Consider the following 142,206-nt stretch of genomic DNA (forward strand, 5'->3'; position numbering starts at 1 on the left):
TATTAACAATTTTGTGGAGTTTCTTTTGTCTTATTAAGAAAAATAGTGTTAAATCTTCAAAACTATATATAAAGCTGCTATAAAGGCTGTAAGGGGTGACCCCCGTGGAATAACGAAATGATATTTTTTAGTTAAGTAGCTGACATTCATGGTTGTTACATTTCTCAGAGTTATTAAATATTCTCTTTGATTTGTCATTCAAGTTAAGTCTGCTGTATTTTCACAACCTACTAAACAGTTTCAGTTTGAATCATTTTGGCCTCAAGCAATATTCAAGATGTCCCCATCTCTCCAGAGAGAATCTGAGGTTGTAGGACTCTGTTCTTTCCTACTTGCTTTATTTCTGTTTCTCTGAGTCTTCATCTGTTCCTTGTTTTCTCTCTACTAGATGAATTTCCAGGGGGTTTAAATAGAGCTTTTCTCATTTTCCCTTATAGGATTCTTCCAAGAACATTTCTGCACTGAAGTCTTTGCAATATCTGTGCTTTGTATAGTTTCAAGTCAGCCCAGGTGTATCAATAAAAGATTAGGAGATAATCTTCTTTCTTGGGGACTTCAGTGTGTGGCTTCTCCCTGCCATCTCAGCACTCCAGCTATCTCCTCAGTAATGCTCAGCATGGCTAGTTTGGAGCTGCCAGGGGTTTACAGGCAGAAGTTTTTGCTGTGTGACACTGTTGCTGAGAGGCAGAGCACAGTGCAGCACCTCAGCCTGGCAAGGGCTGGGGCCCTAAAGCACAACTTGCTGCTGCTGCTGCTGCTGTCTGATCCCCCAGCCCTGGGAACAGAGATCCTGCTTCTTTGGAGGTGAAGCACAGAACCACCACATGGAATTGCAGCAGCTGGATGGATGAAGGGCTGAGCTTCACCAACTCCTTAGGTGCTCACGATCTCTGCTTTTCATGGAAAATGAAATAATGAAGTGCCTTACTAGCTGTCTGCTACCAAAGATCTATAAAGTGTTCCTCTATGCTTTTGCACTGATTAGAATCTAAAGAAGCAGGTTCAGTATATTAAGGTCTATGTTCTTCAAACAGCACAGTCAGTAAAATCATACAGAATTTTGTGTTCAGTCTCCTGAAAAATTCTGTGCAAAAAAGAATTCTGTAATACCTCTTAATTTTCAGCTCATAACAGCAATAACAACCCTGATAGGTGCTGTTTCCTGGGAATTCATGACCCGTTGGTGTCCTTTCAGTAAGATGCAAAGCAGCTTTATTTCACTTTGACCATCAGACCTTAACAGCAGCTTGATGAGTTTACTATTTTCATTTGTAAATCTGCGTTTTCTGCCATGTGTTTTCAATAACAAGTTTCTCCCAAGGGCTTTGAATTTCAGTGGCAAATAAAATATTGACGATGTTTTTGGATATATATGTTCTAACACTTATCAGTGAGACATTATACAGGCCATTTGCCGGCAATAACAACATAATAAGAGCTTGGCAGGATATATTTTTTTTCTATCTGGAGGCTAGATTATTTTAAATTGATAACAGGGGCCAGATGGCTATTTATAAGGGCAAGATATGAATTGCAAGCATATGTTTCCAAGGCAATGTTGGCCAGTGGCTGTTCAAGCATAAATTGCTTCCTATTACCACTTTTGATAGGAGGGATATGGTCTAGTTCACCTCTGTGGGAACACAGTGTGGCAGGACACTTCCATCACTGCTCTTTCCACCATTTCCAGTAAAAAAAAGACAATATTTACTCCATCATGACACCCCTAATTGATACTGCAGTGAGTAATTTTGTTGTGTTGTTGAATAAAGGTTAGGGTTCTTCCATACTGTTATGTAGTATTCCCATAGAGAGCTACTTACATGGTGTAGAAGATGCAAGGAGGAATTATAGAGTTGATAATATGACCTACAGGATACAAGAGTGAATTGATGCTTTGGAAACAAAAATGTGATTCCTCAAGTATCACAGGAGTACCATTTCTCTAAACTTTACCTGTGAAACAGTTAAGAAACAGACCTGAAAATCATTATTAGGTTGTGAAGTTAGAATGAGATTGTGATTTTCTTTTTGTTTATGAAAGGACGAAACAGCAGCTGATTACAGTATGGCTAAATTTTTACTAAACCTGGACAAAGAATATGGGAAGGGAGAAGGGGAGAGTACTTGTCCTGTCTGAAGGAAGAAGCCTGTGTCTAAAAATCTACCATATTATTGTCAAAGCAAGAGCTGCTTGATGCCTTTACTCATGTGCTCTGGTTGATTTTCTCTCTTTCTTTTTTCAAGGCTTAGAAATAATGATTCAGTCAAAAAGACTTTTCTAGCAGCTTGCCTACCATCTTCATATAACTTGAGAGGCTGCTTTGCTGATGTCCTGTACTTTGCTGACTCTGAATATGTAGTTTAAATCCATTCCTTTAATCATATGATAAAGAAGGAATCTGATATAATCTAAAAGCAAAGGGCAAGTAGTTCTTTTGTTAACATAGGTATAAGTTAGGTGTAAGTTTTTTGGCTGGAGATAACCACTGGCTTTTTAACAAAAGCTCTGAAAACCTGGTCATCTCTTTTGTTTCTGGCATAGTTTGAATTGCTTTTCCCAGAATGGAAAATAGGTTGAAAGGTGTATGTGTTTTGCTTGAGGCCTTTTTATTAAATTTTTATATTTTTTTTTGTCTTAAGCTTATGCTTTCTGTATTTTGCAAAAGCAATGCTATGAGAGGGCTATTCAGTACAGTCTAGTATTCCAAGCTCTGTTCCCTATCTCCACTATCCTCTTTTTGGGAACCTCATGATCTATATTCAGCGTTCCTTATTTTCCTCCATCTACATTTAAACTTAGAAATCTCTGCCCTGGAATCCACTGCCCAAAATAAGTGTGCTATTAAGCTGACAGCATGTCACTGATGCCATGTTTTTTCATAAATATAAATATGCAGCATCAGCAATCACATTCTTCCTGTAAGATTCTTATCCTCAGATTAAAGTGGCACAAGTCTAGGGTACACACAGCACTAATATAAATTTTAAGACCTACCCACAGCAGAATTTCTAATCTTTCAGTATTAGCAGTGTAGTAAGGTACCATATTCTCTACATTTTTTTTAAATCCTATTCCTGCATCAGTACACTGTAAATTAGCATACAAATTATTTTATCAGTGTTTCTTATTTTCCAAAGGTGGGGGACTGTTTGCCTTCCCATATTTTCTCAGTAAAGTTTAACTGCAGGTGGAGAGGAGGTAGGACTTCAGCCATTGGATTGTTTCATGATTTAAGAGGTGACATATGTTTAGTGCTCTATATTTCTCATGAGGTCTTAAGCTGATACCAATGAGAATTCTTAAAACTAACTATAGGCACTTAACTCTGTATGATTTAAAGCTCTATAGCAGCACAGCAAATAGATTACAGTGGAAATACTAGACAAATATTAAAAACCACTGTTGTTTTGAACAAGGTAAACGTGGAGAATTGACCACACCTGCTTGCTACACAGATGTTGTGCCAAGGACAAGCTCAGAGAGCCAGTATCAGGAACTTGCAGCAGAGACACATTTAAGATTAATGTCTCACAAATTGCTAAATTAAACTAACAAGGCTGTACAGTACTGTGCTTTATGTGAGTGTGGCATTTATGCTGATTAGGATATGATAAGTTATCATAATCAGTTAGTAATCAGCTCACTTCAAAACAGTGTGACCAAAATGAAGAGTTTACCTTACATTCTGAAAATGATAGGTGTGAAGGCTATAAAATATTAGTTCTGTTTTTTAACCCCCCTTGGCAGTTAGTTTTTGAGGGTAGCATGCACAGCTGTTATATAAAGCAGTCTTTCTGGGTACGTGCCGTCTTTGAAAATCAGATTCCTTTTTTCTCCAAGTTCTCCTTTGCTGATGGTTGAGGGGGCCATTGCAGGGTTTGGGTTTAATTCACTGGGATTAACAGCACAGCATATTTAAAATTCTTATCGTTCTTCTTAATGATAGAAAGAGGTGTGCAGTACCTGGGGCCCCCCAAAATCAATAAAGTTCCCTGATAGGGTTTTGTGGGTGTTTCACAGCTAAAGACCTTCAGCCATTACCACACAGATTTACCAGCGAATTTCAGAATACCTTTAGCTATTCTACAGGGGTGCTAAGTTGCAGAAGAAAATATTTACTTTCTTTCTTCCTTATTTTAGGATATTTGTTTTCCCTCATTCTCTGCCACATAACTAAGGAAAGTAAATCTAATGGCTAAGTAATCTCTCACACTGGATTATGTTTTAGATTTCTTATCAGCATCTATTGTGTAAGTATAGTCTGACTCATGGGAGAACAACTGTTATCAAATATATGTTTCTTTGGAAGTTTTGGTAAAAGATAATGAGCTTTTCCTACCTTATAATATAAACCATACCTTACATTATAAGGCATGTTTTGCTCATGCCACACTTTCCTGAATGGACGGAGATAATGGCTGGTAGGGCTTTACTGATTTCTTTGTTTAATATTTTCAGTTCTTTATTTAATTTTTTTATAACTATAAACCATGTTAGATGGAAGAAACAGTACAAATATGCAGAGATTTATATCATGTTCATGTATTAAAGTTGCATCTACATGGGAAGGATACATGGGGGCAGTGATACAGCAGAAAAATTAACCCTTACAACTGTTGCAGAGCGGCCTAGAAACTGGATCTGTATGAGATTGTGTTCTTGCAAGTTAGGTTCCCTAAAACTTGGGCACCTAGTAATTTAAAATATTACTTTTCAAAATCTGGATCCATTAAGTTTCGTCGTATCCTGCAACTACAGAAATTTCGTAGGTACCCCAGAGGTCTGCTACCCTTCAGAAACAGAATTACCTCTGTCTCAATGGTGCTCAATTGCCCGGTGTCCATGATATTCCCAAGTTGCAACGGGATTCAGAAAAAAAAAAAAAAAGTATTTTATCTTTTGGGTACTGTCTAATCCATGTCTTATACACTCAATACCAGTTCTTTTCATCTACCTCTTCTGGACTACAGAGGGAAACAGTTTCCACTGGTGGGGTGAGAGGTTTTGCAAAATGACTAACCTGCATTCAAAGCTTTGCTGTGTATTAGGTAGAGGAAGGACTTGAAGATAGATTCTTTATAACATAAATTTGTGAGTATTAATTGATAATTTGTTAAAGAGGACACTGAGTTTGTCGTCAGTTTGCTGTTTGTGGGGTTTCTTTTTGAAGGGAGGACAGACCATGCTGAGTAATGCACTTTTAACTGCAAGGTGAGGTTTTCAATTGTGAATGGAAGTGGATTTAAGTAACTGCACTACTTCTAAAGGGGATCCCTCTCATATCTCCTCCTTTGGAATCTTCTCTTAGCTAGGTCAGCTAGTTGATATTAAACACCTTTTTAATCGCTGAAGACAGAGCCTAAAGCCTGTCAGCTTGCAGCTGTCAGTTCTGCTGGGTAGAAAGACACTACAGTTAGGGATCATAATGAAACTTTAATAGTTCTTGTAAAATACAAATAATAATAATAGAAAACATCCTATCCTTAACAGACCACAGTATAAATTGACAAAACAGAGGTATTTTTATCTTACAGTTTAGGGACTGATATGTTGGCTTGCTGAGGTTTATGAAACAAACCTCATCTAGGATCAAACATCCTACAATAGAAGACATCAGAAACAGAAGGAAGTTACTTACAAGATCACAATATTTATTCCTGGGAAACCAGAGGAATGAAAATTCTGGTTTCTTTTTTTCTTGAAAATGCTGCCCGTTTGAGAATTTTGTTCACATATAGAGGTTTTTCCAAGATCCATCTCTGGCCAAGAAAGGATCAGTGATACACTACAAGTGAGAGAGACCAGAAGGTCATGGAAACATTGAGTGTAACACACAGCTAGAAAATTATATTAAGGTAAGGCAAGTACATCATATACAGAGATGGGAAGCAAAGTTTAGAATTGACTTCCAGATCAGAGTATCTGGGAGGTATCATGCTTCCTCAGTTCACAAGAATACCTTTCCTGTTACAAAAATAACTGGTAGTTATATGACATTTTTGCTTTTGAAAAACAAGAAACGATTTTTACAATATGACCTGGAATCATGGAAAGTTACTTTATGTCTTTATACATTTTGTCTGTGTCTACAAATCCGAGGTTGTCTGTTAGTTCTAGTTTGTATTTTCTACAATTTTGGCTTTCTATTGTTATAAAAGAATAAGAAATTGCTCAAGCCTTAAAACTGATCTCAGTATTTGCATAACAAATGTGTGAGTGAAACTAAAAAAGCTCATTTGTACCCTCAGCATCCAGTCTCCACTTCAGTGGTGTCACTCAACAAACATGACACCATATAAAGGGGACTTGTGTGAACTGCACTTTCACTTCACTTTGAAGCAGAAGGGTAAGTTGAATTTCCTCTTCATAAATCACAAGGAATTTCAGCTAGAAGGCAAACCCATTTCTTTTTATTTCTGTGGTCATACTTACATTTTAAAATTGAATTTTCCTTTATTAGTCATTTTTTACTTTGCTTATACTAGCAATTTTAGTAGATGGGGACACGCCTGAAGGACACTAGATAGTAATGACTGATGAAGGTCATTAAAAGTGGATTAAAACTGAAGAGCTGGTTTTTCTTCCATTTTGCTTTATAATTGATCAAGACTTTGACTCTGCATCATAATCCAATTATGAGCTGGATGCAGTAGTCCATTCAAACGTAATTCCCTGAATGATGATCATCAGGCAAAGGCTACGTGTTGTAATTGCATTTCCTTATCTCAGGGATGTAAGTATTCCTAGCCACCTAAGGTAGGTTTAATAATCTGCTCTCTCTAAGTCATTGGCCAGCATTTTCAGAGGTGTCTGCTAGCCTTCAATACATTAAAGGGTAAACAGATCAAGACACTTCAGATTCAACAGACAGAACTCAAAAGCGCTTTTAATACTGCTCATGTGTTCCCACTCTTTAAAGTGGAAATTCTTGACCATGAAGAATAGATACTGCTGTTAATTAAACAGATACTATATGCTACAAATTTATGACATAATTGAATATTCTTATCTTCAAGGGTATGTCCTACTGAATTGACTTTGATGAGACATTCCCCTAGAAAACAAGTTTGGTGTTGATGCAGATTAAGAATAATCTCAAAACTCTTCTATGACAGAATCAATCTGGGAGATATAAACAATACTTCTATTTGTAAAAATCTCAGCCCATTTTACAAATGGTAACTGATATTTTGATTCTGCTTGGCATATATACTTTGAAACAAATACCTTGTTATTACTGATGAACCCAGATTTTAATAATCTTGCAGCATTCAAGCCAACCAAGGTTTTATTTTCAATTTTGAGTGGTGCTGGATTTAGAACATATATTATGTGTCAAATCTGGTTGTTTTTGGGTTTTTTAAGAATGGAGATTTTTGAGAGAGAGTAGTACAGGATCCTCTCTAATTCATGCCACTAGAAAAGTGGAGGATGAGCCTTAAGTTACATATTTTGTATGAGAATCAACACAACACGATCACCTCATTAGAAATGAGGATACCAATCCTTGTCTCTTGAACCTTGCTTTATAGCTCTTATTATTTCAACTGAATGATGTCAATAACTGAGTATCTCCATGACACAGTAACTTACAGTCCTTCAATTCAGGTTTCATAACTGCACAGCATACCCACTCCCTGTGTTGTAAACCCACGATGTATATAATTTGAGTGCTTTTTAGTCATAATAGCACTAAGATTATAACCGTACTTAATGTTATATCTGAAAGGATAAAATAAGATTAATAGGCCTATTGCTAACCAGCAAAAATGCATTTTCCACAAGAATAACTCTGACATTTTCAAGCTTGTGGAATTTTGTTCAAAACAAGATAGGAATGTCAACTGAGCTGTAACATTTTGCCCATGTGTAAAACACTATCAGTCTGTTTATGTCAAACAAATGTGCTTAAATAGTACTGTGGTTGAAGAGATTGCTAACTAGCTCCAAAACATTGCAATAACCACTGTAACAGATTGTGCCCTTCAGGTTGGTATCATAAGCATCATTGAGTGATTATAGTCCTTAACAGCCAACTAATGGCATAAGTGTGATCAGTTACATCCAAGCCCATCATTTCTCAAGGATAAATCCAACAAATAGTCAGTGACAGCAAAAGGGATAATTTATCTTCACTACTCCCAAATGTGTGGCTATCATTCTGTAATGAGCACGTCAAGCTGAATCAGACTAAAAAGAGTTTAAACTACACAATGGTAGAAAATAATCTGGGAAATCTCTTACACCTAAACTATAGACTGTATTTAAACAAGGAAATAATGTAAATTTAAAGAATTTGCAATTATATGAGCCAATAATTTCTTACAAAATCGTTGCCTGACAAATGTGTGGGTTTTCTTACAGCTGGCCTGAGCAATCATGTTGTCTTACTCATCCTACACACTCACAGCAGTAGCTGCTTTGTTAGTGACTTGCCATGCATTAAGTAAATGTCCAGAAATTTCTGGGCTGCCTGATATCCCTGGAAGAGATGTTCTGAAAGGACAGCCACGTGTACCGGGTAAGTAAACTTCCCTTTTTTGGAACAGATCCTTGTCATGAAGGCAGCATTGACACAGAAGGACGTGTGCTCTCAAGGAAGCAGCTGTGTTAAGCAGGGGAAGGAAAACTTGAATGGAGGAAGCAGGCAGTTTAAATATTTATTTTTTTTTCTCAAAAGACAAGCCTCCTCTCTCTTCTGGGAGAAGAGGGGAAGTGAATAGGTTATAAATACTTTAAGATATAAATATTATATATACAAATATGTCTTTGCAGTGCTTTTTCCATTGACATTCCAACGGGAATTGCTTCTTTCACAGGAGAAGTTATCTTTTATTTCTTTTTTTTTTCTTTTTTTTTTTTTTTTTTTAAGTATGAAGGCAATGCTATCCAATACTCAAAAGTGTAATTAAAAGGATTCTGGCATGTTGCTCTAGTGTTCAAAGATGATATGTGCAAAAGTAGACTGATAAAGAACACAGTTTGCACTGTGTAATTTTCCTTCTAGGTAGAAATGCTTTCTCCAAGTCCGTTGACAAGGCTAAAGCACTATCAAAATTATTCATAAACTCTCTTTATTAGGTCAAATATGGGTTTTTTTAATCGATTGTGAAGTGCAATAAGTGTTGCAAAATTGCAACTTGTGGATGCAGCAATATTTTGTGGTTCTACATTGCTATTTGTTTCAGTTGTCAATAATTGGAATGTGATCATGGGAGCACATTAGTGACTTTATTCTACATGTAGGACCTTTATTTCCCATGGAAACGGGTATGAAAAAGGAATCTACCTTTACAACGCTTTACAGTACTGCTAAAGTACACCTTTAGCAAGCACTGCTGGATGGGCTCTATTTCACACTATCTATGCAGAAAGTTTCCTCTACAAGTGTTTATGCCTTCACTGAAATAAGATCCCACTGTAAAAACACAAAGCATTCACCCTGCACACTAAAAAAAAAAATGGTATGGTGTCATAGGAACTGGTCCCTCTCTAAAATCTCCCTTGTGCTTGTTCACCACCATTTAGTAGAATGAGACAAATTCTGTTTTGCAAAGCCAGTTTCACACATATAACGAACAAAGTTCTTCAACCTAGGAAAATTTAGTTGGTTCTGTGCAGAGGGGAATTAGTAGCATTTTAGAGGGTTGGATGTTTTTGCTAGTCTGCTTTACAATAGATTAACAACAACATGAAAAAATTACTGGGAAAATATTTATTTTACACCTAATGATGTAAAAAAAAAAAAACTATTACACGCTAGTTCTGGAAAATTATTAGTTTTGTCAAGGGAATTGTTCCTATCATCAGGGCCTAGTTTTGCTCGATTGTATAACTTTTAATTTTATCTATATAGGTCTACCTGGTTCTCCAGACATTGACTGCCACAATCTTTTAGTAAATTTGCAACACCGACTTTTCCAACTTGAAGCCGGTAATTCTTCTTCTTGTTACTATTTCAGCTCACAAACAGTTTTAAGCTCAGTAGGCAAAGCTAATTATAGATTCATGACTTGCAGGAAAGAAATTGCATTTGAAAACAGTACTGCATCCCAAAACTCCATTTTCTCATCCAAAGCTCGGGAAATCAAGACTCTGTTTCCCTGGAGTAGTAGATTTCTTTTAGCAACTGTAACACACATTTATTAAAATTTGAGTTATTTGAAAAATATTACAACTGATGTTGCACTTTCCACACAGATTCATGGGAACTCCTCAGTTTTGTACCACATATTTTTATTTATCAGAAACCAGATTGTTGAGGGTGGTAAATTGTTTCTTACTGAGAAAGAATTCATAAAAAAATATCACTTCTCTGTTTCACTTACTCAGATTTTAAGTAAACTGATCCTCTTTAGAAAGCACACTCAATATAACAGGGCTCACAGAGTATGTAGTAAATGTGAGTGGAAAATCCTTGTCTTGGAGAGAAGGACAGATGGTCACAAGGAGCATAACAATACACTTAGGGAAAAACTAGTGGATTGGTAAAATTTAAGATCTTGTTTTCTCTTCATCCGTTACTCTCATTTTTGCCTTCTCTTCCTCTTACCACCTTTGCTCTTCGTCTCTTGATTTCCCTTTCTTTGCTTTTTCTTTAATAGGCTGCAGAAAATTTAAAAAGCTAAGTAGGTTTTTTCTTTTCATGTTTCAGCACTTGCTTTGAATGGGAAAATAAGAGAAGTAGGAGAGAAAGTCTTTGCTACCAATGGAAAGAAAGCTGATTTTGCATCTGCACTACGGTCCTGTGAAGAGGCTGGAGGAACTCTTGCAACTCCCATGAATGAGGAGGAGAATAAAGCTATTATGGACATTGTGAAACAGTACAAGCAATATGCTTACTTGGGCATTAAAGAGTGTGAGACTTCAGGCCAGTTTACCTATATAACTGGGGTGCCCCTGGGCTACACCAAGTGGCACCAATATGAGCCTAATGGCAAAGGGAAAGAAAAATGTGTAGAGATGTACACGGATGGGAGCTGGAACGACAAAAAGTGCAACCTCTATCGTCTCACAGTCTGTGAATTTTAAAGAATGGCCTTTCAGCCACCTCAGAGTGTGGAGACAATGAAATATGCTGTGCCTTAGGTTTATAAAATCGCTGCAAATTTTCTGTATCGTAAAATCTAAAATGAATCGTATTTAGGTAATTTTTTATCCTTAAGAAAATGCTAAATGTGGTAGGTGATTAACATAATTAAAATGTGCTTAATCTGATGTGTTTCTCTCTTTTGGAGGGTTGGGAATACTTTACAATTCATTTTTCATGGCAGGCTGTCTCTGTGCCTTCGTGAAGATTAGAGGAGAATTTCAAGGTTTGACCTGGGATATTGGAAAAGTCTGAAGTTAAAATTGCCCATACCTTCATAGTGGAAGCATTTCCAAGTACTTAATAGTTTCTGCCTTAAAAGAGATGCCCAGAGTTGACTTCACTGGAGCAATTATGGTCTCAGGTTTTGTACCTCACCTTTGATTATAGAGCTTGTGTCATATTTAAGCACACACTGACTCACTCAGCATCCACATTTAATTTTTTGTTTTATGCAAATGTTAACAGTACCAGTTACAATTAATTATCTTAGTGTTTTATAGAGTGTAGCTTCTGAAACTAAGATAAATATTTCATTAGATCCAAGTAGACAAAGATATGTGTATAAATGCCAAAGATCGCATTTTGTTGCTAAAGCAGCACATTCCCTCAGAAAACAATCTTTTACAAAATATTTCTTTTACAAAATATTTTCACTGCTTGCTCAGTTGGGTAGGTGGTGAGCAGGGGCAGCTCAGTAGAGTACCATGGGTAGCAAATTCTCACATACTTACCTTGCAATAGAGTTAAAAATACATTCATAAACACTTCATATCCTGCTCCTCACCCACATGTGGCCTCTGTGCAGGGAGCCCCAAGGAAGCTGGACTTGACTCTGGGCAGTGTTCCCTGGTCTATACTGAGGAGAAAGATGGGATCTTTTCACAAGCCCTGTCAAGTAGGAAAGATTTTGGATCTTCAGGCAGCTTTGGCAATGGATGATCCATGTCCAGGTTGCATGCAGCACTCCAACTGATCAGGGAGCACACAGGGATTCTGAAATGGAAAAAGTACACCCAGTACCATGTTGGATAGATTCCAAAGTGTGAACCTGCTTTACAAAGTAGCTTGCTTTAAGACTTATGACCACGATACCATTTTAGCCAAAAGTTTTGAATGGGAAGGGAATAGATTATGCCATGATGAAAATTCTTACTTTCAGGTTACACTGAGAAAAAATAAGGCTAAATTAATACCTTTTAATTTTCCTGGGCTCTGACTAGCTGCACTAAAGCTCCTGGAAAGAGTGGAAGGTCTACTTAAAGCTAACACTTAAATTTTAATTATTAGTATTTAAGTAAACCTTGCTAGCAATTTTTGAGTCTTTTACTCATGCAGATTCTTTGTTAGAGCAAGGTGATTACCTGTCACAAAAAGGCATCATGTTAGAGATCCCCATCCAAGAAAAAAAAAAAACACTACCAACATGGTTTTTACCTATCTGAACCAAATAAGCATATTCATTTACATAGATCTCCAACCAGTTGTGGAGTATACTATTTCTTTGCTTAATGAGCTGGTTATTTCTACCACATTGGTGTTTTCAAGCTGACTATAGAAATCTCTTGTTAAAGTCCTTAATGTGTAAAATCTTAAAAATCTAACACAATATATCATCTACATCTAAACAGATTTAGACTTCAAAACACTTGGGGGGGGGGTTATCCATTTAGGGAAAAAAGGGTATTTTTTTTTCAGTCAAAAGCTAATATTTATTACATCAATAAAAAAAGCACCTAGGCTAGCTCTGAGATTCCAATTTCTTTCTGGTTTTAGCCATTACCATTGAAAAATAGGAAAAAAAAAATCAAGAACATGTATGTTGCTTAAAAGTAAAAACACCTCAGATGTGGTGTTTTTATTTAAGAACTGCTAGGCAGCACTTTCCCCTTTATGGTTCACAGTGGATCTGCAGCATTTCAGGTAACTGAATGAAAAACCTCAGTTATTTTCATAACATATCCCCAAATAACATTGCACTCAGCTCTTCTCCTGCTACGATCTGGCCTCCCCCTTTTTACCACTCTGAAGCACCTCCTTGTTCTGTGCCCAAAGTCTTGACCATGCCTCATACATAAAACTGAGGATATCAAAGGAACTTCTGCCAGTTCTCTGCCTTCTTCATAAAAAGTTATGTCCATATTCCTTTGCATGGACTTTTATCTCCTAACTTTTATGAATTTCAGAGGGGAAAAAAAAAAGTCCAGTGTCAACCACCATATGTGGAAGAAATAAAATTCCCTAATAAAAGCAACAATCTACAGACAAGCCTGGAATGTGTTTGTATCTCATGGGTTTCATACATGGCAATTAAAAACCCAGTGTAGGTACATACTCAGTAGAATGTTGCTTATTCTTTGCAGTTCCACAGAGGAAAATTATCCAGAAATGGTTATCTTATTCTTTTAGATAGCTTTTTTTTGTGTGTCTATGTATCAATTTATACCCCAAAATGCTGTTTAAAACACCAGCATTTTGGTCTATCTTTTGTGAAAGATCTGAATTTTCCATTTATGTATTAATGGATTTTTTTCTAATGGACAGAGAGGTTGTCACAAGAAGAAACAGAATAAATTGTTTCTGTGTTCTGTTATGGTAGTAAAAATAATTTTGATACAATCTTGTTGTAGAAGTGCAAAGAGCAAACATAATCTCTGGATTATAATGACCAGACCAGGAAAAATCCAGGTTAGTGTTTTTTTCTTAGTTTATAATAATTTGCTACACAAACACAATGCAAATGTAAGATGTTTAAATCAGAAAATAAGGGACTTATTTGCTATAGGAGCCAATTTTAAGAATTAAAATCTTAGTATAAGTAAAATTCGGCAAAATTTCAACTCCTTTTGAAGCAAATGGATTGTGTCTCACATAAGATAAATTGAATACAGTTGTTGTTACAGTATATTTAACATTAAGGCCATGGCCATAAAAATTATGGATATTTATTTCAGAGAGAATTCTCTCTGGTCCAGAGTTATATCTTCTTTTATAGTGGTATAATTTATTTAGTTGTTTTAGCTTAGGAATACTATTAGCAATTTTGAGCACTTAGAAAGCTCACACCAGCCCCCATCAATCCCTACCACATGGGAAGAAATTAACCTCTGATTATACTAAATTGAGAATTTTTCTGTGACTGCCTGATTTTTGTAGAAATTTGATTTAAAAAAAACCTCAAAAACAAGCAAATGGTTCTTGAGTAAATTGAGTTCATTTTCAGCCTTAGGTGAACATAACTGACAGGATGTGACCCAGGCTGGCAGAGTTACCTTATCTTGTATGAATTGTGAGCTGTGTCTTCTGCAATTTTTTTTTAAAACCAAGTTTAAAGAATAATTGCATTATTGTTCTGTTCTTTTCCAGAAAAAAAAAGACCTTCATGTGGAAAAACAGCAGTGCTTGCTGCTGCAATATCCTAGTAGTGCCATTTTTTAATACAAAATAGGGTAAAGGTTCATCTGTGTTTTACATTTATTTGCAGCTTTTCTTTAGAAAAACAATAAGTGCAAGTAGGAGAAGAAATATTTGCCACCAGGAAATTTGTTAGCTGGTTTTGAGAAGTGGTAGAAAGACTAATGGTCTTATTACCATGCCTATGAACCAGAGGAAAATAATGTTCTTGGGAGTATTGTGTAATGGTACAAGAGACATGTTTGTCTGGACCTCAGAGTATCTGATTGCAAATGATTACCAGAAGTTGAAACACGTTGTTATAAAATCATATTAACCTGCAGTTATACAAACATACCTGATTTTAAAGCACAATAGATACAGGATGCCTGGAAATTACCGTAGCACCTTAAAAAGTTATAAGGGGCTTGGATTTCATTTGAAGTGCCTGTTAGGAAACCCAGGTTTGGCAGAATTTGGCTCAAGGGTGATAATCCAGGTTGTGATGCCAAGTGAAACCTGGAATGAAACTTTTCACTCATCTGTGCCCTTTTGCTCAGGAGGTGAACAGTACTGGAGAGCAAGGGAACCTTAACCCTTGAGGAGCCTGTGGCAGTGGTAATTATGGTTGTAAAACCTGAGCGAATTTATCCTTCTGCAGATGACGGAGGACAACCACAAAATATATGGAATAATAGTTTCATCTGGTTCATAACCATGAGGTTTGAGGGGTTTTTCCCATTAGAATGCTATTTTGCCATCAACAACTATTGAAGAAATTGAGATATTGTCTTGCTTTCTATTTGAAAACTTGATTTCTTTCTGTGTTTTTCAGCTGAACTGCACTGAGTGACATATCAGAGACACCTAGTGACCTCCACGTGGATCCTTCATACATAACCTAAGTCAGTGGAGCAAGATGACAGTAGCATTTTTATGCACTGATCACAGTGTCTCCGGGTAAAATGAAGACTTTCTGCTCTGAAATGCTGCTTACAATTTTAAAAACAACAAAACCAAACCAAAAGCCCCATGTTGAAATTTGCCATCCCAGGTGTGCATATCTTGCTGAATTATTTCCTTCCTGTTTTTAATGCTTAGCAAAAGTAGCCTCAGCTGTCCTCTGAGAAGGGGAGGCACCAGGTCTTACATGATCTGTGCCCTTCCTGGTATTTCCAGACAGAAGGGAGCTGCTGGGGACAGTCTGGTGTTGATTTGGAAAAGAAAATGAAATGCAGAAAACACAGGACAAGGTGGTAACAAGACAGGTTGGAAGCAACAGCAGAACAGCAGAAAAATCAGTGTAAACAGAAAATATGGATGGGGTTAGGGGCATTTAAATGCAAACAGAAAATAAGGAAAGAATTTTTAAAGTTATCTGAGGTGTGACTAACACTATGGAGCAGAAGAACTAACTTTTAGGAAGCTAAGTATTCAAAGGAAAGGCTAACAAACAGACTTACTGGAAGGAACACACAGCCACTTTCATCAACTGAAATTCAACTCCAGTGTCTGTATTTCCTGTATTTCTCGAACCAGCTAAGAAAGCAGCATTGACCAATGTTTGCTAGGGACAATGTTTGTCCTTAGCATGTTTTGCACTTTACCTGCCTACATTGTGCAACACAACCTGCTCTCGGAATACCCTTCATTTGCTTCACTAGCACTGAAATCATAAACCCCTTTAAGATACATGTGGAAACATGGAAGAAAAGTTGCTTCACTACTCAAAAATTGTTTGTTCTTTATCAGGTCTGTGTCCTTGAATCTTGCTGGGTTTCTGTGCTATGTGGCTCAGAGCAAGGTCAGAAAATAGTTTACAAATTATGATGGTTATATAAAATATTCTGTTAGGAAATCATAAACAAGCATAGTAGAAATATATGTATATTTAAATTTCTAATTTAGCTTGCTCCATCTTATTAATATGCTGATGAAAATCCAGAAAAGGAAACTTTATAATTTATCAAAATTACTTGCAGTTTTCCTCAGGAGTCTAACACAAGAAAAATTCTGTCTCCCTCCAGGTTTCCCAGGCCATAAGTCAGCATGGGAAACCCACTAATGCAGCCAAACCTGATCTTCTTCTCACATTTGCCTAACCTGTGTTTTCTTCCAGGTGCAGTTGAAGTGCTAAAGTTGTTCTCACCGCAGATGCAAAGGCCCAGGTTCTGCCAGTGACCTTTTCTAGGGCTCATTTAGAACCCAGGTAATGGCCCGTCTCATGTTCTCTGTTTGGCTTTGGTGGGGTTTTTCCAAAAAACAAATTAGAAAACCTCTGCCAGAAGGTTATTAAAAGCATTACATCAAGCTCTCAAAAGCTAAGAAACTTGAAATTTAACAAAAAACTTTAAACAAAGGTTACTCGTGCAAATTTAAAACAGCCCTCTCTGTCAAGGTAGGTACAAATGGGTACTGCTTATTTATTTTTCACAAGACTGGTGCCTTTTCTAGGGCACTCAATAAACAATGGTGCAGGCACAGATGCCTAGTCAGGCATCTGTGGGCACACCATGGAGGACAAAGGACTCTACGTCAGCTGTTGAGGTAAGTATGAATGTGCAGGGCACAGTGCAGAGTGCCTGTGGAGGTGATCCAGTAGCACCTCAAACTAATACGGATACTGCTTATGCTCCCCCTCTAGTCTCAAAGCTCAGCTGTCTTGGCTGTTAGCCTTGCTGCAACATCAGGATACTGGCCTGACACCACAAGGATGATGTGACCACATCTTACTTGTTTGAACTGGTGTGCAGGCTCAAAGAGCTTTCCTGAAAGTCTCCATTAAATAAAACCAACTCTCAGTTGGGAATAACTCTAAAATGCTTGGCAAGGCATTTCAGTGATGTTCCTCATCTCGAGGCCTCTGTACTCACAAGACTGGTGTAGAGCAGCTTTTTCCTTCACTGAAAGGTTGTTGTTCTATTGGAGACAACTGTTATTTAGGATCTATAAACTTACCCTGGAGTATTCTGTAAGATATTTGAGTATGTGCTTCTGTAGCTGTCTCCTCCACACACATTACAGACGTACCATTGACTTTTGCCTTTGCTGCTACAGCTCTGAGGTTCTGCTTCAGTCATTATCACTGGTAAGTCCTCGGTCTGTAACGAGAATGATGGTGCATATTATATTCCAGGTGAATTTGTTTTGGCTTATCTTCAGTGACATTTCCAATTTAACATTTACACAGCCATTCTGTGGAAACATCAGGTATTTCAAACACGTATTGAGAAACTTGCTTTGTTCTGCTCTAGGTTTGGTGTTCTAAAACGTGTGAAAGTGTTTCTACAAATTAAAAAAGTGCCCTCAAGTATTTTCCTCACATTTTAAGTATGTTTGCCTCTTGAAGAAAATCATATGCAAATTCACATCATATGACATGTTCTTTGTATTTCCTGTAAGTAAGAAGATGAATCTCAAGTTACATGCTCTATAAATTAGACCATTTAATAAGCCTTTCTTAATTCATATTGGAGCTGCTAGGTAAGTTGAACATCTTTTAATAGATTTTTGCTTAAATTACATTGAATCTATTAATCTATTACAAATTTTTCCATTTCTGATTTATGTCTCAACATTTTTATTATCACTTTCACCTATTTTTATAGACCATGCCACTTGCTGTGAAGATATGTTAAAAATGGATGCTGCAATGGAAGAATGAGCATTAACAATTGTTTTGTTCTTAAACCAATCAATAAAGACAGCTTGACCCAGTTTGTCCTAAACCAGCCTTCTCTTGCTAAAGCAACCATGTGTCTATTGCTCTCCTGTAAAATTAAAATTGAAACTATAGCTTTTTCCATGGGGCTAAATGGTATATAATGGTATCTGTTGTTTTGGGTTTTTGCTCTGCGGACTTTTGTAGTATAGCCGACTGTCTTTTGGAAAAATATTTTAATGGTTTGAAACAAGCTAACTGCTAACTTTGTAACTACATTAATGGCATTCATGTCACTGTGAGCAAAGCTTAACACAGAAAACTTCACACCCAGACAGCAAAATTCTGAAACATCTTTCCTTTTTTTTTTTTTTTTTTTTTTTAATGCAGGACTCTACACTGGAGAGAAAACCTGTCTGTTTTACCTTTGGCTTTAAATGATGCTGTCTCCACAGTTGTTCCACAAAATCTTAGGAGTAGCTTTTTTCCTGCTCCCCTTATGTGCTCAAGGTAAACCTGCAGGATTTTTTTCAAATATTCTCAAGTATTTGACTGAAGATGGAAGGGATGAAGGATTTATACCAGGTACGTATTTTTATCTGTTGTGCTTCATTTTTACGCCTTGTAAACTCAGTGCTATCTTGCATAATCTGATGTGGGTTCTACTTGAGAGAAAATAATCATATCTTTATTAATTCTTTGTATGAAAGAAGATGTCTAAATCTCTCCTATTTAATGATGCAGTGGTTCAATTCACAAAGAAAAGGTTATAATTTTCCACAGCAGAAGGAACTTGCTGCTGAGTGCTAAGCTGGAGTTGCAAGCAAGGGTTTGAACAGCTTATAGAATTCTGTCAAGGATTCAGTCCCTAGAAACAGTTAAAAATCAGCTAAACCTACTGCACAAGTGCCAGTGTTTTGCGTGGAATGGCTCAATCGCTTAGAGGGAAGACTAATTCAGTTTACCAGTTCCAGTTTTCCAGAAACATCACTGCTCTGGAGGTAATTTCCAGGAACGTATCCCCTATCATTACAGAGATCAACGTACAAAGATATCCCCTGTTTAAAACACAGCAGTAAACTAAACCATGTCAAACATTTCAAAAGTTCATATTCATTTTTCGTGATTAACCCGTGCTTTATCTTGAAAGCCAAGACTCAGACTGTAACACAAAGTACATAATAGCTGCTTTTGTTCATAGCTTTCATACCAGTGGCTGACAATGAAATGGGAGACATTAATCATCGATTGGAACGTCGTATTTCCAGACTGGAAGGAGGTATTTTATCTGCCCTTACTTTCTGCTGTAACTGGATTAGTGGGGATAGAAAAGATGAGCAAAAATGGCTTCTTAGGAAAAAGGCAGTATTTTCTGCAGTTTTGTTGCATTCTATTTATATCCTGTTTATCATGCATGATAACTCTCAAGTGGGGGGATAGGGAATTAGATTTTCGTAGTTAGCAGGAGATGCCTGGGTAACAGTTCTGAAGTAGGAGTGCAAGCAAGTCAAGAATGAACCAGATTAAAACCCCTGCCTATGCTGAACTGCTCCATGGGCATCTCATGCTCCCAACAGACAAATAAACTGAACACTGAAAACATGGAAAAACAAGCACGATTAGATCACACTCACTCAAGCACATAACACTAAATGTCAAGGACATCTGTATACTGCAAACCATCTCAGAGTCTTAGAGAGAGTCTCAAAGAAAGTCATATACTTCTTCCAAATGTAGAATTCCTCACTTCCTTCCCTATTTCTCCAACCTGTTTTATGTGTCTCCTGTTTCACTGCCTCTATTTATGTGCTTCTTCCCTTTTTCCCCCTCCTCATTTTCAGATTTCTTCTGGCTTTTGTGGGTTATATTTTTTCCTTCCTTTTTTTTTAGCTTTGATTTCAAGTTCTCATTTCCTTTACCTTTTCCTGAGTTTAATCTAAAATTATGAAGGAAAATAGAAGGAGTTAAAATGGGCAGTGACCACAAAAAAAATGCATAAAAGTTTAACAGCTTTCACCTCATCTTGCAGTCCTTCGCTTGGAAAAGAGGATAACAGAATCTGGAGGAAAAATATTTGCTACTAACGGGAAAAAAGCTGATTTCAATACTACACTGCAAAAATGCAAAGAGGCTGGAGGGTCTATTGCTGCTCCGAGGAACCCAGGCGAGAATGATGCCATTCAGTACTTTGTGAAAACTTTTAATACCTACGCCTATCTAGGGGTAAAGGAATCTCTTATTCCAGGCAAATTCCAGTTCCTGGATGGTACAGAGCTAGGCTATACTAACTGGCATTTAAATGAACCTTCTGGCAAAGGGGAAGAGGGATGTGTGGAGATGTACACTGATGGCACTTGGAACGACAAAAGGTGCAATCAGAATCGCCTTATTGTCTGCCAGTTTTAGTGCTTCCCTTGCTGCTCTCTGGCAGGCTTTCTGGAATATGCTTCTCTCTTGGTTGTCTCTTCATCTGTAGCTAGTGAACTCATATAATGCAGCATCAAAAAATAAAATCCACTCTTTCCCAGCCTGATTTATCTTTTAAACAAATGCCAACAATAAAGAGGAAGTTGTTTATAACAAAACCAGTGGCCATTTTGCCTGTTTTGTTATTCATTGCCCACTGAGTCTCTTAATACTAATGCCTGTGGGTTTCTACTGCTATTAGCCTGCTAATTTATTACAAGATCAAAAAGTAGATTTCTTGGGCACCTACCTAAAGTGACTTGCAGCCATAAGATTTTCCAGCACCCCTTGATCCATGAGCCTCAAAGTTGTGTGTATTTTGATCCCTTTCTCTAAGTTTCCCTTACCAAAATTACCCAAAACTACCCATACAGACACTTCTGCTGCCACTGCTGTTGCTCAGCCTGTGTTTCCTTGGCCACCCTCACCCACAACAGGTCCCTTGAAGGAAGACATGAGCACTGCTGAGAGAGTGACACAAAGCCATGAGCACACAGGGGACTCATCCAGCTTAGATTTCCCATGGGAAACTCTGGAGTCAGCAGGTCTTTAACCTTCCTGTACCTCAAAAGTGGTGGCCAGAAGCCACCAGTCCTGAGCCCCTTCAGCAATTCCTAATCCCTTTCTGACTCAAAGGAGTAGCAGCACAAGAAACCCAAGGTTCCCTACCACATGGGATGTGCATGGGAGGGAACACACAGGAGCTAACAGGAGTTACTATATTGTTTAGGTCAGTAGAGCTGTGACAAAGCCAAATTTTTTAAGCTAGATTGTTGCAAGATTCAGAAACAACTAATATTGGGCACCATGGAGCTGTTTTTGTCAGACCCCCACTGAGATCCCCACAGGGCTAAGCTTGGTGGATGCCTACCCTTCTGAAGCAGCCGATACCCTGCACTCGTTGCAGAAGCTGCTCAGAGCCTGCACTTTCCAGCTCAGGCTAAAGGCTCTGCATAAGCTCCATGCCATGGCACAAAGGCTGGTTGAGTGTCTGGGCATGCCCCTATACACATAAATCCAAATGCCTGGCCATCAGTCACACTCACTCGCACTGTGCTAGTTCCAACTTGGTCATGGACAGCTGAGCTAGGAAATATTCCCCTCTGTGTGACATGGAGACAGAACAGTCAAAGTGTGAAGGTAACTCGGGAGGGAAGGCGTGCTCACAGCTGGTGTGAACCCAGGGGCCAGCAAAGGGGCTGCTTGGAGCCTGGTAGCTCTGCACATCACTGTAATTCCAGAGCAGCAACTTGCCATGCACAACATTGCAGCACTGGCTGAAGTTCAATTACTGAATTATTTTGAGCACAAGGTCTCACCACCTGCTCTGTGACAAGGCAGGGCCCTTCCTGGCCACAATTCAGCCCTGTGTTTGATGTCAGGGCCTGCAAATCATTCTTGCTGTTATTCTCTGCAAGCTAAGCAATTTATCTTGCAGATATTTACTTAGGATGATTAATGCAGCAGGGCTAACTTCAAACCAAGGCACCTTTCTGCTTGAACAATTTGGTGCCTGCAGGTGGTCTACCTCCACAGGTTACTTAATTATTCACTCCAGCAGTATTCAAATCCTTCATCACAATGCATACTAAATAGGACCACTTTTCCAAGAGCTGTAAAGTTATCTCAACATATGCAAAGATAGAACTTATGTGAGCAAAGTTCTCAGTTTATCCCTGCATGTGTTTAGTATGTAAGGAGATCTGCAAGATGTCTCTGGACAACGTAGCCAAAATATAAACTACTGAACCCCATGTCATCTGAGGTCTAGGTAGGCTGCTGTATTAATCCAGCTGAAAGGTTCAGAGAAGGCAAGTGAGGACTCAGGAGTCCATAGGCACTGTGTCACTTTCAAACTCTATTCTCAGTCACAAATATTTTACAGCTCACCTGTACCTGCCTGCACCCACCAGCTCACCTGCCCACGTCCTCAGCCTTGCGTGACTCCTGTTGTGAAACCAACTCTGCCACGAGCACAAGGAAACAGGATCGTGAGCATCGCCTCGTACAGTAGTTTTCCACTCATCATATTCCAGTAAAGCTTAGGAAGTTCACAATGATTAACATCAGCCTGAGAATGAAGTTGGACACACACCCCACCGCCACCAAACATCTAAAGCCAAGGTAAGTTTTTTTTTTTGTTTTATCCTGCTTATCTCCAGAGAGTTACAGAGTTATCTCATAATTAGAGATATTTGCAGGTGTCTGAAAAAGTGGCTGCCTTCACCATTAATCTAATGAATTTGTGCCTTGGAACAAATGTGCCACCACCACCCCAACTTTGGCCATTTCCCCTGTGGACTCCCAGGGAAGAGGGTAAAGGACTTTGTGTGTTACTGCACAGCTACAGATGCTAACCCTGTTCAGACACTGTAGCTACTTGCGGTTCTAGGTGAGGACATAAAAACCTCAAAGCAAATATTTGTTACTCTGCCTGACACTGCCACCTCCAGCAACCCTTCTGACAGCAGACATGAGTGGAAACAGCAGTCTTGGCCTGAAAAACAGATTGGTTCAAGATTTGGGCACTGAATTTATTTCCTAAATCTGAATGAGAGGGAAGTACAGCATCCTCTGATTTGTAGAAAGACTCAGACTGCAGTTTGGCCTTCACACCTTCCCTTGTCAACAGACAAGGGCCAGATGCAGTACCGTGTTCAGGAAGGAGGGCCAGTTCTCAGGGACTGTGTAATGTCATCTCCACAACAGCATGGACCAGAGCCAGAGCTGGCTTAGCAAAGCCTCTGAAAAGGTTTCTAAGTGCTCTTTACTCTGTACAATAGATACTGCAGCAGCCTGAGCTTAACTGATTTTTCAGATATTTAAATAAATCTAAATAAAGCTAAGCTTGTAAGTAGCAAAATGGGTTGTAGAACATGCATAGTTGGAAGAGATTTGGGTGTATGGACCCTTGAATTTGCAGTGATCTTCATCTCTGAAGGCTGCATGTGCTATTCATAATAATAATAATAATAATAATAATCATAATCAGTCAGAATGTGAGTTAATCAGAGTTACATGCTTCTGAGTATATAAAATGATTTACAAGGAAAGCCCAAGTGGTCTCCTGGCAAAAAAAAATGAGCCATCAATTTTCACTACAAGTGAGTGTCTCCTAAAGCAGCTTCTGCATGCGTGAACAGCCAGCTATTGTTTTGCTGATCAGTTCTTTGGAAACGATTGTGCCACTTTAAGAACACCAAGTGGGAGGCAATACAAGCACCACTGAACAAACAAGTACCTGTGTACACTGCTGTGCTCACCTGAGCCTCAGACGGCTGAGGGGACGCTGCCCTCACCCTCCCTTGCTCGTTCTGCAGACTGAACACCTCTAACACACGCTCTTGCTGCCTGACAGTGGAGGATGGACACCCAAACGAAGCAACGCGATTTTCTGCGCAAGACTTGCAAGACACCTTGAGGACATCGAGAAGGTAAGAGTAGACAGCAAAGATCTGAATACCTACAGGGCCACACAAGTTTTAGAGAAAGCCAGAACTTATTTCAGGTAGTCAAGTTGAGAAAGGCGAAAAAATTCAACACAAATTCAACTGCTTCGCAGCCTTCCTGCAAAAATAAAGGGATATTTAAATTATTTCTCATTTGGTTAAAAGGTTGTCAGCAGGGAAGATATGAAGAAGAAATATAGAGTTGCTATTCATACAATTTAAGTAAGTTCACTAATATCAAAATAGTTTGCTAAATGGTTAGAATTATAACTGCAAGTGAATTGCATAGGGCAATCCTTTTTTCTCCTTTTAAACTTAGCAGACGTTCAGTTTGCATAAGCTCATTCAAACGTGTTAAAAGTCTAAATATTTCAGAACAGGAAATGTCTGTTTGACTCAGATGTAGGCAACTCATCTCTGCTATGCATTCAGTAATCAGGAAAATAATAGACATACATCAGAATGTGTTGAGATAACACAAAGCCATCTTATTAGACAAAACACAAAAGCCAAAATCTTTGTGTCCAGAAAAGTGTGATTGATGATTCCTTTAAATAACAGCTGAGAAAATTCTCTTGCATTCTCACTTTTATTGTAATCACCTGCTTCCTTTGTAAGTGAGGTGAAACTAAAGGCATGATCAGCATATGCCCAACAGTGTGCTATGCTACTTTTACCTTATTAAATATTCTGTCTTCATCATAACTTCCAAAATCTTCTCCCAGGTTTCACATATTTGATTTCTGCACGCATATTTCATATTTTTTTCTAGTATTTTAAGCTAGATTTTTGTCCTGCAGTGACTTTACTCACAGGCAGCTAAATATACACAGATTTTACTTAATCAGACTAAATTGCAGCATGCTTTATAAAGGCTGAAATCTTGTATAAATGAATACTGAACTACTTACAATTAGCACTGAATTCAGTTGTTATTTGTAGAGGGAGATATTTATAACAAACAATTTCCATGAAATTTCTTTTAATATTTTAATGATTCTGAGCATTTTCATACACTCTTGGTTTGAAAGGTTTAGCCCTCTAGAGATCAAAGCAGCATCATTAGATCTTTCTAAGGTTTTACATAGTTGAAATGCAGCCTTTTCTCTTAGGTACCAAACTCATTAATTTGATTTCTGCTTCTTATAGGAGTTTTAAGTGACACTTTTAACCTGCAGTATAGTTATCTCTTGATCATCACCCTCATTTCAAGTCCATGATTGTGCCGCACATCCACGTCTCAAAATTTTTCATGTTCCTACCATTTCCTACCTCTGCTTGTAACACAAGAAATGGAAGAGGAACTCACCTTTCTGCAGGTGCTCATGATTACAAGGCACACTAAGGACATTGCAGCAGCAGTGACCTCCCTCCTCAGAAAACAAATCATGTGTAATTATCTCTAACTATTAATAGGAAGTTGGCAGTTAAGTTCGAGAACAAGTACACAGTAGTGCTTGTTTTCCCCCACTTGAAGGCTAAATATTTAAATTACTGACTGCGTGGAAAATGAAGCAGAACAAGTCATCACTGTTGCTGGCTTATCCCTCTTGACTTGCTTTTCCATTAAAATAATTATATGCCTGGGAGAAGAATGTTCACACTTCTGCAAAACAACAAGTGTTCCGCAGCTCCAGTTGTGCTAAAGCACCTGGGAGTTCATCTTTGTATCTCACTGAGCAGCTCTCATATGCAGATAATAAAAACCCTCCCCACATAAAGAGCTATAAGCCCTGTTTGTAGAAACTGGAATTTCAATAGTAATTATCTGGTTTTATTTAATATACTTAATTAGCATAATGTAGTGGAATTGGTGACTTGCTAAAATATCAAAGATTGTAGAATCAGTTGAAGAGAAAGGGAAAGGGAAAGGGAAGAAAAGAAAAGAAAAGAAAAGAAAAGAAAAGAAAAGAAAAGAAAAGAAAAGAAAAGAAAAGAAAAGAAAAGAAAAGAAAAGAGAAAAAAAAAGAAAAGGAAAAAAGAAAAGAAAGAAAAGAAAAGAAAAGAGAAAAGAAAAGAAAAAGGAAAGGAAAAGGTAAAGGAGAAAGAAAAGGTAAAGGAAAAGGAAAAAGAAAATATAAAGGAAAAGGAAAAGGAAAAGATAAAGGAGAAAGAAAAGGTAAAGGAAAAGGAAAAAGAAAAGATAAAGAAAAGGTAAAGGAAAAAGAAAAGATAAAGGAAAAAGAAAAGGTAAAAGAAAAGGTAAAGGAAAGGAAAAACAGAAAATGAAAAGGACAGAAAAAAGGAAAATGAAAAAGGAAAGCAGAAGGAAAAAGGAAAGGAAAAGGGAAAAGGAAAAAGGGAAAATGAAAAGGAAAAAGGAAAAGGAACGAGCTGTCTCGGACCAGCAGCCAAGGAAAGGGAGTCATTTCCAAGGCCAGAAGGAAAACCCTCAGGGAGGTCAAGTGCCCCGGCTGGCTAAATCAAATACATGTACACAGATCATGAGTCCCACTTGGAAGAAAATAATGCAGTGTCCCTCTTTGCTTTACAGCCTCGGACTCTTGAAATGGAGGAAACAACGGTGGCAACAATCCTGGCCCCATGGCAAATACTGCTGGTCATCCTCGCCGCGGTGCTGACGATGAGTGTCCTCATGCTTCTGCCCCCGGCTGCCGTGGTGGTCTGGAGGATGAAGCGTGTGCCGCAGATCTCGCTGCACGGCTCGGTGTGAGCCAGCCCTGGGAACAGCAGCAACATCACCGATCCCTGCAGGGGACGGGTCGGAATGACCACATCTCTCAGGATCACTCTTTCTACCTAAGAGCCACCCAAAAGCAGTGGATTTACCAGTCTATGGCTGCTTAGCTGCTGTGAGTGGAGAATGTGTGTAATTTTGTCGACCATGAACTACAGTTCTCTGCACTTTGCCTTTCATTTTTTGGCTCTATTTTAATTACTGTTATTGGCTCAGTTCCTAGACTGAGTTCTTCTCTTGTGTTATAATGACCTGAAAGAGAAGCCAGCATAATACAGCACTGTATTCCCTTAATTAATATCAGGAAAGCCTCCCTCTTTATAGTAATACTATAAATGTTACCAAAGCCTTCTGGCTGAGATGACTGACAGTTATGCAAGTGGACTTATCAAAAGCATGCAGGATACTCTGGGGAGGTGATACTTTAGTCTGGTTGTATTACAGAACATAAAAAATTAATCAGAGAATGGTGCAATAAATAAACATCTCTGTGTTTCTTTTGTCTGATTTGAAAACTTACTGGCCTAAGATGTTCTTAATGTCTTTCCTTCTATATGAATTTTCTTCTCTCTGCAACATCCAAGTGCCAGAACACAACACCCCCCAACCTGGAGCCTGAGCGTGATGATGATGATGAGTCTGAGCCCAATGCTCAGACATGCCTGGCCAGACACCAACACGAAGTTAATGCAAACATACAGCAACTGTTTGCCTTAAATAAATTATGCAAATTTACTCTGGGAAAGAATGTTATTAAGTTTACTTTAGTTTTTAAGTGTCTCATAGAGGCTTATTGGGTCAACTTCCCTTTCTCGTATATAAATAATAACTTGGATTGAGGGCATAGAACAAAACTGTTTCTCTGCAAGTTTTTGAAAAAAAAAAAAAAAAAACACAACCAAACAAAACCACCAAAAAACCAAACACAAAACCCGAAACAAACAGCAGCCCAATCTCCAGCTTAATATCAAATTTGTGACCCATCATATTAAAGCTTTCCAGCCTAATTCTTCCACATTATGTGATGCTCATTATCAGGATTTCTGACACACAGAATTAATTTAATAAATTAATTAATTAAAACAGATTTAATAGTTTACAAGAGTAATGGGTTTGATTTCCTTATGATTATTAATTTTCTTTTTTTGATTGGTTTAGAAAGTCACGAGAATAGATCAATATAATTGAGAGAAAAAATGTTTTTTACCACCAGTAGAAAAATAGATATTTTAGTTGAGCATCAGCTGTTAATGAACTGGCTGAAAAGACTCAAACCCATTATAATTTCATTTGATAGAGATCATTTGTTTGACAGAAATGAACAAACCCGCCAGTGATTCAAAAGCCACTGCTTTCCTTTAAGACTGCAGTACTTTTGTCTCCAACACAATGACTTAAGTTACTGCTGCATGGTTTATAAGCAGCCAAAGCAGCCAAATCACCCCTTTGCTGGTGTAATTGTCTGTTCTATTCATTGTCATATGACTGTCTGCTTCTGGGCCCTGATGCTTCTGCTTCTGATGTTTTCTTTTGCTTGTAATGACTCGATTCTGAGTCTGAAATATAAGCATGTAAGTATATGTATCTGAATCATTTATCCAATTAATGATGTAAAGGTCAATCATACATCATGTACCACAAAACTATGCTGTCTGTGTCTGAGAGACTGACAGGAATAGGAAAAAGGTGAAGAAGGGAAACACAAACAGATGAGCTGTCTGTCTTCAGATCTACAGCTTCAGTGTTTGGTCAACAGAAGAAAATTAAAATACAACTCCAAGCACAGATTCCACTGAAAACCAAGTAATAACTAAGCTTCTTGTTTACATTTCATAATAATTCACAGGTACATCTGTTTGGTAGCTACAGCTCCACAAATAAACTGGATTACCAGGGCTAAGTTGCCTTTGGTCTTCACTTGCCCTAAGTACCAGGTGGACAACAGACAGGTTTTCTGCTGGTTTTCTAAACCCCAGTCAAGCAGGTGCATGAATAAAGAATTACATCCCTACAGCCAGTAACTGTTATGACTTTCATTGTTTTAATGTTCATCAGAGCAACAATAATGATTAATTGGCAACTATAAAAACAAGCAGAAGTGTGTCCTTTTCTCATCAAATATGACCCCTGACAGAGAACGATTTCTGATAACAATTAGTGTGTTTGACTAATGACTGCATCCATTAAGCAACTGTAATCCTTATTTAATTCCAGCTAGACAAATTTAAGCAATAAAAGTGAACTTCTTTCTTTGAAACACTTCTACTATGATCTATGTGATTAGATTTAGCCTATATCTCTGAAAGCCAAAGCTAAGATCATATCATGACTGTGGTCTCTAGTCCTTTAACTAAAGAAAAGCTGTATGCTTACATGTCTTAGAAATGATTGCACTGCTTTGCTTCTCTTGTCAAAATACCCATGTCAGACTGCAGGCAGCTGGCTGGTCTGTGGCACAAGCTTTTTGGTGCTAGTAACCACAGATGATACAATCAGCCTCCTCATCCCGTTTGGAGCTGTCGATGCCTTGCTCAGCAAGCTCTTTGAGGAAGATGTTTAGCTGCTCTCTCTGAGTTTCAGGGAAGGCTAGTGTGTGCAGACAGGTGCTGTTGCTGGGGAAATAGGCAGATTTAGCTCCACTGATGGCCATCTCAGAGGCTGGAAAGATAATGAACAAGACAAAAATAATTAAAAAAAAAAAAAAAAGGCAGCTGAATTACTTAGCTTAGACTTGTCCTGATCTTTAAACAAGTGCTGGAATTCCCATTTTCTATACTAGTCTTCAACTTGGAATAAATGATGATTGCATTTGGTAACCCTTTGAAAAAACAACTGCTCTAGCAACAAGGCACTGTCAACAGTAAAATATTTTTCCACTAACCATAGGAAAGATAGGGTAGCCCATTCGTGTATCTATATGCACATTTATTTATAAATTAAGGCAATAACAACAGAGTCAGACAGCCAGGGTCACAGATTGCTCAACGGACACAATGGGAGCAGTCTTAAAACCCTTGGGCTGCTGCATGAAGACGCTGGCTGGGGTTTACTGTGTGTACACACAGGGAATAGTACAGGTGGGTGCCAATTTTACTGAGATTCTTCAAGTACTGTTGCAAGATAAACAGTTTCATGTTCTACTGCTGTCTGTCCAGTGGGTCACACAGTCCTTGTGCAACAGGGGGTTTGTTTTAAGGTGATACCAATTTCCTGTTAAAAAAATAAAACATGCATTTTCCCCCAAAAATTTCATATGTGTCATATTTGCTATCCCAACCTGAAATGGCAGTGCTCAGCCCTTTGTGGTAGTTTTAAAGCTAAGTGAGTTCTCATTCAGCAATTTGCCAGCCCTGAACTAACTCTCAAAATGTCACACATGCCAAGGTTGTCACACATGATAAGAAAGAAAACCTTTTCTTTCCTCCTTATTTTTAAACAAGAGACAGACAGACAGAGCCTCCTGTCCTTGGTGAACAGATATGTCTGAGAAATACTTACGGTTGCAAACAGCCAGTGCCTTTCCCCCAACAAGCTGTGTGGTCCAGGAAAACCCAGTGGCATTGCCACATACTTCATACAGTCTGCTGCTTCTGAGGAACTGGAAGTCATAACCCTTGGGAAACAATGATGGGGAGCAAATAAACAAACAGGGTCTTAGGATATGTCATGGTAACCGTACGATGAAGAAACATTCAGCCAGTGAAGATCAATACAAACACTACAACCCCTCCCTCTTAGGAATACAAAAAGGTATAGCAAGGAATAACATTACACAATAAACAGCTGTAAATTAATGCATGGATGCAGCAATATAGCAGCAGTAAGCCATGAATGTTACCTTGTTGCACATGGGTTTGCAGTACTGAGCGCTGTCGATGGTGACACACACGAGCCCACCATTTCTCGGGGCCAGTGGGAGAGGGCATGGAGGTAGCTGCTTGCAAACTTTTGAGTAGATTAAAAACCAAAACCAAACCAAAACAAACAAACAAACAAAACCCCACAAAACAACAAAAACAACCAACCAACCAAACAAACAAAAAACAACAAGAAAACGATGTATCAAAGTGATAATAAGTCTGCCCTTCCCAAGCAACCTCGTTGACCTGGGCATGGTTGATAACTGACCCCACTAGCTGACTTTGTCAAAGTAAGCATTTTTGCTTGTTTGAAGACTTTTTTTTCCCCTTTTATTTTTTTGACAACACCTGATATTCCCATCACTTTCCCTCCACAACAGTGTCAGCCCCAGTTACACTTCAGAAGTGGCTCCAAGGGGCATTTGCGTTCACCGCACTGACATTCAGTACTGTGATGGCCAAAACTATCCACATATTTCTTGGAAAAATATGACTGGCAGACACCAAGGAGGCTCTGGCTGGAGGGCAGAGAAGGCCCTGCTGCTCCTGTGACTCTGCACTGCTGCTCAGCACCAGAGCTGCAGGAACAGAGGGACTGCTCATGTTTGTGCTGCTGTGCCTCCCCAGTCCCTGCCAGGTTAAACACCCCGTTGCTAATTTCCCCCAAAGAAATTCAGACATTTGGTTTACTATGACTGCAGGGAGAAAAAATTTTCTTAGTGCTTCTCCACTGCCACTTAACATCCAGCAAAGGGAAGCATCGGTTCAGGAGGGGACTCACATTTCTCTTGAACAGGGCGCAGGAGATCAAGTGTTTCTTGCAGTGTCCAGACAAGGGAATTGATTGAAGCTTTCTCACCCTTGGCAATCATTTCAGGAAGGCATTTTGAATATTTCTATGGAGATAAGGGACAAAAAGCCTAAGTTGAAGATGAAAAACCTTGAAGCTTTGGAGTTAATTAAAGTGGTCACATAATTTTCCTTTTCTTTTTTTTTCTTAATGTAAAACAAGGACCATCTGGAAAATTGTATAGTTTTAAGTTATCTCCCCACAATATTTTGGAAGAAATCTGGCAGCTTTTTTTTAAAACTGTGAATAGACAGGCTTTTTCCATCATATTCAGCTCAAGAAGAGGGCTGGTATGGGTTTGGTGGTTTTCTTCCTATATATGAAAAGGTGCCTTTGTAAACCACTTATGTACCTTGTTTCTATATAAAACACTGGTTTGTTATGCTTATCTTCTGAATGCTGGCCCCTCACAGACTCTGTATGTTTGTGTGCGTAAAAATAAATTCTATTAGTGAATGTGTGGAAACAAAGAAGTTAATGAATTCTTAGCTAGCTATTGTTATTTATACTATATTTATATTATGTTGTTTATGTTAAAGCCACTTTATATATCCAGAGCAAAGCAAAACTGGAAAATAAATCCACATGGACATTTTTTGGTCTAGCAGTAGCAGGACCGAAGACATGGCAAGGCAAATGACACTGATATTTTTCTGCTGCCACGTGTCCTCCCCTCCCTCCCCAGCACGTACTTTGCACGTGTCCAAAGTAGGACACGAGTTGTGCTTGCCCAGCCAGCACAGGCAGAGGTGGCAGGAGCCCACCAGCACAGGAGGGGGATGCAGAGGAGGCCCTGGGGTGCCCAGTGCAGCCAAGGTCTTACCTCAAGAGACTCATTCACATCGCCTATGGTTGCACTTTTGCATTCACTTGGACTGGCCAAAGCTCTGATGTCAGTAAAATCTAAAATACAAGCAGAAGCAGGTACTTAGCAATGTAATAATCCTTCCTGACACATCAACAAACCCCAAATACCACATCACATAGTGCTTGTTTAGAGGAATTGTGCCACTAGTCTGCTGTCCTAGTCCTGCCTTGTATACCTGAGGTGATCAGGGCTCAAATGTGAATAAGCTGTACAAATATTGATTTCTTTGAAGCAATTAGCAATCTGAACACCATTTGTGGACACTTGGGGCTGGGTTTCCGAGCAGGGTCCTTCACTTCTGTAAGACAGTCACTAAAAATTATTAATAATACTAATATTTATGATATCAATTTATAATTTCTAATACTAATTATTAATAATACTGATTATTGCTAATCATATTCAAGAATGCAGATATCTTACCTGCAAGAAGCAGTGCTGAACTTAGGAAAACCAGTGTTTTCCAGAGTGGGTAGGAGCAGAACAACATTTTTTTCTGCAGGAGACCAGGGGCTAATTACTTGTTGCTTGTGGTGCCCAGGAGCAGAAGCACTGTAGTCAGGCACAAAGCTGCGTGTCTGTGGGTCACTGGTTGTTTACAGTGGGCCTGGCTCCAAGGCAGAGCTGTGATAAGGGATTAGGGGATGAACACGTTGCTCCACTTGCCAGGAAGCCCAAGGAGAGCTTGCCAGCACGGTTTAGAGAGGGCAAGGGGCGTTCTCGTTAGGGTACTGAGGCGGATCGGCTTCTCTGCTGCTGCCAGCTCCTGGGAAATTTTCAGATTAACTGGCTTACTGTAAACATGTTTTGTGTATGCACATTCTTGTGTGCTCTTGCTCTCTATCTACCTTCCCATCTGTCTACATTTTTCTGTCTCTCTCACACACATATTTTTATAGAAGACATAAGAATGTCTGACATACAGAGCTCCATCTCGTATCTTATGCTCCAATGACAACTGATTTGAACCAAGGGGGTATACCCTGTATTCTAGGGCATCCACAGCTTAGCTATTTTTTTCTTTTTTCATGGAGCCATGAAGTTCCTATGTGTATATCCACTTACAGGAAAAGCTGAATAACTAGCAGAATTGCCACAAAAATTCAATCATTTCTACCCTACACATTTACTAGCAGATTAATCCAATTATCCAGCTACTGCTAACATGATAGGGGTGTGCTGACCCCATCTGCAAAATCCAAGGTTCACAGTCACAGCTTTTCATCTGACAGCCCGTCACACCCCACCCCCACCACGCACACTGCCAAGCCTCCAGCCAACCCTGCCTGGCCACCAACCAGCTACCCACGCACAGCCCCCACCCACCCCTCCTCTCCAACAAACCTTTAATGGTTGTTACTGTCACTACCAGAGCAGAACTGTTCATTTTGTCTGCATGTGGGTTATTTTGTTGAGATGTGGACATTCTGCTTCTGTGTTGTGTTACACACCACATTTATTTATAAGGCACTTACTTTCTCAGGTTCTCTTTTTTTTTTTTTAAGTTTTTCATTCATTTGCTTCTTCTGGTTGTAGTGTGATATGACTAGGTGATCCTGAAGAAGTCAAGCCAACAGCAATGCATCCAGCACATTCCCAGAGAAGTGTCTTCTTATGCCATCTCAGGAACATGAGCATAATTAATAAAGCGGAGCAGCCTCTGGCTTGACCAGATAGACATTGTGTTTATGACATACTTGAAAGGAATAAAGGGCAGGTTTTTCTTTAGCATTCATCACAGTCAGGCAGTTCCCCCCACATCTATTTGGGATGCACTGTACAAAGACATTTACTTAAGAGATAAACACGGGGTGGCAGCATTTCTCCAGCGTAGAAGATTTAACAGAGTGCCGGGTAAACCACAAAGTCCTTCTTGGGGGCCATACACAGATAACACTTGCATTTCAGGATTAAGTTCTCCTTGTTGCCTACTGACAACAAAAACTGATCACAGAAGATCTCACAGCCTCCAAATTTAAACAAACGTGTGATTAATCCACAGTCCTTTCCAAAAAGTAGTTTGCCACTGTCTAGGAGAAAACAGCACGTGGGCACAGAAACGTCCTTGCCCTCAGCCTGGACTGATCCAGCCCACGTGCACAGCAGTAACCCTGACCTGCCAGGAGCAGAGGTTGTCACTGGCTCGATCAGGAGTAAGGGGGCACACCATCCAGCAGTACCCAAACCCCACAGCCAAGTACTAGCACAGGCAAGGATGTTGTTCTGCGTGCATGGGGCACACACAGCCAGCTAGGGCCAACCTCTTTGGCCAAATTTTAACCTCTTGCTATGTCTTATTTTGCAGTTATTTCTCTGTGCTTTACTTTATTCCCAAATTACATCCAACACAGAAAGCCATGCAATAAACCTAATGTTTGGGAGCTAAAAATTATGAAAGGATACTGAATAACACCAACTTAAGAGCCACAAATAAAAATACTTATTCACCAAGGTTCTATTAATCACAAGGATTAAAGAGTGATCACACATGTATTAAAAGACAAATTCATATCACAGTTCCAAAATAAAAAAAATTCAATTATGTTGGTAAACTAAAATCCTACAAGAGTATAAGAGGTTGAGCTGAGATGAACTATTACACTGCAACATTAAAAAACCCAAAAAAACAACAACATAGGAAAAGAGACCCCTTTACATTCAGGGTAGGAAAAAGCTTTTTATTCTATGATTGTTGTTTCATAGGAGAGCATTTATGTTTCAAAAACACAGGTAATTGAAACACAACAATAACAGCACACATACAGTGAAGCTGATTTAAATATTACATATAGGATAACATCTTTTATAAAAGAGGTCGAGATCGGGTTGGGTGATATTCAGCCTTCTCCCATCAAAGCAACCCCCAGCTGTATGCAATGCTAACTCCAGTAAGGAAATTGGACCCAGAATTTCCCATCATCTAATTAGAAGCAAGAGATCTGCTGATCCTTAGTCAGAGTTGGGAAAGCTGTCTTCACCTTTGCCCATCAAAGGTTTGAGGTTCAGCTATTGGTTTGAGTACCTGAGTCAAACTTGTCTTTATCAACAGAACCAACAGAGCAGCAGTTAAGAGTAGACTGTATTTTGTTGTCTTATGCTGATTAAAAAAAGAGACTCTGTCTCTTTTTTTATTATCTGTTTCATTATCTTGGATAATGAAAGACACTGAGGGTTAAAAAAATCAATTTCCAAGAAAATATCCTTTTCTTTCTTTCCATTTAAAATCTAAAATTCCTTTTGTTGAATGCAAAGCTGTTAAATTTGATTTTCAGAGGCACCCTCATCATTAGTGGACTTCCTTTCTATTTTTAAAAGGTGACTGCTAATGTCAAAAGACAAGTTTTTTAGGCACTTCCCATGGGAATTCCTTTCTTCCAAAGTGACCATAGCATGCAGTCTTCTGGTAAATGGGCTTTTTCAGATCCAAATCCCTGTGTATATAATAAAAAGAAGTGAAAATTTGTCATATTAAGATACTTCATGATAACTACTATTAAAATCCTGATGTTGAGAGCCATCTTAGTCGAACAAGCATATTCTGGAGATGCAAGCATACCAATGAACATGTCCAGTGGGGACAATAAAAGAGATAACAAAACTTAAATGTCAAGCACTTTAGGACTACAGACCTTGTTATTGAGAATTATTAATTGTAGGTGAAAACATGAAATAATTTTCAATTAATTTTGTAAAACAAAACATTTGTTTTCACAGTAAAATAATATAAAATTCTTGCAATACAAAAGTTGTTTTATTTAAATTCCATATACCATTGAAGGCCAAATGCTGAAAGTATATGCTGCATATGAAACTTAAAAAATATGTCTGTAATCTTAAAATATATGGCACATGGGGAGAACCATAAAAACTATCGACTGTAAATACTGACAAAATGACAGAATGAAAGTCCTCCTGTACTGCATGGAACAATCCCCTGCTAGTTCAAGAGGCTGCCTCTTACAGTGCAACAGCCAAAGGTTTTGCAAGAAGTCATTTCTAGGATGTGACCACCAAGATATTTTCCTTTCTGTGTGTTTCTATACCTGACAATGACTCCAGGCCGAAGATCAAAGTTTTTGTGTACAATGTCCAGCAGCTCTTTCTCTGTTTTTTTGGAAGTTCCATAAGTGAACAGTGAAATGGACAGTGGATGAGCAACCCCAATGGCATAAGAAACCTGTGTGAAAAAATGTACCATAATTAGCCAATAAACACTGCACCTCAGAGGACAACAGTATGCCGCAGAAGAAAGCATTCATTTATGAATCTCCTTATGCAAACAAAGGCCTCTTCTTCACTTATCACATTTGCACAATCTATATTTGTAGGAAAAAAAGAGAATACTTTGAAAATGCTGAGGTCTCTGGATAAATTTCTTCCCCATTACCCAGTCACCCCATTCTCATTTCCATAACAGTAAGTGTCAGAGGCTTGAGGGCTCGATAAAAGTCAGAAAAATGGCCCATAAAAAGAAAGTTAAATGAACAGTTCCAGCTCCAAGAAGCTGCTATTAGTGACATTACAGTGGTTTTGAACCAAGCACATCAAGTCTTCCTTTCTTCAACCCCAAACCATCACCAAGACCTCTTCTACTACAGTGCCTTGTACAATGCATATTCAATCTGAAAAGGAAGTATCTTTTTGAGAAGAGCAACATTCTTGGCAAACCCTACCTGGACCAGGACACGGCGGCAGAGCCCAGCTTTCACAAGAGACTTGGCCACCCAGCGGGCTGCGTACGCAGCCGACCGGTCCACCTTCGTGTAGTCCTTGCCCGAAAAGGCACCACCTCCGTGTGCTCCCCAGCCACCGTAAGTGTCCACTATGATCTTCCGCCCAGTAACACCGGCATCACCCTAAATCAGCAACAGAATTTGTCCATTTTACAACCCGTTCTGTGGTAAGTCTCAAACAAGGCTGTGCATTCCTTAAGGAGACTAGAACAACGTGTAAGTTAGGTCACCACACAGGGAATGCTGTGGGGTAGCTGAAGGAATGAACTTGTCTCACCAAGCTACAGCAGTGGCTATAATTGTTCTTTAAAGCCAGATTCACAAAACAAGCCATCCACGAATTTGTCAAGCAAAGAGGTTTACACACAGATAGCTAGAGCGTGAACTTCCTGTTTTAAAAGTGAATATTCCTGGCAATATGGAAACTTTGGTTTAGAAATTATGCACCTATGATACTCAAACCAATTACAGAATATTGCTAAAAAACTATGTGCCATGTAGGAACCACTGAGAGATTTCACACTGTTTTAAAAAAACTAAAACTCACATACAAAAACTCTCCAAAAAAACCCACAGCAAAAGAATCCAGGTTTTCATATCTTTTGGTCAAAATCTGAAGTTGTGTGAATATTAAATAGTAAACAAGATTTTTTTATTTACCATCAAAAGGTATTTCAGTTCTACCTTATACATCATTATATGGCTGCTGACACCCAGCAGATTCAGTTTAGTGTCAAGAGACCGTTATACAAATATGTACTAAAAACCACATTTCCAACTCCAAATTATTTATAGTCTAATTTAAACTGTACACAACAGCTATGGAGTACTAGGCAGTAATAGGTAACTGAGAAGGAAGGATTACTTCTTTCTAAGAACAGATACTTATAGATGAATATTCTAAATATTAAATAAGGAAGTGCAGATGTTTAGCTGCCTATACAACTATCCTGACTGCTCCTTACAAGAACTTTATCTTTTCATTTGATCTGGGTTAGCTGATCAAGAGCTGACTACTTGTCTGACCCCTGCAATCTACTAAATCCTTAAGCTTTTGGTGTGAATGGAAATGTGTTCAAATTTGAAATTCAGTAACCACCTGTGCAGGCAGATTTGAAATTTTTTGTCTCAAAACATCATGTCACTAAAATTCATCTGCTGGAATGTTTGCATGGCAAACACAAGTGGAGAGTCAAAGTTTTTCTTAGGAAGGCTATGCACATACACAGAAGAAAACCTTTGGCACTGTTTGTGTAATTCTGCTAGGGAAGGAGCAAGATGCAAATCCAAATTTCAGATAACTGAGGTTGCCCAAAGGAACCTGTCCTCAGGTTCTTCTGCTTGACTCATCCTTAATTTTTGATGGCACAGATAGTTGCAATGAGAACACCTTGTGTGCCCTCATGACTTGACAGCAGAACGGAGTGAGAGGGAGAGAAATAAATGGACATGTGAAAGGGTGCTTCAAAGATGCTGAACAAGCATAAAAGCATCTGTAAAGCATGTGAAAGTCATTATTGTGAAGAGCTGTAATGTCCTCACTGCACCAGAGGGTTTTGCTGTTGGGAAAACAGTGACAGTAGCAAAACTAATGATTTTGCCATAGCCAGAATTCAAGGCACCACTGCACTCAAACACATAAAGTGAAAATCCTGAGTAAAATGCATATGCCTTTCTTAGATGAACTGAGTTGGAGGTTAAGGCAGCTTTCTACAGCTAGCCTTGTTAAAAATGTAACTGAATAACACTTCTCTGAAAAGTAACCAGAAAGTTCAAGATGTTCAAGACAAGAAAAGAAATAGTCATTTTCTGGTTGCTGCAATGCTCTTGTAAATTGCACAAGTGATGATAGCAGTTGTAAGGTCACGGACACATAGGCTGATTGGCCCATACTAAGTAAACTTAGCCCAGGTTTAAAAAGCTGTAAACAGACACTTTGACGTGCCTCTGTTTGTATGTGCAAACATATGCAATAGACCTCTAGCTAGTACACATCTGAAAGATTTACATTTTTAATGGGTGCAGCTCACTGCACACATAAAAATTTTCATATATGTAGCCTGTTTTTGTGTGTAGCTATGATTGCTGCATTGGTTCATTCACTTCAAGTTACAGCTCAAGTTTGACTCTCCACTTATAGTCTAGGATGTCAGTGATACACAAAATTACAGTGCTACAACCAATTCAATTGCAGAAAAATACATTTTTTATAGGATCATTATTATAGTGATTAATCTCAACACCTTCCTACCTGTTGCATGGCACTAACATAAAAAAGACACAGCATCTTAGAAATAACTCTGGTAAATTCCAGTAAGTGAATGAATTTGAACAACAAAGGAAAAACAGTGTCTACTTGGATTTACTGTAAAATTGAACCTAATTTCAGGAATGAGCTTTGAAATTTTGCTATGGTAGTTCTGAAAGGATCTGAAGACTAAAACATTGGTAACGGTGAATTTGTTTGCAAAAACTAAATCTGAGAGAGTGGAAGTTCTGCCTGACTTCTGTGAGTGTAGGATCAAATTATAAATCCCAGCTCCTGCATTGCCCAAATAAAGTAAAAGGAACATTTATTTTCTCACCAGAAGAAGCCTATTAGGGCTGATTTTCAGGACAGATGAACACCTTCAGCTCTTACTGGTGTCAGGCAGAACAGTGAGAGCTATGCAGATCTGAAAATCAGGTTCACTGTAAGACAAGTAAACCTTCTCTTTGTCCATCTCTCTGTGAGAAATGCTTCCCATGAGAAAGGACTGCATGTCACATTCCAGTGCTGGTCTCAAGAGGGTTTGAGGAAACTTGGAGCTGGGCTGTACATTCCACATGCAGTGTAAGATTCAGCTCAACTTGCCTGCCTAGTCACAACACGTGTACAATGTAACCACGTCCTCAAAGGTTACTTTGGCATGAAATCCTGAGCCCTTCTCCCACATATAACTGCAGGAAAAACTTGCACTAAGCAGCTGTCGCCTTACACCTAAGGACAGATGTGCCAAAAAACTGAGCATTTAAGACACACGCACAGAGTGAAAGGCAAGCCCATAAGAGCACCAAAACAACACAAGACAAACCTGAGGCCCTCCAATAACAAAACGTCCACTAGGTTGAAGGTGATAAACAGTATTCTCATCCAAGTATTTTGCAGGGACAACATCTTGGATCACACGTTCCTTCAGGGTTCTGCGCATGTTCTCCAGCGAGATGGTTTCATCATGCTGCACGGATATCACAATGGTGTGCACGCGCACTGGGACCACTGCTCCGTTCTTCTGGATATACTGAACTGTGACCTGAATGGAACGGGGAGAATGAGGAAGAAAACATCAAAGTTGCTATAAAATGTATTGCTGGTATTCATCAAATGTCATGCACACTACTCCAAAAGTAAAACTGTAGCAAAATCTCAGTGGTGATAGACATTATACTGATCACTGTTCACATTGTTGCCAGGGTATGAGAAATGAAGCCTATTTTCTCACTTCATATTTTCTATGCTATGGAAGAAAAAAAAACCCAAACCAAACCAAACAAAAAATAACCCCACAAAACTCATCTGGTAGACCATCTGATTCTCTATGAAATCATCCAAAATGTGTCTTTTAGTTGGGATTTCCATCAAAACTCCCAAGCCTCAGAAATTTACATTCTCAGTGCATCTTGAAAATGTCAGCCCAAATCCCTAAATACAAATAAATCCTTTGGATGTCCTGCCAAGTTTTCAATGAGTACAAACCACTTAAGCCTGAGGGATTAAATGTCTCCTCACTGGTAGGTGGTTAAGGGCTCCGATACAAGTTAACCATTTTCCAACAGTCAAGCAGACAGTATCACAAGCAGTGGAAAAGCTTTATGTGTTACTTGTAGGTTATCCTGATACCTTAACACCTTTTCTTTCCAGAAATACTAAATGGTTTTGAAGACAGCAATTGATGTGCTCGGTTTTCAGCTATCTGGACAACCATAGCAGTATTTACCTGTGTCTTAGAGTCAGGTCTCAGCCAAGGAAGTTCTCCATTACGCCTCAGCTCTGCTAACCTGGCATTCAGTTTATGAGCTAGAATAATTGTTAGAGGCATACATTCTTCTGTCTCATCAGTTGCATAACCAAACATCAAACCCTAGAGGGGGAGAAAATGTACTTCAATCACTGTTAATGGCACCACAACCAAAGACAATGAGATTTCATCTGAAGCAAAGAGTAAACAGTACCCTCAGGTTTACTTTCTCCTGTTTTACATTACAGTGCAAGAAGCCTAAACTCAAATCAGGCTCCAGCATGTTACAGTGTAATGAGAAACAAACCATGTTCCTAGATTTTTCAACTGGAAGCCTGAAGGTTTAGATGTTGAACTGGAAACCTGGACAAAAATGGAGATGTTTCTGTGAAAAGAAAAAAAAAAAAAACAAAACAACAACCAAAACAAAACCAACAAAACCCAACAACAACAAAAACTCCAACTAGATTCTTTCACAGAAAAAAAAATAATCTGCTAGAGAAAAAGTTTAAGGACTATTTTGTCATAGCAAAAATGTTATCAGTAGCCTGAAAAGGTTGCAGAGGCTTTTGTGTATGAGTACAGACACAGACACTGCAGTTTGCATCTGAAATGACAGTAGAATGGGATGCGAGCACTCCATGAAGGACATTCCATTCACCAGTTTAAGGCACCTGCCTTAGGTTTTTTAATACCATATGCTTCTAGTCACAGCTTCTACCAGTATTCACTCATGTTCCCAGATTATAATTTGTTAAATAGAGTTAGAAGCATTTCCTTTTATGGACAAAGGGAGAAAGAATAGACAGGAATGTACTTGGATGGGAATGGGAAGGGAGGTCACCAAAGTGCCAAAGAAAGTCAGATATCTTTTCATCTTATGTAGTATTATGACTCCATGACAGTATAAACCCATTTTAATTTAGTCCTTAAGGGATTTTTTGAACAATATTAGTTTTCCTCCTGTACTCTGATACCTTAACTTACAGTTTTCCACAGCATTGTTATAAACTAGATATTACTTCTAATGGTAACTACTGTAAATGCTAAACTCACTCATACTGGCATCAGTCAGATTATGGAGTTTTTGTGTTGGTATCTCTCTCTTAGGAACATACCATAATTACCTACATGTGTTATTTAGCTCACAGAAATGCAGTTTGGACAGCCTTAATTATGTGGAATACCTATTACAAAAGCTGCCTCCGGGAAATAAGCGAGAGTTAAAAGCACTCTGGCATTCTTTGTGCTAATGCTGAGGATAGTGGAAACATCGCCTAATTTTTGGCTGTACAAAATCTCAAAAGCTCTGTGAAAGTGAAAAGATCCCTTGTTTATTCCATCTTACATGACAAGTCTTGTTGCAAGATGAATGGACTGATGAACCTAAATCTACTCAGCAAAAACATGAAATACGTAAGCAAAAAAACTTTTGCTAAGTTCTAAAGGGCACCTCCTCAGCTACTACCGACTGCAAGAGCTCTCCTTACTTGAATGGAGTGCTAAAACAAGCAAGAGGACAAGCCTGCTCTCAAAGAACTTTCAACTGTTTAATAAAATTTTGGGGTAGCCCAAGATAGAAGTGTGGAAATATTTTGACAAGGGTTTTGACAAAGAAAATAGGGCAGTAAGATGGGGTAAACTTTTTCTACTAAAACATCTTCGATGCTTTAGATGGGATGCCATGTGTACCTGATCTCCAGCACCAACATCCTCTTCATTCCTGTGTAGATGAACACCTTGGGCAATATCAGGTGACTGCTGTTCCAGTGCCACTAAAACATTACAAGTCTTGTAGTCAAAGCCTATTTGGAAAAAAAGAATAGCAATGAATTAGCTTTTTCTGTCACGATTAGCAAAAGTAACATGGAACCATATGACAAAAATTTCATCTTATATAGGATACCACATTCAGAACACAAAACCTTTCCACTGTTTTCAGTAATTATTTTGTAAATACTACACTTGAAACCTTTTTTAGGATGGTGTGGGGTATACAGGGTTGCCTTTACTGCTTGTTGATGCTTATTTTCTCCTGCACTGGCTCCCTGTGCCAAGCCCATTCAAATTATTAATGTCAACTCAGAAAATTAGACAAAAAGGTAAATAATGATTCTCTCCAAAATAAATAGTTATAAAACCTTCTACATAAATTCCTGGAAGACGATGTTTTCAGCAACTGAAGGCTCTGCTCTCTAACACATCATTTTAATACATGTAAGGTAGTGTCTGTGCCTAAATCTCTCATGGGGCTTTGTGTGAACCACAAACAGAGAAAAAAAAAAACAGATTCAAGTCTCACAGCAAATCTTGAAGTGGGAATTTACACGACTTTCAAAGACAAAAAGTAAAGTTTTAAAAAGAAATTGGAAGAAGATTGTGGAAAAATTTCCCACCTGTTCCCAGGTATATTGGTAGTAACTTGCTTCTCTCTAAATCCAACCTTTCCTAGAACTGTAGCCACTGACAGCTGCTGACCAAACTTATGTTCAGCCAGTACAACATATGCACATGTCCATATGCATATGATCCACTTGAATGCTCTTCACCCCCTTTTAAAGTAAACTATGTAGAAAATTGTATTTTTGTATAATAGTTTGGTTTAAGGTTTTTTTTTACTTCTAGAAATTGCTTTTTACTGGGTCACTGCATCTCCCCTCATAATTTTTGGCAGTTAGGATAAACAAGAGATTTACAACCTACTAGATTTGCCAGTGTTTTCTATAAGCACTGCTGTTACATGATACTGGAGGCAACGTGCAGATGTGCTGCAGTAATATTCTCCCACCACAATCTCCCTGCAAATTCAATAGCAATTAAAGGACTGCAGTAAACAACTTTTTAACCAAAAGCTCTTAAAAGATACACTCCACTGTAACAGACTACTTGGAATAGTTATATTTTATAAACAGACACATGCAAATCAGAAAGTTAAATGTGTTTGGTACATTTTGTCGTTTTAATCATCTGCACATCACACAAAACAGGTCTGCACTGCACCCTCCTCAAGTAGTTCTTCAGAGCTAACAGAGCACCCTCCACACTGAGAACCAGCTTTACACCTGGAATTCCAGATGGTACCACAGTACAAAAATATAAAGGTACAATAAAATGAACCAGGTAACTATTTTGGCCTTATATCACATTTCAAAGTGTTGTCTGTCTATTCACAATTCAGTTTCTTACTTACTGGGGTAAAGCCAGAAAGTGTATCATGTAGCACCGTGTAAGAAGCTTTCACATAGTATGTTCAGTTCTTATCAGGCTTGCTAAAGTCCATGTATGGAACTGGTGACAGACCTGTTTTGCAGTTGCCTATTGCTTGCTCTTTCAGGATTTCATGAGTTTTCCACCAACCTTTAGCTGAATCATCATAGCCAATATGTCTAATTGCATCTCGGACAACTCTCTGATAATCCACAATAGCACGAGATGTGATCTCCCCACAGAGCAACACCATTCCTGTCTTACATACTGTCTCTGAAAAGAGAGATGAAAAGAGGATTACAAGAGCAGAAGCAGCCAGCCTAGTAAGAAAAATAACTGTGTTTGTGACAATGGTGATTTTGAGAGATCTATTGGGTGTATACTGTGTAAATCCTTTCTACCCATATTTTTAGCATTATTATCTCCTTCCATAACAAATTTATTTCATATTCACCATATGCCTGAAAGTAAGGAGAAGACTAATGTGTCCTATTTACAAATGGGAAAGTCAAAACACTGAGCATGATCCAGTGATTGATATGCACCAACTTTAGAGAAATTTAGCACTAAACCATGATTTTAAATCCACTTAAACAGTGTAAGGTATATACTGAGGCTAAATAAAACTAATCAGTGATCAACTATTTTGAAAACTTGCCTCCAGTCCCAGCAGGAAGAATCTGAAGATGGGGTTTAGTTACATAATACATGAACTGCAGTAATAACCCGAGATTTGATGGTACAACTCCTTCTAAGTAGATTTCAAAAACAAGCAGGAACTTAGACTGAAAAAACAGTACTTTATTAAATAAATAAACTTGTCAATAAAACATTCAAATATTCTTTAAAAAATCCACTCTAATCAAGTCTGTTTCTTCCAGGACAATTCAGTCCACACACAAAATCTACAGCCAGCTTAAGCTTCAGTCTTTATAAAAACTTTTACTGTTTCTTCTCATTTCTCCTTCTCTTCAAGACTGAATTCTTATGTCATTTTCTTGAGAGTGAAATGAGCTAGCTCTTTTCAACATCCTAAAAAAAGAATGTGTGATGACTTAAAGCCAAGTAGTAAACAACTTACCACAAGCAACCTTGGCATTCGGGTCCTGTCTGAGGTGGGCGTCTAGCACAGCATCGCTGATTTGATCGCAGATTTTATCTGCAAGACATCAAAGCTGTGATTCAAAACTGTAGCACTCAATACAAACCATGGACTGCTTGCACCACTTTGAGTAGGTATTTCAGAAAGGAATTCTTTTATTGCTTATTACTGGCATATGTAATCCAGCTAAATAGAAAGATGTATGAAACATCCTGCAAAAAACCTCCCTAGATACAGTGGGGAATTTACTTACTGGTGTAAACTAACAGTGCCTATCACTTTACCTGCAGTTTTTTGCACTTAGGTACGAAACAATGAACAGAGGATGAGGTTTTCCTCCCAACCTTCTCCTTCTCTAACACCACAAGCCAATACAGCATGCCCTCCACACCAGGGATATTCTAACAGAGAGATGATGTTCCGCCACCAGCTTCCATTGCCCTAGCAGAAAGTTAGAATGTATCTGACCAACACTGTGGGTAAAGCCTAAGAAAGTATTTAGATCAATACAGATAATCACAGCTCAGTTGAAAGCCTGTTCCAGGTTTGCTTTTTGTCACTGCTTCCTACCATCCAGCAATGATGCCTCCTAAAAACGCCTGCACCTAAGGCAGCAGAAGGAGTACGCACACAGAAGCAAGAAGGGTTTATCAACTGAAGTTTGCCTGAAGTAAATCTTTAGTTACCTGCCAAGTAGAAAGCTTTCAACTCAGGTTTATCATAATAATCTTTTATCTTTTTTTATTTCTTTCTTTTCTCATGTTTATAACAAATGTTGAATCTTATTCAAATAATGTAGCTAATCTAATGAACACAAAAGGGTAGCACTCACAGCAATGCCTTCTACATGAAAATAGAAATTTTCTCATATAATTTAATTGTATCATTCTTTTAAAAAAAGTCCAGTATTGCATACTGTGCTTAGACTTTGCCATAACACGCTGTGTGGCAAAATAAATTAATTTCCTACCTTGCCCTGTGCAACACAATCTGTTGGAAAGCAATGTTTTGTAAAAGTCTGTCATTAGAGGCTTTTAATACATTTAACCTCAAATCAAAACAAATTCTCATTTATTTTCAGGAAGATGGTGTACATTTAGCTAAGAGGGACAAATCAAAAACTGGAGAACCAATGTGATTCTGACACTCTTGTCTCCCATATTAGCCTCTTCAACACAAAAAGGATGAACATGAAATACAATTAACAAATGTCAGCTGCATTGGAACCTTCAACCTTACAAGAACTGTACATGGATTACTAAATCTGGGACAATTATTAGCAAACAGGAATCAGATACCATTCTTGCAATTTAATCAGACGTCCAACTGAACCTTGTTTAGTAAGGCTGGGGGCACAGGTGGCAGGAGTGATTGAAATGTATCTCTGCTTGATCTCTTCAAATTTTTCATTTTTATAAGGAAATAGAGCCATATTTTCAAGCATAAAAGCAAAAGTTGTTGAAGAAAATATGTAATTTTTGATTACCTGGGTAAAACAACAAAACAAATGGGGTTAGAATGACCCTTCTAGTGCAGGTCCAATGTCCTGTTGGTTCTAGTGGCCAGGATTGTTTTTTTGTCTTTTTTTCACCACCCAGGATTTCTATGCCATGAACACCTTGACCCCTGTCCTTGCTCCACATGAAGCATGCCATGTGGTACAAAGAACCTTATGTGTGGGCTTTGCACGCTGTGGTTGAAATTAATTAATGAACTATAACTTCCATGAAACATCTTAAGGGACCACAAGCCATAGTAGCCAGTGAAATCAATGAGTGAAGATTTAACAGAATGCTTTCATGAGATTGATTGTTGGGGTTTTTTTTAATTAACTGTATCATTACTATCTACAGTATTTCATGGATATTGAAAGCAGCTAAATCAGATAAAGATTCAAAAAGCAAAATCTTAGAAGGGTGAGAGCCACTAAAACCATTCATCTAGAGTCACTCAGGATTCCTTTTCCCTTCAAATCTGTACATGAAAATTAGATATAATTTTAAAAGGTATAAATGAAATTCATCCATCATTTACTAGCTTGTCTGAAGAATTCTTGCATGAAATAATATTACCTGTGTATGAGGGTCAGACCAGATTATATAGTGGAGATCACTTCTGGCCTTTAAAATCTATGTGATAATCTCATCACTGAAAATAATAAATTAGGATAATTTAGTGTACTATGCTGAGAACATGCCTTTATATTAAAGTAGTCTGAGGCAAATCAGTTTGATAATTCATTACATACCTGATTATTGGTGCAAAAACCAGCAGATCTAGGGCAAACAGATCTCTAAATACAGATACAGATATATCTATCAAGACTGGAAAGAGAAATCTACCTGGATAATTGGCTGATTAATGCATTAAATTAAAGGCATGTCTATTAGCAAAGGCCTCGGGTGTAAAATAAGACCAGGCATTCTATTTTTAGTAATGCTTAGCAGGCTTTGTGCACCCTTCATTCTGTATTCAAATTTCTCATCTCAACCATCTCATTTCTCTTATCAGCTGCTAAATATGAGAGGATTTTTTTTTTCCTTTCCTTTTGGAAACAGGGAAAGCATAATGGACCACCTCTGGTGAGACATCATCATCTTTAAAAAATGCTTTCAGAGGTCAGAATTCAGTTTGTGCATCCTTTCATGTAGTGAAGTACTTTCCAATACAGTAACTTTTGCAAAAGGGATGTCTAAGCTGAGGATTTCTTGACTGAGCAGGAAAGTATTAGATAACCATGAGTTCTTTTCATGAAATCCAATCATCCCACAGACCTATCCTTACAGCAGAGATGCCAAATAGCCATGAAACAATTCTTGCTAACTATAAAATTAGTCTAGGGAGACTGATGATAAGCCCAGCCCTCAAAAGTCCAGTTATCATATTATGAAGTAAAGGAGGTGTTCAACAACAAAAGTGATCTCCAATAAATAGAAGGAGCCTCACAGTTTCCAGATAGTGGGACGTAAGTTTCTTACATGAATCTAGAATATTTAAGAGCCTAACACAAGTTCTCAGCACCTTCCCAGGAAGTTTCTCAGACTCACCACACACAGAAAAAAAAATCCTACAAAGAGCAGTAAACCCTGAAAATTTAATTTTAAAAAGCCCCACTTTTTGAAGTACAACAAACAGGTGCAACAACAATTCTGACTCTGATGGTGTAGTAAAAAAACACTGAACATTTGAAATAGCAGGGTTAATTTTCTTCAAAATAAAATTCAGTATTTTTAATGGTATTTTATTTATATCAACAGAAAAAAGAGATAATTTTAAACTAGAATGTGAAATTTTATATTCCAAATATGACAAACTTAGAAATACTCAGTTTTCTGGTAAAAAAAACAGTGAAGAAATGCAGATACTTATCATGAGCATTTCATCAAAAAATGAGCTTTCCACCAAAAAAGTTTCACTAGAAAGACTTCAAATAGCTTAATTATGCAGTACATTTTTCCTATTTAAAAGACTCTTGAGGAGTGCTAGTTGATAGCTGCAGTGATACTGCACTATTAACACTGTTTAAATATCTTGTACATCTGTTCTCTGTTCAATGTGCAGTTTACTGAAGTATTATGTATATCATTAGGTATATATAATCTTAGATATAAGGCACACAAGTATCAACTTGCTGGAAGGATCTACATTTTCTGGTTTGGGTTTTTTTTGTTTGTTTGTTTTTTGGGGTTTTTTTGTTTGTTTGTTTTTTTTCTTCTTTTGTGATTTTTTCCCCCCTGTGAATGTCTGGAGAGATAAACATATGTTTTTAATGTGGTTGAAAATCTGAGGGTGCTTTTAGCAGATGTTTGCTCTTATATTTTTTAAGATTCCTTGATACTTTCTGGAAAACTGAATGACATTTAGTTTGCAGGAAATTCCATCTGAAGTCACACCAAATAGGGAAAGGAACTATTCCTAAGTGGTTTGACATCTGTAAGACATTGTGGGGCAGAGAAACACACAATGAGTTTCAAAGCACCGTCAAACCACTGTGCAGCACAGACACGACTGGACTAAGCAAAATGGAGCAGTGACAAAAACCAGCTAACTAAATACAGAATCTTTCTCTTGCCCATGCTACTGTCTGTGTGCTTTTATTATTCTACTGAAATGAAGAAGTCTTCAGAGAATTTGGAATTTACCCCACTAAATGACTAAACGATTAAAGATCTGAAAGGGATTCCCAAATGCTACACCCAAGTGATTTTGAAGAATCTGGACTGAGAAGATGGGATAAACAGTCTTCTATAATGTCTCTGGGGAGCAGAGGTAATACCTGTATGTCAATTGCTGGCAGCTATTACTTGCTTCCAGGGAATTTGGGCTTCTCAGTGACACCCAGCTGTAGGCGTTGCACAGGTTCTTTGTATAAGGCGGTTCTTTGTATAAAATAAATAAGCACGTAATTTCTCCTGCTTTGTGTATTAAGGAGGAGGTCTCCATTAAAGCATTCAGTCCTCAGCTAATATAATCAGAACAATTCAAATTTCCACCAGACAAAGATCTGGTTCAGGATCTTTACTTCACATAATGCCCTCTAGCAAAATTATACTATCAGATACGGAAGAGAAATAATCAAGAACACGCAAATTATCCATTTTGTATAAACAGAGGAAATCAAAACTCACAATAAAATTCTATTGCTACAGATAACGTCAGAAGCCCAACTACAGCCTCAGGCACTGGGCCTCATTTTAAGAAATAGCCAAGATTTTCCTGGGTGATAAAATCCTAGTGGCATGTCTACACCTCTCATGCAAAACCAGAGAAGGAAAAGGGGGAGTTGGCCAGGATATAAGGGAGATCAATCTGCTTTCAGAAACTAAGAGCTACAGCTGGGACAATTAAGATCCATTGCTGGGCTGTGTTCAGGAACAAGAATTTGCTGCACCACCCAGAGTTACTGACTGCCAACCTGTCCTTCTTTGATCTAGAAAATCGGTATCTTCCCTTTGCCATAGGGTTTGGGTTTTCAGAACCCTACACAGAGATCTAGGCTGTTTAAGAAAGTACAAGCATCGCAGTCTTGAAAACGTCCAAGTTAATTTCTATTTTCTACTCACTCTACAATGAGCCACCCAGGTGGCCACTTCAGTTCTCAGAGTACCCAGAGACCCACCAGCCTGTGTCAGGTAAGAGGCTGTACACACATCAGACAACTGGTAACAGCATTTCTCTGCCCATATGTTTAATACAGGAGAAAAATAATGTTCATGAGGCTTAAAAGAAAGCTACTGAGCGCCAATGGAGTGCTTGGAAATAAAGAAGAGAATGTGAAGAAGAAATGAAAATAGGCCAAATTCTAAAACAAGAAACAAGATAAAAAGAGAGCCAGTAAAGGAAAGAAATCAAGGGACAAAGCTAAACCTGGGTACTCAGTTGAACTCCTTCTGATGTAAGAGTTCCCTATTATTGCCCCGAGGGGATTAAAAATAATGATTAGAGTAACATAAATTGTGACCTTTCATGTTTGGAAATACCATCATCCATTTAAAATTAGCATACTGTATAATGTTATTTTTCCTGTGAAACTACATAGCACTACAGACGCTGGATGTAATTATAAATAAATTTGAGATAGGACCTATGTCCCAAGGACAAAACCTGGCTGTCATTTTCTGACTGTGTTACATCAGAAAGAACCCCAGCTGGTTTAACCTGATGTAGCTGCCTCCACATTGATGGAGATGTACTCAATTGCATCAGCCACGGATTTGATCTGCAGTAATAAGTTTATATCATAGGAGTATCAGAACTACAGACACAAAGTTCTTATTGCCAACCTTTCTATCGTCTGCTACGTCACTCCACCCATTTATGAGTTACTCACATAACATGAACACAGACCTGAAAAAGCCTTATTATAGCAAAAAGTACAGGCCACCAAATTGGCTTCTAAAACAAATACACTTTTCAGGACATCAAATAGCCTATTGTCCCTTGGCCTCACTTGAGGGAACAGTTGCTGTTGACATAAGGTACATGTTTATGGTGGATGAATATTTGTTTTCAATAAAATTGAACTAATCTCTGCTGACCATACATAAAGTTTAGCAAATAACTGTCCACTATTTGCTTAAGCAATTCCATATATTGCATCAGATGATGGAAAGGGGCGGGAGGCAGCAAGGTTGGAAATCAGCGATTTTGCCCCTTACAGCTGCTGGAACCACTAAAAAAAGACTTTAAAACAGGCTGCTTAGGGATATTCCTTTGTGGGGTGACAGTTTTAGAGCATTGCATATGTGGAGGACAGTTTCACAGGGCCCATAAAGACATAGAAGTCAAGAAGCTAGCTATGTGTTCTTATCCATATGTGAAACTTCAGTCTGTCAGAGATACAGTACTGTCTCCACAGGAATATCGAAAAAAATTCAGATGAAAAGGAAGGAGCAGCAACCATAAGCCTCAATATCCTCCTCAGTTTAACACACACACCCTGCAAAAACACATAAACTGTTGGAAGAACCCTAGTTATAGCAGTTCTGTAGACTGTACGGACAAAGTCCAGTAAGAAGAAACAAAGTAAAAAGCACCCTGTTACATGTAACTTCTATAATAAGATTAATAGCAGATGAATTCTTCTTCAGACTTTTAAAAGATTCATCTTAAATGAAAATATTATTCTTTTTACACTTTTCCAGAGCTGGTTTCTTACCTGGGTGTCCTTCTCCCACTGACTCCGATGTGAACATGAAAGCCCCTTCATCATCCAGCGTGTAATCACATAAACCATCCACTGGTCCATTCATGGTTGTGATGCTTTTCTTGATGAATTACTATAAGCAGTGGTTGAAGAGTTCTACTTTTAGTGCCTTCTCTTTAAGGAGAAGGCTCTTTATCAGCAGGACTATGGCTGTCTTCAGTTGTTACCTCTCGCTAACTTGAATTTCAATGTGTGAAAGCAGCATGCGCTTGCATCTGGGCATGCATGCAAGGAGAATGCATGTGCCTGAAGTCTGTATCCCTACCTAGCCTGATCTGTCAGTCCCTGAGCTGCTCCTATATATGGAAAAGTGAAAGTGCCTAGATAATCATGTGAGGAAAATGGAAGAGCCCATTTCTTGGCAGGGGAGTTAGTTAACTTTAGGATATTTCACTAATTAACTCAGTTCTTGGAAACATTCCGGATTCAACCTGTGCAAGATTGGTTATCTTAGCAATTCAACTGAGCATGAAGTAACACAGGAGTACTAGTGATGGCTCAGGTCAGCTGCTTCTTCAGTTTGTCTCTCCCCTAATTCTGGGATCTATGTTGTGCTTCCAGCTGTGTGTTGGGGTTTAACAGAATAGACACAAACTCTGTAAATGCATGTCTTTCCTAACAAAAGACTGGAAGAAGTTTGCTCTGTGTCATGTAACTATATTTTCCTTTTACTTATTCATCTCTAGAAATGTAGAATTCTCTCCTTAAATACTTTTCATTTTCATTCATTCTTCGTGCACATTTGAGAGACGAAACATCTGATAAGATCTAGCATGACGGCTGCTTCTCATTTACGCAGACCTCTCCCTTCAGCCTTTGCTTTTCCCGTCTCTTATTAATCCAGATCAATTTTAATTATATTTTTATATCATATTCTCATAGTATATTCCATCACCCTTAGAAATACAGTAACTGCCACATCTGAGCACTCAGTGATCAGTTCTGCTATGGAAAATTACTTGTCAGATGGCTCGTGTCTGGAATATGCTGATGGTATGCCAGGTATGAAGACAGATGGCATTTTGTGGGTATTTGTGTCTTTAAATTACTATATAAAAAACAAGTAAACATAACCATGGGGCATATCCACAAAATGCCCAGCACTAGTGCACCATTATAAATAAGCGCAATTATCCTTAATTCTTTTAGAGGAACCGTTATAATCTCAATTTTAGACCAAAGTACAGGTCTATCAAAATAAAAATGTCTCTTTACTTCAATGCACAATGAATCATACTCTCAATCATTTAAAGTGTGCCTGGTACTTGGATTGGAGTGTGTTCCACAGCCTTTGCCATTTTGACAGCAATGAAATCCTTATCACTCAGTTTAAAAACCGACTTAGTTTACTTCAAACCCTTGGATTAAAATTTCTGCATTGCTACATAGTTATGTAAGAATTCATTAGAATTTTCACTTTCTACCTACATTCCTGAAAACAATAACCAGTGCCTGTGAATGTTCACCAGTAATCTGCTACAGCATTGGCCCCTCTCTAATTATCATTGACATGAAATTGTTCATTTCAAATACTTTTCCTTGGTTTTCCATTGTAGACAATTTGTCTCATGGAATGATAAGCACTGGTTGCACTTAAAAAAATGCACAATTCAAGCATCAGATACACATTATGAGGGACAGCTTTCCCTTGAGTAAACTGTCATCATCTTACTGACATGAAGATACTATCCCAGCCTGAATAAATTACGCATTAACACACCCAGAAAAAGAATAACTAACTATATTAACCCTAGTTAATGGGTAACATTCAAAGACTATATTATCTTTTGAAGTGATAAACATTCATTCTTAAATACAAATGTTTTGGGGTTTTTTCCTTATGGAAGCACCAGAAAACAATGCAAATGGATGAAACAACTCTAACAAAACCCCATTTTGTACATGTTAAGAGTTTTCTTTCTAATTCTACAAGTAATCATCTAGTAAAGGCAGACAAGATCAAATATTGTCAGTCTGTGAGTTCCACTCTCTCTTGCTTCTGATTTTGCTCTTTCTTGATTTTAAATGTCACTTAAGGAAAAAATTAAAGCTTGGGAATCAGCATTCATGTTTTGAAGGTAACACTCAAGCAGAATGCAGAAGCAGGCCTCTCTTATCACATATAAAAATAAAACCCCCCAGAAGCTCCTAAAATGCTGAAGAGCACAAATAATTTGACATATACAAGGAATGAGTCTGCAGGACCACTGTTTATTTTGCTTTTACGGTTCCTCTTTCTGGACTCACTTCTGTCTAGTTAAAGGTCCTTGAGACCTTTGGAGATCATGCCTTCATTGAAACATTCTCTCTGGTAATAGTATTCTAGAAATGTTGCACAGCTGCATTTTACATTAACTTGTGTAAAACTTCCAGTTTGAACTTCTTCCAGTTGTGGTTTTACTATCAAGAGTAACACATTTGCTTTATGGCCATGAAGCACCTCAGCATGTTCTCTTCTAGGACATCTGTGACCAACGCTAAAGCACTCTAGGGTTAGGTAATGTTTAATTTGGCTCCTCTTCCCAGACAATTTGACATTTTAAATATTTGTAAAAAGGTAAGATAGTGCTCTACCATCATGTCTTTCTGGCACAGCATTTCTGCCTATGAAAAAGAAAAAAAAAAAGATAAAAGAATGATTGATATCAGCATTTTTCCCTGTTCCATTTTATTGATAGTGACTCATCACTCAGTGTAAAAGGCTTCCAAATTTTATATTAACTTTCATACCATAGTCAACACCTTTGTAGACTGAATCCTAATAAAGTTTCTCTGTAAATCTCTTTATGGTTTATATATTGTCCATTGCATTGTGTTATCTTTTGACCACATTCTATGACCTTTACTCAGAAGATACCTAATGGTAAAATCTTCTAAATTAGTGTGATTCCCATGCTTTGAAATGAGGCTAAAGACAGGAAAATAATGATGTGAAAACAACAGTGCCCTTCTGTATTGCCCTATATTGAGTATAATGTCAGTTGTAACCACTGGAATAGCAATGTGAACATTTCTATTAACTGAGTCTCCTTATTTGGCATCATCCCATGGTTTTGCTACTTTTACTCATGGCAGTTCTGCAAAACAATCCCTCTTCTAGTTCATATAACAAACATTTAACATCTGCCAGAAGGCATGGGTTTACTGTAGTCCTGAGAAAACCTTGAAAGCAATGAATAAGATAAAACTGACCAAAAAAATTTATCAGTGATGGCTATTGATGCTGCTGATTGTCTAGACATATATGACTGATAATTGTCTTCCACCATCCCCATATCACCATGTTGGTGAAACAGAGCTTAAATCAGTCCAGCAATTTCATTACCTGGGAAGCATCATCTCCTCAGACAGTAAGATTGATGCAGAAATAGACAACAGGTTAGCTAAGGCATACAGAGCTTTTGGTAAACTCCATAAAAGAGTGTGGCGAAACAAACACCTGAAGAGAAGTACAAAGATCAGCGTTTACAGAGCCATTGTACTGTCTACTCTTTTATATGAATCTGAATCATGGGTCATTTACCGGCACCACTTGCATCTCTTAGAACGCTTCCATCAGCGCTGCCTCCGTACAATCCTAAACATCCACTGGACTGACTATGTGACCAACACGTCTGTCCTTGAACAGGCAGCAGTCACGAGCATTGAGGCCATGCTGCTGAGAACACAGCTGCGCTGGGCAGGGCACGTCTCCAGGATGCAGGACTAAGATCGTGCTCTATGGGGAACTTGCCACTGGCTGCCGCAAGAGAGGAGCCCCGAAGAGGAGGTACAAGGACTGCCTGAAACAATCCCTCAGCCTTGGCCATATTGATCACCACCATTGGTCTACCCTGGCCTCCAATCGGGAGGCCTGGAGACACACCATCTATAACGCTGCTGCTGCTTTTGAGAACACACGCAGGATCACTCTCGAGGAGAAAAGACAACGCAGAAAGAATCGCGTCTCGTCTGATATCACCTGGGGAGTCTTTCTGCTGTGCCTTCTGCAACCGGACTTGTCTATCTCGCATTGGCCTTTTTAGCCATCAGTGCACTTGCATCAAGCGTGGGTAGAGCCCTTCTCAAATCTTCGTTTGCGAAGCCTAGCCATGATGATGATGATGATGTCTTGGCACTAGACCTCATGACATTCTCATCAGATCATTTCACTTCTTTCCTCTTTTTCTGCCCTTATTTGCTTTTCTTTCCCTCATTTTTTCTTGCTTATATCCATTTGGTTCAAACAGATTTCCTTTTCTTCTTGTTTTTTTTTCCTTCTTTTAATTAATCCTTTCCATCTCCCTACCTGTCACTACTGATGTCCTATTTAGGTTATAAACCACTGAATATGGAGTCTGTGTGGATGAATTATGTCTGTAGAAATGAAAAAAACAGGTTTGAGCCAATAGATTAGAGATAAAACACTATAACAGCAGAAGGGGAAGGAAGAGTAGGTATCTTTAAGACTTGGTGACCCTCACTTCAGCTACAGAAGAATCATGTTTTCCCTGGAAGCAGTACAGGTTTATACTCCACTCCTACTGTTTCGCCACTGTGGTACCTTCTTTTGAGTGAGGAGTAAATTGTATCAAGAACTCTGAAGAAATTCCACATTACTAGAATCAGTCACGGGAAAACCATTTCTTAAGCTGTGTAATTTGTCTCTCTCATCACAGCTTTCAAAGGTTGAGGACAGTGAATTGATCTGTAGAGAGCACACACTTCACAGGAACTCAAAGTTACAATTGCACTATCATTAAAGAACCCAAACATGCTTAAGTTTAGCAATATACAGAAATACTTCATGCACACAAATGACATCAGAAAGTGTTTTCCTAAACAATTCTGTTTTGTTCTCTCACCTTTATCTTCAGATAAGACATTATTTACCAAAGTTAACAGTTCAACAACAGTCTAGCAGTTTAAGTTTCGTATTTTGCTGTTCTATTCCCACTTCACAAAAGGAATTTACTCCCATGTAATGTCTGTGGAAACAAAACAATTTTGCAGGTGTTTACAAAAACAACTTGAACATTAGTTTCATTTGTGCTGTTTACTATTTGTAGCTCATATAATACAAATAATGTGTTTTCAAGGAGCTACTGCAGTCCATCCTTTTTTCCTATTGGAGACATGCACTAATTACACCAGCCTCATGGGAATGTGTTTGAAGGCTTTTTGGTTTGTTGGTCAAAAGCCTTGTCTTAGCCTGTACATTTTGGTTTGGGGGAGGGAGATGTTTTGTTTTGGTTTTGAAGTTAATATAAGGAAGATTTGTTAAATTGTGTTTATTTCCTTTGCATGAAGAATGATAAGAGCAATAGCGTTTGAACACCAGGGACTCAAGAACTGCTTCCCACCTGCTCCAAAACTCTCACCTCTATCTGTTATTACCTGAGAGTTGTTCAAGGCCTCTCAGATATGCAGGTGTAGAATTTCACTGGCTCATAAACATTCAGGGTAAAAAAAATACTGTACAGCAGAAAAAAAAAAAGAGTTGTGACTGTAGAAGGAAAGAAGGTAGTATGTGCCCTGAGATGGGGGTTTATCACCAGCATTGATTCTTCTGTATCACCTTTCACCTTCTCAGGATAGGACCTCCTGCAACCCCTGCACGTGACCATAAGCAGTTCAGCTATTTCATTCTGCAGGGTTTTTACGACTTTTTGAATGAATACCAAATTCAGCCAGAGTAATTTATTGATCCGCATTCTACGTAACTCACTCCAGTTACTCCAGAGTTAGAGAAATCCTCTGCTGTATCTCCTATTTGCTATCTCCTCCACTCCCTAAGGAGTCTTTCCAGGTTCTTCCATTACTAACATCAAAGAAAATAATTAATTTTGCTTCTCTCCCATATGTTTGTCTTCTTTGTATCTATTTGACCTCAAATTCTCTATTCTAAAGCATCACTGAATCACAGAACATTTGAGGCTGGACAGTCTCTAGTCCAACCCTCTGCTCAAAGCAGGACCAACTTGAACAGGTTGCTCATGGCCATGTCATGAAGTAGCATGTGCCAGGGCTTTATACATGAATGGAAACTTTTAATTTGCTTCTTAGGAAATAATTAAAGCTACACTGGGGGCTAAGTTCCAATTTCATTAAAATCAGCTGTATGTTGGTAATAATTTCATTGGGTGCATTTGTTCCTTAGAACCAGAACATTAAGTGGAAGTGAATACAACCTAATTTTCTGTTTATTCACTTAATAAAAGTCCTAGCTGTTCATGTCTCAACACTGAAATAATGATAAATTAAAAAGTCTGTTTCCTAATCACTCTTCATAAATATGCACTGTTGTACAAGAAATGGTGAAAAAATAGCAAGATTAGTTAAAGTTTAAAGTTTTCCCTTCGCTAAATGGTTTCTATTGCTTCATTTAAACAGCATTAAACCATATTGGTATATAATTAGCTCTGCCCTTAGTCTTTGGCAGTATTCCTCTTTAAGTTATAAGCTCTACAGAGCAATGCACAACCATTTGTTTGTGTTACACCCTTATGTGAAGGCCTATTACAAGAGAAGCACAAATTCTGTGTTATTTATAATTGATGAGAGGGTAGAAGAAAAAGAATAGAGAGCCCTGCTCTATATTCACCTCACACAGCTAAAAGTTTTTCATTTTGCAAATGTAGCACTGTACAACCTACAGATTTAGGATTTTGCTTATAATCTATTACAGTAAGTTTAATGAAATAACCCATTCATTGTCAAAGTTATGCCTCAGACAGGTATGGAAAAGTCTTCAATTAGAAACTGTCTCCCTTTAATCTTACAAAGAGCCATCTATATATTTTCATTGGATGTTTTCTCCAGTTGCTATCGTCAGTTGTTTGGCTGGGGAAAGACTGCCATCTGATACGTAACAAAGCACAACACCTAATTTCACTCACATGGGGTCTTGACCACACATCAGATACACACAGCCCCAGTTCCTTAGCACTCCTTGTTAGTGACAGGTATGATCACCTGCCCAGACTAAACCCCATTACAGCCATAGATCTGTATCTCAAAAACAATTTGGCTACGGAACTTCAGCTGTCTTCCATCAGCTTGGGATCTGTACAATCTTCTGCTTTCCTGTGTCTTGTGACATAATTAGTGTATATATGTAAACCATTAGGATTTCCTCAGTACCTTAGGAAACAGACTGGTGCATTTAAACAGCTATTACTCAAGAGCTTTTGCTGCAGTGTTTCACAGATGTTTACAGTACAGGTGGTCTTTGGACTTTGAAACAAATATTGACTCTAGTACATGAAGCCAGGTTTCAAAAACCTATCTGCAAGAAGTGTTCTGGAATTCGTAAATTCTGGCTTCCTGACAAGGAACATTAGGTTAAATTCAGACACTTCTGACTTCTTCTACATATAATGCCAGAAGATCCTTTTCTTTGATGTGGTATAGGATTGTAGTTACCTTTCTGGACCAAAAAGGCTTTGTAAGTCTCCCCTATGTGCACAGTCTACAGGAACAATAACCAATATTTGCAGATGTACCTCTTTCATGCTTGCAATGAAAATATTTACATACTTGAACTGTTTGATACAGGCAAACACATCTACTTAAATACTCAGTACTAATCTACTAAATAATACATAGCAGAATTTTACATGCGTTTTGCATGACTGAAAATGACTGCACAATGTTGTGAGCTCTAGAAGTAGGCTTGTATGGTTACCTGGATGAAAAGATACAATATGCATCCAGCAACTATTTTAGTCATGATTCCTATCCATAGGTTATTCACAGGCTTTTCAGAAATTCTCCCACTGTCATTGCCACAGAGCTCAAATGCACTACTGGTGCTCTGAGGTCTGCAGGAAACACTAAATCATCTGATTGGTCACATCTTCCAGAAATCCTCCAACCTGACCTTGTTACTACAGTTGACTTAGACAAGGAATTGACACTCAGGTAGCAATTCCACATAGTTTATCTGGGCAAATATATTAGCAAACAGCAAACATCGTTATCTTTCCTCTATGTCTGAAAGATTTCACTGCAGCTAATCCCTTAGCAGTCTCAGATAAACAAGTCTGACGTAAAACACAGCCAAAAATATTCTTAGATATCTGTTTAAATGGGGGACATTAGATAATGGATGAAGGATATGTAGCATCAACCAACACAAGTATAAAAAATGGTACTATACAAAAATTCATATAGCAACCAGAACAGACCAACATTTTTTGTCTCCCATTCATAGATGAAATACAGAGTAGAAAATGGATCTCACCAAAAGATCTTCAGGCTTATAGACATAGTTGCCATCTCACAGTTTCATTACGATACTCTTCTCTTTTTTCCCACCAAGCCCTTTGCCCTGAAACAAACTAAAAAGCTCAGCACTTGTGAGGTGTAATGATCTTGCTTCAACCCTTAGCAAGAAGAACACTTTTAGCAATGAGAAATATCAGGACCAAGAATGTCACAACTCACCTGTTGCACTGAAACATGCAAGAGTGACTCAAATTAACAAAAAAAACCCCCAAAAAACCGCAAAAACAAACACCAGGAACCAAAACAAACAAAATCAAACTCCCAAAACAAAATCAAACAAAACCAACAAAAACCAAAACAAACAAAACCAACAAAAACCCCCAAACAAACCAACCCTCCTGAATTCTGACTATAAATTTCAAAATTTTTTTCTTAATGTTTAAGATCAATAATTTAAGATCAATATTTTTTTTCATTTTTGCAATGCAGAGCTTTCAAGTTATGCAGAAATCACAGTACTCTAGCAAAAGAACCAGCAACACTAGGTCATCTCAAGAAAGCCAAACCAGTTTTAGTCCTTTAAGAGGAAACTGAAGTCTGCAGCTTGCTCTACTAGGCAAAGAGAAGGCCAGAACTATTAACTATTCTCTTTACCATTTTAAACCCTACCCTACATAGGTATATTGGCTACCCACAGGTAGCACATAGCTAAACATGTGCAAGAGTTGCTCTTAAAGCATATGTCTTTCTTCTTCAATATTTTCTCACCCCTTTTTGGCTCTTTTTCTTTTTTTCCCCCTCTTCTAGGTTTTCCTACAAATCAATTTAAGGAGCACCTTAGTTTCCTACATTCATATCAATCATCAATTCTTTTTCTAGGCAGAAGACTCTTTCCTGCTTCTGAGGCTGACAGCTTACAGGCTTCCTGCTACTGCTTCTTTCTTATGTCCACAATCCGTGTTGCTTGTAATTAAACACCAGTGTTGCCTTTGGCCTCTCAACAGTTTGATAAGAAGTCAGCCAGAAAACTGAGAACAGAGCAGACCTGCCATAACCAAACCCTATGAACTATTCCTATCAACTCTAAGAAAAAGTATTTGACTCACACATATTAGAAGGTTTGGACAGTGAAGTGAAAGATCCCATTTTCTGCTTTTGAAAATTAGTATTGAAATTGGCACCTAGTACACACTAGTTCCTCCAAGACAACCTTTTTCCCGGGTCTTCTTAAATCTTGGCTAATGAGAAAAGTAATGGAAAGTTTATACTGCAGTTTATTGTTAAATTCTTCCCAAATGATACCAATGGCTTAGCATCCCAACAGAAAGAGTCAGAGAACAAGGCATTTACAGGTTTTGGGTAATCAGTTCTATTTTGTTAACTCTCTACCTCTGCAGTGCCATAACACATGCCAGGAGGATTCTGTAAGTCTTAAGAAGCAAGGTCAAGGTTATTTCAAAGTGTAATTATTTTTAAGACTAATACAGATATTCCCACATGGTTGGCATGAATGTTTTACCAATCCTGCCAGCACATTCAGTGAGCACAGACCTGATCTCCTCAGTCACTAAAGCAATTTTTCCACAGACAGAAAACTAGAATATGAAATTCTTTTCTAAATTTTGATTTTACAAATATCCGACTCTATCCAAAGCTGCAGGTCTTATTTTTACAGTGTGTATAACATTGAAATATTGTAAACAATAAAAATTTATCTTACTTAACACTAGGAATTTACTTATCCTACCAAACAAAGCAAAATTCAGAGTCAATCCATCTTTTTCTAAAGGTTAAATGGTTCTTTGATTTAAACAAGTGTGAAGAATATTGGTGTATTGCCGCCAGCTACGTAAGGATACCACACATACAACTGGAAACTTTCTTGCAGTCACAGAATAGTGAGAGAGTCATAGCTGCTGGAAAGACATTTGAAGAAACTGCACCAAAAAAACACAAAAACAAACAAACAAACCAAAAAAAACCCAAACCAACCCAACCCAACAACAACAACAAAAAACCAAGAAACCTACCTTTATAGTACTCTATGTCAAGAGACGGGACAAATACATAGAAATATATAGGTCTGGCTGTATTCTCCTGATTTTTTGTGCCCAGCAAAGCCTGGGCAAATTCTAAGACAGATTCACATATCATAACTATGCTGTTTCCAAGTGATAGTTTTAAAAAAAGCTAGAAAAGTCACATAAGGGTAAGGGGAAAAATACATGTGAGATAACAATTGCCTACATCTGAGCAGTGGCAAAACCATTTATCCTAAAGATATTTAGAGATCAGTGTCTACAAAAACATGATCTTTTGAGATAAGAGAACATTTAGTGTTTCCATATAGCATTCTAGTACATGATCAGTGACAGTTCTTGTACAGTTCAAACCTGACTCCACAGGTTTCAAATACAAGTAAATACAATAAAACTTAACCCAAGTCCAAATGAGAAAAAAACCCAGTGCTGCATGTTTACTATAGGCTCCACTTAGATACATATGCCCACTGAAAAAGTGTTGAAGAACAGCTGTCTCAGAACTTCACTGCACTCCCAGCCCTAGAAATTTTCAGCTGTCAGTGCCTAAGGGTAACTTTTCAGTGCAGCTCGGCTTACAATGAAACAAACAACAGATCCTGTTTCCAGGATTACAATTATCGGCTAAATAAATAGCATTTTTTAAACTTATCTGCTCAACACATCAGTGGCAAAACCGCAATTGCTTAAGATAATAATGAACCAAATACAGGTGTGTCCACATGCAGCCAGTCATTTCTGGAAGAAAGTACATCCAAGAGGTGGAGTAGAAATTAAGCAGGATGATTGGAGAAGCCCAACACACTCCCAGGAATGTGACTTGAAACTGAGCAAAAGGGAGCTGCAGTGCCCCTTTGCTGGAATTGGAATAATATATTGTATGAATGTTTTCTCTCTCCAATCCTCCCCACAATAATTCATCTCTTTCTATTTCTGCAGTATCTTCCCTGAATGTAGTTTGAGTCAATCAATTATCTCATGTTTTACTATGAAGTATATTAAAAATTTAATAACTTGGAGATGGTTTCTCAAGGTAGAACTCATGTTCATGTTAGTTCAGAGCTCAGTCCTCTAGTAATTTCAACCACAGCTTTTTCAGCAACTTCAATAAGAAGACTGAAGTCCTTGGAAGACTAATTCCTCATTATACCAAAAATGGTTTACCTCAATTTTTTTTTTTAAGCAAAACAACAATTAGCTTTATAATAGAGCTGAAAATATGATTCAGTTCATTACAAAAACCAGTCTAATCAAAATACTAATCAAGTTCAAACATACTTCATCCTCCTCCCATAGGAAAAACCAATTTCTTTATCTGGAATCTGCTAGACACTGTCTAAATTATAGAGGAGCCACTGAATAAAATAATTTCTTTTTTCCAAAAAACAATTTGCTGAACTCAAACACCAGTGGGCTCTTGCATCAAACTGAAGTCACATTTTTCACTTTTCCCAAGATTGTGAGGAAAAAAGCCCCAAAACTTTTATGATAGCAACTTCTGTTAAAATTCATGAATGACAACATGCAGAAAGTAGCAGAAGCTCCTCAGAGAGTTCATTAAAAGATTCCTAAACCTTCTAAATACTCCTTTGAGAGGCTAAGATTATCCAGATAACTGTGGCATGATATGCCTAAATATCAATTTCTTTTTCTAAATCAAGCCCAAGCTTCACATCATCATTTAAAGCACACAAATTTTAAATTACACCAGACGCTAACTAATGCGGAAAATTTGGATATTTAGTGAGGTATATATTTCTTATCAGTACAGAGACATCAATACAGCCTTTGTGACAGGTAAGTAAGATTAATCAAGAAGCAAATGGTAACTTCTCTGCTTAGTATATTACTTGACTGTATGCCTTGGATTTACTTTCAGGTGATAATACAAGCATGCCTGATATTAATAATAAAATCATTTCAATTTCTGGCCATTGATTCTGGATGACCTACAACTAAAGATAAAATGGAAACACTCAGTATCTTCACACAGGCCCTAATGAACCTAATTTTTCATGATGTAGCACCTTCTAATTTATTTCAAATACAACATAGCATAGATTACAAGAATTCTGATATCTGATCCAAGTTAAACACTGATTTTGGTTAATTAGAATGATTCTATGAGGTGCAGATTAGCAGGGAAGATCCACAGCATTTAAGTTATATATACACATCTGAGAACTCTCAAATTCCAGCAGTGAGTCTTCTGCTTAACTTCTTAAAAAGTTTGCTACACTGTGACAGCTCAGTTAAATGGCACTGTCCTCTACCTGGCCTTTATCCCTTTCTCTATTAGACCAATAAATGTTGGCCTATATATATGTTTATGTAAATGTTTATAATAGTATAACTTCTTCCATTATATTAGTTATAACAAATACACAAGTATAAAGCACAATGATTGCATGAAGGATTATAATGTCAGTGCTAGAAAACAAACAAAAGTTTTTGAACCCCCCCAAAAACCAAACAGAACCCTCCCCAAAACAAAGTAAAAAATACCAAAGAAAATCAAAATCACCCAAAACCCCCACCACAAATACAAAACCAAAAAAGCAAACAAGTGTACTGTTAAGATATTTTAAAATAAGTACATCAGTCCTTATCAGCAAACAACAGGTTTAGAATCTCTTTTCTAGCTGTAGTCAATAGACAACGCTGTTCTTTTTCTAACCTAAGTACAGGAAAAACTTCACAGAAGTACAGTTGTTAATAGTTGACTTCAAATGTGAGTAAACTGTATTAGCAAAGTTCAGAGGAACTTAATTTTACACTTAATCCAAAGCAATTCATCTGGCTCCCATTCCCATTAGCAAATTACTGTATAAGGCTTTTGCTTACAAAAAGATAAGTTAGTTCCTTTAGACTGTGAAAACCATCCATCATAAGAAAGGGGGCAGGAAACCTAATAAAGTCCATTCTGTTAAAAGATAACGTTAATATGTGCTAGCTGCAACACGTATTTCTCCTTTCTTACATTGCAGAGTTGAGCTACCATCCTTGTGAGCAGACTGATAATTAATCTGAATCATTTTGTCCTATTCTGGGCTTCATATCTGTTTTCATCCTTATGCTTCAGTATTGTTGGAATGGGAACAGCTGTGAATGGGCACATTACTATCTGCACATTCTGAGAGGGATCTGTACATGGTCTGATAGCAGCTTGAATAAGACTGTTCTTATTCTGAAGAAAGGAAAAATGACAATTTCATAAATCTTATTCAGTATTTAGCACCTTATTTTTCCATGACAGTTTCTATCATGTGCCTCTGAACACCATCTTCTTCATTCCACAAAAATGTATTCAAAGGAAGCTATAGAAGAAGTTACATTAGGTAATTGCCTTCTTTTTATTCAATATACAACTTTAGATTTCATGCAGAGGTTAAACTCTATTAACACTTCTGAAATCACATCATGTGAAGTAACTAGAATAGTTATCTTCTCCCCTGTTCTCTTCCTGCTCCAGGCTCTAGCTTGCTAAACTCCAGAGAAGGTGAAAGATCAGAAAGAGCAGGCAAAAATTATTTTAAGCTGCCTTAGTTTTCCCTTCAGGTTTAGACACCCAAGCAGAAGCCATCTTTGTCATGAACTACATTTCCAAGTTACCTACAGGCTAGTTTGCACCTCAAGAAAGCACTGAGCCAAGAACTGTCTACCCTCTTGTCCCATAATGAAATTCCTATAAAGCTGCAGAAGGTGAATAATGCACTATGTCTATGCACATAAAATCTTGAAGAAACGGGAATTCCTACAAATAACATTTGAACAATACCTTCTGTACATAACAGCAAAGGAACAGGTAAATTGGAATCTACCATTTTATTTTGACCCTTACTAAAACATTTTCTGATAGAGTTTCCATCCAAAAATTCAATTCCTATTTTGAAAGAAAAATGGGGAATATGTACTGCAGGATTACAAAGAAAAAGTCAGTTAAAAATAAACAAAATGACAAACATTAGTTGCAGTTTTCATGGTCTGTAACTGACAGAGCCTCCAGTGTGCTTATTTAGGATGCACTCTAGTGGACACATATAACAAAAATCAAACAAAGATACAAATACTATGAAAAGATTAAAAAAAACATGAAGGGCACATGTTATTAAAATTATTTCTTAGCATGTTTTAAAACACTGTCTTGAATTTGAAGGCTGTATGAAGGCTGAAATTTTTGTAGTCAACATGATTGGACATAAAATGTAAATGGACATGAGGTACTTACCAATTCTTAAAAATTTTACTCTAAAGTGGAAGGCACAGTTATACATACTGGCTCATAAGAGAACCTCCATCTATTTATCCAATTACTCCATCCCTTTGAAACTGGCACAGGAAGCTGCTGTGCCTACAGTGTTAACAGATGTAATTAGAACTGCAGTATCTTAAAGCAGGTCCTTAAAATTATATTTATTAGTAGCAGTTAAAATAGTATAATCATAAACTGTGACAAAATCAGTTTACCACAAAATCAGTGTCAACCATAAGGGCATATTCATGCCACCAAAAAGGTTCTTGACTATCACAGAGATTTCAAACCTATACCAATGCAGATTAAATGTAGATAGAAAGCCTGACCACCTAGTCACAAAAGCAGTTCCATTTTTCATTAATTCAAAGGTTATATAAACATTTCTAAGTATTTAAACCTGGCAGAGTGACACTTTTCTCTTTTGATTTTAAGGTTATTCATGTAAGACATGCTAGTTAAAAGCACTCAAAAAGCAATGGAGTAATAAAAAAGGGCACAAGAAATTTTAAAGAATGTATATTTCATTTTTTAGGGGGAAAATAATATACTACTATACTAAAAGTCATTAGTGCTTACATTTTTAAAAACAGAGAGAATTATGCTTAGTATGACCTACATGAACAAAAGTTATGCAGAGCAAAAAAATAATTATGCAATTGACCTTTGCCTGTGTAGTATATATTTTTTTAAGTTTGTCAAAGATAGCAAAACCCTTACAGCCAGCAATAATATAAAAGAATTAAAGTGAAATTAACACAAAAATCTATTTCATCCCAGAACTGAAGAATACTGTGAATGCATTAATTACAGACTGAATTTGTAATAAAAGATATTTTCATTATACAATATTGGCAATGACTTAATGTTAATTATCCAAATAACCTGTATTAGAAGACACTGAGACATAAAGGCACATTTTATTGAAGGATTTCTTAATGCTGATGTCTTTTTCATTTATAATTAATTCATTTATAATGACGTCCTCTACCAAAATATCAGTGATCACAGACATCTGTTCTTATAAAAATTAATGCATCTCTAAGGATTATAAAACTTATTTTTATAGATAACTATGGATCAAGTTAAATATTGTTCTTAATCTCTTTAGAAGTGAAGCTTTGAGAAATAATAATGGTATTTAGTAAAGACAACATAGGTTTCACTTGTTGATTTACAAATTCAAGACAAATGCAAAAAAAAGATTTAAAAAATTGACTAACCAAAACCGATATGCAGACGCAGCTCACCTAGGATCACACAATACGCAGTAAAGGTTATTATAAAGCCAAGAGCAAGCACCCAGATCTACAAAAATCACCTAATAATTTCTAAGAGAAGATCTTCTAGTATGTCTGTCAACTGAGGTGCAGATAAACTGATCTCTTCCAAATACGTTGGAAAAATCTTCTGATTAGATTTTTACATCTAGTTTGATGTGCAGAACTCTCTCTTCATCTTCTAATCTGTGGAGCATTTCCTTTTTCTATCAGAAACCATTCAAATTCTTGAAAAATCTCTTTTCAAAAATATTTCTTTTGATATTGATTCAAATTATAGTACTGTAGCATCTACCCTCAAATAATACTAACACATTAATTTTGTCTGTATTTATTATGGTTACAATTGAAGTATCAATGTGCAATACACAGAAAATCTATTTGCTGCTCTCATTTCAATTGCAGTTTTCTTCTTCCAAGTCAGACATGCTACCTACAATGGTTTAAGAACAAAAAGGAAGAATCAATCCCAGAATTAACAGACTTTACACAAACACCCTGAAAACAAAAACACTGAAACAACAGGTATATAAATCACTTCTATGTATAAAATACATAAATCAAGATACTACACTTCAGGATAAGCAAGTAATGAGGAGAAAATATATTTACTGCTTTCAGGTCAGTTCGGAACTTTCTTCTGCTTCTGCTGGGAGATCTGTTGTACTCTAAAAAACAACAAAAAAATTCTATCACTTACCAGAATTTACTGCACTTTGTAAAAAGAAAAACAGGAAAAAACTGCACATGATAGACATGTTGGTACTCATCGGTATAATAATGTATTCTTTCATTCAGTGGAATACAATGAATGTTATCACCAGACTCATTATAAAATCCAGCGAATCTGGATGAAGCATTGTGATTCTGAGGGCAGAATTGTTTCAAAAGTAAAGGTCTATATATTTTATTTTATTGACTGTTCTTAACTTTTAGGTTAATTCAACAAACATATAACTGTAAAACCTCAACATTACCAAAGGCAAATGTAATCTAACTTTAAACAACTTTATGCATGAAAACTTGGAAGATGCACATGTAAAAAGCAGCAGGTACATTTACTAGTTATTTTCACTTCTGGTTTTGCAATTTGCTTGTTTAAGAACACATAAAATATGCCTGAAGCCTCAAGAATAATTTTCATATGCAATTATCAGAAAATTAGAAAAATTGGGGCTATATGAGATATTAAGAATTCATCTGATTTACCCTAGTGGATAAAACACCTGTGAAAACCTGACCATAAGAATAGTCATAAGTATGTTAACAATATATTTAGAGAACATTCATAAAACAGGCTGCTATTAAAGTAGATTTAGCATAAAGCACATTAATATCACTATAAATTTTGAGCTAGAATTACACTACTGAGACCAGAAATAAAGTGAGCAAACTATTAAAGTCAATAAAGGAAAAAGCTTTCTGCTAATGATGTACTAAAACTAGTATATCAAGCTCAAGTTATCACACTCGGAATACTCTAACTGGAAAATGTTGGACAGGTATCAGTATCTTTATGACCAATGAATATTCAAAGTTGAGTGATTTTGCAGGAGTTGGCATCATCTGTTAAAAGCACTGCCTTGCCTTGCTTTAAATGAAGGCTGATTCATGTTCTCTCATTTCCTTGGACTGTGAAATATAAAAGGAATTAAAAACTTAGAATGGCTTAACTTGTTCTAGAGAACAGGCTATGGGCAGTTTGGAGGTTGTGGTCAAAATACCATCCCTTAAAGCCATTGGAGAGAAACAATAACAGTTTAAACCTTTGATAGGTCAGCACAGAAAAGCAAATCTGTGAGAATCATTAGTTTGTAATCTCTTTCTAAACACTTACCTCAGGCTGTCCACTCTGATCTGGCTCCTCCTCAGTTTTGGTCAAATCAGGTGTTCCAGGTCTATCTGTAAGCTCAGATACTGTCTTTTCATCTTCCTATGGTAATGAAAACCAGTTTTCAGTTAAAAATGTTCCATGTCATGAAATCTACAGAGAATATTTTATGTTAAAGAGATATGATGTATCAATATAAGGAAAACACTTTAGGTAAGTACTACTAAATTTGTTAGTATGTGAATATGGTCTTTGTATGCTTAAAATTATTTTTACTTTTTTTAATAACAGTAATTTTAGTTCAAATTTCTATATATTCTTTTTTTCTGTCACTTTCATGCGCTCGTCTTTCTACAGTTATGTTCTGGCAGTATTTTAACAGAGCGCACTAAAAACTTAGGTACTTCTAAAATATTATGTGCTCCACATAAATTTAAGAGATATTCACATTTAAAAGCTTTATTGAGATAAACATGTCAATTATCAGTCTATGTTTTTACTGAAGTAGCATTAAAAGACCGGATTAAAAGACTCAGACATCTGTTTACACACTCTTCTGTTAGTATAAATTCCCATGCACCAGGAAGATCTCAGAATCAAGAGACATCACAATGCCAAACCACAGTTCCTTTTCTAGGTACAACAAATGGACTTTACACATACACTCTGTAAAGCATTACTGTCTCAATACTTAAGTTAGATGTGCTTATGTTGTTATAACTTTCTCATAAATGCCATGAAGGAATGTGGAAGCATCAGCTTAAATGGCCCTATATTAAATTTTGCAATAAATTTATGCTCTGCTCTGAATATATACTAATTAACCAAATAGAACAGACCAAAGTTCAGGAAAAAAATCCAGACTGTAAAAACAAGGTATTAGACATTTTCCCCCATTTACATTTTTTTTATAAATTATATGTTAATTCAAAACTCATGAGCTTCTGCCATGTGTTTCCGTAATTGATGCCTGCATCCAGAAAAGATGGCTGATTCATGGTATTTTCAAACTACCAACTAAGCTTTGGCTTAAACCTTTTGATCTTCCTGCTGCAACTGCATGTTTTCTTCTTTACTCTGTAGTTCCATCTTCTCACGTTCTTTCTCCAACTCAGCCTGAAGTCAGTTTAAGAAAGGATAAATTAAAAAGAAAAAAACCACATTCATATTTCCACTACATTGCTTACAATGCATTTTATAACTGAAATTGCAAATAAAACAAAAAGGAAGCATAAAACCTAACTGCAATGTTAGTAAGAAAGTCCTTTCAGAAAGTCTGGCTCAAGAGTTTCAGAAGTTTTAGGCTCTCATGGAGAACAAGGCTTTACTACCAAGAGGAAGGAGATAGTTCACCGAAGTTAGTGTACACATTTTGGATGCTGTCTCATTCCACATGCTCTTTATCAGTCTATGTTAGTTATCTCCTATACTTTGGATTAAGCTCTTTAGTACTTTGTAAAGCATCTAGCACAGATGGATAAATCAATATAGTATCAGATCTATAGAAGAGACTGGTAAGTAATGTCATTAACATTAATCATGTCCATCAGAAACCTTTAGTATTTTCAATTGGAAACATCTAATAGAAAGCGTTTATTATTTGTAAGCATAAATCCTATTGCATCAAAACTTCAGAAACTTCATAATCTAAGTATTTATATTCAACAGCACTAGAGAATACTGTTTGCTCTTGCATTTTGTGAACAGATATAACAAATATGGTCATATTATTGTAACTAGTTTTCATGTTCCTTTTTGGTATGTAAAATCAAAATTTGCCTGAGTATTTGACTACAGACAAAGTTGTTAGATTAAAAAAATGCATCTAAAGTGAGTATTGTTAAATATTTTTTCCATAATATATATTAAATTATTTATTTAATTCTCTGTGAAATATCTCTAGACACAATCTTATATTCTTATTTCTATTTACTATTTTAAAACACTCATTAAATCCTTCAGTATGTAACTTCTGGCCTGCAAATTAGGAAATCCCAAATTTAAAAATTGCAGGCAAAATAGAATGAATGCATCTTACCCTGGAACTGGGCATAATGTGAGCAGCACAAATTCAAAGTTATACTTTTAACATTGTGAATGTCAGCCACGGAAAAATACCGAATCAGATCAAGTCAACACCACCACCACAACACTGAGGTTTTACATGTGTTATCAAGTTCACACGACTCCTTTACAAAGAATAGCTACAAACAGAGATGTTATATTTATTTCTCCTAAGTCCAGACAGCATAGTATTTTAATTACTTTATGCCAACAGAAAGCTCAGGTAGCTAAAGAAAGAAGAAGGCACCTCACTGCATCAGGTTAAACATACTGCTTAAATAAGCAATCTTCATTCATTGATTCCCAGCCATTTTCAGGACTCTCTAATTGTGTATACATTCTCATCAACTTTTTTTGCATTACTGATGCTACACTGAAGCAGCTTGAGACAATGATTAGTTATTGCTCTCAGATCTCTTCGCATTTTTGCAATGATTTTTAGCTTTATATGTACCAGCTCTTACTCATAATTAAATATAGAGGATAGTCTACTTATTTTCAGCTACTTCTTATGTAAGTCTTATACTGGTTTCTTTACACCTGAAGTGTCTTCATTTTTAATAACATTTTACTGCATAGTAAGCTTTCCTACCCTAATGACTAATAATTTTAGTTATTCAGAAAAGTGATATTAAAATTTTTGTTTTATGCCAACTTTATCAAAATCATTATAGATTGGAAGTACAGAAAGAACTACAAGATGCCACAGCACCATATGCTATTTAGAGCTATGTATTATTAAGTATTATTAACCTGACGTTGTTCTTCAAGTTTCTGCTGGATCATTGCTTCTTCCTCCCTTTTTCTTAATATTTCAAGCTCTGCTAGTGCTGCCTGCCGTTCTTGTTCCAGTTCAGCCCTCTCCAACATTCTCTATTTCAGAGATAACATAGAAGCAATTTTTAAAAAGAGAGATATATTACATCAATTATATTGTAATGATTTTTTTTTTGCCTAAGTTGAATCCACCTTTTTTTCTTCATCTAAGTTTCTTCTGTAACTGTAAATCCAGTGTGCAAGATACTCTATTGGATCTGCTGGCCGATGCTCCACAACCTCTGCCAGTCCCTTTTTCAAGCAATCTCCCAGGCATTGCTTTAGATACTGAGACTCCATCCAAACCTACTAACAAGAAACAGACAGATATTAACCATCAATAACAGAATTAAATTAGGGGTGTTAAAAAAATTGTTGTCTCAGACAGTTAACTCTGAATATGACATTACTTTTTATGAACCTTACAATTCATACAAGAAAGTTACTTAAGAAAGTTACTTAAATTTAGTATTGGTTTAGTTATATATAAGCTCCAGTGATAGGTCAGTTACACCAGTCACTGCAGAAAAACAGTTCAACTCCTCCTCTTATTGTTTAGATATGTATATTTCACAAACTACTTAGAAATATGTTAGTAATTCTAGGTCTACATGATAGCAAAAAAAAAAAAAAAACCTCAAAAGCACAACAGGACACTGAATATCTGTATATAAAGCTTCTAAGAACCGTGAAGTACTGTGAATGATTAAGGGTAGATTTTAGTTTGAACTAACATAGTTGCCTTTAAGGTATATATGCAAGACCAGGATCTGAAGCAACTAATCTATATAGTCATGAAAGGCACCATCCTGTGAGCACACACGAGGTTTTACTCGTCCTGTTTCAGCAAACGCGACATTTCATTTTCTGCCAAGGGCGCTCAAACCCTTTGGCACAGCCCTGGTGGGGCAGAGAGCCCAGGCTCTTGGCACTGCCCTAGGCACGGTGGCAAAGGCGTAAATTCCACCCCACCCTCTGCCTGTACGGCGGCTCCTGAGGCAGCCGAGCCCAGGTCGAGCAGCGAGAACCGGCGAACACAAACACACCTGGATTATCCCGCCCCTTTTCACCTGCACCGCCACCCACGCCCTCCGCCCCCGGGCTCTGTTTAAACACCGGCGGGGCCTCCGCCTTTCCCCTACACTACAGGCAGGGCGGGTCTGCTGCTTATCCCTGTGCCTGGTGCGTGGATTTCCTGGGAGGAGCAGGCGCGTTACTCGGACGCGGTATAGGCACCTCTTTGCATCTCCTTCCCTCGGAGAGTAGCTCTACTCCTGCTGCCCCCGACAGTAGCCGCCGGAGCCCCGGTACAGCAGCCCTAGCCCGACCCGCTCCCACCGCCCGGCCCAGCCCAAGGGCTGCCACCACCTCCCAGCCGCTCCGGCACCGCCCGGACGCGCGGGGTTGCCCCGCAACAGCGCTGCGAGCCTCGCAACAGCGCCTCCCGCGGTCCCTGGGGGTGTATCCCAGGGAAAAACCCAGCTGGAACGATGCGCTTGACGCTGTCTCTCCGTGACCGGTTTCCACTCACAACAGAAGGGGGTGTCCGACAACATCTTCGCCCCAGCCCTGTCTGCAATCAACTGGCAAGGCGCTGATCCTTCTCCGTTAATTTCGGGGATTATACACATCTGTGTATAAATGCATGCGGACACGTAAATAAAGACTAGAAAGCAGTTCAGGGAAGAAAATATTCTTAGGATTTTAGCAAAAGGAACCTGAGCTAACACGGAAGAAGAACTTGGTAGCCGAGTACAGGGTGCGTTTTTCAATAAACGCTTTATTATGGAGTTTGAACTTCCAGCTTTAAGGCAGAGTGGTGTTTTTTCCTCGGCTGATATTCACCTCAAATTTGACCAGTTGTTTGCTTTACTGGCAAACTTCTAATTAGGTATTAAGAAACGCTGCGAACAACAGCAGCTAGAAGAATTAATTCAGGACGGGTATTAACTCCCAAGCTTAACGGCGCTCACATTATCTCAGCGGTTCCCAGGCACAAATGGGAGGCTGCAGAAGCACTGCTTCCCTGAAGGAAAGGCTGCACGGGAGCGATGGAGCTCCGTGAGAAGCAGGGAGCCGGTGGCGGCAGCGATGGAGCTCCGTGGGAAGCAGGGAGCCAGCCGGCTCCCCCCGTCCCGGGACCGAGGGCGGTGAGTGGTGCCGGCCGGGCGGTGTCGCTGTCGCACACAGAGCGCAGCCGCCCGGCCCAGGCAGCCCCGCGGCGGCGCGGCCATGGCGGGGGAGCGCGGCCGGCCGGCCGAGGCCTGCGTGGGGCAGGTGGTGCTGCCGGGGGACCTGCTGCTGCTGCCCGCGCACTACGGCGAGGACGCGGAGGGCGAGCGGCTGCGGCTGAGCACGGGCGCGGCGCCCGCGGGGCGGCTGCTGTGCGGGCCGGGGCTGCGGCGGAGCGGGGCCGGGCTGCTGGTCACCAAGTGCGGGCTCCTGCGGCACCGGCCGGCGGGCCCCGGCGCCTACTGGGTGGACTCGCAGCAGAAGCGGGTGAGGGCGCGGGGGGACCGGGGGATGTCTGGCTCTTTGTTTGTTTGTTTGTGTATGTGAAACCCCTGACCCGTGTGTGCCCCGTTGCAGTACGTGCCGGTGAAGGGTGACCACGTCATTGGGATCGTGACGGCCAAGGCGGGGGACGTGTTCAAGCTGGACGTGGGCGGCAGCGAGCCCGCCTCCCTGTCCTACCTGGCCTTCGAGGGCGCCACCAAGAGGAACAGGCCCAACGTGCAGGTGGGTGAGCTGGTGAGCTGGCCGCGATGCTGTAGCCGTGGCGTTCGGTGGAGCTTCCGATGCGTTTTAGTAGCTTCTCTTAGTTTAGAAGCGTTTTTGTAAGCCGCGCGTAAAAGGGGGAGTGCAGGTCTGCTTGTAGTGATGTCGCCTGGGCCCTCCTCGCAGGTTTTTGCACGATTAGGCTGCGGGATTTCAGGTGTTTCTTTAATAGCACTGTAACTGGTGTGGTTTGGTCTCTGTCAGGTCATAGGCTTCCTTGCCCTCGCGTTTTAATTTTCCCATAATACTGCCACTAGCAGATGCAACTCGTGGGTAACGTGCATCCAAAGGGGCACTATGAAGTTAAGGTCTTAAAGCAAGCTTTTATGCCCTGTGATTCTGGTATAAAATGTTTGTGTCTGTTTTGATTTTTTTGATGACACTGTTATAAACAGTTGTGTGGCACATGCATGCTACAGTTTCTGCGCTCTGATGAAATATCATCACCAGAACGTCAAAATGGAAGAAAAATGTAAAGAAAAACAAATAGCTGGGTGTGAATATTTTTGTTTTGATATATGATTACAAGAGCAGGTTGCTTAGGTTATTAATATCATCAGAGTCTGAAGAAAGAGGATTTCGTATATCGTATTTAAAAAGAACAGAGTTATGTAACTCATAAAATTCTGTCCTTTTATCTTAGAAATTCCAGTAGTGGTACAAGAGAATTGTTCAGGGAAGATACTGTCTTTAGTAGAAGAAGAGAAAATTAAGATTTGTAATATACCGGTTTATTTTTCTATCATCACTGTTTTAAATGTATTTTGTTGCCTCACTAGAGGATCTTTATCAATAATCAATATTTGTTACAAATGCACAGTATGATCTTCTCTTTTGCTTTTTGACACTGCTTTGTTTAGGTTGGAGATCTTATTTATGGTCAGTTCCTTGTAGCAAATAAAGACATGGAACCAGAGATGGTCTGTATAGATAGCAGTGGAAAATCAAGTGGAATGGGAATAATTGGACAAGATGGCTTCCTCTTTAAAGTTTCCCTAGGTCTAATAAGAAAGTAAGTACTAGGAAGCGTAAGTAGTTGCTCTAATATGTCATACGGTAGGTAGGATTTGCTAGTTGCTCCCTTTGAGCAGTGTGGACAATTTGGTAATCAGTGTGTGTAGTTCTTGTAGTGCATTTATACCAGTTGTGCTGAATATAAATATTGACCTAGAAGAAGCATTTATTTGTCCTCTTAAGAGATTTAGATGCTTTTCTATATGGTGTTGCATGACCTGTTTAAAAAAGAGTCACATGGTTGCCAAGGCAGTATGGGAAATAAAGCTAGTGTCCTAGCTAGCTTTATTTTCCAAAATCAAACATTCAGGATAGTGCTTCAGGTATGTACAGACTACCTTGGACTTTAAAAAATGGAAATGCTTACTCTACTTTTTCTGCTTAATGGAATAGTGGGGATGTATATTTTGCTGACAGCTGATTAAAGGAGTCTGGAGGTTCTCATCCTGATGTAAAGACAAGATTTTTTGTGACTATCAAGAAATACCAGATTATTATATGGATAAATTATAGTTAAGCTTTTTTGTTGCCTTTTGGATGGGTTTTTCTTGTTTAGTATTGTTCTTTGAATAAGCAATGTGGAGATGTAGAGCCAGTGTTCACACCTGTAATTATTTGTTTGGTTTATATGTCTCATCAGAAGTCAGTGTGAACTGATACAAAGACTTTTTGCAGCCATTCTCTTTGTTTTCCAATTTTGTCTGTATGTAAGTAAAGCAATAAGAGTATATTACAAGTAAACTGGTAAATCCTGATATGTTTTTCGTCTTTATGAAGCTGTTCAAGCTTGATTTAATCCTAGACATATTCCAGTATTCTTGAGAATTTCTTTTTTCAGTATGCTACCAGCTAATAAAGTAGTCTGTTCACTGCTGTTAATATTGTCTCCTGAAGTAGGAAGGAAGTCCTGTTTTGACAGATGCCTCTTGGGCATCAAATTTATAAATAGCAGCACTTTAAGAATGTCACTTTGTCAAAGAGTGTAATTTTAGACTTTATTAAATCATACAATTCCTATAACACTATCAATTTATTTAAATTTGGTCAGGTCCAAATCTTAATTAGGAAAAAACCCTGCTCAATTCACAATTCTTGTATTTTTTAGGTGAATATATTGATACTGTGTTACTGTTTTGAATGTATATTCAACTTGATCATCTTACCTTTTGGTGTTGCTTTAGTAGCTGCCATAACAGCAGTTGGTGTTACTGATGATAACAATGTGGTGTCTGTAAACGTAAGCACTTCTTCCTCTGACTTTGTTTTGTTTTTATTTACAGACTCTTGGCTCCCAAATGTGAAATAATTCAGGAGTTGTCACAATTATACCCATTTGAGATGGTGCTGGGAATGAATGGAAGAATATGGGTAAAAGCAAAAACAGTTCAACAGACTTTAATTATAGTGAATATTTTGGAAGCCTCTGAGTATATGACTGCAGAACAGAGAAGACAAGCACTTGCCAAATTGTCGGGCAACTGATGAGAGAAAACTTTGAGGATTTGTTTGCGATGACTGTAGGGTGTTTTTGTTATTTTTGTATTCAGATTTGTATTAAAGGACATTTTTTAAATGAAGTCTTTTGACTTGGTTGTTGTTCATTTCCCTTCTTTATCCACTCAGCTTGTTCTTATCTTGCTTAGGAACTTTGTTTTTACTCACTTTTGTGATTATGAAGCCCTGAATTTTCTGACTGATGTGGAGATGGTCTTTAGAAGCTTTCATTAGCTGTGAGTTTTGAAGTGTTAACTATTTAACTCTCCTTTAAGAAAACTGTTCATTTTGTAAACAGAATATTTTTGCTTTTTTAGTTGTATTAAAACTTCAAACAACATATCTTTACTTACGGTAGCAAAAAGTATCCCGTGGCTCATTCGTTCTGGTCAGATGCTCTAATTTCTACAGTCACATGAAGTGATTATTTACTGTTTTATGAAATATGGGAATAGAAGTGCAGGTGGAGAATAACAGAAAATAATTACAGGGTGTGTAGCATAAAAAAAATCATAGGGTGGTTAAGGCAAATGATCAGATAAGACCAAACATACGCTCATATTGACCTTACCACTTTCACTAAAAGATAACTTGCCTAATGGCATTCAGGAGATAGTGATTAGGACATAATAATAGTCATGTGTTTTTTGATTCTAGGCACTGGATTTACTTTCTTTAGTTCCAGCATGAAAATACCATACAGCTTTGCTTAATGTTTAACAAAATCAGCATTTCAGAAAAAAGTTATAGTACGCTTTTTTGGTGTAGTAGTTCCTCAACATGCATATAGAGGAGATGCTGTTCTAGGAGGGTAAGTTCTCAGCGTATTTTAGTATGTGAATAGTTTGCTACTGTTCTTCTGAAAGAGACCCCTGAATTAATGGAAGGGTGATTACTGGTCTCTGGTTCCTGTGAGAGAAAAGCTTGACTGTATGTACCTAATGAACTGTGTTGCAACTGTTAGGCAGTTATGTACATCTATGATGTTTTGTGGTTCTTAATAAGCTAAATAGTTTGATAGCAATAGTTAAATTAGAAAAAATGGACTAATTACAGTAAGCCTGAATACCATCTTAATTGAAGTGGAAACAAAGTTTTTCCTGTTTATTCTGTATTTCATCCGAAGTTTGATGATATGGTTGTCTTTGTCATCTCTGTCGTTTAGAAATTGCTTCAGTTCAGAACCACTCATCTGAGTCATCTCTAATATACTTACCTAGGGCTTCCCCTGATTCAACAAAAGCACAGCTCCAATGGTTTCCAGCTGAATCTAATGGATACAATTCAGAATTCTAGTGGGCTTCACTGGCCTCCGTGTTTAGCATTTAGGGCATTGCTCATCTGGTTTGGTAGACCTTTAGTCATCTTTTTTTCACCTGTCATCTCCCAGGTGAAGTGACTTTCATATCCTATAAACATTTTAGTTCTATAATCTATTTCCTACTACACATGAAAAGCTGTAAATTATTAAGGATTTCACTAACTCTGCTCTTCTCCAGAGTTTTTTTCAATTTCAGCTATCCAGGGCCTCTGCCAGTTGTCTGTTACTGGAACAATAGCTGGCATAGGCAGAAAAGCATTTGCCAAATGATCTCAGGGTGCTAACATGGTTTTCTGTGAACGTTCTTGGATCAAAATAGTAAAACCACAGGAATGGGGAATGACGGATCATTTCCTGAAGAGTTGTGGCTTGAAATTAAATTAGCCTTACCACTCCCCTTTACCTGAGCAACTTCCTTTCTTTCACAGAAGTCTGAGTCTCAAGCCTAATCTGCAAGATAACAGGAAGAATCCCCGTTTCTTAAAATGCTGTTGTGATAGGGCAGCAGAGCAAATGGTGACCTTGAAAGTTCTCAGCATAATCAGCATACTGTTTTGTACCACACATTCTGTTTGACTGTCAACTGCTGATCACCCAAATAGAAACTTAATTAAATTAAGAACAGGATACAAAATGCAATAAAATCATGGTTGTTTTTAATTTAGCACAATGGCGTAACCACAAATTTCTTGGGTTTCAGCCCCTGCACAATCATTTAAAGTATGTGCTACACTTTAAGTTTGTTTTTGACAATTTATGCAGAAGGAGAAAATGATAGTGGACGTGAACAAGTTGAGTGTGGGGAAAAAGGCTTGAAAGTAAGTACATTTAAACACATTACTAACAGAAGGCAATATTTTTTGGTTTTATGGGTTTTTTTTTTTGTAGTGTTTTTTTTTTTTTTTTACTTGGACAAATGAAAACATTCCTCAAACAAATTACTTCCTTTGACAAGCTTTATCTAATGAACAAAATACTCAGGCAAAATCTAAATGATACCTTTGTGATCTTTTAGTTCTGTGTTGGGGACTGGTGTATAAAGTATATGTGATGGGTGATGGGGTATAACTTAATTGTAGGAAGAAAGACTGGTTATGATTTAATTATGTTTTCTGGTGGAAGTCTTTCACCTGCCCATTAAGGCACATAAACCCATATGCTTCAGGAAAGAGGACTTGCAGAAGAGTTGCTGTGGACTTGAAATGTACCTTGCTAAGTAGAATGTCTTTCTGTTGCGTTTCTCTGTGATGCTCAACACTGTCAGTTTAAGTCATTATTTAGAGTCACTCAGATACTCTCTGATTGTGCATTGGGTGCTTTGTTATATTGTTTTTCTTTCAAGGTGTTGTGATGAAGGTTATGTAAACGTTGATGTCAACATGAACACATTCCATATTCCCAGAGACGAGCACAGCCTCTTAAAAAGAAAGTTCACACAGAATTAAATGGAAACTTTAAATTGAAAATATGAAATAGGTAGCTTGTACTATAGGCCCTTCCTAGCTTGATGCTTTTAATAACCAAGAATGAATGCTAACACAAACTGCAGATATGTGGTGTTGACATTAAGTGTGATAGTAACACATTTGTATTTTGCTCTAGCAGAAGAAAGTTGCACGGACAAATAGTTTAGTGTAATAAAAGGATTAAGAGCTTAACTCTAAGGTTGTGGTTAGAGTGTGGCTGTAGCTCTGCTAGATTAGAAGTTTTTACTGCGCCTAACTACTCATTACAACCTTACCAGTAGGAGTTGGAACTGAGGCTTGCTGGCATGTGTATTTGATTCCTAGCCAAGTTCTGTCAAAATGACCCAAATTGGATCAACACTTCTAAAGCCAGGGTTATTTTGGTTTTATAACATGAATATTCTTTTAGCAAAAGAGGCTGTTGAATTTTTCTCTCAAATTTTAAGTATTAAGAGCAGCTCATCTTCTACTGGAGAAGATATGACTTCTGTAGATTGTAAGATGCATGACTGCCCTTGAAGTCTATAGTAAGGAATTCAACATGTCAGTTTTACTCCAACAACTTGAAAGAGAAATAACCTAGAAACATGTTGAGTGCCAGGATTTTAATAGAAACTAATAGTTGCAGGCAATTAACCCAGACCACTGCAGATTGACTGTTTTCCTCTGATGTCCTGATTTTGCGAAAGTGCAGGTACTGCCTTTGGAGTGCTATCCATGTGAGTATTTTAGGGTATTTGGGAGCTTGGTTTTGCTTATAGAGCCTGAAGCTTGATTACTATTCTAGTGGCTTGAACAGTCATTAAAAATAACTGTTTTTTACTAGGCCTTAATGTCCTAGTGGACAATGCAGAATACTGAAAAATCAGGATAACATTATAGGTAGCGCTGCAGTAAATGAGAGAAGGAAAAACTACAGACCTCAGAGATTCTATTGACATAAAGATATTAAAGACTGAAGGACAGTCAGAGGACTGATGACCTCATCTGCTCTTTCCAAAGGCTTTGGTTATCTTTTGTCTTGTAAATGGTAGGCTATTCAGTGATTCAGTGTTTGCATTTGCTATTGCAAAAGAGATTTGTTACAAGACTCTGTTTACCCACTAAAAAGACTTACTGCTTCTTCCTTCCTGTTCTTGTCCAGATGGAGGGTGTTGCACCAGTCTCTTGGTTTTCCAATAGGAACTGCCCACGTGGGTGAAACTTATTTCAAAAGACCTGTAGTGGTGACTACTTCACCCTAATCTTACTTAAAATAAATCTGCGTTCCTGTGTCTAGGCTGGCTGTACACAGACTGGTATTTTTATTTCCTAAAAATGATGTTGAGAACACCACCACATGAGCACATCCCTGTACAACTCTGTTCAAACAAGAGATGGCTTTTGCCTGGCCTATGGGAGACCTATGTCAGTCTGCATCTGTGTGGATTTTCCTTTATTAGCATACAGGTGACAAGTTCAAGCTGTATTTTTTTATATCTACGTCCAACCTTATCAGCTTGGTATCAGAAGTCTTAAATTAGCCTGGAAATCCTTCTACAGACACAGGACCTAGATCCTGTCTTAGTCTACCACTGTCTTTCCTTGTTGCTTTTGAGATGTCCTGGTTCCTGACAGAAAAGGCAGTTTGTTTAATATAAGACATTTATCCAACAATGCCTTGGTCTAAAGCTGATCTATAGAAGCATGACCCAACAAGAAAAAGAAATAACTTCTGAAATAACACACAGCTTTGTCATTCTGTACATGAATTGAAAGTTTCGTAATGCTAGATCATGTTTTAGCACAGGTACTGATACAGTGCATTTTGGGTGACTTATGCACAGGCATGCCAGGGAAATTTAATTAACTGATGTACAAGCACTTTACAGACTGATAGTCTTCATTCAGTTTAAGTGTTATAAAACCGAATTATGAAGGCAGGAAGAGAAGGACTCTGTGCTTTTTAAGAATGCTGTTCAAAACCTGAGAACTTGAAGATTAAATGCTGGTGTCTGTTGCTCTGTGAATTGTTTTTCCGTGTGTGCTTGTTAGAGAATTTATTAAAGTCTTTTTTTTTTAACAGGAAAAATGTGTGAATAACATCTGAATAGGTATATGGAAAAACTAAATCATTATATGATTTTATCAAGAGGAAAAACAGAAAACCAAAGAAGTCAAATTCCCATTTAACTTTTCTGCCAAAATTTCATTACCTTTTTGATGCAATGAAGGGAAAGGTAGTCTTATAAAGTAATTGTTGTTGCAACTCCACTTAATGCAACACAGTAGCCTTTCTGGAGGTGTAGGTGGAGAAGGTTAGATTCCAGTATTTTTTTTTGACCCCATATTTGAGTTCTGTGTCTACTAGATGTGTGCATGCATTCAAAGGATTTCGCTGCTTTGTAAAGGAGGACGATATTCTTGGATGGAATCCAGATGTGTGAGCTCAGGTTTTTCTGCTTTTTGCAGAACCTTTTTACAATAGGGACAAATGGGGTCAGAGTCACTTCTGTAATTAACTGCTTATTGTTCTCGCCTGGTGCGTTGTCATGGACTCCTACCCAGAGCAAAGACTAGTTAAAAAGATTATCTATTTTGTGATAGGTGGTTCCTTCCCCTCCCCCACAGCAATACTGGCTACCTGAGAATTGTGAAGGCCAGCTGCTAGGTTTGCTAGAGGTGTAATGTGCAGAAGTATCATTAAGGAAAAAAGTTTGGTTTGTGTGTTTACCATGGCAACAAATATAATGGAGCTGCTGTTCTATTGACAAATGTTGACAGCTGGATCCACAACCATTATAAAATTCAGAAGAAAGGAACGTTGACAGCCTGCAGAAATTAGGGTTTTAATTACGTGATGATGGCTGACAAGATTTACTGATCATTTTTTTGGTCGTACTGTTTTTCCAAAAATTGCTGTGTCACCATGCAAAGATACATATATTCTAATCCTGATTGCATTTAAAAAACCATAAGAAGGCCACTTGAGCATATGTTTTGTGTTGACAGAGAATCTTCCCAACTGAGTAAGGAGAAAAAGAAGAGGTAGTGTTTCATATCTTTCCAAGGAAAAATGGCAGCCCCAAATTCTCAATCTTTCCAAATTCCTTTGCTCTTTCAAGTAGTCTGGTAATGTTGTTTCTGCCACGGAGTTTGCTTAGGTTATTTTAAATTGCTGCTGAGTGAATTTAGTGCTTTTTATAGTCCATTTGACTTAAAAAGTGTATAGATAAAAGCAACAACTGGGGGCAAAAAAACCTAAAGCCTTCTCCCTGCAACTGCCTGAGCCCATGCCATTCTGACACGTACAACCCAACATGTTGCAGCAGGGCTCTGTCTTGCAGAACCCCTATTCCATGTGGCTTTCTGGCAACACGAGGCTGCTGTGCCCCTGTTGTAGGAGCAGGGCAGTGTGGTCGTGGAGGATGGTCCTGTGTTCAAAGTGGACTGCTGGGGTGCCTGGGCTGGCTCCCAGGTGATTTCTGGAGCATCTGACACATGTGGCTTGTTGCCTCCAGTTTGATCTGTGCTAGATCAGAATGTCAACAATGCTGTTGCTTCTAATTAGCAGGGAACTTGCTTTGTGGTGAGATTCCTCAGAAAAACAAGCTATGCACTAAAGATAAACAGAAACTGCAAAGAAGGGATAAACTGAGCGGGTCTAACCAGAGTGGTTGGTGACTCCCAGTTAAGAGAGAGATAAGAAAAGGACATTTGGTCCAGGTAAGTTTGGGTCATGATGAAAAACATTGGCTCTGGTTAGTTGTTGGAATTGTTGGAATCAGAGGCGTTACATTCATTCTCCTGAGCTGCTGTTGTGTTACTGACCAGACTGTTCTGTCATTGCTATGTTTCTGTTTGGTTTTTTTTGTTTGTTTGTTATTTGTTTTGTTTTGTTGGGTTTTTTTTTTAAGTACCAGGTTAACAGAAAGCGTCCCCAGGTATTGAAGACGAGTCCCCTGAATTTCTAGCTGGAGCGGTGCCTAATGACCACAAGCATCTGAAGAGCATGTTTGTTCAAGGATGTTGTGACACGTTATTGGCTGGCTTATCTAGAACAAGTAGATTCTTGAATGCAATATATATGTAAACGTTTCAAGTGCCCCATTAATCAGATTACTTGAATGATAAGCTCACTGCATTCTTGGATTCGAGTCATTAGGGCTTTTTTTTTTTTTTTTTTTTCCCCCTTGCATATTTAAGCGCTGTATCCCAGAATGTATTTCGTTCCTTTATTTGCTTAGCCAGAAGCTGAAAAAAACCTCAGCGAGGGGACGATGGGTTCCGGGAAGGAACGGGAGGCTTTTATCCGCTGACGGCGGGGATAATCCCCCGTGCCCAGCGCCGCGGGGCCGAAGGGCGCGGAGCGGGGCCGGGCGCGGTGCCTGCGCGGAGCGCACCGGGGGCGGCGCCGGCGGGCGCGGGGCCGGAGCGGCGGCGCTGTGAGTGCGGGGCCGCGGGGTGGGAGCGGGGCCGGGAGGGCACCGGGACGGGCTGTCCCCGCACGGGCTGTCCCCGCACGGGCTGTCCCCGCACGGGCTGTCCCCCCACGGGCTGTCCCCCCACGGGCTGTCCCCCCACGGGCTGTCCCCGGCGGCGGCTGCCCCGTCCGGCCGCGCTGCGCCCCGCGGGAGGAGCCGGCAGCGATTGCCGCTGCTGAGCAGAGAGGGTCGGGCCGCGCTGGGCCCCCCTTTGGCCCGCGGCTCTCGCCATCGGGAGCTCTGCGGCTCCCCTCCCCACGAGGTGTCGAGCTCTGAAATCCTGCTTATGCCTGCCCTTGTGGTTTGACGTGTTGAGAGATCCCTGCTTGCTCTGGTAACTTAACCCGTGTGTAAAAGTAGGCACGGTAAGATCGCTGAAGGACGAAGAGGCTGCGTCTTTTCTCATGTCATTCCTGATGCTTTGGTTGGGTCTTGAGTGCGGTCGCGTGACTCAAGAAATCCGCTGAACCAGTTTAGAGCCCTCCTCACCTTTTCCTCTAGAACCACGGGGACAGTGTTCCCCATCAGACCTGGGTCACAGCAGGAAATGGACGGGGAAATGAGATTGTGGGGCAAATTGTTTTCTGCTGGATGTATGGCAATGTGTTACCGTCTCATTTATGCACAGAACCCCCCTGCCCTATGGGGTGGAGTTGAAACATGTGTCCATCTTCTTGCATTTTTGCCTTTAGAAACAAAAAAATTTGCTGTCATGAATTATGTAGCGTGAGGAACATGAAAGTTAAAATACAAGCAAGGCCTAAGAATCCAAAGAGATGGGACAATAATTCTTAATTTAAGCTTGAGTCTGCAGCAGTTGGAATTCTTGAATCTGCTAAGTTGGAACAGGAGGGGACCACTTGCTGCCTAGCATCTTCTGTGTTTTCAGTGAATGCTGATTTGCATTATAAGTGGGTCTGTTAGTATTCCTCTTCCTCCCTCACCTCTGTAGACTAACACTCTGTAGAGTGCAGCTTTCCTGCTCTGGATCACCATCAGACCAAGCAGTGAGTTTAGCCTGTATTATCTTCAGGTAAAGTATTTTTTGCAATTCTGTGCTCCTGGTACTGTCTCCCATCTCCATGGTATCTCCATTTGCTGATTTGATCAGAGATTTGAATTTTCCCCTACCCAGTATCTAGCTGCTGTTCTCTCTGCATACACCAGGAGAGTTGGAAGATTTCCAGAGTGGTGTGCCAGAGCTCTTTGCTCTCCCTTGCTCAAAAGAAACGGTTTGTTGAGATGTTGGGTTTCTTTAAAACAGTCTGAGAACGGGGGAGATAATTTGGTCTAGCAACTAACTTCATTTCAAAGGAAGGAGTATGGTTGTGCTTGCTTAACACAGCAACTTTCTCTTCACCTAGAGCCAAGAGCAGTGTTGTATGGAATTCAGTAACGAACCACGCGCAGACCGGGAAGAAACCTAAAAAGATGACTATTATTGTCGACACAAGGGATGGTTTGTTAGGCCTTTACAATGGCAAAAAGAAAAGAAAAAAAAAGCCTCATTTCATGAAAATTACTTGCATTCATGCCATCAGAAATGTTAGGAGGCTTCTCTATGCGTTGATTCTGGCATTTAAAGGACGGTTTTGGTTGGAAGGGACCTCCTAAGCTTCTCCAGTCAGATCCCCACTTAAAGCAAGGCTAAGTTTGAAAGTCTGTCAGGATGCTGTATTTTGTAATCCTTAATGGTATTTAAAAGCTCATGAAATCTTGATGAGCGTGTTACCAGGTTATTGTGAATTGTAAGTTTTTTTTTATAGGAGTTAGCTTACAAAGATATTTGCAATCATGACTCATTTATGGGGGGGCATGTCTCGTAAAAAATCAGCTCAACTTGTTTGGGATATGCAAGTTCTGACAAAGCTCTGAAACATTTTTAGGCTTGATATAGAATGTCTTGGGGAAGTTGGGAGTGGGAGAGAAGGAAAAGACAAGCAATGGTCAAAGTCATTTTAGGCTAGAGAGTATTTGCTAGTGTAATCCAACTTTAGAGAGTGCCCACTGAGTGTTTCCACTTTTGTTCAGTTTTCTTTGCAGGAAAAGCAAAGTATGTAAGCAAATCTGTTTGCTACCCTGAGTTATATGGGTCCTGTTTACACTGCTAAAATAAATGTTTAAGGATAGCTATCCTATGAAAATGACAGTTTTTTCTCTGATTGTAGGTGGGAGGGATATGAGACATCTAGAAAGCCATGTTTTAACTGGTCTTGACAAAATTGAAGACCATCAATTGGCACTTGAAACAGGATTAAGACTAAGCTTGTTTAAATTCTGGTTAGCTGAGTACTGACAGACCATAAAATAACTCACTGTTATTTTGGAGATCTCTTGTGGTCACCACAGAAATACACAAAAAAGATGTTTTTCCTTTTTTCTTTGTCCTCTAGTCTCTAAAGAAAAGTGCTTGTTCTTTTCTAGAAGTTCTAGGAGAGTTGCGAGCTTGCAGATCTGATAATTCTACAGAAAATGATATTTTTTATTTTTTTTTTTAGCAAAGAGATGTTGCCACTGAAGCAGGAAGCCAACCGTAGAAATGCTGGGTTAATTCACTAGTACAGCCAACTATACTGAATTTTTTTTCCCTAATATTGCACAATGTGATGGCTTTTTAGTTGTTTCCAGAATTGTTTGTTTTGGAATATAGTGTGCATGTGTGAAGGGATTAGATGTAGAATAGTCTAAAACATAAAGAAAGTATTATTTGTAAAAATGCACAGTTCTACAGAAGAGCATGGTTTAGCATGCAGATCTTAAAGCTTTGTGCTGTGTTCTCAGCTTCAGAAAAGCTTTCTGTAATTCCTGTTCCATGTACCTACCTACCCCATAAGAAGGGTAACAGTGTGTTCAGTTAAAAAAAAAAAGGGTAACCATATGTTCAGTTGAATGGCTATGATACTTTAAAACAGTCTTACCCTGGATTGGACAGCTGCTCTTTCGTAAGCACTGCAGGGTGACTGGGGCAGGGATTGCTCAAAGAAGTGGAGAGCCTGGGCCTGGCCTCGAGGCAAAGGCTCCAGAGCTGGACTCCTGCCTAGTCCTGCCCTCTCGCCACCCGTGGCAGTGCAGTTTGTCTCCTCTCCTGCCTGCACACACATTCGGGGTTGCTGCTGGTGGCTGATGCTCCTACAGGCTGCATGGGTTCTGGTGAGTGTCTGCATCTCTGGATTACAGGTGTTCGGGATGCTCTATTGTCTCTTCTCACAGATTACGGTTTATGGGATGCTTTGTTGTGTCTTCCTGTTGCTTATTGTCCTCTGGTGTTTAAAAACTCAGAGTTTGGTCACAAGGGAGTTGTGTTTGTAGTTTAAGGTGGGCTGTGAAGTCCTTTTGAACTTCAGATTTCCTTAATAAACAGCAGCTACACAGAAATGAAGCTGCTAGTTGCAAATGCTCAGCTGTTTTCCAGTGAACCACTTGGGGTTCAATGACATGATGTGTCAGGGCTCAGCCTGTCTTGCTAGCAAATGTTTAATAATCCTGCATGCTGCTTCCCATGCATATTTTTCAGAGTGGCTCATTATGGTTTGCTTAGCAGAGGAGGAATTTTGGTATCACCCTGTAGAGCTGCCTCTTCCTTTCCTCTATTTATATAAATAGCAAAAAATTTCACGTATCTGAATAGGGGTTTTTTGTCATGTATGGAGACCAGAGAGTCCAAGTAAACTAAAGAGGTATGTTGACTAAGATTAATCATCTCCTCTGTAAACAACTACAGAGTGGAAACTGGCTTTTAGCGATGCTAATAATGCTGACATTAAGAATAATAATGCTAATAAAAATAAAAAGCTTTGTGAAAACCGCTCATTAATCAGATGCCACAAATTTGGCAACATTTTTCTACACAATTGATGTGCACAAGGGATTAATACTTATATTTTACTCCACATCCTCCCCCCCTTCCTTGTAACTAAGAGTTAAGAGGAAAACAGTTCTTGACCCGACAAGATTGAAGTCCAAAGAATAGTTGAGTAACCAGACTCTGGGAGAGAGCAGGGCTATAGCCTTTTGGGTATGCCACAGAGATTTTGAGTCTTAACACAAGGATATTTCTGCATTACATGTATTTGGATTCCAAAGGCTGGTGTCAGGATGGTCTCTGGTAGGTGTCAGAGGCAGATATCAAAACATCATTATAGCATGACTTCATGTTTGACAAAACTGTGCAAAGAAAGATATGGTCAAGGAAGTTTCCCCTTGAGTAGAAGTAAGTGGTGAAATAGTGTAGAATCTGTTCTCTTATCTGCATTATGTTTGTGTAAACTGGCCTTGTTCCCTGCTTGGGCTCATGGATTACTAATGTTTCTAGATACCATGATACTGTCTTCTGTCGAACCAAGTATGCTGTTGAAAGAACAATGTGATCTTTTTTCTTTTTTTTCCCAGATGTTCTCTAGCTGTTTCTGTAAACAGACAGTTAGTTGTATTTGTTTGTTGGTTGTATTCTGGAGCTAGTTTTAAGGACGGAAACCGGTTTTCTTACAGAAAATTCTGGGCACAAAGGTGAGGAGCTACTCCTAATTCTTACTTTCTGAATTCTGGCAACAGCTAGCTGTGGAGATAAAGACAATGTGTATGTCTGGTTTATTGCCAATCCCAGCCCAAAAGAATAATATTTTCTTATATTTATTGGAATAAGAACCTCTCCCATACAAACGTATATACTGGCAGTGATATTTACCAAAATATTCTATCAGGAAATAAGGTCTTGCTGATGGCTGTGAAAAAAAATTGATTCTACATATTGTGTAGTGCTGCAGTTGGATGACAGCAAATCTTGTGATGTAAGTGTGCAGTGACTTTTTATACTGCCAAACTCCCACTGACTTTTGTACCAGTTGTTGCTCAGAACTGGATCTTGAATTTTGTCCATGAGACTGGGCTAAGTGTGATTTCCAGCATCCTCGTTAATTGATAGTGCCTCACTGGAGGGTGGCTGTCAGTCCTTTCCAGGCTTGTGAAACATATGCAAGGGTCAAGATTGGGCTGTGGGGAATTGCTGGGTGGAAAGTGGTTAAATAAAATTGCCACCTAACTACAGTCAGGGGTAACCACAAGCAGTGTTTGTGCTCAGACTTTTGCATGCATGTGTAATGGTTCCCATTGTAGTGTTATCAGTTCTAACTGATGGGTGTGAGTTTGTTTGCTCCTTATGTCCTTTCTGCTTTAGCAAGAGTGGAAATTAGCTATCCTATAGAAGGATGGTGCTGTCCCAGGCATGTTTGTAATGTTGGATCACTGTGTGTAATAAAACGGTTGCAAGTCTACATATTTCTGTCTGCAGGCATGAGTTTTAATTTTGGCTTGGTGCCTGCTTTGGTTCTAGTGGGGAACTGTAAGGACTGTGAAAGGTTACCAATTATGTTGAACCAGATATAGCAGGTTTAGATTTAGATTTTTCCAAATCTTCTATAGTATATTTGTAAAGTTCACTTGTTAATATAGATTAATGTTTGTGTAAAACATTTAATCTGTAGATGCTTTTTTTTTTTTTGAAGGAAACCACTGTCTTGCTGTAGTAATTTAAGTTACTAACACAGAGGTCATCTTGTTAGAGGCCCTTTATTACACATATTCACTTCAATCATCTTTCTCCTCACTGCATCTGAACACTTCAGTAAAATGCAAGAATATCTTGTTAATATCTAGTTTTGATGTGGATCAGGCACAGAACTGGAATGTAATCTAGGTCTTTTAAAACCCAATTCAGTACATTAATAAATATACAGATCATCTCCAATCAAACCAAAAATATCCATGTGAGCTTTTAGTTGTTGTTTCAGTCCAGTTCCTCCTTCTCTGGCATTATTGATGTCTCGTGTTAGACTGGCTTTCTCCTTTCTCTTTCCAGAAATGTCCTTCCTGCCTGACTTTGGGATCTTCACCATGGGCATGTGGTCTGTTGGCCTTGGAGCCATTGGTGCAGCTGTGACAGGGATTGTCCTTGCTAACACTGACTTATTTTTGTCCAAGCCAGAAAAGGCTACGTTGGAGTTTTTAGAGGAGATAGAGCTAAAAACTTTGGGATCAGGTAAGATTCTGGATATTTCAGCCCACATTCTTCAATAATTGGACTTTGATAAGAAGAGCCTTTGTAAGGCCAGGGTTGGAAGCAGTTTTCTTAGTCTTTCCTGGTTATAACATGCAGTTGGGTGTTCTTGATATCGAGTAGTTCTGGTAAAGGAAAAACAACCAAAACTGTTATTTGTGGATGAAAAAAGACACAACAAAGCAGTAATATCCTGTTATGCATATAGATTTTTTTTTCTGATAGAACTGTGTTTGAATGTGGAATTCTCTGCAGTGCTTTGTGTTGGTCCTTAAAGCATTAATCATTATGCACAAGAATGGCTGATATTATTGTTGATGCTGTTTCTCCTGTCCAAACAGAGCAAAGGACATTCAAAGCAGGTGAACTATGGCAGAAGAATGGTGCAGTGATCATGGCTGTGCGAAGACCTGGATGATTTTTGTGCAGAGAGGTACTTGCTGGGCTTGGGGATTAATTAGGAAGAGTTAAGATACACTTGAACAGATCCTCTTAGATCTCCTTTAAATAAAGGATGGGAGTGAATAGGGCAGTCATCAAATATATCTAAAATATCTGAAAGGTCTTGTTTCCTAGTTCAGATTGGTCACCACCTAACAGCATACTTAGTTTCCTTTACAGCTTGTTTGTATAATCCAAGGCCTGAATATTCTCCTTCTGAAGGTGATGTTTACATGACTTTTACATCTGCCAGGGACCCAGCCCACGGTAATTAGAAAGGGAGATTGCACAAAATCCCATTAGTAACGAGTCTTACAAGCCAGTTGTATTCCAGATGTGCAAAATAAATCTCTCTGAGCCAGGTAGGTCAAAAGCAGCCCAAGACTGGATTGGCAGAAAGCCATCAGATAACACTCATCAGCAAAGAAAAAAAAAAAAAGAAAGATATATGCATAAATCCTTGCTGTTCTGGATGCTGAAATGTGAGGCAGGAAGGTAAGGAGTCTGAAGATAAGTAGTTACTGTTCCATAACAAGGTGGGTTGGGAACCAACATTTGATCCTTAAGTTGACATTAGGCTTCTTGGGCGGAACTCCTCTGAAGGAGACATTTAAAATATGATTTGAATGTACCAGGCACCTGGGAACAGGTGCCTTCAAAGTTGCGTAACTTGCACCTTGGCCATTATTTTTCTCATAGCTATAGGGAAAAATAGCTATTATGTTGCTACTTACTTTAACATGGAGTAATTAATATTGTAACCACTTCATTAAGGCATGTGCTCCCATCAGTAGTAACTGCTTAAGTATGTGTAGAATTCATGGAAGGTTAAAGATTAAAGGTCTTTGCTCTCTGAACAGGTGTAGCATAGGCAGGAGCAGAATGCACTTACTTGCCTGATTGGGACTTTCATATACAGTGAGACAGGAATCCTTGAGTGATTTTTTTATTATTATTATTAATGCAAACTTCCTAAGTAGAAATAAAGACCCTCCCCCCCAAAAAAAAATTGTGGGTTTTTTTTTCTTTTGGGAAAAAATTTAGGACAAAGAAATTTAATTTATAATTCTGATTTTTAGTTCAAAATGTCACATTTTTAACAGAGGTAGTTACACTGTTGATCAACTCATTAGGGCAAAGAGTTTTTTGTATTTTAACTATGAAACCATTTGAAAAAGCTTCTAAACTATCTAAACTTAAGTTATTTTTGATTTTTGTATACTTAAAGAATTTTTCTGAGTTGCCTCTTGCCTTTGTCATAAGTTCAGTTGCTGTTTTTTTGGTCCATTAATGTTCTTCCTTAGCATGAAAGCTGCTTCTTTCCCCACTGTCACTGACTCTGAAGCAGCTGAAATGATTCAATGCAAGTCAATTGCCATATCTGTTAATCCATAGGCAGGAGGTCTTGGATACCCTTGGTTTTCACTATCTTACACCACCTTGGCAGCACCAAGAAGGAATACATACTTCCCTGGGCATGGTGTTGGTGTTGAAAAGCAGTCATTGTATCTCATAGATCCCTGTCCTAAGCTCAGTGGTGAGGACATGCTTCCATGCTTCCCACTGCAAAGGGTGTCACAAATCCTACTGGAGTGATGCCTTGGGATCCTTGAGAACTAGGCGTGTAAACCTAAGAAATGTGGAGTCTTTTGTCTTTATCCTCTGCATTCTAAATCATCAGATTCCTTTTTTTGTTATTATGAACTATCTTTAATGGGACTGCACTGTGCATCTCATAGTCTGGATCCAGCCATGTAGTGATCCAGTCCTCCTGTTGTTGTGAAAGTTCCATGGGCTTACTAAATAATGTAAATATTAAGCAGTCTAAAGCAGCAGAAGAGCCACAGCTCATCTGTCAGAGGCTGAAATGGGAATTGTTCTTTTGGGTTGTGCCTGCCTTGGTGAAGAGAGGAAGTATTCCGCTAGGATGTGCTTGTCCAGGTTTTAGAAAAACAAAAGAACAGTTTCACAGACTAGGTGAGATGGTCACAGCCATATAGATATTACATAATATAATTTGTCCACAAAAATAGACTTTCTTGATTTCTCTTATGGTATCATTTTAAAATAGCAATAAAGAAAAGCAAATTTGGCCTAGTCCCAAGATGCTGCTTGAAGTCTAATCTCTTGTGAATTTTAAAACTTAACTATGCTTTTACGTTACATCATTCCTGATCTTTTCTCTTCCAAAAGCCAAGCAAGGAGACATAAAATAAACTCTACCAAACTGCTGAGGTGTCTTTCTCCATAAGGCTCATCAAGGTTTGATGGTATTGCTGTCTCTCCAGACACAGGGATTTCTGGCTTTATACTGCATTAGCCTGGAACTGCACTTCTCAGACATGTTAGGTTGCAATACAAGTTATTATTTGGGTTGTTGTGTTGGTTATGAGAGTTTTGAACTAAATAAAAAAGTCCCAGATAAAATTGTTATTAACCCCCTTTTAAGAAGATCCTAAGGCATTTTGTTGAGGGAAAACAGAAAATTCCCAGATCTTTAAAAACAGAAAAGAGGTAAAAGGGTAAGCTAGGTCCTTTAACTCCCACAAGCAGACTACTCAGTGTTTGCTTGTGATGTTGATTCATCCTTTTTCATTTCCTCTGAAAAGGCAGAGTAATGAACTGGAAAGCTGCCCTTACCCTTTTACTTACTGATGTCTTTCTCTAATGTCTTTTCTCCTGTCTGTTCACTCTTGTCTGTCTGCTGCTTGGTACTCAGTAAATTCTAGATGTCCCTGCAAGCACTTCAGTTACGGCATTTCAGTTAGATGGCTGAAAGTGTTCATGTAAACTGTGTCCATTTTTTTAAAGAGTGGAGGGGTTTTTTGTTGGAATTTTATCCAGTAAAAATGATCCTTCTCCATGGAGATGAGAAGAAATATATTTTCAGTGCACACTCTTGATTTGTTCAGAACATCAGGGATCTTTGTACAAACTGTGGGAACTGGGATTCCTTCAGCAGAACAAAAGACCCAGCAGATGAGTGGTGACACCTTACACTCTTACACACCAGAAAAAGCAGTGTTGCTTCTGGGATGCTGAAGGTCTATGAAGAAATTCCCTGACCAGTTTTACTGGGGAACTTAGGAAGGAGAGTGCATCTTCACTCCATTACTTATTTTGGACTTGTAAACCCTGTTCCTCCACAGAACCCTCAAAATACTTTGCAGAAGTACTGATAATAATGGATTTCAACTTGGAAAAAAGGATTGGAATTTCTGGCCTGGAAAAGTTAAGTGATGTGCAAGCAGTATCTTTTTACTCTTCTTAAATACTTCAAAAGATAGTTGAAGCCCTAGTATAGGCAAGGTATATCTACAGCTTTGAGTTAAAAATATGTTTTCTTCAGGATTTTTAATATTTTATCCAGTAAATGCTTAAAAAAAATCTCCTTCCTCTAAGCTTGACAAAAAAAATTTTAGTAAATCTGATTAAGAGCTGCCTAGGAGTACAGCTAGCTTAAATGTCTGATTTACAGGTCTGTTTCTGGTTTGCACCTCAAGCTAGGATTTATGTATGTTTCTGATGGTCTTGAAATTCAAGGTGAAGCTTTCCAACTTCCATTTACCGACTGAAATGTTTGATGTTTTTTCCTTTCCTTAGGAGGCTTCTGAGCTCTCCTCTCTGCAACCTCAGCTGTCCAAGCTGGGTGTCCCTCTCTATGCTGTTGTGAAAGAGAAGATAGGGACTGAAGTGGAGGATTTTCAGCATTATTTCAAAGGAGAAATCTTTCTAGATGAAAAGGTACAGTGAAGTGTTCTCCTTTTGTTTAAAAACAAGCCTGTGAATGCCCTCTTCGATGAGCTTGTGTAAATAATATAGGTAAAATGTGAACTGAATGAAAAAGGATTTAGTAGCATTGTGGTTTAAGAAGTTAATTAGCTTTGCTTTTCTATATATATGTAGGTATACATCCTGCTCAGCTTACAAACTGGTGTGTTGCTATGCACTGATAATAAGCTGTTGTAGGATTCTTCCACCCTTTTAACAGATAAACAATATGGCCTGTTAATATTTATTCCTTTCTTCCACTGGCTGTGTTACTGCTGATGTTAATGATATATGAGTCAAGGTTTGAAGGTGACAGATATAATTAATTCATGATGTACAGGCCAAATTGCAGTGATATGGCTTGTCCCAGTACACTGGTACATGCTGTATTGCCAGTCCCATGTCCTACAAAACCACAGCCCTGCTTTCTCCCAAACCCAGAAGACCTTTGGCTTCTGAACAAAAAACAATATGTAAGATTCAAAATCAGATAGAAGATAGCTTTATTTTCTCTCCCCACTCTGCTTGTGTGAAAGAATCAGGCTGAATTTTAAAAAAACAACCCAACCAAACAAACAAAAATATGTTTATCATAAAGCACTCTTGCTGTCAGTAATAGGGATGTAGGTGTACATGGGGCTTAAATACCTGTGGATGACCTTAAAATCCACATGAATGGTGGCAATGCCACTAGCTGGCTGCGTGGAGGTAAGTGGTTGGGTAGCAGGTTAAAGAGGTTATTTCAGGTGCTATTTCTTTTTAGCAATGCCTGGTTAGCTTTTGTGTGTTGTGAACTTTTCTTGGATATGGGGGTTCACTGGTTTCCTGAATTTAATTCTGGGGGGAAAGTCTTTTTCACTTGGTGTGCTGAGATATCTTCTGTTTCCCTGCAGAAAGGCTTTTATGGCCCACGCAGACGCAAGATGATGTTGTCAGGCTTCTTTCGTGTTGGCGTCTGGCAAAATTTCTTCCGTGCTTGGAGAAGTGGATATAGTGGTAACCTGGAAGGAGAAGGATTCACCCTGGGAGGAGTATATGTGATTGGGGCGGGAAGACAGGTACTGCAGGCTTTTATGCCTCCTGTGAGACCAAAAGTTTGTTTTCTGGAATTGTTCCGTTGCTGGGCAGTTGATCTCTCAAGAGGAGACCAGTGTATGAATTTCTCTCTTGTGTTTTTGACTAGGGTGTGTTACTGGAGCATCGTGAGAAAGAATTTGGAGACAAAGTCAGCCTTCCATCTGTCCTTGAAGCTGCTGAGAAGATAAAACCACAGGCTTCATAAGTGGAAAAACAGTTGCACATGTTTCTGATTACAGCTTGAAATGTAGACTGCATCCGTTCCTTGAGTGTGCAGTTTAATTGCTTAACTATTTGGTGTTCAATGCACTGGAAAGATTTGCTATTGAAACATAGAAAATAATGAAAATCCTCTTGGATTGTTTTTTGTTCCTTTCCAGCCTTCCAGGTGGTCAGGATTTCAACTGATCCTTTGTATCTGACTGTATTAATGAAAGGCTGGGTCTAAACTCTGACCTAGCCTAGATGTTTTCAGTCAGAGACAGTCGGTTGAAAACCTGTCTACCTAGGGGAGCAAAACTCTGCTAAGGCTGGAGTAAAGGAGTACCAGCTGAAGTTGAAGGATAATAAAACTTTATGTAAATGAAATGCCTTTGCTTTTTGCTTTTTTATTATCATGTAAACACATCTGTGTTTCTAGAAGACAAAATCCTATCAATCTAAATAATTCTGAGATTTTTGCAGTCAAGACATGCCATTATGTCTGCATATGAAGTTTCTTGTTGGTTAACTACTGGCTCTTCCAGCTGTGTGCGATTGTCTTCAAGGAAGATAATTGTGGCATGAGGGCAAGTTACTTCCAGTGTTTAGGATTCTTCAAAAAAAAAAAAAAAGGGAACAATATCAGAGAGCAGATTAGGTAGAGTTTCTATCCTGGCTTGAATTTTGCAGTAGAATGGCTGGGCTATTACTCCTGAGAATAGATGTAGAGTTGCACAGTATGATCCCAGACAGCCAGTACCATCTATAGCCAAATACATGTACCTAGACTGTAGTATGAACAGAGCACCATGAATTTTCCAAATGTGCTGATATTTCAGAGTCTAAGCAAAATATTAACATTGCACTTAGAGAGGATTATTAAGTGTTGCATATCCTTCATTAGCTGGTGTAAATAAAAGTCTAGGTGACTTGGGTAAAATACGTGGGCTGGAACATACTAAGCTATTGAAAGAATTAAAGATAAGGATTCTTTTGTCCTGACAGCAGATCAGTCTGAACTGTAATTTTGCTTTCTTCTGATTTTAAAATTAATGAAAATTTCATGTGTCATTGGTACTGAGGGCAGGGATTCTTTGCATCTCTGAGACTGGTAACATGCCTATTTGTGCTCTGTGTACCAATGCCTGTCCATGTGTTTTGTTGAGTTGGGTGCAGAAAACAGTGGCTGTACATGATGCTGACTGTATAGAAAACTAGATGCCCAAAACTCTAAAACTTCACAAATCCTGAGGTGTGGCCTTGGTCTGTGTTAATCAATTATGCAGGCTTAATTGCTTCATTATGGATGAAATCCTGATTTTTTTTTTGTTATATATTTATGACCAGGCAGAACTGATTTTAACCAAAAATACTTATATGTTCTTCAGAGTCTGTTCTTCACAGTTCCCTGAAACTGCTAGCAGTGAGGATTTTGAGTGATTCATATGTTTTATTTGGAAACTAAATAGAAATTGGACTCATATGCTACTATCAACTGAAATTTGTGTTTGACTGTTTTGGGGGATGAAGGAAGGTACAGGAGCTCAGAGTAGAGATGCATATTCTGTAGCAAACTGACTACATGACATGGACTTCTGGAGTCATGGACAAGTACAGAGAACCGTGTCCATGTGTTGTCTCTGTCCATGTTCAGAGCTGTCCAGGTAAGTATGCCCATAAATGGTGTTGGATTCTCAAAGACATAAAATGCCTGACTGGAAATGGGCTCCTCTGAATGGTATCCACAGCAGCCAGGCAGCTGCCAAGAGTTGGCTCCATGAAATAAAGGATTGTGCCTGAGGGATTCTTGCCCTGGGTTTTGCTACTGAAAGGCAGTTACTGGTATAGGGTGTGCTTGCCTGACACAAGGCCCTAAAAAGTTCAAAGCATTGTGTAAGTGTCCACTTGCCTGCAGTAGGTGTGTGGTTACTGGGGAGTGCAAGTGGTAGGAAACACAAAAGAGATGCTAAAAGAAATGGGTATGAGCTACTGTTTCTTGCAGTTGCAACATGCTATTAATAATAAATATCTTACAATAGGAAAATTCTGCATTGTGGTTCCTGTAGAGTTCTGAGTTTTCTTTCTAGGAACTTTATGGGAACTAGAAAGCCTTGTCATCTGTGGAGAATGTATCCTTGACAAAGAATGACAAAGAAAGTACTGATCTTAGACCTGGATTTCAGGCCTTGTTCCAAGGGCTTTTTATGCATTTCACATAAACATGAAATGTGAAAGGCATAAACAGTCCTTGGAGAATGGGATGGAAGCCAGATAAATTCCAAGAAATTGAAGATAAAGTGCCTTTAGAACCTGCTAAAACTAGAGAGCATCTACTCACAATTTTGTGTACATGCAGCTCAATCCACCCACTCTCTCAGGGCTGGCCACTTGTTCTTGTAGTCAGACTGCAGGAAGTCCTGGATGATGGCAAGGATGCCATGGGGCTGCAGCCCTGCTCTTAGCCCACCCAAAGGGACTGTGTTTTGGGAGTGTGGAAACAGAAGCAGGAAGCTATCTTGTCCAGCATTTAAAATGTCTGTGGCACTAGAATGGTTGTTAAACATATAAATCAGTAATTCTACAACAGTTTGAAGTGTTCCTTTAGTGTAAAAATATTTTTAGAAATACATACGAAGTCTTTTTGAGGGTATTTATTAAAATACTCTTTGAAACTTGAAAGTTCTCTGCTCTGTCATGTTCTGCAGAGGTGTTTATATGGTAACCATGTCAGACCTGGGTCTGGAAGAGTGCGTTTTCTTGCTCTTAGTTCCTGTAAACAGTTAGTACACTTCTTGATTTGAAAGTTATGTAAACTTACCCACACTTCAAAATTTTCTAACCCTGTATTTCAGAAATCAAATCAAAACTGGGAGCCATGGAATGTCAAAATGCCATCTGAAAATGTTCTAAAGAATTATTATTGAAAAATCTGATTTGTTTTTTCAAGCCAACCTTAGGATTGTTTGGAGTTGACTCATCCTTTCTGAGCTTCATGTTGACAAAATATAAATGGGGAGGATAGAAAATAGGTGGTGCCTAGGAGCAAGGAACAGTTAATAACAATTGACAATGGGCAGTCTTGAAGAAGTAAAACTCACAGCAAAACAGTAAAGGAGAAACAAATGCCATCTAAGTGAATTTCCAATGACGCAGACTGCAAGGTCTGACTGTTTAAAAAGAAATAAAAAATATTCTCTTTAAATTTAGAATGTTCTTTAAAAAATCCCAAAATACAAAACCATTAGTTGTCGATTTTGTTATGCTAACAGCGGCCTCTGCTGGCCCAGTTGCTTGTATGCATCTAATGTTTTGGTTTTTTTGGTTTTTTCTTTTAACATGACATGTACCGAAAATCTAAATCACTTCTTGGTGCATCAAATACCACATCACAGTTCAACACTCAGCTGGCTACTGGAAACCCTAATTATTAAAGTCTGTTTATTCAGGGCTTGAGAAACAAAACTCTGCTGCAGTAATTTCGATCAACTTTCCTTTGCTTGTGAGCCTGTTCTTTTTTTTTAGCATATAACCAGGGTTAATAAGAGAAAAAAATTATAAAAGAATGAAAAGTCTGTGAAGTTAATGGGGTAGGTGTAATATAGGAAAGTGATTTTATCTGAATTTTAAGAATTACCAATTGCACTTCCTATCTGCAGTGTCCTTTTAAGGGCATTAGAAAAATGGTCTGCCCCAGAGCGTGTTTTCAGTTCTGCATTATTATTTCTCCGTGTGGGTTATCTGTTCCCACGGCTGTCAGAGTGCCTGCAGTTGGTGCCATTTGCGAATATCTACAAAGAGAAGGGAATGCCGAGGAATCCCTGCCATTTTCTGGTGCGTTTCTCCTTAGGCGCTGCGGTAAAAAGACAACGAGCAAGTTTCTCTTTCTGCACCGCTGGATGTCACTGCTGCCCCAGCCGAAGTGCGGGTCAGCAGTAAACCCGAGGGGCTTTCTGCAGTAAAACATTTGCATAACAGATTCTAACCACTGTTAGCAAAAACGTCCTCTCCTGCCACCTTTTTACCTGAGTGGATGTTTTTCTTTTAAGAATAAGAAAGTTGGAGGAAGGATATACCGTGTAGAATGACATAGTCTGTGGCATATAGGTATTTCTAAGTGACTGTGGAGGGAATACATTATTAACAGATTCACTGTAATACTTACAAAAAGCAACATATTACTTTTTTCGTGACACTAATTTTCCATAGTGCTGGTGTGTGAGTGGCTTCCTTTGTCCCCCTGGCCGGAGCAGATAGGTGCAATGTCCACTTTCAACAGCAGGGAGAGATGCGGGGGTGGGGAAAGGCCGTGGACAAAGTTCAGTCACTGATTCAGCTTAATCCCCTCTAATTTTATTTGGTTTCTGACTAATTCCAGCCTAATTTTTATTCTTCTGATCGATCTCTGACGTGTTACAAGGGTTTTCCCTAAAATACTTCTGCTCTCTCTTTTAGATCCCGCTATTGATTTCTTTGTATTTGAGGCTGTTTGAAGTCTCTCAGTGGCTTCTGTGGGCTTTGTTTCCCCACGCACCCCTCTCTCTTAACTTCATAATTATCAAAACTACATGAGAATTCCAACTATAATTTTCCGAAACCTCTCTCCATAAATAGAAATTTTTTACACAGAAAAACGGTGGTTGATGACAATGCTGAGCAGATACAGTTGTGAATAGCTCTGGTCATGCCATTTTCCACCAGCTGCTCCTCATAATGGAATATTCATTAATTTCAGGAAATGTTTTGCAGTGGTCAGAGGAAACAGCATTGACAAACCATACATGAACATCAGCCCGCAAAAGTTCACTAAAAAATCAGGTTTTCCATTTTCATTCCCACAGTATTATTACACTCTTACTGCCGAAGTGCCTGTCTTTTAAAAGTCTTCCAATTTGCCCTAGCACTTAGTTAATGGTTTCTGTGATGGATGAGATTTTTACCCTAATTTTCTTGGCAACACAGTGAAAGCACTGTGCAGAGATAATGTCAAAGGCAAATAAATGGAACACAGAAGTTGTTTGAATCATCTCCATGCTAACAATGAACACAGTCAATACAACTACCCTGTGAACTGCTAACAGGAACCATTTTACAAGACTATTTTAGATTGCAAGAGAGCCTTGTTTTACCTATGAATGCCCTTCCTAATTCCACAGTCCTTACATCTTAAAGCTGCTGAATTTCCCTGAAATTCCTCTTTTCCCTGCTGAGTCTTAGGGCTAACTTTTGCACCCTCCATCTTCCCATCTCTTACAGAATCAGCATAATAAGGCGTTCTGAGGCTCCGGACTTACTGGAGATGTGACTGAGTGCTTTGTGAGAATACTTCAGTACTACTGAGATGGAGAAAGGATCTCTTCTAGTTGTTCTTACCATCTGATAATCCAATGACCTGTCCTAGCTACTCTTCCCCACTTAGATCCTTCTTAAAATTCCAGTAATTCTTCTTCTAGCATCTTCTGTCAGCTTTAACCCTCAAGTGAACTTTACTTTGGTTTCTAAGAAGTCTTGAGCAAGCTTGGGGAGGCCTGCAAACACTCCTCCCTTCCTCTTTTTTTTTTTTTTTTTTTTAAATAAAAGAACCCCAAAACCATTTTTTGAAAAACTGCTGGTAGGAAACGTGAGGGAAACTTGATAATGTGGGTGACACGCTGATGTGTATCTGCCCTCTCTGACCTCGGAAGGATGTGGGTGAGAGGAACCGTGCACTTACACCCTGGTAATTCTAGCACGGTTTTGGTTGTCAGACTTGACTGAGTGGACAGTTATCACACAAAAGAAGTGCTAAGCTCACACCGTTTGATTATTCAGCAGTTCCTTTCACCCTGCACCTGAGCACTCGATGGGATTCCTGATCCAGGGAGAATAAGGAATTCCCCAAAGGCTGGAGCAGGCGAAGGAAGTGCATGGTACATGAGGCGACCGTAATAACTTCCGTGGTGCTGCACTACCTGCCTCGGCCTCGCCTTCCTGAACATATTTTCATAGTTAGCGAGGCACTGAAGAAATTAGTTTTGCTCTTTACGTGAGGAAGGGAATGAAGGTGACAGAAGCGTTTCCCGGTGCCAAGAGAGATCGCAAGGTCCGGAGCGGGAACAGAAGCAGTGCATGGAGGTTGGGAGCCAAGCTAGACAGGAAGGGGGGCATTTCCCACCTGCCAGGTGGTGGCTGCCGCAGGTGTGAGCTATCACTTACTCAGCACATGGGGTTTAACAGCTCAGCCCTTCCTTCCCCTTCCTCCTATCTTCCCAGCGCCTCTAACGAGAGATTCAAAACCCCTGGGACGCCCGAAAACTCAAAATACTCTTCGGGATCGGTTTTTTTTTTTTTTTTTTTCCTTCGACTTCTGTCTTCCCAGGTAAGCTCGACCGTGCCTACAGTGTTGCCCAGCACATGGCCGTGGCTGACTTGCTGGTTCATGCCCCAAAGCCCTGAGGGGGTGAGAGGCGCCGCTAAGGGCAGTGCTATGCCGGGCTCCGTCATCCCAAGGGAGCTGGGCTGGGCTGAGCTCCGTCTGCAGGGCCGGGGTGTGGGGGACGCGGCCATCCCGGCCACGGAGCGGCTCCAACCTAACAAAGCCGCGGGCCCGGCCGCGCTCTGCCCAGGCTCCCACCCTCAGCCCCTGCCCGGCGCCAGGGGTGCCCGCGGGGCGGCTGCAGGGGAGGGGGTTCACAGCGGGCGAAGACGGCAGCAGCCCAGGGGTGCGGAGGGAGAGCTGTGCTCTCCTGCCCGGCCCCTTTGTGTGGAGCACGGCTGCGTGCGGGAGCGGGCGTGGCCGGCGCCGGGCGAGCATTTCCGCGCTGCCTCGGGCCCGGCGGGGCTGGGCTCGGCGCAGGGGCACGGCCGGCGGGCACGCCTGGCGCGGCTGACGCGGGAGGAGGGCCCGGCAGCGCCGCCGTGTCCATGGACTAGCCGAGGCAGCGCAGGGACCCCGGGTACGCCGACCGCCGCCTCGCCCTCCGCCCGGCTCGGCGCGACTTAGCGAGCAGGCTGCTGCCCCCGGTGAGTGCCTGCCCGCCCCGCCCGGGCGTCCTCTCGGCCGTCTCTCCCGGGGGACTCGCTGTCCGGAGTGCCCCTTTCTCCCCCTGTCTTTAAGCACCCGCATTTTGACCTCCCCTTCCCGGAGCACGTCTGTCCCCCGCAGCATCCCCGGGGGGCTGGCGGCCCCTGATCCAGGCGGGCAGCAGCCCTCCGGCTTCCCAAGTCTCCCGGCAGCGCGGGGCTATGGCGAGCCCCTGCCATTGTCCTTGTCCATTAAAGGAAGCCGGAGAGGCCGGGCGAGGCTTCCTCTGGGAGTCCACGCTAAGTTGTTTCGCTGAGGTGCCACGAGGGAGAAAAATTTAAACCCGAAACAAAGCCCAAAAGCCTTTCGGGGTGCTGCAGCCGCAGTTTGCCCGCTCCGTTGTCTTCCGTCGCACGGGGTGCTGTCAGACCCTGCCCTCAGCCCAGACATGGCTGTTCCTTGGCAGCGCAGTGGGGGCCAGGATTGAGGCCCACAACTTAATTTTTAAAATTATTTTAAATTTATTTGGCTCTAAGCTGTGATAGGGAGGGACTTCTCTGACACCCTTTCAGCTGCTTGCTGAAACAGGCCCGGCCGTGGAGCCCGGCGGCACCCGAGGGGATGCTCCACGGCCAGGTCAGTTCCAGCTGTCGCTTTACCTTCTGCACTCAGTGTAAATACTCCGGTTTAATTTTTAGACTATCTGAATAAATAAATAAATAAATCTCGAAATGAAACCAAACCCACGCTGTAAAAGAAGTTACTTGTTTGTTTTTTCCCTTCTTCAGTAGATCTTCAAAGGTGGTGATGGTGGTGGAAAGAAGGATATTTTAAGATAACTATCAGGACCAAGATTTTTCCAGCACTGCTTTTTTGTTTGCTTGGGGATTTGTTTGTGTTTTATAGGGGCATAAAACTTGTGACCTAGCGCTCTGCAAACCAGTTTCTAAAGAATGGAAGTATACAGGGTATATGTTGTTCCTGAGTGCTCCCTGGTGTGATGGTCTCCTTTCTGGCGAGTACTCATGTGCTCTTATAACTTCCTGAGACACTTTATACTCACAATAAATGTGTGACATTTTAGATGCTTGGGTGTGGAAGATTAAGGTGCTAGTACTGTCTGCTTGACAGAAGAACTGTGAGCAAAGAGAAGGGGTCAGGTGGAAATCCAAGTCTAGTCTTTAGTGTGAAGTAGAAGTGAGCTGTGGGGGAAACTAGTAGGTTTTGTTTTCTGTTTGTGTGTTGGTTTTGTTTTGCTTTTTCTTGGTTTATATTTTGGGTTTTTAAAGAATCCGGGACTTTTGCGTTGGTTCCTTATCCTCTAGTTAATGACACTTGAAGAAACTACTTTTAGGGTGTGATTTATATCCTTTTAGCTCTATTCTTGGAAGGTGGGGAGAGAATATAACGTTGTTGCCTGTCCTTAGAAGATTGTCGCGTTCAAAATTGTAATGCTACTGAAACAGCAATTTTTAGGAATAGTTTCCTAAAAATTTATTTTTTCTGTGTTGTCATAAATGCACTTGCAACGTGCAAGTAAATTACATATTTGGCATTTTGTTTTTGTTGATCTTGCTCACAGATGGACTTGTTAAAGGTGGAGTCTAGGTCTAAGTTGTAATCATGGAAAATTGCCTTTCTGGCTGGTGTGTGCTCTATGCGATTTTTATTTAGTGTAAGTTGATCCAGTTGGCTTCCTTTGTAGCTTCCTATGTGTAGAAGCTTTATCTCCAGTCTTCAATCATAAGAAAACTCACTTAAATCTTAATTGAGTCTTATTCTTATTTGTGGGCACAAGCTTTGCCTGACATTTAGTGCATTGTAGAAAAATTAATCTTATGCTGTTTTCCTGTTTAAAGCCTCTTTCCTGTCCTCTCTTCCTCCTTGCAGGGAGCGGGAGGATGGCAGAAAAGAAAGAAAAAGTGTGATCTTTTGTTAGAAGCAGTGCCTGTGCAGGAGCTGTCACATAGGTAACATACCTAACAGGACTGAAAGGGTGTGTGCTCTGGGCTGACTTTTCCTAGCCTTAGGCCTTCTAATACCTAATGAAAGGGCCATAAAAAGACCTTACTCTGACCCCTAAAATGCTGACACTTTGTTATTGAAGATGTAACTTTTTGCTCTCAGATGTAGCAAGAAGATTGTTGACTTGGTATCTTATGAATTTAATCATATCTGGATGATGAAGTTTAAGTTGTATGCTAACTTCTACTGAATAACTGAGGAATATTTATATCTTAGATTGCTTTGTTTTGAGGCTGATCTCTGATTTTTTTTTTTTAGAGTGTATTTTATTTATATTAGAAAAAAAGGGGAGTAATTGTTTTGCTGACAAACTCCTATAGTTAATTCTCGTAGTCTTCTGTTAAGTTTCTTATTGTGGATTAGGTATGGCTCAGTTTGAGCACTGACCAATGTGAATAAATTAAACTCTAGTTTTAATCTCACTGTGTTAGTTCAGAATTCTCATTGAGGTGTACGTGAGGGGAAGCAGAGTTCACAGAGGTATTGTCCAAACTGTTCCACAGGTCCTCCCTTTATGTGGTTTTCTGCTTTTACAAAACTTTCCACCTGGGCAGGGTATGGAAAAGTGCATGAGTTTCAGATACACTTCACTTGTGGGCTCTCTGTGCCATGCTGCACTGTGACTACCTGGGGCAAAACTTCCTGTTTTTGGTGGAACAGACTTTTGTGTTTTGGCATCTGTGGTGCATTTCTCAGGCTAACAGGGCTGCAGTTCACACAACTCATGAACATACTATGGTTGTCCTGTCGCTTTAAGCTGAAGTACCTCAGGTAAAGTTAATCAGACCTTTAAACAGTAAATGCTGCAGGCTATTGCTAAAAGGGAATTAAGGAGAGGTCCTTTTCCAGATGGCTTCTGATTGTACTTCCAAAGGATGGTCATGTGTCTTCCTCACTAGTATTGCACAGTCCTAAAATCTATGGCTCTTCTAAGGCTGTAGTGTTGGTAGCTTGTGTGAAGGTACCGACATTGTGTCCCAGCCCTTGGCACAGCTTGGGCAGGAACATGATCCTTCTTCTTGACCCTTTGGCTCATGCTCAGACAAAAGCATCTGATAAAGGTTAAGAACAATGTCAGAGATAATCAGACTAAAGCTTATCAAGGTTAGATATGTGTGGGTCTTAAAGTTTAATAGTTTGTGGCCTCGCAAGTATACAGAGACCTGATTTTAATTTAGCAATCAAAGAAGAAAGGGAGGGGCTGAAGTGTCTAGGCTCAGATGACTTAATTTTAAAAGCAGCTATAATTTATTAGTTAAATATACTTTGAATGTCTTGCATTTGAAATTTTTTTTTTTTGCATTGTAAAACAACTTCTCTTTATTCTGGATGACTGAATAAAATCTGCTTTCGGTATGGTCAGAGAGCTGAAAAATCATTGTTGGGTAAATTCTTCTATTTTAGGCATGTCACAGGTGAGGATAAGAGCAACATGTTTAACCTGCACAAAGTAGTGATCCTCAGATATTGGCAATATAAGGGATTGTGATGTCTACAGTTGAAGCCATGCCTTGAACAGCCAGGCTTTTGCTGACCTTTTTGACCAGTCTGACATAAATCTTGGAATTGAACCTTTCAGAGAGAAGCATCGTTCTGCTTGGTTATTCACATGTGAATTCTGTTATCACTTGTGCAGAAAACTTTTAGCAAATGAAAATAAAATATGCTGGCACCAAGAGGAACTATATCCAACCCTGAGGCTCTTAGCAGGATTTAAAAATAAGTTTACTTTCCTTTCTGTTTCAAAGTGGGCCTTGGCCCCCGTTTGGCAGGGTGGACCAGCGCTTGTTTTGCTTCAGTGTTTCCTGTCTTTCTTCAACTCTTTGGGAGCAAAGCAACAGTTTTATCATTTGCATTGTAGTACAGCTCATAAATGATACGTGGGAGTGAAAGAATTCCTGTTCTTAACCGGAGTGCCTACTTACATGTGTTTCTTCTGAGAGCTCTCTCTGTGTCCTTGTCTCTAGAAATGTGCAAAAGCTGAAAATCTTAGGCCTGTCTTCATCCTTAATTTAAACCTGAGTGTGAAGGCAAGGGTATAATAAACACAGGGCTTTGGCTTCCCCTAAATCTTTGCAGTAAGCATTGTTGAATGTTGTCCTGGCAATACAGAAGAGCTTCTCTGGTTTACACTCCCAGTCTAGAGAACAGGCATTTATACCCAATTGATAAAGGTCTTCCATGTGAAGAACTGTACTGAAGCCCCCTGATGTAACTGGGGCTCTTTGGCACTAACTGGCTCAGGCACTTGATGGGCTTGTGTGTGCCTGTGAGCTTTTGGCTTTATGGGTTGTTTTATTTTGGCTTTTTCATTCTGTTTCAGGCAGGTTGCTAGTGAACAGCCCCAAATACGTTCACGTGACTCAACAGCCCTTTCCAGGAACCATTTTTCCCTCTTTTAAGGTTTTTGTTTCCTGCTCAAGAACTAAATAATTGATTCTGTAAGGCTCTCTGGAAATGTGTTTTCTCTAAATAATTGATGGACTTGGAGTTAACAAAGGCAGGTTCGAGTTGCTGCACTTGCAGCTACAGGGTGAAGCACAATATTCAGAGGTAGCTGAATGCTGTAAATTTTAATATTTAAAAAAAGGTCACTTGTTCTGCTTGGCAAGAGCCGTCTACTCTTGCTTTGGGATATCAAATGATTGCTGAAATACATTCACTGACACCCAGACGCTCCTGGAATAGAAAACGGAAGGAATAGCATCAAGTAACTTGCATCTGAAGAAGGACACCTGAGACGTTAGACTTGGGTCACTATGTGACAGCAACCTTCTGACTGCCAGGGTATGGAGCTGATTCTTTTGATGCACATTGCTTTTCCCTCTACAATATGTTATTAAATGGTGCTCAGGAAAGTACTTAATGTTGTGTGAAATACACCTGCAGTGGTATAGCTATATATAGTAAAGGGTACAAAACAGCAAAGCTTTCTATCCTGCCCTGAGAACTAAGTTACTTCAGTTTGTCTGCGTGGCACACCTGCGGAGGAGGAAGGTTCATTGAAAAAGTTGTCTGACTTGAAACTAATGGAAGGTAATTAGTGAGATGACTCTTGGAAGACAGCAAGGTAGCTTTCTATGCAAAGTGTACATCTGCTGAGGTTGCAAAGGGTATTTTGACAGAGTGGTTGTAGCAGTGGTCTGCTTCTGCAAAGTAGGAGTGTGTTCAGCTGAAAGAGCTTGTCCAGCTGGGGCAAGCGAGAAGGGAATGTGTTGTTCAACTCTGGATTGTTGTGTTTTTTTTATTTTCTCCGAGTTGTGGTGCTTGTGTAACCAATCATGCTGTCAGCCTGTTGAGATGGTAGCTTCCTGTGTTACCACTTTTTTTCCATCAGGAAGGCACAGGTTAGGAAATGTTTGTGTCTAACCTCTGCACCTTCTTATGCTGCTGCAGTGTTTGCTGGTAAGCTGTTGCAGAGGCTGAGGTCTGCACTGGAGGCAACACTGGCTGTGTCCCTTCACAGCCTTTGCTGCCCTGATCTCTAAATGGCACAGTGTTGTTCTTGGCATAATCTTAAGAGGTGGAAAGCCTGTTTTTCCTCCTTCCTCAGGGGCGGATGCAGAGTCTTTGGGCAAGACAGTTGAGGGTTTCTCATGACCTGCCAGAGCCCTGGCTCTTGGGGGAAGGGCTGGAGCTGTTCAAGCATGGGCTTGGCCTGAAGCCGCTGTGGTCTTTGTCTTTTTAATCCTTTCCTTGTGTTGTGGTAGCATGTGCAGAGTGCACTGCAAACCTATTTGCAGTATCTCCTGAAGCATTAGCTTGTTGCTGTGTATTTGGGCTGAGACATACAGTCTGCTGAGGAGCTGGCAGTGGTTATGATCCTGAGGCATTGGTGAATGTCCTTCTGTCACGTCTTCAGCGTTTTCTGGTGCTGCGTTGGAGGCTCATCCGCTAGTTGGCTTTTGAAAGTTCCACAAGTGTGTTTCTTTACCAGAAAGTCAGTAGAGAGACTAATTACATGGTTGTTGAGCTGTCTACGTGGCTGCAAAGAGACATTTTCTCTTGTAGCCTTTAGGCTGGTGGCCCTCCTTCTCGGCAAGTAAAGTAAGGTTGTGCCGGTTGTGTTGTGAATGCAGCGGGTGGAGGTGGAGGGCAGCAAAGGCAAGCTTAGAGCATGGTCTCAAACCCTACATGCATTAATACCCCATTCTCCCAATAAGTAGTATCCCCTGGTACTGGGAGGGTGCCTCATTTGGAATGAGTGTTCCTCTGGTGTTTGAAAGCATAGGTCCTGTTACTTGGGGTGGGAGGGGGGAAAAAAACTGAGGCTTTATGGATTGAACTCCACATCGTGTTACTGTGACATGGAGTCAGCATTGTTTATCCAGAACAAGTGGTGGATGTAACTAGTATACAAATACATGCAGTCATTTCTTAACATGATAATTACAGGAGATCAGATGTCAACACCAGAATTCTTTTTTTAACTAAGAGATACCTTGATTTGGTTTCAACTGTTAAAATAAATACTTATTTTGTTATATGTTATATATATGTATTTATATAATATATAAATATATATAGAAACAGTGTGAAGGCTAAGAAATATGGTGTGAATGTGGTCAGACTGCACATTATATCCAAAGTGAGGAATGTTTTTAAGGAAACAAACAACAAAACCCAAAGCAAATTATATGGTCATCACTTCTTTATTATATATTGCTATAATCAGTCTCTTGTTTTTCTCTCTTATGAAAAAAGAAAATGAAGGTATATCCCTTTTGAAGAGAATGTAACAAGTGACATTCCTGGAAATGAAGAAAAACACATATATATATATATATATATAATTTTAGGATGTTCTCTGAAGAAAGTGTGTTTGTCAGCAAAGAAAGTTAGTGGCTTCTTGTCTTTTGTCCTTAAGATTGTGACTTATTTTTTGTGATATAAAGTGCTGTAGCAAGTGGAGGGAGCGTTTTGTTCTTGAAACCTTTTGGTCTGTGGGGCGGTATGGGAGGGAGCAGTGTATGGAATAAGTTCTGTTACTGTTAGATTACTAAATATAAATAATATTATTCCTCAGTCACTAAATAGAAATAAAATAATTCCCCAAACTGGGAATTCTGGCTTCTCAGATAAGATATTTACTTTGTAAGGGTTCCAAAATCTTCTGTTAGAAGGCAAAAAAAGTCAAATTACATGCTTCCTTTAATTTAAGGCTGAGTTTTGCCCTGCTACTGTTGATGTTGTAGGCAGAGGGTATGTATGTGCTCTCATAAGAGGTAGTAGAAAGCAGCTGAGGAGTTTGGATCGGCTAAGATTATTCTGGCTACTTGTTCTAAAAGGTTTTGCTTCCTCGAGTGAATCAACTCCTGGTCAGAATGATTGACACAGTTCTGTGTGTTTCACAATACCTGAACTTTCTTCAAAGTGAAAGGAAAAACATAGCTTCTGGCTTGTTGTGTGTACTAAATAAGTTGCAGCACAGGCAAGGTCCTGTTCAGATTAAACTGGTCAATATCTTTATTAAAGAAAATTTTTATACACATAAAATATTTTTCTAAATTTTTCCAAGACGTTAATGAGACATTTATTGAACTGTAGTGAGACAGTGTCTAGTGTTGTTTTCACTTCCTCTGGTGTAATCTGACTGAGCTTTAACTCCAGAGGTTTATCCAGTAGGGCTTTTGAGGATAAGGTCAATGAAGGCCCTACGTCCTGTGCTCCTGCTGTTGTCTGCAATTCTTAAATATTAGTAAAGAGACAGGTAGCTTATAAAAGGATTCTTCTCTCTTTTACTGTGTTCTACTCATGTTTGGAAAATTACTGGCTTTTAGATGAGGCTTAAATGTGACACTTCCTTTTCTCTGTTTCCTGTTTCCTAAAGCGCTCTCTTGCTTTAAGTCAAAATAAGGCATATGCACTCTATTTGCAGTCAGCTATTTTGAGCAGATTCTCCTTGAGCTAGGTGAGATATCCGTGCCTTTTAGGTGGTGCCTTATGCCTCCAGCTCTGTGTTGGAGCAGGTAGTAGCTCATCTATCTACTTACTACTTTGATAAACCTTAGGTCAGTGGAGCAGAACTAGCCCAAACCTACTAAAATTTAGTGGCTAATTGAGCTGTGCCTAAATAAATTATTGACTTAGTCAGTTACTAAAAATATTTGCATTTTGAATTTACATGGTCAACACTTGCAGTGTCATTAACTTTTATTCTGACCAGTTTGTAGAAATGAAAATGTGGAATCTGTGGAACTGTTTTTGTTTTGTGGATTTTTTTTTTTTTTAACATTAGTGGTAGCATTTTTGACCAAATAATAATATTGCTACATGTCAATATAGGAATAAATACTTGTGCACGTGAAAGCAAGGCCAGCCAACACAATCCCTTTTGAGAGCTTCTGTAGGAAGAACAATGAAAAGTGAAATTGTTACAACTGCTGTTGTCCTCTGTCACATCTTTTTAATTGCTGTGGGAGCAGTCCTGAATTCTCTTGCCTTTTTCAAGTCTTCATGTAGTGTAGTTTTGTTAGTTTAAGAAATCAAGTGGAGCTGAAAGTATTCCATGAATCATAGTTTGAATAACTCCTTGAATTACGGTTTTGCAGTGTAGAGCTTTTATGCCAAAGTACTGGTGATGTTAGTTGAGTGGGCAGTTTAGAAGAGGTTCTTGATGTACATGCAGCTTATTTCTCAGAATTTGAAGTGTCTAGATTCTGAATGTTACTCTGAGTTCAGAGTGCTTACATGTATTTCATATGCAACTCATCCACATAAAACTAGTGGATTGGTCAAAAGCACAGCATAACTTCAGTGTGAGTTATATAGGGAGCTGGAATTGAGCTCTTTTGAGTTGTTGCTTCCTTGTTTTGGGTTTGGAAAGGCTGGTGTATGTTTCTAAATTTTAGTTTGAGCTGTAGTGAATAAACCTCATCACTGAATCTTGAAACCCTTCCCATCTGTAGGGGATTTGTTCTGCTCTGAGGATTGTAACATTTGCACTGGATCAACTTGTACTTGAAATATTCTTCAACTACTGAGGACTTTGAGTCTTAACCTCTCTGCAAAGGAAAGGCCCCAAATGATGATGTCTTAAGAATTTTGTCTAGCTTTGGTTATGTTTTCCATTGAATTCTGAGATCTGTTATCTGCCATTATTTTTTAGGTAAAACCTATTAAGGGTATCTGTCTTGCATCCTGTGTCTTTCAGGTTAAAAAACACCCTTTTGTTGATTAATCCTCAGCTTTCCTCTAAGAATGAGCAAATATTTCTCTGCTCATCTGGGCTGCAGCAGAAATAAATACACTATACTTTTATTCCTTCAGAGAAGCTTGTCTTTTCTTTGTAAGACTCAGTCTGAGTTCCTTGGAGACAAAATTGCAAAATGACACGCTTGCCGGGAGTTACTGAGTCATCGGCAGGACTGTCTCTGTTTCCAGGAACAGATTAGCCTGCAAGAGCTCAGAATCCTGTCAGTTTGTCTTGCCTTTTTGCTGTACCAGTTCAGTCCCTACAGTGAAGATCTGATGCCCAGCACCCAGACACTGTATTGAACATGAAGACTCCTTTGCTGGTCAGCTTCTCTCTAGAGTGTGGAAAGAGCAGTCTATTTGTTGTTCCATTTTTCAGAAGGCCTTAAGAATATCTCTGAATTATTCCTGGTCAGGGATAAAGTCATCTTTCGACTTCACAAAAACTGCTAATGATTGAGTGCCTTCAAAGAATGATAATTATTTTAAATGGCACCATGGCTTGAATGAATTGATGCTTTTTGTTATAGGTTTGGTGTTGATGGATTAAGGGAATTAAGGAGTCATACCAAAACAAGTCATAGGCCAAAGTGCATCTTTTTCTGTATTTTAAAAGTTCTTGCTCCTCAGTGTGTTCTTCTTTTGACTTTGTTCATTTGCTTCACAAGCTTCACTTAGACTTGATGCTTTGTATTGGTGAAGAATGGTGGAGGAGTCAACAGGTTGCCAAGTGGAATTTTTTTGCTTTGTTTTCTCATGCCTCAGTTTTGCCCCTGTTCCCCCAGCTTCATCCATTTTAGCATTTTGACTTCAGGTGTGGTGCAGCCTGTGGTGCTGCTGTAGGCTGGCATTTCCATCAGCACGCTCAACTACCACTGCTTTTGCCTTCCCATCCTTGTCCTTTCACCTCCTGACTGCACCCACACTGGCTTTTGTATGCTCTCTGGGAAGGTAGGTTGGAAGGCTTAAAACTGTTTACTTCTTGGTGCATGGTACAAGATCACAGAATTGACGTGAAGATTTGCTATGTGGTTTGCTGTGTGATTTTGTTCCACTGCGTAAGTTGATTAATGATTGTGGAATTTAGGAGGGGCAGGGAGGAGGATCAGGACTCTACATATGGTGGTAGTACTGGCTGAACTTAGAACTTCAGCATGACTTAGGTCTGCCTTGTACAGTTAATGCCTCCTGAGGATTAAAAGAATTTATGGTCCTAGATCTAGAAAAGAGATTTGCTTCTGTTGTTCTAGATTTAACGTCTTATCTGTGAGGATTTCTCTGCATGTTCACATTAGATTAGTTAATAGATCACATCTTCTGTTTTAGGGGAGTTAAAGTATATACATTAGGAATATCCCTGCTGTAGCATTTTGAAGATAAGAGGGGAATTGTGGGTGTAGGAATGCCTTAGAAATGGTGGTAGCCTCTTGATGAATGACTACATTGCTTCCCCCCCTTGCTAAAACTGGAAACGCAAAGACAAAGTTATATATTCTGCCAAAGCAGCAGCACTCTGCATTTAATTTTTAGAAATTCCTGTTGCTGTGGGTGGGTGATAATTGTCAGCTGACACAATGTGACTTGCTTTGTCTGAAATACAGTAGAGAACATTATTAGTCTGTGCTGCCCACATACTACTTCAGTCTTCCAAGTGTTCTGTAGTGTTGCCTAAGCATAGTTGTGTAGCCAGTGATGTGAGCTAAATGAATGACTGATGTAGCAGATTTCTGGACCAGTAACAGATGCCTCCTATGCTGGGAAACATGACTGCTTTTGGTTTAAACACAGGGAAGGTGGCTGTGTGGCCTTGAGTGGATTGCTTGGTCTGTTTGTAGTGTTAGGGGAAAAAGTCAGGCATACCTGCATTTCAGATGCATTATATCACTCCCATACCAGCCATATGCTGTTCAGGGGTCTGTCAAGAAGAACCAAAAGAATCCTCATGAGAGAAAGTAAAGAGAGTAAGTCAAATCAGCTCTTAAGATAGGCAGGTGTTTCAGAAGGTAATATGTGTCTGGGGAGCCATGTACAGTTATAGGACAGCCTCTTGCTAGTACTGGTAATAGTAATACAATCCCCTCCTTTGACCTCAGAGCATTAACAAGAAGTGTTTATGTTAAGAAAGCATTTTGCTTTTTCATTCTGTTAAAATACTGTGATTGATATTGACTGGGATATCTTACCAGTTTTTGAAGAAGTGGGGAGAAATGTCTTGCAAGCTGCTGGTCAAAACAATGAGGTAGCTAGGAGGAGTGCTTATCAATAGGGTACTTTTGGTGCTCTTATTCCTGTGAATAGTTTCACTGAAACTGGGTCTTGAACAGTTGGATGTATATCCCAATGCCAGGGAGGGTAACCTAACAAAAAGTAAATCTTCAAACAATGCTTGCATTTTAGGTCCTGAAATGATGTGCTTGCTGTTTCACCTCAGATTATATTTTAAACTTCTTTAAATGGAACCCCATTTTTATGGAATTTAATGATGTGCTAGCTGAATGCCACCTGCTGCCTCCTCTTTTGTAGAGGTAGAAGCAGCAAAAGCAGTACTTCTTACTATGAGTATGTTCATTTTACAGTTGCTGCTCCTGTCTTTTACCAGGGTCCTGATTTTCACAGGGAGGGAGGCAGAACAATGCTGGAGGCCTTAGTGTGCCTACATCTGGAGAATCTTTGCATTTGCAGCCACTGTGTTGCTGTAATACAGGATTATACTCATGCAAATGGAGTCTTGGACTCTGCTCAGATTAGTGGGGTTCTGCTTTTGCACCCTTTTTTTTCTGCTCTTCCCCAGGCAGTTCCTTACTGAGTTGGACAAATATATGAGTGCTGATTGTTGAAATATAAATTGCCGTTTGGAGCTAGAAAGTGAAATGAAGTTGAGAACCTTTTTTTCCTTCTCTTGTATTCTCTCACCTGCAGGCTTAGTTAAGTGTGTCAGGGGATTGGTGCTTAAATAAGTGTCCTTTGCTGTGATCCATATTAGTAAGGTTCCTAAATGTCTGTGCAGTTAAATGGGTTGAAAAGATCAGTAACTAAAGCTGAACCAGGGGATGAGGAAATAAAACTACTTCTTAGGAACGTATGTCACAAAACTCATTTTTATGTAATACAATAAACATTCCTGGATGTGACCCTAGATGGGTCACATCAGGAAGATCCTTTCCAGTCACTGCCTGTACTACCATAAAGTACAATTTCTTTTGTTTTAACAGAAGTTAAGTACTTTTTGCTATAAATGAATTGTGACCATTAGAACCTAATTATAAGGTGAGGTTTTGGAAGGAAATGAAGACTTGTTTTCAGTGTTCGGTTAAAATTGTATGAAAATCAACATTTGAACTGTGGAAATATCAAGTTCAAGTATTAATGATGAACATTCACACTCTCTAGCCTGTAAAATTTTACAGGTACTGTTTCTGTAACAATGTGCAATAAATCATTTACTTTTCTCCAGACTCTTTTTTCTCTGAAACCTTTACTGAGGCTAGTGAGAAAAAGTTGTTTGAGTTCTGACTTAATTCAGTTTTACTCCTTCTCATCAATCATCAGGAGGAAGAATTTCTTCTCTTAATGACTTTGTTTTTTGCTACTGTGTCTGTCCAGATGCACTAATCTAGAGTTGCCTGTGGGTGATATATATTAAGCAACCTGCACTGATAGCACATGCATGAAGGCTACTTAGGTGTTGTCTGCCTTTGTTATCTATAAATTAATCTACTTCATGCCGAGTGGATCAGAATGATCACTTGTGTAATAACTACCAACTTTCACTGGGATCTGAAAATTCCTCTTATGCATGTGCAGGCCACTTTGGCTTCAGAAAAACTAGAAATTACTCAGTCCACAAATCTTGCAATCCTACTTTGGTATGCTAGCTCACATTATTTTCCAGTGGTTTTTTCCCCATATCTACTTTAGGCTATGGAGTATTATACCAAAATGTACCCTCCTTAGATTTTTCTACATTGTCTTGGTATTTCTGAAAACTATTTTCATTTTGATTGAGCAGTGAAGAAACTTTTTGACTGGACTTGTAGAGGGATGAGGGATGTATCTGGACCAGGCAGGGACTCTCAATGGGATTCCTGATGTAAGCCAAGCCTGGCATGAAAAGACCTCTGGAAGGAAAATCGAAGTCTGTTTGGGATCTATATTCATAGTCTTGTGGACTGGAGACCTCTTTTGTGTCCTTGATCTGCATGCATGTGGTTTTAGCTTCAGGGAAAAAAATATTTAAGGCACAGCTTGAAATATTTGTGTTGAGATTTCAAAAAATAAGCTCCTTCAGTGAGATGCTGATGGTACTTCATAACTGTCATAGAAAACAATTGATATTTCACTTAAAAGATCAAGCAGACTGTTTATTGAATTGAATGGGATTCTCAAAGCTGACAGGTATTTACTTCTTTCTTTTGGTGGGAGCGTCTTTTATACTAAGGCGCAGATTGCCTTTTTTTTTTTTAAAAAAAAAAAAAAGGAGAGGAAAAACTAGTTCACTACATCCACAGCTGTGAGAGGGTAGAGTCCTTCAGTTCTGCATTCCATGGTGCTTGATTTCAGGCTTTGCTGGATAAGCTTGATTTTTTTTTTTTTTTTTTGCATGATGTCTTGTGAATGTCCAACCTGGCACATACTTTTTATTAGTTATGAGTTGTTAGAATAAATGCTCCATCCTTGCTTCCTTCCCTTTGCAAGTCTTTCACTAACATTTACCTCGAGTGAATGGAGGGTTGAAATGTGGAACTGCTGCTTGTCTGTCATGGGCAGTGCTCAGCAGTCCAGAATGTGAGGGCTGTGCGGGTGCTTTGTCTTCCTTGCTCTGGCTCTCAATTTCACAGCTTGTCCTCTGTTTTCTTATGCATGGCATTTCTGCAGAGGTGGTTTAGTTATGATACTCTGAAAAACTGCAGTTCTTGGAAATATTTGAGCAACTGTTGCAGTTGAACCTTATCTCCACACTGAACACTTACCTTACACTGTAAGAGAAGTGTGTAAGGAAGTGTGTAAGGAAGCAAAACAAACTCTGCAGAGCAGATGTCTCTTGAATGGTGTGGCTTTTGTTCTTGAGAATAAAACCTCTTACAGGATATGATTTGGTAAAGAAATATTGAAGTATGGAGCGGACTGGGTACAATGCCTGTCGTATTTAGCAGTCTGTAGACACTGAGGGACTCCAGATAACCACTTCCAGCATCCTGCTAGCTGGGTTGATGGATGTGCAATCCACAGTGTGTTCAGACATTTTTGCATTGAGCAGTCATCTCTAAGTGAAATGGTTTTGAAGGAGTGAGACAGTGAAGGAATGTCAGCTTGCTGATCCAGATCTTCCTAGGGTAACTGTATAGCTAGTTTCCTTTCTGAGTGATCCCTCCCTGTTACCACATAAGGGTGCTTAAAGATAGAATTATTAAGCAATTAAATAAATAATATTAAGTAAATTAAGTAATTAAAGGGAATTGAGAGTCAGTGGAAGTTTGAGCTGATGTTTAAAATACCTTTGAATGGCACATGGTTACTGTAGTCCCTTGTCAAGAGAGATTTGGAAAAAATTCTTGAGATCTTTCACTGTACTCATTCTCATTGTTTCTCTTCTGTGCAGACGCTGTGCTATAGAAGATGCACTATTACCGATATTCTAATGCAGAAGTCAGCTGTTGGTACAAATACTTGCTCTTCAGTTACAACATTGTCTTTTGGGTGAGTATGAAATGTAGAGGTTGGAACAGTTTAGGCATAGCTCAGTTTTATTAACTTGATTCTTCTGTTAAAGAGAGCAAGCTGAAATATTTACCTGAAAGCAGTAAACTGATGTATGGTATATGCCAGGTGTTTTGGAATTGAAGAAGCCTATCCCATGTGTGAAGTTATTTATTATTGGAAATGTGAGGAATTGATATCCATGTTAAGTTGCTTCCCTGTTAAAAGAAGTCTCTTACAAGATCTCCTTTTAGATCATCTTTGGTCTTTTTTGGGTGGTGTAGCTGTAAATATGCTACACAGAAGATAATAAAGGAGCTGCCCCAGAGATGCGTAAACAGCTGGCAATACAGTGTAGTCAAGATTTTACATGTGGGCACCACACTGCTCACTCTGTGGGCAGCAAAGTTGTCTGATACAGTCTTGAAATACTTAGCTATGGACTAACCTGCCTATAATGTTTATTTAGAATTGTGAAAAGGTACAAAAGCAAGTGTGTGGTTTCACATGTGTATGGTGGTCAAGGTCGCTGGAGGACCAGACTACTTGGGAAAGGAGGTTATTCAAAGGTTAGTGCATAGCGTTGCACTAGAAATGGTTAATATGACTGTGAGGGGAAGGGGAAGATGCAATTCAGATACTGACAATTCTTTTTGGAACTCAAAAGTCAGATGTTAAGGGTTTACGTCTAAATTCACGGAAAGGCATGGGTAGTCATGGAAAAGTGCAGATACAGTGACTTGTTCTGTGCTAGCAGTATCATTGTTGAAAACCACAGAACTTTTTGCTACTTGTCACCACCTCTTGCTTACTAGGGCAGTGTTTTAACGTGATACTGTAACATGAAGCCCCTGTAACAGGGGAGTTACCCCTGTGGGGATAACAGGGCAGAACAGACACTTGGTTTGTGTAAGAACTCGTTCCATTAATGGTCATATTGCACAGTGCAAACGTTAATCAGGGTGATATTTTCCACATTTCAATTGAGGATGCCCATCAACAGGTAAAAATTATGTGTTTACAGACCACCAGCTCTGTAGTTATTTTTCTTCAATATTGTACAACTCTATGTACCTGTAGTGGAGTGTGGTGTAGTGAGAAGCAATACTTGTCATGCTGGTCTGGTTCAAGCAGCAGGGGAGGGATATGTGGGAAACTGATACCTTGTGATTGTTCTAGACCTCAGCTTTTTTTCTGGTGCATGTCTCATGAAGTAGGGTCTGACTGTTTCTGATGGGTAAACAACCTTTTAAAAATGGATTTTTTTTGTGTTTACTGGGAAGACTGTCAAGAATTTGCCTCTGATTGTTCACAGGAATGAATTTTGTCTCTTTTATTTTTTATTTTCTACTGTCATTGCACTCTTATATTTCCTTTTTACTCTAGTGTCTTGAAAATAATGACAAAGATCTAAGGATTTTTCTAGTTGTTAAAGAAAAATTTTTAAAGAGGTGCAGAAAAATTGAGGAGGATTTGCAATATAACTTGTGTGTTTCAGCTGATTTGTTGTCTGGATGATTTGGTTTTCTGAACTGATACATGTAGTCTTGGTAGCTTCCTCAGCAAGTGGTCTAAGGCTTCTACTGAGACATCATCAGGCTGAACTAGTTAATGATATGTAACTACATCTCTTTTGATAAGATTTTGGCACCTTCGGTTGTGGAACAAGCTATGCAAATGTAGAGTGGGAGGGTAGACACTCCTATAGGCAATGCATGAATCATTTAGCTGACATATGAAAGCTGACTGGGATGACTATTCTAACAATGTCTTTAATTGTCCAAATCCACCATTTGTAGAACAAAGTAAATCTCTGTGCCTTAATAGAACTGAAGGACTAGAAAATCAGAAGGGGAAATGGAACCCTAACGCAAAATCAGCATCTAAGAAGGGAATGTTAGTCTTGGTTCACTTTTCTTGGGTTGCAGGGCAGGTGCTTGTGGGAGCTTGTTTTGTGAGCATTTGTGTTAGTGAGTGTGGCTGTTCTGTAGGGATATGAGGGATGATACATGGAATAGATGAGCAGACAGGCTTTTGCCCATGTAAGCTGTTACAGCTCGCCTGTGTCTCAACTCTTGACACAGTTTATGCAAAAGGCAGGTAATGTGAATGTAAATAAAAAGTTGTATTTGTTCTTCTGTCATGGTTATTAAAGGTGCATTTTGACTTTTCCATTGTAGCTTTGAAGGTACTATCAGTGACTGTATAAACTTTAAAGTTAAAGCCTGTGGTGATGTAGTGACTTCCAGATTTGAGTGAGTGGTTACTTCAGTACTTCAAATACAGTTCACATAGATTGGACTGAAACAAAGCATTGGACTCAGGGGGCAAATATGACTAATAATAGAAAGCTCACAGTTTAAGCAGCCTTTGGAAATGTATAAATCTAAAAGTCTTCTTTCAAACGGTTTTGTTGGTTGTTTTGTTTTTTTTTTATATATATGGACGATTTGGAAATCGAAAGTTCAAGTCCAATGGCTTCTGGTTAGTTGTGCGCAACTGGCTTGTAGTATCACTTCCCTATTCTTTGTTCATGGCTTTCCCTTGTAAGAAAGGGAATGGAGGTCATAGGAAGGCTCTGTATTCCTAGGCATGATTTTGATGTGTGATTACTTTATTTTCATCTTGCTTTTTAAGCACGCTCTTAAGACTTCACTTGTCCAAGAACACTTGTTTTAATGAGTAGTGATAAGACCATACTGCAGCCATTAAGATAGCCCTGCAAGAGAGCAAGATAACAAGGCTGGACCTCCATTTGTGTTTGAAAGACTTTTTTTTTTTTCCTGTTTCCCACCTCCTCTTTTTTTTGTGTGTGTGTGGGGTGTTTGTGTTTGTTTGTTTGTTTTGTTGTTGTTGTGGGTTTGTTTTGTTTTTGTAGTTGTTTAGTTTGTTTGTTTGTTTTCCCAAAAAGCTTCATTTGTGGTAGTGAAACTTGCAGACTGCAGTAATACCAGGTAAAGAGCTTGGTTCTGGCACCTTTCTGTTCTGAGTCAACACCTGTCTCTGGTGCTTACTGCTTTGTCTCCAGGTGAAGGGTTTTTTTGGGACAGTCAAGGAATTTCACTTCATCCAGGGTATGGGCATTAAAGTGAAGGATTGCATGTGTGCTCTGCCAAGGCCTTTTAAAGCTGCATGTGAGCTCACTGTCTCTCAGATGAATTGAGAGGAGAGGATCAAATAGCTTTTAGCTGCTGTCATCTTGATTTATCTTCTAATGGTCTGTAGCTTTGTGTGTGATTCTTAAGGGTTGTTGGAGACAAAAATAGTACTTTTCATTCATGCTAAATGAGATGTGGCATTTTTCCCTGAAAATACTGATGAAGGGCAAAAGTCCTCTTCAGTGCTGAGAAAGAATTCAGAATTAATTTTATTTGAAAAATAAGAAAAGAACCAGGCTAGCATAAGATTTTCTGGCTTTTGCAGTCTATGTTGTTTTTCAGGAACATCTGAAACAGCAAGGCTGTGCCAGGAAGAGGAAAGAATCCACCACCAGGTGGTTTCCTGACCCTGAGAGGAAGAGTCTAGGAAGACACAAGGATAGGAAGGAAGGGCTGTAGGGTGCTGATTGCATGGGTGGAGCCACAATGTAAAATAGAATTGTCCAGGGAGTGGGAAAGTGTTTTCTGTGAGAGTAATGTTTTGTGATTACAAAAACTGAGTGCAATAGGAATGCACTACTATTACTCCTGATCAGACTTAGAGGCAGTCAAAGGAATTCAGAGTGTGAGTGGGAATGGATAATGCTTGCACATGATGTCAAGCACAGTGTCTGTGCATTGGTGTCACTACTGTACATCTGAGCAGACCTTACAGCTCCATGCAATATGTTGATTTTTCATTTCTAAAGCAGGAAATGACCAAATGCTGGAAACTACTGGTTTATTTCCCTTCTAAAGGGGCACAATTGAGCTGCTTTGTGTGTTTTCATCTAACCTTTCATTGCTGAAATGACTCTCTGGTGCAGTAGTGAGTTGAGTAGTCCATTTTGTTCTTGCCTACATGTCATTCAGATTCTAGTGAAGGGCAAATTTCAAAATGCTGCTCTCTTGAGGTAGCTGACTTGCTTACTCTCACCTTGGGAATGATTTTTTTGGCCTTGCTACTTCTGAGCTGCCTGTTCTTCCATTCGTGTAGCCATTTCGCTCAGTGAGCTGAAGAAGGTTAGAACTTTTCCTTCAGATTAGGCAAGATCAGTTTCCAGATCTGCCTCATAAGTCACTTGAATGCTGTGCAAGGGTGTTAGAGAGGGTATTTTCCTAGTGCTTAATTCTCTGTAGAACTCATGGCATGTTCAATCATACTAACTTCTGAGGTAATTTTATCATCATGGTGTCTTTTACAGTAGTTTTCAATGAGGTACTTTAAAGTATTTTGCATGTAGTCTTTAAAGCAAAGAGATTTCATTTGATTAAATAACTATTTTACTTCCTTGCAAGTTGCTTGTCTTGGTGATTGCACCTGTCAATGTAGTGGCTGATGGCTTTGTTTCCTGTGCAAGTACATCATACTTCACTGGTTTTTGCTAAAGGAACTTAATGTGTGTGGGTTGGCTGCTTATAGTGAAAAATATGAATTACTTGTTTTAGATGAATTAAGTGCTAGATTTATCCACACTGATCCTATGAGACAAAGTTTATTTTTCTTCTGATAAACTCTATTTTACCTGCAGACAGTTTGCATAGGTGCTCATGGAAATAACTTTGCAAAAATAGTATAGTTTTGTGAAACTGAACACTAAAAACATAGGAGCAATGTTCATGTTCAGAGGCGAGAATAAAGCATGCTAATGAAAAATCTACTTAAGAATCTACTACAGGTTAATTAAGGTGGTAATTATAATGAAAGACAGTCTGAAGAGAACACCCTATTTATATACTCAATAGCACAATACTAGTGTTACAGTACCATTAACTTGTATATAGAGTGGAAAATGTGTCTTCCCAGTTCTTTTTCCCTCTCCTTTCTGTAGAAAAATTTCCCAAAGATCCAGTTGTCTACTGTGTAATTTACCTTGATTGCTGCAAATTACACCAGCTGTCTTCATCTGTCTCCCATCATTCCTGAAGCATTTGGAATGAAAAGGATGAAGGATGCATCACTTACATGCACTGTGCAACTTAATGACATACAAGTTTGTTTATTGACTCTTTTCCCTTCTTTTCTGAGTTAAGATTTAGGGTTAATCTGTGTCAATATTCTGTTTACTGATGTGGCTTTTAATAGTATTTTCAATGTTGTGCTATGATCCAAATCATCAGTTTAAATGTTCTTAGCTTATACAGAGTCTGAGGTCAGTAGTCACTGCTGTTGCTTATTAAACAAGATCTGGAAATTTAACTTATTTAGCATTGCTTTGTCTGGTTGTGACTTGGGTATTAGTAGTGGCTTGGGTTGGTTAATCTGTGTGTTTAAGTCCTAAATGTGGCATATAATAATTCCTGCTTAGACAGAAGTGTTTTATGTAATTTGAGTAATTCTTGCAGAATGACGTGAAGGACACTTTTTGTCTTTCCTTTCCCCTACTTCCCCCACCAGAGTAAACCCAGAACAACCTCACTTGCCCTGAGTGCAGCTTAGGGCAGGCAGGCCATGAACCCAGCAGCACATGATAAAATCTGTATGTTTTCTTGTGTGACTGTAAGAGGGTTCCATTTTTGCTTCTTGCCTGTGCTGTGGGGAGCTACCCATGATGCCCATTTAGTTCAAGGAAGGTGCTGCATTTCCTAGAGGAAAGAGCTCCTTTTTTCAAAGAGGTTTTTCAGTTGTTGGGGTTTGCTTGTCAGTGTGTGTAAGGCTTGGCAGGGGGAAGCAACTTCAGTCCTTTCCACAGAATCATAGAATCATTTAGGTTGGAAAAGACCTTTAAGATCAAGTTCAACCATTAACGAACCTGCCAAGTAAACCATTTCCCTGAGTGTCACTTCTATGTGTCTAGGAATGGTAACTAAAGCACTTCCCTGGGCAGCTTGCTCCAAGGCTTGATAACCCTTTCAGGGAAGAAGTGTTTCCTAATATCCAATCTAAACCTCAGCTGGTGCAAGGCCATTTCCTCTTGTTCTGTCACCTGTTACCTGAGAGGAGACTGATACCCTCCTCACTACAACCTCCTTTCAGGTAGTTTCAGGGAGGGTTAAAGTCCCTGCTGACATAGCTAGGTAGAATGCCATTTTAAAAAATGAGGAGGAGCTGCCCTGGGATTGTGGAGAGTTTATTTTAGTTTGATTATTGACATTGGGTATTAAAGACAAACTGCCTGAGAACTGAAGAAAGGGAATAAAAGATTGGAATAAGGAACAAGGAACTCTTGATTAATTTGAATGAATATGATTCAGGAATGTTTATTACACAAACATTTCAATTGGTATAAGATTTGTATGTTGCTTGTTGATAGTAAATGAATGGACTGTTAATCCATCTTGTTTCAAAAGTGTTTAAACAAGACAAGGATTTAGAAGACAGACTAATCAGAAAAGAGGCTAATGTAGTGAGCCTTGGCACTGAGAAGTTACAAGGAGTCAAATATGGCAACTGCTGGAATTAGTACTGTAAAGTGACTAAATAGGGAATAACTTCAAAGTGCATTAAATACTCTGACGTCTTCATTAGTGAGTAGGCAAATGTTTTAGAGCAAGTCGTTAGGACAACTGTAACTCCCACCTGCATGCTACTGTGTGGAATTGTCAGTTTAGTACCGTGTGCTTCTTGAGTAATCTTGAAAAATCAAAGTGAAATACTTTTTAAAAAGGAGCTTTTAAAATGCATAATCCTTTAAATTATTTTTGGAAGAGATTGACTCACGGGGAGAAATTCCCCATTACTATTGTCTGAGTTTGCAAGCAAAATTTGTCTTACTTAAACAACAGTGCTACTGGCTAGGTGTTTTGAGAATGTAGTTGATTAGTACATCTAATTTTTTTTTTTATTTCAGCTAGCTGGGGTGGCCTTCCTTGCAGCTGGTCTGTGGGCATGGAGTGAAAAGGTAAGGATAGAAATGACTGGTCTTATGTTGGTGGCTGCCCTCTCCAGCTCTTGTAAAACTGCTTCCTCAGGACCATGTCCAAATGATCTAAACTGAGTTTAGTTGGAATTTTGTTCTTGTCCCTTATCTGGTGTTAAGCTGTGGCCCTTGATATTTAGAGCCTTTTAATAAACTTGTGTGAGCAGAATGCTAGGGAGAATTTGATCTTTATGAATAGTCTTTATAAACTGGTTCTTTCAAGACCATATTTTCTGAAATATACTTCTCTACTCGACCTCTTTTTATTACAAACAAGACACAGTGTGAATAATGTAAGAGATATCACTTTATATTTAAAAAAAAAAAAAAACAAACTAGGAAAATCCAAACATACATCTTTGAAGTACTTCAGAAAGATGGTCCCAGTCTTATGGCCATCTCTTGTCCACTTTACTCCCCAGGGAGTGCTGAAGTGATGGTGTTTCCATGTAGAGGAACAAAACTGGGGAACATGATCTAGCTGAATAACACTCTTATTTGTGACAGAGGTTTCTCCTTGCTGAGTAACTCCCTCAGTCACAGGAAGTCAATGCAGACATGCATTGTACCTGCAGAGTTCTCCTGTCACAAGAGAAGAGAATGGTAGAAGTATGGAATGGTTCAACCCCTTGAATGAATTTAAAAGCATGGCTTTAATATGACTGTAAGCATTAGGAAAAGCGACAATTACTTGATGACTGGCTGACCTGCATCTTAATTAGCAGTGGAGGGCTGATGCCCTCACTGTTCAGATGTGCTACTGAGTAGTAAGACTTCAATTACCAATCACAGTGTTTGCATTTCCTTAATTGAAGTGTTTGCAGACAGCAGCTGTCCACATACAGAGAAGTTCTGAGATTCCTCTGCTTTTTTAGAAGGGAAAGTGTTTTGTGATGAACTTAATTCTGAGGTGTTTATTCTCCTTCTCCCCACTCCCTATGTGCATGCACTCATTCTCACAAGTAGATTAGTGTTATCATTGATATATAGTAAGCAGCCTATCTCTACACACACACAAATTTTCTTTCCAACCCTTTAGGGAAGGTGTTATATTTGTCTTGAATTTCTATTCTCTCATGAGTTCAGACCTTTTCTGTTTTGTAGACAAGCACACAGGATCTGTGTGGTTGGAGATAAATTTCTCACAACTTACCCTCATTTGTCAAATTGACTTTATGGTACACTGAAATTACTAAAAGGCAAAGACAGACCCTTCTGTCCTTTTTTAAATTTGCCTGAACTTTTTCTGCTCTCTGTCCTATCTTGCAAATGAGTGCTTCAAAGCCTTTCCTGTGGTTTTGAACTTACAAATCGCTCATGAAATCTGTTCATTTTTCACATCAGTTGTTCTGTGCTATGTTGTCAGTCTTTCATACTAGTGCCATTCTTCAGCCATAGTGCCTGTATTTTACAGATAAACATCTTGGTGAACAATAGATGGGAAGCAAGAGAAAAACATTGCAGAAACTGTGCTGCAGTGGTAAACCCAAAGTGGTGGTGGAGGAGTTCTGAACATCCTGTCTCTTACTGCAACATGAAGTACATTAGGTCCGTTTAATTTCTCTGGTTTTTCTTTTATCTTTTTCTACTAGGACTACACTTTAGATTGATTCCTCAGCAGTCTTTTTCTCTGAATAGAAATCCTATGTTTCTCTTTTAAGTGGTAATATGTTGAAATGAGACTTCTGGTTTGTGAGAAGTGTTAAAAATACTGCATGTAAGAGCATGGAGAAAAGCAGGAGCCTAATGAGAGTTTATTTTAAAAAAAAGGGCTAAATGCACAGTCCTGTGCCTGAGATGAGGCAACCCCATGCACCAGTGTGGGCTGAGAGTTAACTGCTTAGAAAGCAGCTTTGTGAGGAAAAAACCTTGAGCTGCTGTTTGATCAGTAAGCAGAATATCAGCTGTGCTCTCATGTCAAGGCCAACAGCATACTGGGCTGGATTAGCACCAGTGTGGCCAGTGGTTTAGGGAGGAGCTTCCAACAATATTCAAACAGTTGACGTGCATCTGCAGTACCATGTCCAGTTTTGGGCTCCTCTGTGTCAGGCAGGTCTTTTCCAACCTTATTCTATTTTTTAATCTGTTTATTCTTTAGTCTGCCATTCTCTGCATTTGTATACAGAGGTCTGTTAACTGTCGAAAGGTGAAGGCACGTAACTTGTGTTGTAATTGATGGCAGTGATACTGTGACAATCAACAGCCAGTTTACAGAACTTCCTTATAAAAAATCAGGTCTGTCCTTGTCATGTGTATTTTGTTTCCATACTAGTGTATCTCAAAAGAGTAACTGGTATGGCATTTGTTAATGGGCTGTATTAGAGATTTTCTTTTTTAAAAGGCAATCTGTGATTGCCCTCTTTTGCCAGTATATTTCAGTTGAGATGGTGACATAATGCTTACAAGCATTAAAAGAAAGTGAATAACAAGTTAAACATGTACATCTGAACTCCTAATTCACTGTTCCAAGTGACTGAAAGAAAGAGTTAAAGTTTAGAGTTGTCTTTATAGGACTTTCTAACACTGACTTCAGGTATCAAACTTCATTCCTGTATGCCTGTAGGAAATCTACATATTGTAAAGGGCAGCTTGTCCTTGAAAGAGTTTTAACCGTCCTGCAGATGGCACAGGCAGGAGCCAGAAGCATCTTTAGAGATGGATAAGGCGGGATGAGAACTTCCTTCGTTCAGGATTTTGGACTTAACATCTTTTGTTAGGCAAAAAACCCCCACAACCTTCTTTTCAAAAGAGCATGTTGTAAACATCAAATGTGAACTTGAAGAAACTGCTGTGAACCAGCAACATCTGAGGTTGAATAATAGAGCCCAGTTCCTGCAAACTTTTCTTCATAACATGCTTTGATCAGAGGAAGTTTTCTTCCAGAAGACGTTGCGTGAGCAAGTGAAATTGTCTGAGAACAAAAAGTTTGAGCTTGGGTGTGGGAAGGAGATGGCTGGCAATAGTTGTGGAAGTTTCAACCTCCTGGTTGCACAGTGCTTGGTTTCATAGTGTGTTGGTTTTACAGAGACCCTGCTTCAACCTATCTGATCTTGGTATGTGTCTTGGTTGTGGGGTCTGAGCCAACATTATTAGGTGGGACTCTCATAATTAACCTGGTAGACCAAGTTTGTTAATTAGCTGTGAGGTCTTACAGTTTTTAAGAATGGAAATGTCACTGGTAACATATATCAATAAACTACGACTGTTTTCCAATAGACTATTTCAGCTGTTAGTCACCAGCTGTTGCAAGGCAGTTCTGAGTTCTACAGTTCAATTTTTTTTTTCTTTTCATTCCTTCAACCAGTTTTGGCAAAAAAAATTCTCTTGCTGTTGCCAAATTTAACAGCTCCCACAGGATCTGTTATGGAACATGTTATGAAAGAAGATGAAGTCCTGTGTACCACTGTAGTATTGTTAATCTGTGTCTTTTCACCAGCTGATGAAGTTTTTCCATGGCCACATTTTCTCCTAATGCTATATTTTGGATATGTTATTTTTGTTAAATAAGCAGCTGAATAAGAAGTAATATGAATTTTCTCCCAGGGGTTCTCTTAGGTTGTGTATCCTTTGTACTTAACTCCAGCACGGGTACCTGGATAGCGAGATGAGAATTTACATTCCCTAAACAGAATTGGACTATTTATTGCAAATCTCTGATATCTTTCTCTTACACTGTACATGGTTAGCTGGAGAATATACTTTATAAAGAAAAAAGATAGCAAACTTTTAGTTATGGGATATTGTACTGTGTTGATCTTTCTGTTATTTCTTTGTTTTAAATGGAAGGCATTTCCTTATTAAAATGTTCTGTGTATCATTGTGTATGTGTTGAACACTCAGACTATTGCAAGGCTGCCTGGATGTCCCTACAAATCATTCTCATTAACTTTAATAGTTTCAGCTGTTTGCCCCCTCTATCTCCTGCATGTTCCATCTTGTTCTTGCACATTACATTTGATGTATTTGGTGGAATTTTAATGGTTGCTAGCATAATAACTTCTTTAAAACCTAATCTAAAAATTATAAGGAAGATTACCATCAAGGTAAGTGGTGTCTCTGTATAGTTAACAAAAAAGAAACTATTGCTGCTAAATCAGGTAAATTGCAGTTACAGGGAATAGATAACTCCTTTTGGTGTAAGAATTTTATCTGGGTGAAAGGGGGAGTGTTTAGATTATACCTGTGTATTTTTGAAAGAGTTTGGAGCAGCACTTCTAAGGTTACTTGGCACTAGAAGCAGTGTAACTAAAATGAGAGGAAAAACCTGCTTCCCTTGAAAACTCAACTAAGATTTTTATTCCTCCCCTGCTTTTAAAATGTCACCCATAAACTACCTTGTCCTTAGAATCTCTCTCCCTTTTGCCGCTTAAACGTTAAGACTGAAAAACCTATTTTCTTAATTTTTTTGGAGTGCCCTTTTGATTGATACATTTGAAGTTAATACTTTTGCTTTGAAACTAAATCAACATCAGTGATAGCTTTGAGCTTTTGGCACCATCTTGTGGAATCCTGTTTGGCAAATAGATCTAGGAGAATGTATCTGAGAAACTGACTGCACTGGATTGACTTGTTAGAAGAGTTATTACCTAGAATTTTATATTGATACTACTGCTACTGGGGTGAAGAAAATTGGTGTTGTCCATAAACATTTTACTGTAAGACTTTTTTGTGGGGGTTGTTGTTGGCAAGTTCAAGGGTTTTCACCAATTCGTTTGGAATCATGTGGAAATCATCCAGAAGGAATGTTAAAGGAATAATATGCTTCTAGTGGTCACCTCTTTCTGTTCTGTTTTCTCTCAGGGTGTACTGTCTGATCTGACAAAGGTGACTGGTCTTCATGGTCTGGACCCAGTGGTGCTTGTCTTACTGGTGGGAATAGTGATGTTTACTTTGGGATTTGCTGGTTGTGTGGGAGCACTGAGAGAAAACATCTGCCTTCTGAAATTTGTGAGTAGCACCATTATATGAGTCAATTATTATTCTTCTGTTTAGAGTAGGGATGCATTCAAAATTAATTACTGTTTTCCAATTTGGATTTTTTTTTCTTTTTTTACAGTTCTGTGGAGCAATTGTGTTTATATTCCTGTTGGAGCTAGCAGTAGCAGTTATGGCTTTCCTGTTCCAGGACTGGGTGAGGGACAGGGTAAAGGAATTCTTCGAGAATAACATTAAATCCTACCGAGACGATATTGACCTTCAGAACATCATTGATTCGCTACAGAGAATCGTAAGTTCATATCCTGTCACTTCTTTCATGCGTTCTGGGAGAATGTTTTTATTTTTGTGATAGAATTATCATATTTTGTAGCTAATAGTACTGTTACAGATGTTCTGGCTTTTTCTTTCTGTACTGAAAGCATCAGGGAGGCAAGATATTCTGAGATAGTGCTGTTCTAAGGTGGATTATGGAAGCTGTCTCAAGCATCCATCTGCACTGAACCTTCTTCATTTGTTCCCCTGCTCTGGTCAGTGCTGCACCACTTGAAGTGAGCAACAAAAACGAACTTTCTCCTGAAAAAAACTGTGCAGTGAAACTGGTAGTTTGCATTCTGCTTTTAGGAGGCACTGCAGTCTTATACAGGGATGCAGCATAAAGCCTTTTATCTTCTGAGATGCACCTCATCTTGAAAGAAAAGAGAAATTATTTTTTAAGTAGGTTTTTAAGTAGGAATGGCTAGTTTATAGTTGGACAGTTGCCAAGGAAGGTTGAAACTATTTTATATTCTAGCAGTCCTAAAATCTTGAGTTACTAGAAGACAGTGATGTATACCAGGAGATGACAAGGCTTGTGCTAGTAAGGGCCTGGTGGCTTTTATTCCAGCAGCTGCTTTTGTAATCATGCCCAGAAAACAACCAGTAAAGGTGACTCTTCTGAATTTTATTTGTGAGTCTTTGAAAAATTTATGTGGAGAGAGACAGAGTACATATGAGTACTTTGCAAAGAGGTAAAATGGTTGTGTCATTTTTAAACTTTTTCCCTTTATGAAAGAAGGTTGGTTTTGTCTGTCTTCCACCTTCTAGAAGAACGTATTAGAAATCTGTACTCAAAGCTGAGTTTGATAGCAAAGCATGTTTTAGAGTGGTTACCAGTCTGGTCAGCTGTGTATTGCCAGCAGCTTGTCTATCCTGTTCCTTTACTCTTGTGTGCATTGGTATGCAAGGATCCTCTCTGACTAAGCTGCCTGGATGGGTTTCAGTGCTGTTTGGCTTTAGCTTTTGATGCTGAGGGCACCTTTTTGTACAGTAGGGCTCCTCCTGACCACAGCCAACACAAGTAAATTGTCTTAGTGTTGTCTCCTCTGTTGTTGCCCTTTCTGCTTCAGTATAGTCGGCCAGGCTAATAGGCTAAGCTGATTTACAACTGAACTCCAGTTACTTTTCAATGAAAGTAAAAGGCTGAGCTTGCTAAAAGGAGTTGGTTGACCAGTGTAACAAGCCAATAAACCTGAGAAAGGAAAAACCAGAAAAGTCTGAATGGGCTTGTTGGTGATCCATACCTCAAAGTACTGAGGAAGGAGAGAGGTGTGCAGTGCCAATTAGCAAGTGTAGCTCTGTAAGGTGCAACTGTGTGTTCAAATGCCTCACTGAAGCCTCTTCTTCCTCTTTTAGGCTGACTTGCTCTGTTCTCAGCGCATGCCTCAAGATACAGCTTTATGTAGGCAGCTCCTTGTGCTGGCTAATTATATTACTTTCAGGCCTGCGAGTGACCTCATAGTCTGTACCTTACTAAGGAAGAGAAGCATATTTAGTGATTGTATGGCTTTTTATAAAGGTATAGACATGTGAGGGAGAAAGTGCTAGAAAGAGAACCTCTTTTGCATTCTTTACAGTGATGTATTAGTGACTTATAATCATTTTTTCTTGATGCTTCTCAATTCTGAGCCTTCTGTTCAGGTCTGTTTAGAACATACCTCCTGTGAAAATTCTGCTCTCCATTCATATCTGTGTCTGTCACAACTTGATAACTTCTGAATTGATTTATTGACCTCAAGGTGTGATGTTTTTGCAGACAGCTAAGTTAATACAAGTTTTGTGGCAACGGGCAGTGGTCAGAGGAGAGATGTTAGAGAGAACTGAAGGGACTGGACCTTCATGCAGTGCCAGGAAAATCTGTATCATGGTATAACACTTCAAGTACTCAAATTTGTAGAGAAAGATTTGTACCCTTAAATATCCAGGCCACTAAACTGCAAGGCATAAGCCAATAAGAAATTAGCTTTCATTTCTATCTGAAAACCTTCTAATATAAAATAAAGGAATTTTATTCACAAATGTTTGGATCTACTTCTTAAAATAAATAAGGAGAAGAATACTTATTAATTCATGAAAAATTAAGCATGTCACAAATTTTTTAGAAACCGTTTTCAATAGCTTTTCTGCTTTGTGTGACTTGGAAATAATGTGTTACAAAGCATTTGTATAGAATATTTTGTTGCACCATTGTATTAGTGTTCACTGATTGTATCTGGTAATTATATCTAAAGTGATAATTTTTGATTTTACTTGTCATGCTGACACATGTGTCCAGGAGCAGATGTGCCAGATGCACTGCTTTGATTTCAGAGAGCCACATTATTGATCACTCTTTTTTTTTATTCTGGTGTTGTCATTGATTCTGCACAGACTTAGGGATAGTGAAGATTTATAAACAAACACTTTGCATTTGGAGGTATTTTAGAGACAATTTACCCACTGAATGTGCTCTCTGAAATGATATTTGTTTATCTCTTGCAGAACCATTGCTGTGGTGCCCAAGGTCCGGAAGACTGGGACTTTAACATATACTTTAACTGCAATAGTGAAAGCAAAAGTCGTGAGAAGTGTGGAGTTCCTTTTTCCTGTTGTATACCCGACCCCGCTGTAAGTTGTGCCCTGGCTTTGCTATTGCTCTAATGTTGTAGAGTTAGGAAAAGAAGTGCTTCCTAAATAAGGTGTGATGACTAGGGCTTTAAAAAGGATGGAATAGAAATATGAAAAAAGTTTGTCTGCACAAGAGTAGTTTCTGATCATTTAGGAGATCTCTTAAGAGTCGTCCAAATGTTATGCAGCCTGTTATACAGCTGAAAATGGATAGTCACCAGGGATTCAAGCTATTCTAGTATGGTTTGAATCTGCAACTAGTGGTGGCTGGTGTTGTTTCCTTCAATTACTGGCCTCTGGTACCTAGCTTGTGTGCACCTGAGAGCACTGTCTAAGCAGTATGTTGGCCCCAGTTAGAATTGTTACAACACCCCTCTGCCAATCAAGTAGGAGTAACTCCATTTGCTGGTTGTTTATCAGTAACTAGTAAAGTGCTCATGGACTATATTTAAAGCTTTTGTGTCAGTTCTTGTTTTTGGCAAGATTTAGTTGCTCATTGGTTAGATCTGTTTACTAAACTTTATGAAACTTTATGGCCCTTTCACTGGATGCCAAAATGTGGAGGTAGGAACTAGCATAGTGCTTTGTAGCATTAGTGGGAGTAGTAACAGCTCAAGATCCATCCATCTTTACTTGTGTGGGGCAGATAGCCATTGGTAGCTTATATTTAACCACTGGTAGGGTTCTGATTGTATTGGAAATCAACCAAGTAAAGACTTTGTCAGGGAAATGTTCAATGTTCAGATTCCCCAGTAATTATTTCCTTGTTTAGTTTGGAGCAGTACTCCTCAAGTGCAAATTTTTTTGTTACTGGTGCTGTATTTAAGGAGAAATAAGTATGTTTAAGTCTTTTCAGTGTGAGATTCTCCTACTAATACTTCAATATAAGTCAGCAGGCATTTTGCCAGTCATTCTGTAATTGCGTAATATTTTTTTGGTAACTTTTACACTGGGGAAAAAGTCTTTAAAGGAATGTTTTTACATCCTTTGTATTGCCATTGGGTTGCATGGGGTTGTGATCTGGAAGGTGTTTGTGGTCTTACTACTTGGGATCTATAACTGGAGTGTTTTGTCTTCAAGACTCTGTATCTTGGAGCTGGGCTATGTGTGAGACTTTGAACTATCAACTGAGGGGGCTGAAGTAGCTTGCAGCTGTTACTGGTTTTAGCTCACTGGGATGGCAAGTTGTTGTGTAGTGCTTGACGTGATGGAGCTGTAAGGCATATTTCTCCACTGCAGGAATAAATAAAAATCAGCCTGGTAGCTATATTGTTAGCTCAGTGTTAGGTGCTATATGAAATAGCTAATGGGAAACTGATCTTGAAAGTGCAGATGCCTTGTCTGTGTGCTGGCAGTGCAGTTGCTATGCCCCATGTTAAGAAGTCCTTGCTAGTTGAAAACCAAGTGATAGAAGCATCTGTGAGATTCCTGGTGGAGGATGTCATCTTGCTAGTGAACACCTTTGCTTTGTCATCACTTTTCTTGTATTCTGCTACTGCTTTGCTTGTTTTTACTACAAATGCTCCTTAAAACTTCTCTGACACTCCTAATGTTTGTGAACATAAAAGACAGAAAAGCTTGCTGTGAACAGAAGTGAGTAGAATTCAATTGATTTATTTTAAATCTTTTTGCTTTGCAGCAAAAAGTTGTGAACACACAGTGTGGCTATGATATCAGAAAGAAGGTAAGGTGCTGGGACCTTGCTGTCTGTCATGTTCTGTGCCTGCATAGACAAAACTATGAAAATGGTGGGATTGCTGGTGTCAGCTGGGAACTAACTGACTGTGCTACATGATACTGAAAGTAGACTGAGGTAGACATTTTGTTTTGTTTAAAGTAAGCTTGTACTGTGTGAGGGTAGAGAAAACAAGTGATGAAACAGGTAAAGGGAAAGGTGTGTTTCAGAAAGGAATGGGACTTGCATTTCAGTTATCAGTTGTAATAGTCTCTGCCAATCTATTATCTAATAATGCTACAGTATTCTAATAACAGGATTTACAGGAAGATATTGATATCAGTGTCTGACATTGCCTGATTTACATATGTATTTTTCAAGTGTGGTTAAAAGCACTACTGCATGAGTGACAAAACGTTGGTATACTTATATCATGTGATTGATTTTATAGTAACTTGAGCAGAAAAGTAATATTCTTCTTTTCTACATTCAGAGCAAAAATCAATGGGAGGATCAGATTTTTGTCAAAGGATGTATTCATGCTCTTGAAGCTTGGTTACCCCGAAATATCTACATTGTTGCAGGTGTCTTCATAGCTATCTCGCTGCTCCAGGTTAGTTGTTATTGTTAGGATTCTTTGAAAAAAAAAATTCAATTTTGCAGATACAGGCTTGCTGAAGGTAAAAGCAGTTGTGGACAAAGGTAAAATAAATGTCTTGAGTGTGGGTTTTTTAGGTATGAGAGGGGTATGACACAAAAAAAGAATTATAGGAATGGGACTTAGTGTAATACCTGTTGATTAAAGCAATGAAAGTCATTATAAAAATACAGTACAGTTATAATATGGTGTGTAATAATTGTGGTGTATATATTGTGATATTAATGTAGTCATATGTTAATATATGATTATAGAAAATAATGTGATACAATAATACTCCCTACTTTTCAATATGTCTTGCTACAGAATGTATTTTCTATGTATGGACAATCGTTGAGTGTAGAGTGCTGGCAAAATACCTTCTCCCATCCTTGGTAATACTGCCCTCTGTAGCCTGAGGGTTTGAATTTCCTTTTTTATTTTAATTTTTTATTTTAACACTATGAAATGATAGTGCTTCCATGGATTTGAGAAATGCTGTCCTAAGAACGCAACATTTCATTAGAAAGATGTTCAAGATAGGAATTTTAATCTTTTGGCAGTATGGTGACTGAATGACTTGACGATGTTGTTCTTTATTCATACCCTGAGTCTTTGTGAAATCACTTTCAGTCACTTGTCTTTTCAAATTGGGTCTTTCTTGTGCATTAAACAATTCCATGGTGGGACTGAGAGTTAGACATAACCTGACTACTTTTAATTCAAGTCTTTCAGCTTTTTCAAAACTTCACCCTGGTTTTATGTAGTTTCTAAGAATGTTTCATGAAATGTGCTGAGTTACGAATTTATCTTCAATTTATAAAGGAAGATTTCTCTGAGAACTTGCGTAAATGTTAAAATTTCATATTTAAGTGCCTCAGAATCATCTGGGACTTCTCTTAGTGCTGTCTGTGACAAGAACTTCATTTCAGTACACGTAATTGTATGTTCTGTGTGTATTTAAAAAATTGATCTGAAAACTGACTGGATTATCTATTCAGATTTGTGAAATGAATGAAAATGTCTGATTTGTAACTTTAGCAATAGGTTAGCATGAATATTTATGACACTTAAACTTGGCTAAGTGGATTTCTTCTATCTCAAAGGCATCTAGAAGCTTATTATTTTGAATGTTCATGAAGTTTTCATAAAAACATCTTTCTCGTGAGCTTTATTTCCTTCAAGATTCTGTTGCCTTTATTATATTTTAGTAATAGCCACGCTTTGATGGATGATCCTAGATATGAAATGAATATCTGAAACTGCATTACAAATATTTTGCAGACTGTTATGTTACAAGTGTTTTATCTCACAAATGGTGTATTTTTTTTATCTTTCTAGATCTTTGGGATTTTCCTAGCCAGGTCATTGATTTCTGATATTGAAGCTGTAAAAGCAAGTAATGCCTTCTGAATATAAAAGCAGACACATGTTACAGAACAGTATATTTTACGATTATTGATTGGACGCCAAGGTGGAAGAAATGCACAGACCGTGAAATACTCTTGTTATTAAAAGCCTTATGTGGATTTTACCCTGCTCATGCTTTTTGTTAGAAGCTGGTACAAAAGAAATCTCCAAATGCACACCTGTCTGCCTTTTTCTAACAAGACAACTCAGTGCACCAGTGTTGATCTCTGAGGAAGAAATGGAATTTCCCAAGACACTGGCAGAACAGATTTTAAGGACTGTAGCAGGGAGACATAAAATTGCTGTAAACCCTTTCCCTGAAGGATTGCTGTGAAGATTGTTCTGTCTTCACTCCTAACTGTCATCTGTCTTTAAATGTAATCTTTTCAGAAGGCATGTGCTGATTTCTTCAGAATCTTGAAATCATGTTAATCTCTACAGTAGACTCATGCAGTCATTTTTGGCAAGATATCCAGCAACCATAATCGTCAACGTGTTGAAAATTGGGGAAAAAAATCATAAGCTGTCTAATTCTTTAATTGATTTTCAGTTGTGCAGAACCCCTGCTGTTTTGAAAATTCAAGCCAGTTCTCAGGTGGGAAAAATCCATCTGTAGCATTATATGTTAGAAATCCCCATTTCAGGCAAGAGGGTGTGAAGCCCTGATGGTGTTTCCTGTCTGAGAAAAATATAACTATTCTTTATTTATAGAAGAAAAACCTCTTTAAAAATGCTTATCCTTTCATTGATCAGTAATATCCTTAAAAAGTGCTGTCTGTGTAAATTTCAAAGTGCAGCTTGTTTCAGTAGGTAGCAAGCACGCTGTTGATGGTTTTTGTTGTTCCTCTGGTTTCTCCCACAACTGCTGTATGGATCTTCACAAGTCTGAACTGCTACTGTCAGAACCAATGAAAGACTTACAAATTCAGCATCAGTCCTTACTGAAATATGTTTGGAAATGAGGAAGTACAAAGTTAGGGAAAGATTAAGGTTGTTGGATTTTTAAATTTTCTGTAAAGCTATTGAAACATCAGTTCTGCTTGGTTCCATGGTTCAAATGTGAATCAAAACAAGGTGAACCAGAATGATTTCTTCACAGTAGTATTCTGCGTTAAGCTGAACTATTCCTTCTGAGGTCAGGGGTTTTATTTTAATCGAGAGAAAACTAAACTCTCTTCTTCCAGTCCTCCCTTCTTGGGAGTTTAGTAGATGGATCTGTAGTTCAGTAAGAGTTCCAGTCTTTTCTAGAAGACTCTGTAGTATCCTTAGCTTTAAGGTAAAAGTTCGTGGCTGAAAAGTTCTTGAAGGTAGCTGTAGCTGTCAGGTTCGCTGTGGGCCATATAACATTGTTTACTGCTTCCAGTAACACCAGATTTTCAGGGTGAGCAGGTTTATTTACAGTGCCTAACATAGTGTAAATTTTAGAAAATGATATATTTTTATAATGATATTTTAGTATATGTAGTCTGCCTGAAGGATTCAATGCTTGTATTTCTAAAGTATATGGCTTTCTCAGGAAGCCAAATTTTTAAATATCTCTCGTGTCCTTTTATTCTATAATGCATGTATTAACAAATATTTCACTGGCAACAGTTGATCAACAGTAAGAATCTGTGTGTCTGTGTTGGTTATCCAGACATCCTTATAGCTTTTAGTCTGTGAAGCACTTCAGACAGTGCTATTCTTCTCATGTGTACTTCAGCTTTCATAGTTCTTTTTCTGGCCAGCTATTGAGACACAACAGGAAAAGGAAGCTTGTCTAAGGATGGCTGATTTCCTTACAGTAGCAGAGAACAGTCGGCTATTAACTCATCTGAAAACCTAAAGTAAAATGGCTAGAAGTACACTGTGACCTTTTTTTTAACTTTGATATACAACAAGAAAACAATAACAGTAGATCACTGAGGGGAGAGCAAGAGGCATTTCTTCTGTAAAGCCTTGAGTTTGAGGTCTGTTTTACTTATTTTTCAATCTAATGCATTGGGAGTAACCAAAAATGTGCAATTGTACTGCTACTTTGCAAGTGGCAAAGCAGTGTCCAGCAACCTTTGCTTTAAATTCTGGTGCTTGAAACTCTACACCACCTCATCAGCCGGCTTACTCGGTTAATGCTCTGTGTAAATAATCTGATGTATGTAAAATTGGAGAAGGACATTTCCTGTTTGTAACTCTTTATTCATAAAACATTGCATTGAAAACTGCAACTAGGGAGTATGATTGCCTTTGCCACTTTGTGACACAGAAAGCTCCTAATGCTGGGAAGGAATTTCAGCAGTTTGGTGAAAATCGTGCTGGTGTCAAAGATGTCTGTGGCGTTCATGCGCTGAAATTAGCTGCTGACAAGAGCCAGCATTTCGGATTAGGATTCCAGGTCTGCAAATCTTGCCAATTTGCCTGAAGACAAATGTGTTTTTTTCAAGTACTGTTTGTGTGCAAAACAGAATTTAATTGAAGCGTTGTCTTTCCACAGTTTGTTCTTAACGGCTTTGGCCATATTAACACCAGCTTTGTATCAGTGCTTCAGTTATTTGGAGCTGAATTGAAGAGGGAAGTACAGCCTATTTGAGGATCTTTAAATTCATGAAGTGATTTTTCTTTTTTACACTGTGGATAAACTTCTCTGTGTTGATTCAGTATTGTTTTTAAAATCCTGGGGCTCTAGGCCTGTTTGCACCCAGACATTTTGAAGTGTACCCCCATTGATGGTACACATGGCTAGGGTAACGTCAGACTTTAAATGGGAATACTTTCTACTCAATTTTATTTAGCACCTCTTCTGTGGACCTGCAGTGACTTCCTGGCTTAAGATACATGTTACGGTTTAAAAAAGTCTTGTCAGCAGAAGCGGCTGGGCGTGAGCCTGCCTCTAAAGCCTCCAAGGAGAAGTGATTCAGTGACCTCACAGAGGTTCAATAAATCGTTGAGATTTCAGTGGTTGCGTTTGGAACAACTTGACAAACACTACAATGGAAACCAAGTTTTTAATGAAGATGTCAGATGGGAGCTCAGACTTGAATAACTACACTGAGAGAAAGAAACATGAATGATCACTTTTATTTCTCTGAAATGAGCACGATTTATTTCCGTTAAGCAATGTATTTGTCAGTACGTTTGACAGTGCAACTGCCCTTTGTTTCTGTTAATGTAACTGCATTTGGACACAGTTTCCCTGTACACGAAGAGGAAGGTCAGTGTAAGCACTGGAAAAAGTACAGTGACCAAAGGACCTTCAGTCGCCTCCTGAAAATCTGAATGTTTCTTCCCAAGAGGTCTTCAGTTTTGGTGACCTCGTACAGTGCCATGTGCATAGACTTGTACTTCCAGTCCACTGAGGTTGATGTGGCGATTGACTTATGTGTAGAATTGCTTTGTTTTTTGTCTCCTCATTTCATCCTTCCCTCTTCCTTCCCCTTCCTGCCTATGGGTTATCATGCAGCTTGAGCATTGTTCAGCCATTGGAGGAGGAGGTTCTGTCTCTTCTTCTGAGGTGGCTTTTCTGAGTGACTTTCAGTATATTTTTTTCTTAAGCCTTAAATTTTATTAAATAAAACTTGATGTTTTTTACTCCTGGAGTTTGATTTCTAAAATTTTTTGCTTTTATTTACTAGTATTTTACTCTCTAAGGGTTAGACCGGTTACCAAGACTACTGTTTGTGGATAACTCAGAAATGGTAAAGGTTCACTGGTGTTCACTTGTATATTTTGCTGAAACTAATTCTTGATTTTATTTTTGTTTGTAGTCTGGGCTGCTGAATAATAGATAACACTGATGCTTTTCTCTCCATTGCTAATGGAAAGCCATGAACTAGTGAAGAGCTGCAGAAGGGTTTACAGAAACTATTAAATCTCTGGACATCCAGAAAGTTAAATCTGCTGTTTTTCTTTTCTCCTGTGTGGTCAAAACCTGCTTGTGTTACTCACCAAGTGACTTGTCTGGAGTGGTTTTATGAAATTCCCTGTCATAAGAGTATTCCTGAGAGTGATATTTGCTGATAAGTGTAGTAGGCCAAGTAGTGTTACTACGTTTTGCAAGTGGGAAGGCTTTTGCAGGAACAAAGTTGAAATGTTTGTTTGCAGACATAAACCAGTTGTACTCAAATTGTTTGAAAATTGTTGGGCCCTGTTGACTTTGAAATGTACCCTGTTTTGTAACAGTTTTTTGAAGAACAGTACTTGTTGATTTTTTTCACAATAATTTTTCTGCTGGCTAAAAAAAAAAAAAACCACAAAAACAAAAACCAAAAAAACCAACCAAACAAAAAAAACCACCAACAAAAACTTGTTGTTCCCTAGCATTTCAGTCTCTACCACTGCAGGGTTTTGGGCATTTTAACTCTGCAATGTTCAATTACTTGAAAAGGTTCCCATAAGAGCAACTGGTGTAATAGAATCTGTTACCTTTTCATCTAAGCACCTTTTTTAAATATGAAAGGTTTCTGCAGAAGTGTTTAGACACATTTGCTTTATTACAGTTTTTTTGTTATCTGAAGTTAAACCCATGTTCTCTTACTGGCGATGATGGAATGCCAGCTGCCTCCAAATCTTCCCCATTCCCACTTGTAGTTTCTAACTAGCTTTAATTTTGTTTCTTCTCTAAGCACTCTATGTTTATTGATTGGAATTTCTCGTAGACTTTGCTTCTGCTGAGTCTCATTGCAGGTTACAATATGTTACAATATGGCTCTGAACTTAGGACAAGACTGCAGCCTCAATTATTTAGGAATATAGCTTGTGAAAGGAGCACGGTGAAATTTTAGAGATGAGCTTCAAAATTGGAAATTGAAGGGAGAGTTAGTTTAAGGATAGTTTTGTGCTGATTTTAACATGGTCACTTAACAACTGGGCTCACATGTGATTCATGGTGTGCAGAGGTTCAGCTGGTGCCTGTTGGCCCTTTGCATTGTTCAGGCTACAGATCTAATCCAACCCATTTCAGGTTATGCGATATAAGCTTGAGATTTTTATGTAATTATTTTCAAGTCCCATTGATGCAATTTTTCTTGTGTGTATCCTAGTAGGACAAAACCAAGCAGCTTAAAAATGTATAACAGAAGTGGTA

At 38.9% G+C, this 142,206-nt stretch overlaps 7 protein-coding genes and 1 long non-coding RNA gene across 11 annotated transcripts; 4 read left to right on the plus strand and 4 right to left on the minus strand.

Annotated features, from left to right (window-relative positions):
• Nucleotides 1-998: 998 nt before the first annotated feature.
• LOC126650504 (uncharacterized) lies at nucleotides 999-17,588 on the minus strand. The gene is made up of 3 exons (XR_007631439.1): nucleotides 17,517-17,588; nucleotides 4,813-12,089; nucleotides 999-3,896 (listed from the first exon to the last, which is right to left on the minus strand). It is a non-coding gene; the product is annotated as an uncharacterized LOC126650504 (long non-coding RNA).
• A 222-nt stretch (nucleotides 17,589-17,810) lies between these two features.
• Nucleotides 17,811-20,562, plus strand: SFTPD (surfactant protein D). Its single transcript, XM_050335360.1, has 3 exons — nucleotides 17,811-18,732; nucleotides 19,349-19,426; nucleotides 20,177-20,562. The coding sequence occupies exons 1-3, from the start codon at nucleotides 18,585-18,587 to the stop codon at nucleotides 20,551-20,553; spliced, it is 603 nt and encodes a 200-aa protein (XP_050191317.1). The 5' UTR covers nucleotides 17,811-18,584; the 3' UTR covers nucleotides 20,554-20,562.
• Nucleotides 20,563-26,624: 6,062 nt separating this feature from the next.
• Nucleotides 26,625-33,556, minus strand: LOC126650489 (uncharacterized). Of its 2 annotated transcripts, XR_007631435.1 has the most exons (7): nucleotides 32,762-33,556; nucleotides 32,294-32,373; nucleotides 31,402-31,516; nucleotides 30,599-30,705; nucleotides 30,259-30,373; nucleotides 29,134-29,418; nucleotides 26,625-26,771 (listed from the first exon to the last, which is right to left on the minus strand). XR_007631435.1 is itself a non-coding variant. In XM_050335332.1 (6 exons), the coding sequence occupies exons 1-6, from the start codon at nucleotides 32,826-32,828 to the stop codon at nucleotides 29,231-29,233; spliced, it is 672 nt and encodes a 223-aa protein (XP_050191289.1). In that variant the 5' UTR covers nucleotides 32,829-33,556; the 3' UTR covers nucleotides 29,081-29,230. The 2 variants fall into 2 exon arrangements, 1 of the variants encoding a protein (XP_050191289.1); XM_050335332.1 differs by lacking the exon at nucleotides 26,625-26,771 and having other exon boundaries at nucleotides 29,081-29,418.
• A 1,439-nt stretch (nucleotides 33,557-34,995) lies between these two features.
• On the minus strand, nucleotides 34,996-52,374 carry MAT1A (methionine adenosyltransferase 1A). The gene is made up of 9 exons (XM_050338530.1): nucleotides 52,037-52,374; nucleotides 45,358-45,435; nucleotides 44,427-44,549; nucleotides 42,762-42,874; nucleotides 41,049-41,192; nucleotides 40,146-40,364; nucleotides 37,012-37,194; nucleotides 36,382-36,515; nucleotides 34,996-35,769 (listed from the first exon to the last, which is right to left on the minus strand). The coding sequence occupies exons 1-9, from the start codon at nucleotides 52,128-52,130 to the stop codon at nucleotides 35,667-35,669; spliced, it is 1,191 nt and encodes a 396-aa protein (XP_050194487.1). The 5' UTR covers nucleotides 52,131-52,374; the 3' UTR covers nucleotides 34,996-35,666.
• A 12,740-nt stretch (nucleotides 52,375-65,114) lies between these two features.
• DYDC1 (DPY30 domain containing 1) lies at nucleotides 65,115-74,376 on the minus strand. Of its 3 annotated transcripts, none has more exons than XM_050340868.1 (7): nucleotides 74,106-74,376; nucleotides 72,728-72,880; nucleotides 72,512-72,631; nucleotides 70,730-70,810; nucleotides 69,701-69,796; nucleotides 68,476-68,531; nucleotides 65,115-68,296 (listed from the first exon to the last, which is right to left on the minus strand). In XM_050340868.1, exons 2-6 carry the CDS (start codon nucleotides 72,872-72,874, stop codon nucleotides 68,481-68,483), a joined length of 495 nt encoding a protein of 164 aa, XP_050196825.1. In that variant the 5' UTR covers nucleotides 72,875-72,880; nucleotides 74,106-74,376; the 3' UTR covers nucleotides 65,115-68,296; nucleotides 68,476-68,480. The 3 variants fall into 3 exon arrangements, with proteins under 3 accessions (XP_050196825.1, XP_050196827.1, XP_050196826.1); XM_050340870.1 differs by lacking the exon at nucleotides 74,106-74,376 and adding an exon at nucleotides 73,943-73,963; XM_050340869.1 differs by lacking the exon at nucleotides 74,106-74,376 and adding an exon at nucleotides 73,811-73,851.
• A 430-nt stretch (nucleotides 74,377-74,806) lies between these two features.
• EXOSC3 (exosome component 3) lies at nucleotides 74,807-77,943 on the plus strand. The gene is made up of 4 exons (XM_050340867.1): nucleotides 74,807-75,073; nucleotides 75,164-75,313; nucleotides 76,213-76,364; nucleotides 77,647-77,943. Exons 1-4 carry the CDS (start codon nucleotides 74,807-74,809, stop codon nucleotides 77,846-77,848), a joined length of 771 nt encoding a protein of 256 aa, XP_050196824.1. The 3' UTR covers nucleotides 77,849-77,943.
• Nucleotides 77,944-88,146: 10,203 nt separating this feature from the next.
• Nucleotides 88,147-97,039, plus strand: PRXL2A (peroxiredoxin like 2A). Its single transcript, XM_050305461.1, has 6 exons — nucleotides 88,147-88,260; nucleotides 90,965-91,144; nucleotides 91,504-91,595; nucleotides 95,207-95,347; nucleotides 96,268-96,432; nucleotides 96,558-97,039. The coding sequence occupies exons 1-6, from the start codon at nucleotides 88,251-88,253 to the stop codon at nucleotides 96,654-96,656; spliced, it is 687 nt and encodes a 228-aa protein (XP_050161418.1). The 5' UTR covers nucleotides 88,147-88,250; the 3' UTR covers nucleotides 96,657-97,039.
• Nucleotides 97,040-103,482: 6,443 nt separating this feature from the next.
• Nucleotides 103,483-140,712, plus strand: TSPAN14 (tetraspanin 14). Its single transcript, XM_050305460.1, has 9 exons — nucleotides 103,483-103,651; nucleotides 118,471-118,568; nucleotides 125,497-125,547; nucleotides 130,366-130,512; nucleotides 130,622-130,792; nucleotides 133,300-133,425; nucleotides 135,065-135,109; nucleotides 135,594-135,713; nucleotides 137,079-140,712. Exons 2-9 carry the CDS (start codon nucleotides 118,488-118,490, stop codon nucleotides 137,148-137,150), a joined length of 813 nt encoding a protein of 270 aa, XP_050161417.1. The 5' UTR covers nucleotides 103,483-103,651; nucleotides 118,471-118,487; the 3' UTR covers nucleotides 137,151-140,712.
• The last annotated feature ends 1,494 nt before the right edge of the window (nucleotides 140,713-142,206 follow it).

Source organism: Myiozetetes cayanensis, unplaced genomic scaffold, assembly GCF_022539395.1.
Source record: "Myiozetetes cayanensis isolate MyiCay16 unplaced genomic scaffold, myiCay2020 scf10, whole genome shotgun sequence".
In the NCBI taxonomy this organism is placed as follows: domain Eukaryota; kingdom Metazoa; phylum Chordata; class Aves; order Passeriformes; family Tyrannidae; genus Myiozetetes; species Myiozetetes cayanensis.

Excerpts from the sequence above, each read along its gene's own strand:
- SFTPD (XM_050335360.1), top strand. The coding sequence starts at position 18,585 with ATGATGCTGTCTCCACAGTTGTTCCACAAAATCTTAGGAGTAGCTTTT. Across the intron at positions 18,733-19,348 it reads GGATGAAGGATTTATACCAG|CTTTCATACCAGTGGCTGAC; the intron begins GTACGTATTTTT and ends TTTTGTTCATAG. Across the intron at positions 19,427-20,176 it reads TATTTCCAGACTGGAAGGAG|TCCTTCGCTTGGAAAAGAGG; the intron begins GTATTTTATCTG and ends CTCATCTTGCAG.
- LOC126650489 (XM_050335332.1), bottom strand. The coding sequence starts at position 32,828 with ATGTTGTTCTGCTCCTACCCACTCTGGAAAACACTGGTTTTCCTAAGT. Across the intron at positions 30,706-31,401 it reads GCGCCCTGTTCAAGAGAAAT|TTTGCAAGCAGCTACCTCCA; the intron begins GTGAGTCCCCTC and ends TCTACTCAAAAG. Across the intron at positions 29,419-30,258 it reads GGCACTGGCTGTTTGCAACC|CCTCTGAGATGGCCATCAGT; the intron begins GTAAGTATTTCT and ends TTATCTTTCCAG.
- MAT1A (XM_050338530.1), bottom strand. The coding sequence starts at position 52,130 with ATGAATGGACCAGTGGATGGTTTATGTGATTACACGCTGGATGATGAA. Across the intron at positions 37,195-40,145 it reads TTGTTATTGGAGGGCCTCAG|GGTGATGCCGGTGTTACTGG; the intron begins GTTTGTCTTGTG and ends TTGCTGATTTAG. Across the intron at positions 36,516-37,011 it reads GCCGCCGTGTCCTGGTCCAG|GTTTCTTATGCCATTGGGGT; the intron begins GTAGGGTTTGCC and ends TTTTTCACACAG.
- DYDC1 (XM_050340868.1), bottom strand. The coding sequence starts at position 72,874 with ATGGAGTCTCAGTATCTAAAGCAATGCCTGGGAGATTGCTTGAAAAAG. Across the intron at positions 72,632-72,727 it reads ACTTAGATGAAGAAAAAAAG|AGAATGTTGGAGAGGGCTGA; the intron begins GTGGATTCAACT and ends TCTCTGAAATAG. Across the intron at positions 68,532-69,700 it reads ATCAGAGTGGACAGCCTGAG|AGTACAACAGATCTCCCAGC; the intron begins GTAAGTGTTTAG and ends GTTGTTTTTTAG.
- EXOSC3 (XM_050340867.1), top strand. The coding sequence starts at position 74,807 with ATGGCGGGGGAGCGCGGCCGGCCGGCCGAGGCCTGCGTGGGGCAGGTG. Across the intron at positions 75,074-75,163 it reads TGGACTCGCAGCAGAAGCGG|TACGTGCCGGTGAAGGGTGA; the intron begins GTGAGGGCGCGG and ends GCCCCGTTGCAG. Across the intron at positions 75,314-76,212 it reads GGAACAGGCCCAACGTGCAG|GTTGGAGATCTTATTTATGG; the intron begins GTGGGTGAGCTG and ends TGCTTTGTTTAG.
- TSPAN14 (XM_050305460.1), top strand. The coding sequence starts at position 118,488 with ATGCACTATTACCGATATTCTAATGCAGAAGTCAGCTGTTGGTACAAA. Across the intron at positions 130,793-133,299 it reads TTGATTCGCTACAGAGAATC|AACCATTGCTGTGGTGCCCA; the intron begins GTAAGTTCATAT and ends TATCTCTTGCAG. Across the intron at positions 133,426-135,064 it reads GTTGTATACCCGACCCCGCT|CAAAAAGTTGTGAACACACA; the intron begins GTAAGTTGTGCC and ends TTTGCTTTGCAG.